Below are 144,179 nucleotides of genomic sequence, written 5' to 3'. Positions count from 1 at the left end.
CACCGCATTTCTTTATACAGAAGAGGAATTGCACAATACTTTTGAATTGTGAATACTTTGTGAATGAGTGATCTTTTCAAGAGTATAATACAGGCTACAAGATAAATCGGCTTTTTAAGAACTTCTCTCCTCTCCTCTCCTCTCTCCTCTCCTCTCTTCTCCTCTCCTCTCCTCTCCTCTCCTCTCCTCTCCTCTCCTCTCCTCTCCTCTCCTCTCCTCCCTCCTCCCTCCTCCCCTCTCCTCCCTTGCCTCCCTTCCCCTCCCCCTCCCCTCCTCTCTCCCCTCCTCTCCTTTCCTTTCCCAATGCTTCTGCCATCGTCACCAAGAAAGGAATATTTCCACTTTACCCAGTCTGGTTGCTGGAGAAACTACGAATTTTAGTGTTTTTTTGGTGAACAATCTCCCTTCACGTACATATGAAACATCCAACTCTTCTATTTAATGCCTGCAACGTTTTGTCTATAAGTTTAAAAAGGACAAATGAGCATCACCACACACGTCGATGGCTTGTTGTTTTCTTATCTAGTTTAATCTTAAAATGGTTAATCTACTCTCGGGAGAAAAAAACAAGTACACATTCCCTGTTGAGATCTTCCGTGTTTGATTTTATTTGGAAGGAAACACACCTCCACCCTCCGGGTTCACCTTGCCTGCCCTTCCTAGCTCTGCAATCCTCTGTCTACACGGTACCCCAGCACACTATTTCATCGTTTCACAGCAGCCAGATGGACGAGTTTGTGTTATTCTTACCCCCTGTCATCAAATCCCAGCTAACTCCTCTACCTGGCCTGGGAGTAAGGCAAACCCTGACTTTACTACTCATTAGCTCATTTGCTACTAGGCAAATACACACGCGTCCTGACTTTGGCAAGCCTCGTTTTCTGCATTTGTAAAAGGAGTAAATTAGACTAGAATATGTCTCATGTGCCATCCAGTTCTAAAAGTTTATGTTTTCAATTATTTATGTATCTAGTTATCTACAATGTGCTCAGCAACATTAAATATCATTTAGGCCATTCCCAGCCCAGTGGCCTAACTATACCCACCCCCCCCCCACCCCCCCACCCCCCCACCCCCCCACTCCCCCCACCCCCCGCCACTTCATTTTTTCTGGCTCTAAGTCATTCAGTGCTGTCACACTGGTCTTTTCTCTGCTTCCAGTCACTTTTCTACACTCAAAGGTCAATTTTACTGTCTTTCTTACCTGTTAATTTTACTTAAAGCAATCTACTAAGTCCGTGAGATCCCAATTATAACATCAAAAGATAAGCTCAAACGAAAGAATAAACATGCACAAATTGGGGCGCCTAGGTGGCTGAGTCGGTTAAGGGCCCGACTTCGGCTCAGGTCACCATCCCACAGTCAGTGGGTTCGAGCCCCCCGCGTCAGGCTCTGTGCTGACAGCTCAGAACCTGGAGTCTGCTTCGGATTCTTTGTCTCCCTCTCTCTTTGCGCCTCTCCTGCTTGTGCTCTCTCTCTCTCTTTCTCAAAAATAAATAAATAAACTTAAATAAATAAATAAAATCTTTAAAAAAAGCTAAAAAAAAAAAAAGAATAAACATGCAAAAATAACCAGAGAAATCTGAAAAAGGGGAGTCAGAAGGGATAACAGCCCAAATAAATAATAAGAGCACACGATGAAGACACAATAATAGTTAAAGAAATTTAGTGCTGGTGCAGAAATATGATGTAGAGGTCAATCAGACCAAGCAAGCCTGGAAATAAACCCAAGAACATAGGAGAACTTATTACATGATAACATTGAAGCTTCAAATCAGCAGGTAAATTATAGATCAACTGTCTATTCATTCAGAACAGAAGGAAGCTGGACTATTTATAACGCATGACAAGATAAATTCCAGATGGAATAAAGGTGTAAATATTTTTTAAAATCATAAAAGTCTTAGCAGATGTGGATATATTTGTATACTATTTCGTGACATCAAAACATATATACTTTCTTTTTTTTAAGTGTACTTATTTATTTTGAGAGAACGAGAGCAAGCACGAGCAGGGGAGGGATAGAGATAGAGGGAGAGAGAGAAACCCATGCAGGCTCCACATTGTCAGCACGGAGCCCAACGCGGGGCTCGATCTCACAAACCATGAGATCATGACCGGAGCTGAAACCCAGAGTCAGACGCTTAACCGACAGAGCCACCCAAGTGCCGGTCAACACGTATATACTTTCTAAACATGGCAAGGAATCTGGAAGCCATAAAGAAAAAGATCATTTTGACTATAAGAATTTAAAAATATTTATGTGGAGAAAACAAACAGACAAACGCCGGGGACAAAGCCAAAAAAAAATAAAACCAATAAACGGAAAAAAAAAAAAAATTGCCTCATACGTGAGAGAAAGCTAGCTGTATTGATAAAGATTTCTTACAAATCAATGTGAAAAAAATCTGACCTTAAGAAAAAGTGGACAAAGATTGACCACAGGAAAAAAAATGTGGGATATGGCTGATAAACGAATGGGCAAATACAAATAGCACCGATGCTCTCAGCTTAGATCGGCAACTCTACGGACATGTGGTACGAGGGCAAAGAACGCAGGCCTTGGTGCCTCAGGATTCAACTTACCTCTTCAACCCTTAGCTGTGTGGCCTTGGGCAACTAACTAAACCATTCTGGACCTTAGTTTCCTCATCTTTATTGGGAGACATTCATAATGGACCATACGTCCAATTGTTTTACGAGAATTCAGTGAACTGATATCCGAATGGCTCTCGGATCATTGTTGGGAACACAGTAAGTGCAACATAAGTGCTCTAACTTTAACTCCCTAGAAGACAACTAGGGCAGGGTGGGGCAGCAGTAGAAGACCTGGGCCCCCATCCCGCGTCCCATCTGGCTGACGAAGGGCTATGGGGCAGTTTACCTCACTGGTAGACCAATAGCAGATAGGACAGGGGTGCCCGGGGGCCTCAGTCAGTTAAACCTCAGACCCTCGATTGTGGCTCAGGTCCTCATCTCACCGTCGGTGAGTTCGGGCCCCGTGTCAGGATCTGCATTGACAGTGAGGCACCCGCTTGGGATTCTCTCTCCCCCTCTCTCCCCCACTCACTCTCTCTCTCTCTCTCAAAAGTAAATAAATATTTAAAAAAGCAAATGAGGGGCACCTGGGTGGCTCAGTCGGTTAAGCAACCGACTTTGGCTCAGGTCACAATCTCACAGTTTGTGAGTTCGAGCCCCGCGTCGGGCTCTGTGCTGACAGCTCAGAGCCTGGAGCCTGCTTCACATTCTGTGTCTCCCTCTCTCTCTGCCCCTTCCCTGCTCATGCTGTGTCTCTCTCTGTCTCAAAAATACATAAACATTAAAAAAAAAATTAAAAAAGCAAATGAGAGAACGAGGTAATGCATGTGCCACTTAGACACGATTTCTTCATATTTAGTAAGCATTGTAATTTTCCCGAGGAAATTGTCCCGGGCACTACAACTTTTGATTTCGTGACCAACTTAATCCCCAGGAGGGGCTTTAAGAAGCTGGGAATCTCCTCCCCTTCGTGCGGTGGAGCGGGAAGTGGGGGATGGAGTGGGGGAGGGTGGAGGTGGGACGGTGTGGGAAGAGGAGGGATGGAGTGGGGGGCCGAGGGGGCCGCTGAGACTGAACACCTCTCTGGCCCCGAGGTTCCTGGGAAGGCCACACAGTTCCAGCGGACTCCCCATCTGCTCTGTGGCCAGCCCAGGCATCCCAGCACCCCGCTGGCCGGCCCCTGGTGCAGCGCTACCAACCCTCGGCATTAGAGACCCCATTGTCACCAAGCTCACCTTGCAGGGAGCCGAGGGCCCTGAACCGGGCTGGTTAAGCCAAAAGCTTAGGGACAGAAGCAGACCCAGAAGGGTGCAGCGCCTAGCGGGTTCTATCCCCAGTCTGGGATTTATCATCTTCAAAGGTAGTCCTCTCATAAATCATTCACTGATAAAGAGTTATAGGCCTCCCGGGTCCCGAGTTCATACTCCCTATAGTAAATTACAGGCTTTAGCGGGGCCCATTTATTTGTTTATTTATGTTTCCGGCTCCTAATTTAATGCTGAGGTTATCATGACTTCGCCTCCTTAAACACGCCATCTATCACTCAGAAGGGATTCAGGTCCTGGGACACATTTAGCTCAAGTGCATTGCCAAACAAATCTCTTTTCCTACGTCTTTGATGTTCAGGAGGCCTGTCCGCCTACATATCGATGAGAAACAAATCGCAGGGGGGAGCTTCGAGAACTTTTTTTCTGGACGTGTGTACATTTCCCGTCAAACCCATGCCAGGAACGGCGGGGACTTGCCTGTCGGTGTGATTGACGACGTTAAGTAATATTCTGCCCGGTGCCAGAACTCCAGGGTCCCAGAGTTACTACTCTTAACACAGCTCAAAGAGAAAGTTGCTAGAAAAGCTGTTACAGGGCCGACCGGGACTTGCTGTAAGGCAGCTCAGGGGATGGCTGGCCATATTTTTGTATGGAAAACGAAACAAAACAAAACAAAATAAAACAGAACAATCAGTAAATGTGGCTCGGCAGGAAATGCCTGGAAAATGGGGAGCAAGGAAGGAATGGGAAGGCAACGTGAATGCCAAGGTTGTGTTTGTGACAAGAAGCGTCAATGGTGGCATGGCCCAGCTATTTCCAAACCAAATGGACAAACAGCAGAAGGAAACTGGTGGGTGAAGGCTTTAAATAGATCTGCTGTTTTCCTAACAACCACCTCTCCCAAACCACGGACTATCTTTAGCTGTAGATCACTTGCTGTCTAAAGTGCACATCTGTATAACAATTTAGGCTCACGGTGCACAATCACAGATTCGCTGCAACCTTCTATGTGTGCTGTAAAAACGACCTGCGCGGAGCGTGTGTTTAAATATAAGGGAATGAAATTCCGAGAATATAAATAACAATAAAAGAGCGTATGACAGTGGCTATATTTACAGCCAACCGCTTTATTTCGGGTGGGGCAGGAAGAGGCAGGCAGGAAATTTTAGAAATATCAATAAATCTCTCTCCCGTGATGACAGGTTTAAATTGTACAAATCTATTTTTACCTGCTTCTTGACGTGTTATATAATTGTAAGGCTTTCGTGACGTTTTGGACCACAGAAAACCCTGCTGTGGTCTAGGGTCTCGGCAAGGCGGCACCCGCCCACCTCTGCAGGGTTAATTCTTCCAATATCCCATTCAGTCATCCTTCTCCTTAAAGAGTTCCTCGGGCTCCCTGTGGGCTACAAAATCAAGTCCAGAGACTCTGGAGACCTCAGCCAGCCCTTCATTTGCTCAGCTCAGCTCAGAGGTCTTGCCTCAGCCTCCAGTCTGTCCCTGGCATCCTGCTCCATCATGCAAAATATTCACTGTTCCGTGAATATGGCTCGTGCACCTGTTGTCCTTCCCAGTTCCCACCAGGTCGGTGATCAAATGATCATCTTTCTTGAGTTCCCCAGTGAGGAGTCAGCCTGGCTTCCTCCTTGCTCCTGGGGGTCTCTTATTCAGACCTGTCTGCAGTCCCCTAACACAATCATCCATTTATTTTTCTGTCACCTTTACTAGACATACCAGACATCTCGTGGGCACGTGCGATGTCTCATTTTGGCCATAATTCAAAATACCAGAGGGACCAAGATGAGCTTAACGTGCTTGATCCACAGCCATGATCTAATGAGAGTATTTTACAGCATAATGACATTATCTCGGTTGAGTGAAAATGCCCTTGGTTGGAGAACTTCATTCAGTTCTCTGAGCAGGATTAGGCAGGAAGCATGTTTTGAATTTGCACGGCCACAGCGGTTTTCTTAAAATGATGAAATCCATGTCAACGGCTGGCTTAAAAATCTACCCTCGTCTTACTTGACCTTCTCAGGAACCCAGAACTCCTTGTACCTTGTACCTTGTACCTCCTTGTTCCTTGTACCTGAGGAAACTGCATCCCAGGGCAAGTCCCCAGGGCATCCAGGGAAAACAGGGCCCAGGGGTGGGTGCTCTATTGTGTCTGATGCTAAAGCCACAGCTCTCCCCAATGTTCTTGAGGACCGATACAATTTCCCTGACATGGTTTGTAAAGAACTTTACTGATTGGCCATTGTTTATTTCTCCAGCCCAATGTTTGCCACCAGCCTCTTGAACACTAGGTCAGTTGTCACCCTGAGCCATTTTCTGTCCTCCTGTGCCCCGGGCCTGGGCGCGGATTTGCCCTGGGTTGGAATGCCCCACACCCCTTTCCCTAGCTCAGGCTACCACTCTTTGCTTTTTTGTTGGGGAACGATGGGCTCCCTGAGACCCCAGGATTTAGCACAGTATTTTGTATGCAGCAAAACTATTCAGTGGATTGTACTTGTAGGAGGGAGCTTGAATGAGGAAAGGTTAGGGAAGCTCTCCACTTTGTTCAGAATCAGGAAGTGATTTAAGCTTTGCGAACAGGAACTTCCAGACACGGTGGTGACAGATTAAAGGACAAATCAGGAAAGTGCATCCTGACAGGAGAGATGGTGAAATGCCACAATCTGGAAAAAAGCCTCAGATGATGATTATGCCCATTAACATAAAAGATTTTCAGTATCAGAAAAGTGTGATTATCCAAAAAACATTTGGTGAAGCTAGTTCATCAGACTGCATTTTGTATTAAAAGCATCAGAAACATAAGTATCTAACTTTGAAATAAGAAGATTAAATAGGTTGTACCTGCACAACAGGAAAACTGCCTCACTTAATTCATGCAAAGAAAAAAGAGGCCAGTCGCCACCTAGATATGGAACCAATGACAACAAGTATTACAAATACCCTAAATATTAAATAATGTAATTGGATTGTGTATTTGTTTACCGAGTTATTTTACTGAATCAACCTTTAAGGTAGACATTTACTCATACAAGAGGACACGGGGACTTGTCACTTACAGGTCATTGTTACAGTAGCATATAGGGACCATCGCTTTCTTGTGTGCCTTTATCCACACATCTCTCTAAGTATGTAATTTTCTTTTCTTTTTTAAGTTTATTTTGAGAGAGAAAGAGCATGAGCAGGGGAGGAGCAGAGAGAGAGAATGAGGGAATCCCAATCAAGCTCTGCGCGGTCAGCACGGAGTCTGCTGTGGGTCTCGAACCCACAAGCCATGAGTTCATGACCAGAGCTGAAAACCAGAGTCAGATGCTAAACCAACTGAGTCACCCAGGCGCCCCATAATTTCCTCTGAGGTATTGACTTTTTGGTTGTTTATTACTTTTGAGAGAGAGAGAGATAGTGCGTGAGTTGGGAGGGGCAGAGAGAGAGGGAGACACAGAACCTGAAGCAGGCTCCGGGCTCCGAGCTGTCAGCACAGAGCCTGACGCGGGGCTCGAACCCACGAACCGCGAGATCATGACCTGAGCCCAAGTCGGACGCTTAACCCACTGAGCCACCCAGGCGCCCCTCTGAGGTATTGATTTAAATAGTGAGAAGAATCCGGCTTATTAGTAAGTGTACTTATTTCTTCTTGAAATTCAGATGATGGTAAATCTTAGGTCATTTTCATTGGATGTCTTTAACTCATCAGGAGTTAGGTGATGTGAGTGACCTCTCTCTTCCCACAACAAGGCCCAGAATTCTATGTGAGGTGAAATATTGCCCCGGTATTCCACTGCCAGGAAATGCATGGGAAGGACATATTCTTCAGTGTGATCGCTGACAACTGCTTTTCACTGAGACCTGTTCAGTTGGCTCACTGGACCGGCATGTGATCACAGGAGATGAAAATGACAGAACTCAGACTCATAAAACGTACGCTTTAAAGTTGCGTCTTTACCAAAACCGAAACTTGGCCTTATCTTCTGACTGTTCTCTCTTTTAATAAAATTTTGTAGTTTCCCCTTCCCGTGGTTGGGGAACAAACCAATAAATGTGGGTCCAGAGACAACAGGGACGGACTTCTTATGGTAGTCTTGGAAGGATTTTTTAAAACTTTTTATCTGGAGGTGGAGCTAGAACTGAGCCTGTAAGATTAGATTTATGAGATGTTTTAGAGTTGCATTCTGCGTTTTCTTCTACAACCCTATAAGTTGAAATAATTAGCCTTGCCCTTTTGCAGATAATTAAGTAAGCTTGGAAAGGCTGAATCACTAGTCCCGGCCAGCCTGTGGCAGGCAGTGCTGAGAGGGTAATCTATCTACTAGGATGTTCCGCATCTTGGTCCTTAAACCTTTGCCTGAACTGGTAGGTAGGTTGTGAGCTACTTTATGTGATGAATCTGTAGATATTTTAGGCCACGTGGCAGACCGCTAAGGTTTTCTTGAGTCACTCGACAAGGAGCAAAACAACACAAAACAAAACCCTCTTCCTCTGCCCTAAATTGGCTCAATGGCCAGGGCCCTGAATTGAAGGGACGAAAGACGGATCGGTAGAAGACGTTTATTTCAGAGGCATATGGGGGGGGGGGGGGGGGGGGGAGGGGGGCTCAGAAAAATGAAACAAAAACCCCAAAGAGGCGGTCAGACCTGGAGATTTATATACCATTTGAACGAAGGGCAATGAATTTATAAACGACAAGGCAAAGGAAAAGGGTTTTGAGCTTCAAGGGGCAATAAACTTTGGGAAGGTAAATATAGGGCAAAACTAATGGAAGATTAGGGTTATTTTAGTAACGTTTGTTATGCAGATTCCTCTTCCTGCCTCTCCAGGTAGGTAGGAGTCATCTTCAGTGATTATGTCATTCTGATCTTCTTGGTAGGGGACAGGGGAGGGGATGCCTTCACAAAGGGTAATTTATGCACTGCTTTTAAGAAAAAAGTGGGAGGATGAAGCGCTTTTTCTGCAGTCTGCTGTTTCCCAATTACCTTCAGTTAGAAGCCATCCTCATGCCACAGTGGCATAGTGTGGGGTGGTCCCTAATCTCCATCCCACTCAAGTGCCAGAGTCTGTAATTCTCCAAGGCAGGGATCTTCAGTCACTTGTCCCAAACTGGAGTGCTCAAAAGGTGGCACTAACAGGGCCCTGGCTTCTGGGAATGGTAAAGGGCAAAGAGGAAGAGAGGACGAGGAAGTACGAAGGACAAGCTTCACCAGCCATAGTGTCGTCTCCGTGGGCTCTGGTCCGACCGAATCGTCATCGTCCATCTACTCCGGGGGGACCAGGATGACAAATAGTGCAGGAATCCACTAAATGTGTACACAAATGAATGCCCTGTGACCAGCCGATTAATTGTAAATAAAAGATGGCAAACTGAACTGGGGGCCATCGCGCCCACATGACTACGTCTATTGCCAATGACAATGTCATAAAAATTCACGAGAAAAGTCTCATGCGTTTAACATGCTCTAAGCAAATTGGTGCAGGGAATTAACCAAGTATCCAGAGGGTTGAAATCAAGCCATCCTCCCCCCCCTCACCCCTGCCATCAAACAGCTACAGCTACCACCATCACTCTCCCGTGCCACACGTGCCAGCCCCCCTCCCCCCACCGTCAAAGAAAAGCAACCAAATGGCTTCTGACACCTTTGTTTTGGCGTGTAAAGCCATTCGTAAGTCCCAGTCATTTGGGCGGGCTCACCTTCAGAGCCCACGTTTTGATTCTGCTAGTTTCTCTAATATTTGTCGGAATTTTAGAATTAACTTCATTGAGTTATAATTAAAAACATCGTGCAAAAAGCAAACCCAACAAACGCCCAAGGGGGCATCGCCTCACTGCTCTCCTATCTTACTATTCCAATATGGCGGACTGTGACAGACAGCTCTTTCCGGTGCACGTTGGGCTGGATATGCAAAGAATAAAACCTTTACATATTTACTTGTTTCGGGCTCATATTACCATACATACGCTGTCAGTTAATGTCTGTGAAACAGGAATAAAGGAACACTCAACTGTTTTACTGCTTCAAATCCCATTTACCTTTGCAGGCTGCTACTTTAACCCTTTCAGGGGCTTCTAACTTTCTGTGGCCCTGAAGCTCCAGGCCATGGGTTGCTGCCAGCCCCTGAGGCCTGAACACAAGGTCCCTGATCCACTGTACAGGCCAAATTCCTACGCTGATCTTCGCTTCCTTCACCCTATACGAGCTAATTTGGATCCAGAAACACTCAGCAGGTAATACATTTCTAATACATCTTGAAATCCTTAGGCTCAATGACCTAGAGTGCTATTTATTTATCCCGGGGCCTGGGCCAGGGGGGTGGAGGTGGGCAAAACATCAAGAAGATTCTGTGACTTTAATGTTGTACCTTGGGGCATTTTAGTAGATATCCTTAGGCAATAATAAGAAGGCTAACACCAGTCAGATTAGTAGTACCTCTTGAATATTCCACCCATTGGAAATACATACTATACGGTGCTCAAAAATATGTAATAAAGAAGTAAGATTCAAAGATGAACAGGTTCTGGTTCACACATTGGTCAAGATCAAGAACCAAATTAGCCAGAGGACTTCCAAATCCTCTTTTCATCTAGTGCCGCACGGTCAAGTCAATAGTGAAAGACAAAACGTCGAACTAATTAACTGAACAATTCAGGCCACAAAATCTGCTACCGTGAACTTTCTGAGCTTTAATGCACAGCTTTCAACTTCACATTGTGGATATGTATCTGAAGATACAACGCGTTTCCAGCCTGTGTCTTTTAAAATATGCAACACAAGGGCCGCCTGGTGGCTCAGTCCATCAAACTTCCGACTCTTGATCTCGGCTCAGGTCACGATCTCGCAGCTCATGAGTTCAAGCCCTGCGTCAGGCTCCATGCTGACAGTGTGGAGCCTGGTTGGTATTCTCTCTCTCTCCCCCTCTCCCTCCACCCCTCTTTCACCCTCTTTCAAAAATAGACAAATAAACTTAAAAATCAATAAATAAAATGTTTAGTCCAATTCTCATCATTCACCTTAGTGCCCCTTCCGTATTTGAGAAATTTCTGGTTAATGTGATGCCTTCCCATGGTACTATCTAGAACAGCACTGGACCGCTGTCGTTCCTTTTTCAGCATCTAACTCAACAAGTGGGAAACACCTTACGAGCTGCTACAATGTAAGTGTGACGTTCATCCTGCGGTGCTGAGTGAACAACGCGATCTGAAAAGGGGGGTTGGCTCGCGATGCATCACTAGGACCCCGAACTCAGGTGTGAGGACAGAGGAATAAAATCCAGATGAGAAAGTAAATGGCAAAACAACATTTCGTGGGTCTACAGGTGTAATCATCACAACCCAAAGAGTCACATGACTACTGCTGGCTACTAGAGTCTAATATGCTACCAGCCCAGAAATAAAAGGTTCAACCACACCTCATCGTTAGCATGACAAAACACACCGAGAGGACAGTGTGACCCTGAGCAAGTCGTCTGTCTTCTTGAACCCCAGCCTTAGCCCCCGTGAAATGGACTTCTCAGCTTTGCACAAATCCCAGTACCAGGGTGAGAGCCAATCAGCATCCGGAAACTGACAGGTGCACACAGGGTTTTTGATGGCCACCAGCCATTCTTTCTCCTTTCCACTCCCTAGATAAGTGTTCCAGACATGTGTCGGAAGAAAATAAATCATGTTAAATTAATGCTGCATCCTTCCAACCAAACCCCGTGTAAATATTTGTCTATTTTCCTAGGAAAAAGAGGGATAATAATAGCAGCAATTAAAAGAGTGGTTACAAGGATTAAAGAAGAAGATACACGGGGCGCCTGGGTGGCTCAGTCCGGTGGAGCAGCCGACTTTGGCTCAGGTCATGATCTCATGGTTCACGGGTTCGAGCCTCTGCATCTGGTCCGCTGCTTTCAGCGCAGATCATCGGTCTCCCTCCCTCTCTGCCCCTCCCTTGCTTGCATTCTCTCTCTCTCTCTCTCTCTCTCTCTCTCTCTCTCTCTCCCTCTCGCAAAAATACATAAAACATTTAAAGCAAAATAAAGAAGATACGTGGATGGTACCTGGCGCGTATGATTGTCATTACGCTCAAATAGCTAAGAGAAAGCAGAGCTGGCATCACACCCTGTTTGGAGTTTTCTGAGATGAACCACGGACTGTCGCACCGCTTGCTACAGAGAGGAAAGTCAAGAAATTGCAAAATAACTAGGGAATTTGGTCCTTGACCATGATCACCCCGGGGCAGCTCTTCCTTTTCACTGAATGACAGAGCAGAGAGGGGAGCCAGGAAGTGGCAACGTTCCCAGGATAGTCACAGACACGAATCAACCTTGTCCCAGGTCTCTGTGTCCAATCCACCCGGCAGAATGTCTGTCCCGCCTACGTCCTTGCCGCCAGGTCAGCAGCTCTCCTCCAGAGTGGGAGCCACCAGCCACACTGCCCTCCAAATCCCATCGTTAGAAAGGCATCCGGCTTAGATTTTCGTGTTTCTGAAATGTTTTCTGAGCCCCCCAGTCCCAAGGTAAACGTGCTTTTGAGCAGTTACGCCAACACTTTTTCCTGAGGAGCTCAAAGGTCAGTGCTATAACCCAGAGCTCTGACACGGGCAAAATCTATTAAGTAATTTATCAGCGCTCACATTTGCCTTCTTACTGTTTTCCCTGAGCTTCTACCGTATGCTAATTTCGGTCTCAGTGTTTGAACATGCAGTGCCCGTGATTGTCGAAATCTGGGCTCCCTCTGAAGCCCATTTGAAATCTTGACAAAAACACGATCACACGCTGACCCTGGTTCAAAGCGACTTTATTTGTCCCTGAATTCTTAGGCACTTGAAATATCAAAAATTAATCATGTTATTTTACCTGAGATGTTCAGCATCTCCATCTTCCTATGTGTGCATGTGTGTGTAGGATCAACCTCCTTAGCTAAAAGATGCATTTCTCAAGGACAGAAACCCTTGTATTTTAGTCCCGTGCGTAATCCTTAATATTCTGTTCGTGGTATAAAACCTGAATATATATTGTGTATGAATGACAGTACAAACTCTGTTACCGGTAAAATGAATATATTATTTTAAGAATCGCCCTTTTTAAAAGTAATATAGTATGGCAGGAAGACTACATTAAAAAAAAAAAAAAACAAACTTTCCTGGATCCTTGGAAAATGTTTCCAGAAAAAATGCCCCTGTCATGTAGAGGTCCATCTGAGGCATTACAGGAGATGTGTGCAGGGTTTTCTTTAAAATATTCCAGCAAAGAAGAAAACAAAAAATTAAGGGAGGACCATTGAGGCTGGGTGTTGGGTACGTGGCTTTACCTTTATATATGTTTGAAGATTTCCAAAGTAGAAGGAATAATAAAGGAAGAAGAAAGAATATCTCCGAGACAATAGTGAAGCATCTTCGTTAACCGCTTAGAATCCAAATGATGGTGGGGATGGGTGAAACAGAGGTTTATTAACATTCCCAAAGCAGGAGCCCCAAGCAGGCTGGGTCAAGAACACAAGTGCAGCCATCCCAAGAGTGTTCAGTTCTTTCTATGGATTCTTTGAAGAACTGCTTTATCACCAATGATTTCGATGGCCCAGAAGATGATATTTTGTAGAAAAACAGCCGTCAGGGGGCGCCTGGGTGGCTCAGTTGATAAAGCATCAGACTTCGGCTCAGGTCATGACTTTTAAAATTACTTTAACGTTTATTTATGTTTGAGAGAGAGAGAAAGACGGAGTGTCAGCGGGGGAGGTACAGAGAGAGGGAGGCACGAAATTCGAAAGCAGGCTCCAGGCTCTGAGCTGTCAGCACAGAGCCTTGTGCGGCTTGAACTCAAGAACCCTGAGATCATGACCCGAGCGGAAGTCAGACGCCGAATCGACTGAGCCACCCGGGTGTCCCTCAGGTCATGACTTTTAAAATAAGGATTATGTGGTCTGCAAGAAGGACAGTAGAGATATGGAGGAAAACAAGGGAGGTAAGGGAAATTTACAATGGCAAGTCGACAGAGGAGGAAACTCGCATCTTATACCTGGTGGTTGGAACGAAGGCTGATGGCAGCTGGGGTTGGGGCTAGTGGCATCCCCGGTGGTCACAGGTCAGGAGTGAGCCTAATGCACGTGCGGGAGCGTCTGCAAGGATCCTGGGAAGGTGGTGCCTCCTACCTTTGACAGGCAGAGTGGAGGCGGGTGGGGCTACGACTGGGTCGGTGTTGGAGGAACCCGTGGGAGGGAAGAATTCTCTGAATTTCACTGGATAAGCAGACCCTTCAAGTCGCAAAATACGTATTTTAAGACATGTTTATAATTAGTTACAGCAAGCGTAGGATGTTTGCACAACATAGGAGTGCGTCAGGATTGGAAAATGTTAACTTTAGAAATATGTGTGATAATTTTATCTATCAATCAATCTCTCCAAGTATCTAGCTGTATCTATAGAGCAAAATGGCTGAGGAAACTTTTAGGATTTGGCAGTGATAAAAATGGAAGCAAGGAAGGATTTTAAAGGAATCATTTTTTATGAAAAATACTACTTACATAATTATTTTTAATTAACTGGACTGTTCACAGGTTTCTTTTTAAGCTTATTGTGAAATGCCATTTTAACATCTTTCATTTTCTATTGTTTTGTCACTTTGTATTTATTGTGTATATAACATAGCACGAGCAATCCGAATTTAATTCTTGCCTCATCCTTAATATGAAATGTTTACATTTCACGTCCTTATAAGAGTCAAGCATGCAGACAAATTTGGAATACAATCTTTGAATTTATTTTAAGAAATAATTAATTCAGCCTCTTAAAGTTGTAAATAAGACATAACATTTTTCTGCAATGTTTTGTATCTTGGTTTAATTAAGTTCATAGTGATTTAATTATTGTAGTGATTGTATGTGTGAAAGAGGCAGTTCCTTTAATCTTTGTGTATTTTTTTTTCTTTTTAAAACCTCTTTCTTCATCTGCTAATTAGGATAACAATACCTCCCTGACAAAGCGTCACAGAATCCAGGGAAGATTTATAAATACTGTGCATTTAATGGTTCTTTGACAGCTATAGAAATGGAAGACAAATGTTGCGTATCATTAACAATTTTCTATCCATTTGGTACCGTATTTGAATGCTATTTTAAAAATCTCCCTAATCTCCTTAGCAAATCGCTGGCATGTTTCCATTCATATGTGTCTTATTTGAATTTTCCCTTGAACACTGAAGTTGTCATTGACTATGCACTGTCCCCTTGGCATGAGCGACCATCTGGGGACCAGGTTCAAAATGATGACTGAGCTGCCTTCTACTTCCTCAAACATAGATAGTTCACTGAAAATGCTGGTGAGGACAGCTGTCAAATGTCCCCTCTGGGCCAGACAAGCTATACTCGGGAGGACCACGATAGGAAAGACGTACCCTGTGCTTAATTAGTGCCTATGAGGTTTGACCAAATTTGTACAATCCTGCCTATAAAACACCCAGGAAATGCTTTCAGATTATTGGTTGCATTCCTGAATTCTATGTGGTTTTCAAATAACTCATTTGACGCAAATGTTCTACCCCAAAAAATGATGTTAAAATGCGTCCACGGTTGCAGTTAAATTCTGAATGACAAGGCTGTCCTTAGGATTTAGGCATAATTCACTGCTTCGGATGATCAAACAAGGACCATGTGTTTGAACTACGTAGCACTAGTTACGTCTTTAGACGTCATACCCATACCATGAGGCATGCCTCCAAGGACAGGACTGGTCTAAAGTGATATCAGGGGCGCCTGGGTGGCTTGGTCGGTTAAGCGTCCGACTTCAGCTCAGGTCACGATCTCACGGTCTGTGAGTTCGAGCCCCGCGTCGGGCTCTGTGCTGACAGCTCAGAGCCTGGAGCCTGTTTCAGATTCTGTGTCTCCCTCTCTCTCTGCCCCTCCCCTGTTCATGCTCTGTCTCTCTCTGTCTCTAAAATAAATAAACATTAAAAAAAAATTTTTTTTAAAAATAAAAAAAAATAAAGTGACATCAGAATTTAGGTCACAGAACAAAAGCCAGAGAAAATGACCAAATCCTTAACGTATTTCTATTATAACATGTAGCCTGGAAATAATGATAACTCTGTAAATCATACTGCCTGGCAAGAATCGGTCATAAGCAATGAATTCTTGGTAAGACAGGAGTAGAAACGCAAGAACATTTTCAATACCTTTGATTAGATGTTTCAGAAGGGAGCCTCCCTCCAGGAAAACACCTTTTAAAAACGAACAACTCTGCTCTTTCCATTTGTTCCTAAAATCCAACACCGATGATTAGTAGTTACGCCGTGGATGTTAGTTACACCAATATTTGAGTCCTATTAGAAAAGAGTGCTCAGTTCATAAGTTTCAGACCCGCCCCCCCCCCCAAACGTGGACATTAACCACAGGAAGCCACATGTAATCCCTCACACATAAGATACCTCACATGTAGACACCTTACTGATACTTCATTTATAGTTGTTGACATTTTCTGGACATTTTTTTTTTTAACTTTACTGAGATACAAAAAGCTGTTACGGAATTAGTATAAACAACTTAATGCGTTTGGAGGTAAGTATACACCTATGAAACCACAGTCTATGTCATTAACATATCCATTACCTCCAAAAGTTTCCCACTTCCCTCTTTATTATTCTTATTACTGTTTTGTCATGAGAACACTTAATATAAGATGTACAATATGAGTATATTGTTAAGTATACAATATGATATTGTTAATTATAGGCACTATGCTATCGAGTAGCTCTGTAGGATTTATTCATCTTGTATAACTGAAACTCTGTACCTTTTGACTAACATTGCCTCTCTTTCCCCTCCCCCTGGGCCCTGGCAACCACGATTCCACTCTATGCTTCTGTGAATCTGACCATATTAGATTCCTCATATAAGTGCTTTCATGTAGTGTTAGTCCTTCTGTGTCCGGCTTATGTCACTTAGCGTAATGTCCTCCAGGTTCCGGGCATTATTAATCACGCTCATCTGTCCCAGGCAAAGAGTAAGAAATTTTGTCCAACCTTCTTTTATTTTTACCTTCCCTGTCTACCAATGTACAAGCGCCTGGTCTCATTGTGACTTGTCTCTCTGTGAGACCATTAATCTCACATGTGAATCCAACATACTTGCCTTCTGGCACTTTACAAATCATACCTTACTATAATGGGAAAAGTAGTTTGAGATATTTCGCTTCCAATAATCCATAGTTCCTAATTTTCCCACCATTGGCTAGATAGGAGAGGAATGGATATAGTCTAGAAAAAGAGTGGGTGCTTAGCTTTCAGTTTATATACATGTATATGTAATTCCTTGCTATGGCATATATATATATGTATGTATATACCATACATATATGCTATGGCATATATATATATGTATATATATATATACATATATATATATGCCAGAATTTTCTAACTTCCCTAATTTCCAAGATTTTCAACATTTCAACATTTCAACCCCAATTTTCTTTTGCCAAGCAAAGCTTGGAGTTCCAAACACAGTTTTATCAGGAGTCAAGACAGAAGCTTTAATCATCAATGTGTGACTTAATCACTGTTCCTCACAACTAGGCAGGAACAGCAGTGTGGACTTGTCACGAACTGTGTGAGGCATTGTTACGGGCTGAATTGTGTCCCCCCTCCCAAATTCATATGTTGAAGTCCTAATCCTCAATACCTCAGAATGTGACTACTTTCGGAGCGGTCTTTCACAGAGGTAATCAAGTTAAAATGAGGTCACTAAGGTGGGTCCTAAAGCAGTAAGACTTGGGTCTTTATAAAAAGGGGAAATTTGGGGATACGTATGCATGAGGGAGAAGGTGATGTGAAAAGGAAGAAGGTGTCTACAAGCCAAAGAAAGGCTTAGAACAGATCCTTCCCGCATTGCCCTCAGAAGAATCGACCCTACCAGTTACTTAATTTTGGACATCTAGTGTCCAGAACTGTGTGACCACAGCCTTCCGTTGTGTCAGTCATCCTTTGTAGTGTTCTGTGACAGCAGCCCCAGCAAACTGGTACAGACATGTAGGTCCATTCAACAAACCCAATTAAAGGGTCTACTATGTACCACATCCAAGGTGGGCTTTGGAGATAGAGCCACGAATATCATTCCTACCCTTATAGAAGTTAAAACTTAGTGTAGAAGACACTAAGCAAACCATGTAACCTAACTGTGTGTGGGGGGGGGGGGGGCGGGGGTGGGTGTGGGGGGGGTGGTGTGTGTGTGTGGACCACGCTCAACATTTGGAGCTGCTTTCTGCCCCGCTCTGTCCATGACCATTTGGGAACTCCTCAGGGCTCTGGGGTCAGGAGATGCCCTTGAAGTTAAGACTTGAAGGACAGGAAGAGAAGTCTTGGTGAAGAGACTGGGAAGAGTGTTCTAGAGAAAGGGAGCGGCTTTTAACAGCTCTCCCACGTTTTTCCAGGAAGTTCAGCCCATAGCCAGGAGGGTGTCAGGGCTCAGGTACGAGCCTGGTCTCTCAGCTCCCATCGTAACTACACTGTGTGCCACGTTCACTGACATGTCCTCAGGAGGGAGATCCCAACGGCCGAAAGCAGCACACTGCCACTGTGTCATCATGAATCAGGTGCATGGCGAAAGCCACAGGGACAGGCAGCCATTTGCTGAGTACAAAGTACACGCATGACACTGCTGAAAGCCATGACGGATACAAAGATGAAAAAGACGTCCTCCACTCATTCAAAATTCACTGGATTTCGACCAGGAGGGGACACTTACTAGTTGTTCACTTGGTAGTGATTTGGTTTCCCACACGCCTGTTGGGATCTTCAGTGCAAATATCACTTCAGGGCTTCAGGGGATGTACGACATGCATGGCCATCTGGTATCTCTTCTCGAATCGGCTTGGGTAGTGAAATACTCCGCTAAGAAATTTCCGCATAGTGGAAAGTCCCACACCTGGTTCAGTCCCGTATCGTAACTGAAGTGGCCAGAAGCACTTCTCTGTGTGCATGGCCCTTTATTTTAGGCATGGCTGAACATCACTCATGGGTCCAGATTTGGAATTCCTGGAGACCGTCAGAATCATGGACAATAACGTCTAATTTCATCATCAAAGACGCTATTTCATCATTTAATTAGACGCCACTTAAATCTGCGCTCGGGCCCCAGCAATGGTGAGTTGGAAATGGAGTAAATGCTTTACAAAATAAGTTTGCCTCCCTTGGATGCGTATGCCAAGGATGACATTACAAGCAATGCAAAACTAAGCCTGGCGGAGAAAATATTTCTCGAACTTCATTTAAATTAACATTTGTTTATAGTCAGGCGAGAGCTTTCTGCCTCTCCCCAGCTCAAAGTGAGCCCTGAGGACTTTTGATATGTCCCCCAGTGATTTAATTAAAAGATAAGGGGACGCTGGGAAATAGGAAGAAAAACACTTTGATGGAAGGGAAACGCAGAAATGAGGAGGAAGGATGGGGAAAGAGCGGAGGACAGGAACAGGGCTGGGTGGGGGTGGGGGGACAGCTTCACTAGAAACAGATTAACTAACAGGAAGCGGTGGGAGTACATGAAAGGAGGAAACATCACTTAAGATCCACACAGGTGATCAACACATTCCTGAAACCACTTCAACATATTAGGAAAGCCTATCACTCTGGCAAAAAAAAAAAAAAAAAAAAAAAAAACAATCAAGATTATGTAGACCTTTTTCATCTTTCTCCTATTATGCTTTGGTGTCCTCTTACCGAGTGAAAGCCAACAGATGCACAAACCATAGAGGGGATCCGGAGGCCTCACCTGAACCCCTGTGGTGGGTTTGCACAAGCGGGAGCCCCTACCCACAGGTTCCCGTGCTCGCTGGGGCAGAGGAAGCGTAAAGCAACACCCCCAGCAGGACAGCGGAGTCTGCCGGGCCAAGTTCCCTACTTTTTAGGCTATTCTCGAAGCCAAAGGCCCCTCACACCCCAGCGCTGCCTCGATTCCTATGAAGCCCTCACTCCAAAGCAGAGGGGGCCAGGCAACTGTTGGGTATGAAGAATAACTCGAGGTAGAACCTCTCAGAGACTTTCCGAGGCCGCCTTCCAGCCACGGGCCAAGCAAAGGAGAACACGCAGCCATCCTTTTCTCCGGGCACGAAGTTAAATGGATTGCGCGTATGAATGAATGAAAAAAATGGATGACTGTATCCATTTTTTCAGTTCTGTTCAGTTTGTCATCAGTGACATTTGAGGGAGTTCATGAATGGCAAACATCAGGCTTCGAGGATATAATTATGCCCTGGAGTTGTGTTCAAGTAACTAAGGGCAATGTTTAGATGATATTTCTATCGAAGTGGCTCACATTAAAACCCTACCAAGACCATATCATAAATGTAAATTATAGGGGAGATTGCCTATTTGTGGAAATGAACTGTATGCAGCTTTATTAATTTTTCTGACAATATTTGCATCCCATTACTGGTACATTTATGATTATAATCATTATCTACGCGGTACTGATTCTAATCCTGTAATATTTCAACCGGATTTCACCAACCAGCCAACGCTTCTGACAATATTCAATGTTATAATGGTAATAGAGATAAAGAACTCTATCATAGGGATATACATTTAGAGGAAATATGTAGGGTGAAGGAAAACATAACTCAGGATTACAGACAAGTGTATAAATAGAAAACAAACAAAACGCCTCTCCAACGTACCACGATACAAGGTACTGTCGTACTCTCTGCATATAACTTCAAAATAAGAATTTACGCTAGAAAACAGTAAAGCAAGTGAACATTTTCAATCATCTCCATGATTCCTTTTGAAAGACACTAGTGCTGGGGCGCCTGGGTGTCTCAGTCAGTTGAGCGTCCGACTTCGGCTCAGGTCATGATCTCGCGGTCCGTGAGTTTGAGCCCCGCGTGGGGCTCTGTGCTGACAGCTCAGAGCCTGGAGTCTGCTTCGGATTCCGTGTCTCCCTCTCTGTCTGCCCCTCCCCTGCTGGTGCTCTGTCTCTCTCTCTCTTAAAACTAAATAAACATTTAAAAAATTTTTAAAAAATAAATAAAATAAAAGACACTAGTGCTGGGAATTCTAGCCCTTCTGGGCCTTTTTTGACTGTTATCTTCATCCTCTTAATTCAGAGAATCTGCCTAGATCTGTCTGGGTTCCTTTTTCCTGCTCAGTGGCCTGGAAACTTCTTCAGGACAGTAAGCTGGGCCAGTTGTAGGGCTTACCTTGTTTGCTTCTCGTCACCCAGAGATCACAGTCCTTCACTCCCTGATGCCAAGTGCCCCGAAAACCATCGTTTCATGTACACTTTGGTGATTTCGGCTGTTTCGAGAGGAAGGGTAGATACAGCTTCTACTGTTCCTTCTGGGTTAGAGGTGAAAGTCAGAAAAAAAACTTGGAAACTTTTATGGGGTAAATATTTTAAGTTTTTTAACGTTTATTTATTATTGAGAGACAGAGAGACATGGAGCATGAGCAGGGGAGGGGTGGAGAGAGGGGGAGACACAGAATCTGAAGCGGGCTCCAGGCTCTGAGCCGTCAGCAGAGATGGACACAGGGCTCGAACCCACCAGCTGTGAGATCGTGACCTGAGCTGAAGTCAGACGCCCAACCGACTAAGCCACCCAGGCGCCCCTAAAAGAAACTTTTTAAAAACAAAGGGTTGAAGTTTTCTTTGTGTCGTTACCAAATATGATTGGTTACCATTAGCCGACCCTGTGGATTTTTTCTTTATTGCGTGTGAAGAAAGGAAAGACTCACAGGAACTGTTTTCTCCAAGTTCCCCAGAATGAGAAGTAGGTCACAGGCAGCTGAGCCATGTGTCTCTTCAACCTGGTGGGACTTAGAGCAAAAGAAAGGTATTTTGAAAATATCTAGTCTTAAAGTAACATATATTCTGAAACTTAGAATAGCTTCACACCTCGCTTGAAAAAACGATAAGATAAAAGAAAGCTTACCTTCTATTCTTACATCAGTCTGAGCCAAAATGCCTCCCCAACCAAAACAACAATTCAGTGTCTATTATCCAAACTCTTCTTGTCTCAGTGAAAAACTGACAAATGTCTCAACTGCAAAAGAGTTCTTTTCTCTTTCTTTGTTATGCTCTCCGACGATCCATATCCTAACTGCATCTCTATTTTTGCCAGATAAGTACAAATTCAGAGAAAAGGTGATGGCCAGTACAGTGTGCTAATGAATCCAAGCCAGAAATCAAATTATACTAGTTCAAACATTTTTTGAAACGGAAACATTAATCTGACATAAATATTTGTGGAACACGTCCGTTGATTCTGTGGGTTTCCCTTGACATCAGTAAATTATTTAGTGCCCTCAACCCCACCATCGTGGTCCTGACCTGACTCTGCAAAGGTGGGATTTATTTCTGCATCTATTCTCATATGTGAGCCTCAAATATACAGTCACCAGACTGAAGCTTCTGAAGATGTCTGCAGCCTTTGGATTTAGAAGATTCTCACTTGTGCAAATAGGGATAACCCTGGGGATCCGATCTAGGGGTCCTGTGCCCCCATCGTGCCAAAAAGCAGCGTGCAGAGAGAAAGACAGGATACTGTGAAGTGATGTCAAAACACCAGAGATTTATATGCAGAAACAATAGCCCGTGAAGAATTCCATTATCTGAGGGAAGGCAGATGGGCTGTCCCTCTCTCTAGTCAACTGATCTCTCTGTGAGAGAAAACTGTCCATCCACAGCTTCTTGTCCTTCTTAGCGCTGACTTTGTTATTGATTTTGGCCACATTTTGCTCACTATAAAATGCTTAGTGAGGATTTATACACAAGACCAGCTACATAATTTGCAAGGCCCAGTGCAAAACAAAAATATGGGGAGTCTTGTTCAAAAAATTAAGAATTTCAAGATGGCGGCAACGGAGTACTAAAGCAAGCACGGGGCCCTGTGTGCTTGCTCAGCTCTTAGGGCGTGATCCTGGCCCCGATCGCAGTGTGTGTTACTCAAACACGGGAGTTGCGATGGATGATTTTGTTGTGACCGTAAGCCCTGTCTTTGGGGATGCTCTTGAGCATAACCACATGAAACCAGTAAGACCGAGGTTATGCAGTATCGTTTTCTACCTGCCATTGCCAATAGCAGAAGGTTGGAAAAAGACATCACAGACTACAACTGGCAGCCCAGAGAGCAGTGGGTTGACTGATATGGCTTGAAGGAGTGCCTGTTATCAGAGAAAAAAAATGCAAAAATCAAATCTGGAAAATGGTGTTTGGATCACAGAAGAGCTGGTTATTCAGGAAATCATGTTCCTTTGTTAAAATTTGTTTGTTTTCACTAGACGATTGTGGGAGATTGACTTCTGTTTCAACCTTACGAGACCTCACGTTCTGTTTTATAAAGCTTATAACTTACCACGAAAATAGCATAAAAAACAAAAGAGGCTTACAACGTACAAATGGAACACATGTCATTATTTCCTTTTCTCCTAATTATCGTGCCTTGCCGTTGGTGTCATTATATGCATATTTTACTTATAAATCTTTTTACTACAGTCTCTAACAGAATCGTTCCAAACTATAACATGCAAAAGGGGGGCATACTTATGCGCAAAAAATTTTTTGGGAGTTTTCGTTTTCATGCTAGTTTTCAAAGAACGTTCTCCAGATTAATTTTATAGAACTGCGTAGCTGTAGAGGCAGTGCAAACTTTTCATCTCACCCAGAATAGAAACATTTTAAACAAGATTCCCTGTGTCTTTCTGGTAAGTGATGGGGCACCTAGACATTCTGTGCCACATACGTACCCTCAGATCCCCTCTTGACCCCAAAATTGCCCAAGCCTCTCGCCAGCAGGCAGTTGCTGGCAATGTCTAGCTCTTGGAAAAGCTCCTGGATGGCGCAACGGCTCTTGCTGAAATTGTAGCTTCTGGAAATGGTGTCCAGGGTGATTCTGGAGTGTCATGAAAATTGGTTTCACCACCTGGATCGCATGCCAGATGAGTAAGGACGGAACATGAAAAAGGAGAGACCGTTCTGGAGCCTGCAGAAAAGTTGTGTGGAAGGTTTATGGCTCTATGTAGCCTTTTGCTCCCCCTGAAGAAGAAAGCCGAACACGGTTTCAATGAGAAAGTTTTCAACCACCGTCATGTTCTTTCGTTCATTCATGTATCAAACACGAAAAATGCAGTGGGCTCAAGACATTCGCACTTCTGCAAGTGGAAATACAAAGTAAATATTTTGTCCTCAAATTAAAGTCTACTATGAGATAAACCAAGAAAAAAGATATAAATGGAGGGCGGCCTGGGTGGCTCAGTCGGTGAAGCATCTGACTTCAGCTCAGGTCATGATCTTATGGCTCATGAGTCCGAGGCCGACATTGGGTCAGCTGGAGTCCCACGTCACGTGAGCTCAAGCCCTGCTCTGGGTAAACACAAGCCTCACTTAGGGTGACCCTTGCTTCTCTCTCTCTCTTTCTCTCCTTCTCTTTCTCTCTCTCTGCCCTTCATGGGATTCTCTCTCCCCCTTTCTCTCTTTCCCCTTGCTCATTTGTGCTCTCTCTTTCTCAAAAAAAAAAAAAAAAAGAGCTATGATCAACAAAACTCATACAGCTGTGAGAGGGGGAGCCATTGGGGAAATGTCCAGACTGAAAGGACAGGTGGGAATTAACCAGATGAACAGAGAGACAGGAACGTGCCTGAAAGTTTCAAGCAGGACCGGGGAGCGGTGACCCTGCCATGGGCCTGTGACAGTAAGCAGAGCTCAGACTCTGGAAGCTTCTAATGTCCCAATAACACCTTTTTTTTTTTTTTAAACTTTTTCCTGAAATAATGAGACACTACGGAGAAATCTCAAGGACAGGCAACTGAGAATATGTCACAGACACGATTAGTCCCGGAAAAGGCACCAGCCTAGCATGTGGCATGTCAGCTAATCTGGAAGTTAATTAAGAGGAAAGGGGCCGCACTAGGGCAGCAGTTTCTGGAACTTGTCTGCACCCTGGAATCTCCTGGGAGAACTTCAGACTATGCTGATGGGTCTCACCCCCCAGAGATGAAGCTGCCCCGTGGCCTGAGATTTGGAATTTTTCCAAGGTCTTCCAGCGAGTCTACTGTGCAAGCAAGTTTAGAGACTACTGCCTCGAGGGAAATGTAGCATTAGAAGGGACAAGAGCAGGGGTGCCCGAGTGGCTCAGTCGGTTAAACGTCCGACTTCGGCTCAGGTCATGATCTCGCGGTTTGTGAGTTCAAGCCCCGCGTCGGGCTCTGTGCTGACAGCTCAGAGCCTGGAGCCTGTTTCCGATTCTGTGTCTCCCTCTCTCTCTCTGACCCTCCCCCGTTCATGCTCTGTTTCTCTCTGTCTCAAAAATAAATAAACGTTTAAAAAAAAAAAAAGAAGAGACAAGAGTAGAGAAGAAAAGCACCGTAAAAGCATTGGTGGAGGAAGAGGAGAGGGCAAAGGAGAACGAGCAACCATGAAAGGTAGAGAACAGGGGAAGAGAACTTTCTTCAAAAACAGGGAAGGAAGAGGCGACATGGAAGGATGCTCGACTGGAGTATAAGGATGAACCAGTAACCATCGGATATGCCCTTTGGAAACACTTGGGTGGTCTTGCAGGGGCAGCTCTAAATAGGTTCTAGATTGTGTTGGGTTCTAGAGGCAGTGGAAAATGGTAAGGCGGAGATTATTTTCAACAAACTTGCCTACCAAGGAAGGACCCGGAGACTTTGTTTCCCAAACTACTTCAGCAGCAGTAGAAAGACAGGTCTTCTCCCCTCCCACATGACTAGTGTCCTTCAAGCTTATCTATACCGTGTATTTTCTCTATACGTCACCCTCTACCCAAGTGATCCCCGTAACTCTTACTCTGTAAGTCTGGTAAAAAATTTTTCGTCGCATTTAACTGTGCTGACACATTAAAACCTTTCTTCTACTGTTAGTACTTTATTCTCGGCTCTGTCTTCCCGTTGGCAAACGTAAGTCCTATCGCTGGAGAAAGTGGTTAGAACTTGGCATATAGAAATGGAAATGAACTTGTGTGTGCTTTCATTGTTAAAGGAGCCCTCTGTTGCCTTGGAAACCACAGTCTATGTGGAAGAAGCAGTGTATTCTGTGGGTAGATGACAGAGCAATCAGGTATGCTATGTGTAAACATTGTGCATCCGTGTGAAGACGCATTGGCCAAACTTTGTTGGCAGAACGATTAGAATTTGGTTTTGGTGTAAGTCACATGTCTGCTAAAATATATTTGCAAAATGTTTCTTGGGAAGAGCGAATATTACAGGGAACATAACTTTGTGAGTTTTCCTTTGAACCCACGCCTCACAGAAAGTATCGCCAAAAGAGGGAAAGTGACCCAAAACCTAAGCCACATATTCAAGTCTTCTGTTCATCAATTGTGAGTATTCTAAGACGTGTGAATATTACATTTGTTCCCTCTTCATTACTGTTAAGCTCATAGATTTACTTTGTAAGTCACAGCCACTAAGCAATAGGAACCTGATGGGGAACAAAAGTATTTGGGCATCTTGAGGGAAGATGGAAAAAAATCATAAGCCGCAGTGGCTGTTACGCACTTGGGAAGACAAAAGACTGTTCCTATAAGTCACTTTGAGGAATTTTAGAAAATAAGGTTTCAAAAACGGCAGCTTTAAAGGCTCTGACCTGCATAGGGTCACGTCGGTGATAGCCTTTCATTTATGACTTTCTCTTATGAAGAAAAAAGCACTCTTGTAAATAAATTTAATATATCTGTTTGGGTAATGTCTCCTCCTTTTACACAATAAGGATATATTAAGTAATCATTTTGTTCTTGGTATACGAATACAAGATCATAAGACAGGACCTTTCCCCTCAATGAGCTTACGTTTATGTATGTGTGTGTGTGTGTGTGTGAGAGAGAGAGAGAGAGAGAGAGAGAGAGAGAAGGGGGGGAGAGGGACAGGGAGAGAGGGAGGGAGATAGAGACAGAGAGAGAGAAAGAGAGAGAGAGAGGTTCATAGTTGGTAAGTCCAATGAAATACGGACGGGGTACACAGTGGTCCACAGACAGGAGCAGTCAGTTCAACATGGGAGAAATATAGATATAAAGTAACAACGACAACAGCAACAATAAGCTTCTATCAAGAAAGGATCTGAAAATTGGAATTTTGAACTTAAGTAGTCTTTGCCAAGTGAGAGTGGAGTAAAGATTTTTAGGTCGTTTTAAGAGCTGGGTGCTTAACGCCATTTAAGCCACGATAGAAACATTTCATTATTAGTTCAGTCTTTTGTTAGCAGGCCTCCCGGTGGCTTGAAAGAGTCAAAGTACCTCCTTAAATGCCTTTATGCAGAGGGGAACTTATCCAACTGATGGCATCTAACCAGGTAAAAGCATTTGGTGACCATTTGTTCATCCTTTTTTTAGCTCTGTAAACTCACAGTGACCTCGTTTCTCTCAAAAGAAGTGCGTGTTCTAAAAATCCTTTTTGCTCTGATCTACTATATTCATTCTTCTACCCTTTTAAAGAATAGCTATGTGTGTGGATGTTATAGCAAGATGTGTCAAACAAGGGAAAAAGAATATATATATAGGAAGAAATTAGGCTACTACAAAGGAGTAAAAATCATTTCTCCATTAGTGGACTAATATCACTCACTTTTGAATAACTGCCTTATATAGGCCACTGTATGCAGACAGGTTTTGCTGGGTTTTTGTTTATTTGTTTGGTTCAGTTTGGTTCACCTCCACTATCAAGGACCTTAAAAATTAATCAAATTATAGATAGACAAATCCCAAATAATAGAAATCATCTCAGCATGGTATTAACTTAAAAGTATATATGTGCACACACCCTTAGATATAAAGATAAATAAAAGATATATAATATAGTATATAAGGATTGGAATTAATATATATTATTAATATATATATTATATATGCTTATATGTAATATATAATATAAAGATATATAAAGATTAGAATATGAAAGTGTTAAAAAATATAGTTATTCAAGAAAGCTCCTTGAAGGAGATGTGTATTGATTGGAACACAAATTAAATAGGAAAAAGGGGACTTCGGCTTTAAGATAATATAAAACACATTTTTTGCATGCTCCTTGCTTAGAGTTTAGCTCAACAGAGCAAAGGGAACACAAAACAGAATCTCCAACTTCAGTAAAACCCAAAACACCTGTTACCTCAAACTGCAGAACGTAGAGCAGGAGTAGGAGAAGGAATTGATTTAGCAAAGTGCAAAATTTAAAATGTAAGTCTTTGCAGAGACAAACACTGTTACGAAACAGAGTTAAGCTTACAAAGTTTGTTTAGTGTCGATCATTGGAACCACAGAGTACCATGGAAGGTGGGAGCGAGGCAAGGGGCTGAAAACGGAACTGGTTGAAAATCTAAGTAAGACGTGGCTCCGTCCCCACCCCAGCCAGCACAGTTTGGAAGGAGAACAAAATGATAAATCAACAGACCATGGGACAAAGAAGGCGTAAAAAGGAACATCAACTTAATATCTTCAACATTTGACTAAAAAGACTTTTAGTGAGGTGGGGGAAGGGGGAAAGAATATAAAAACATTGCCGAGAAATTAGAAATGAAAATTGCCTAGAACTGAAAGATGTTAAGTTCTGACCCAATCATGAAATTTCAGAACGTGGAGGGTAAAGAAAAAATCTCTGAATATCCTAGGGAGACATAAAAAAAAAAAAAAATAGATGTCACCTACCAAGTTTGGGAAATGAGAAAGTCATTGAACTTCTTAGTAGAATATTGAATTCTAGAAGATGATGGAGTTATACTGTCAAATTCTTAGTGAAAATGATTTTTTAACCAGAAACCTATACCAGCTAAATTATCATTCATCTGTGAGTTAATGAGATATCAGACTAGAAATGTCTTCAGAAAGATTTATCTCTCTCCCTCCTACCCTGAAAAAAATTTAAAAAATAAAACAAAGACCAAAACAATGTGCTAATGAAGACAGATCCCAGAGCAAAAGAGTTGTATGTAGCTAAGAACACTGCTGCTCAAACTGCCTTTGGAGAAAGACCAATTTTTATTTTTGTTTTTATTTTTTACTCCATTGTGGACTAATACTTTTATAAATTACAATAGGAGTGAATTTCAAAAAAAAAATGATTAATGACCTGGGATACTATGACAATGTCAAATTGCTATGAAAGTTTCTAAAACTCACTTTTAATTTCTGTACTTATTCTGTTACAAATAGGAAGCGAATAGTCCTCCCACAGGTACCAGTGTAAATATAGTATTAAGATAGGAAAGTAAATACAAGGAAACAAATATACAACAAATTGCCACTGGGAATTGGATGAAGAAGTCAAACAAGTGAAGAGGGAGGAGGCAGAGATCACTATTTTTCATGTAATTATTTTGCCCAATGAAATATGAACTCTGAAGGTGTGTTTTGTGAAAATTAAAAATTTTAAAAATTATGAAGCCAAGGGAACTATAGTGAGGTAAGTGGGAATAGGTGAAGCTGTCTGAGTTATAAAGCGGCTCAGGGGATGAGTCAGAGCTAAATGTTAGAGGAAGGTATATGAAATGACAGATTATGTTTGACTAGGGCTGAAAATCCATGGCGATAGGAGGGGAAAATTCATTCACTCATTCTCTCGACAGAGATTTATGAACTGCCTGCTTTGGGCTAGGTACTATTCTATGTACTATTGAAGATACAACAGGAAAAAAAAGTCTTGGTTGCTATGGAGATTTTTTCTAGTGGTAGGGAGCCTGACCACAACAGAGAGGTAAGTAAACTATGTGATCTATTAAGTGGTTAAGTGTTGCTGAGAAAACAGGGTAGTAAAGGAAGATGGGGTAGAGCAGGGTGGTAATTTTAGTTCACCATGATTCTGTATGCAAGTGATGCTGTACCTTTGAACTCATGACCAGGGAGTTTTACCCCTTCTTCAATAAACTCTAAGAAGGAGAAATACCCTGGGGGAGTACAGGGAATAAGTTTTTGTGGGATGAGCATGCTTGGTGTAATATTTTGACTGAAACTGATACCATGAATTGAATGCAAAGGATGCTTCAAAGTTGAGCCTCTTATAATCCAGGAAGAAAGTTGACTCTTCACATACAAAACAAAAGTCAGTATTTCCTATTTGAAATCTAAGGAGAATATTATTACTGAGACTAAAAGAGAAAGGAACTGAGAGTAAAGGAGAAAGGAACATATGATGACATATGTGCCCTTGAAGTCCAAGGAAACAGAGTAGACATCAGATCTAGAAGGAGCCACAGGACAGTCAATACTTGGTCCCCCTTTCCCTTCCCGCAGTTTTGGGAAGGATGAGATGGGGCTGAAGAAGAGGGACACATTCTTTCTCAGCTCCCCATTTCTGCCAGCCACCGTCAGGCACTCTACATAGATTTTCTCATTTAATTTGGTAGCCCTTGAGAGTGGTATTATTTTCTCCAGTTCAGAGGTAAGTACGCTCCCCCTAAAAGGGTAAGTGACCACATGGGATGGGGGGCGGGGGGTGGGGGAGCAATCTCTGAAAACCAGAAATCAAGCCAGGTCTATGTCAAAAGAATAGGAACAAAGAGGAAGCGGATGCATCCTGAAAACAAGGTAGGCATGGTGCCATCCACTTTCCTTCCTCTGTGGCAGGTGATGTAGTAACACCCTCTTCCACCCACCCCCCACCATCCCTGCTCAGGACTGTCACATGAAGGAACAGAGACCGCAGTCCCTGCAGGTCCCAGTTCCCCACTGCCTAGAGGTGTTGAGATGGTGGAGAACCAGACGAGCAGGTGGGAAGGCTCACACATGGGAGGACACATCTCTTCACACTCCTGGAGTAGTTGAGCCAAGAAAAGCAAATAATGCTTCAAAAAAAAAAAGTCAAGTTTGATACCAATGCTTCTATCATTCCAAATTTCTAGCGGGTACAATTTCTTTGTATCCTTTCTCTCGACCTAGTTTTATTCCAAATGGCTGACGCCAGAGTTCCTTTTTATCATTCCTGCTAGTTTATAACAAAGGCTTTCCACATTGGTTTGACTAGTGTTTTGCTTAGACCCTGGTCCCCAGCACCAACTGCTTGCAAATTATAGTCCTTGTGCTTGATGTGAACAGGCACCAAGGATAGAGCAGGCTGGTACTATCCAGTGGAGGCCACACAATCATCAGGAAAGAAAGGGCTACTGAAAGTACAGAGACAGGGGAGCCAAAAGGTTCGCAGAGGAGTCAATGGCTCAAAAATCTTTGGAAAAGCACCATTGTTTCCTTCATTGAAAATAACAATGTTAGGTGTTAGGGGAATCTTTAGAAACAACATTCTGGGATAAAGTCCTTTATACATTGCTCATCTTCTTTGCTGGATTTCTGTTTGTTAAGATTTCTACGGTCTCATCCCTGGGAGAGTGCTGGTAAATGCAGGGAAAACAAAACTAGTATGAGCGTCTTACGCAAAATGGTACCAGGTTGGTCCCTTCCTCTCTTTCTGGCCTTCTCTGTGATTGTGAATAATCTGTAATTATTTACTCTGATTGCTTCCCCTCAGTTATGGGCTAAACTGTGTCCACTCGAGATTCATATGTTGAAGCCCTAATGCCCAGTACTCAGAATGTGACTGCATTCGGAGGTGACGTCTTTAAAGTGGTAATTGAGTTACAATGAGGTCATCGGAGTTTCAAACAGAGAGGGGGACAAACCATAAGAGACTCTCAAATACAGAGCACAAACTGAGGGTTGATGGGGGAATGGGCTGGGGGAGAGAAGAGAATGGGAGACGGGCATTGAGGAGGGCACTGGTTGGGACGAGCACTGGGTGTTGTATGTAAGCGATGAATCATGGGAATCTACTCCCAAAACCAAGAGCACACTGTATACACTGTATAAAGCTCACACTGTGAGCTAACTTGACAATAAATGATATTGAAAGTAAATAATAAAAATTAAAAAAGAAAATGAGGTCATTGGGGTGTGCCCTAATCCAATATGATTGATGTCCTGATAGGAAGAGATCAGGACACAGACATGCATTGAGGAAAAGCCATGTGAAGACACAGGGAGAAGGCAGACATCTATAAGCCAAGGGGAGACCTCAGGAGAAACCAGCCTGCTGACAGGTCTGATTTCTAGCTGCCAGAAGTAGGAGAAAATAGAAAATAAAATTCCATTGTCTAAGCCACCCGGTCTGGTTACTCTGCTATGGCAGCTGAAACACACGAATGCACCCTTCCTTCTAAAGCCTTGATCCACTAACGTCACAGCACAATCTGCTAGAGCTAATATGACAGCCTTTTATGAAGGAAAAAATAAAAGGGAGTGGGTTCCAGTCTCTTAACACCGTCCAGAGTTTCATGACCTTTCACCCTTCAACTCACCACCTGTCTTCATCTGTGGTTTGAAGACGGTCAGTTGGTTCGTTCTGGGTAGGATTGAGTCTAAAGGAAAAGGAAAGGCTCTTCTACAAATTTATCTTTGAGGGGAAAAGGGCCGCGGGAAGTGAAATCGTGGACCTTCTGTATGGGCAACTACCTAGTGCAGTCCCTCAAGGCAATTCTTCTCCTCTTGGCACCGAAATGATAAGCAACGTAAATCTGAGCACGGTGGACGGGTTCCCCCACTCAGCGGGTGAAAATCAGATAAGTGCTTCTCCCCCAGGTCCCATTCACCACAAATCTTAGCTGTACATCGACAGCAATAAACACAGGAAGTGAAGGCACCTGGGTGACTTCTGTGCCATCTTTGGTAGCATTGAAATTTTTAGGATGAGTGTCGATGCCTTTCTTTTTTCTTAGCACAAGACCCCAGTCATGCTTTGTGCAAATTGATATGCATAAACACACACACACACACACACACACACACACGCACTAACTTGACTGGAAAGAAAGTGGATCGTATTAGGGATCTTATCACCTAATGTAAACAGCTTCATGACAAAAGCAATTAGGCTTTAATGGTTACATAGTCCTCAATTCTTGATCGTTTAATGGACCCGAGCTTTATACGCAAGTCACAAACCACATGTTGATGAGCCCAACAGAGTACTTATCACCGAGAGATGGTACGTTCAGAATAGAGATGTCAGAAGCCGCACACAAGAGTTAAAGTGGAGTTCTCTCCCATTGTTGATTTAAAAAAATAAAAGCTTAATAAAGTCAGCATTACCACACAGTCTCACTGACTAGAGACCAAGGAGGGAAAAATGATATCAGCCTTTGTTTTGCCTTAAGAAGCAGCAAATTAAGTGGTAGCTTACGAACTTCCCGTACGTAATCTGAATTTGGTATTCCAGTGCTATCCTGCCAGCCTTTTTATGTCTCTATGTATTCATCAGCTATTTAAAAAAAAAACAAACAAAAACAGAATCAAAAACCACCAAAACTGCATCTGGTAGGTGAACTTTACTTCTGGTCTATGGAGCCATTCTCACCCAGGTTCCCTCATGACCAAAGAATTGGAAAGAAGCATAATGGATGATCAGGTGGTCTCACAAAAATTAAATTACCCCCAAAAGCATAATTTTCAGAGTGTGTGTGTGTGTGTGTGTGTGTGTGCGCCCAGGTATTCCACAATACCGTTTAGAAGTTCACCCTTAGTCTAGCCAATCCACGAAACAAGAATCACCATACTCTTCATATTCTGATGCCTGAAAGCTGACGTCAGAATGGGTCCTACTAAGAAACCAATTCATACTGATCATTTCCAGAGTGGAGAACTTTCTACTCCTACAAATGCCGGAACATCACTTCTTAAGAACAAACCATGTTTGGCATTCGTGTGGTGCTTTATAATTGTGAGGTCCTATATACGTTGCTGCATTTGATCCCGAAAATGACTGTAGGAGTTTTTGAAGGCAAGTGTGAGTCCCCCAGTGTCTGAGGATGAGCCTTCCAGAGACATACTCTCAGCCAAAGATTGAAATGCAAGTGATTTACTAAGGAAGTGTTCCCAGGAGCGACTGGTAATGGGCAATTAAGACCCGACAGGGGAAGAAGCCAGGCAGACAAGTGGTTTTAGGGAAAGTCCCGGGCTCAGCCTGATCCCACAGAGGAACTGTGGGTGTAAATGCTGCTTTGTAGTCTGTACTGGCTGAGTCAGTGTTCTGGCATCCATTGGGTGGTAGCTAATGGTGCCCATAGCACGTGCCTTCCGCTTATGTCCTACAAGAGCTCTAGGTGCTGTGTTAAGTCAAGAGTAGCAGCGGTGGTTAAAGAGGCCCAGGGGACCTAGCAGAAGCAGTGACAGTCTCCTCCACCCACCGGCAGTGGAGGGACTTAAGCCTCCCAGAACTCTTTATTCACCGGGAATTCCCAGCTACCGTGTGGAAAACATTTTTTAATGTATCACTATGTTTTTTTTAATGAATTTTTATTATTTAAAGTCAACACCAATTAATTACACATCCCATAATCTGGAGATTCACCTAGATGAATTAAGGCATCTCTCAATACAGATGAATCAAAGCTGCATTTTACACACTATTTGTCTACCATTAAAACCAAAAAGAGCCAACAGTATCAGGGGACTGGTGCACTGCTTCCATGGTCAATACATCTATATGGTATAGCCTAATGACATTGAGTAACAAAAGTCAAAAACGTAACAGTTTTGGGGTGCCTGGGTGGCTCGGTCGGTTGAGCATCTGACTTCAGCTCAGGTTATGATCTCCTGGTTCGTGGGTTCGAACCCCACGTCGGGCTCTGTGCTGACAGCTCAGAGCCTGGAACCTGCTTCGGATTCTGTGTCTCCCTCTCTCCCTGCCCCTCCCCCGCTCATGGTCTGTCTCTCTCTGTGGCTCAAAAATAAGACAAATAAATAAACGTTAAAAGCATTAGACTTTTAAATCCAATGAAACCAAATACAAAGATTAAAAAGCTGACTGTTAATCCTGAGAATAAAGAAATCACAAATGTGAATAAAAGAATCTGAACCATGACCCTCTCTCTCTCTCTCTCACCAAAATAAAGATGAAATGCAAAACAAAACCCACACGATTTGAGTTGGTTGGCTAACCATCAAAGTTTAACCCAGAAAATTATGAAGGACTCTTTTCCCCAGATACTAAGAATATTTCAAGAGTATTTGCAAACCATTTTCCAGGATAAAAGGAAGGAATTATCCTAACAAATTAAAGTCCAGGCCAGATGGCCTCACTGATGAATTCCACAAAACATTTAAAGAAGAATTAATGCCGATCCTTCTCAAACTCTTCCGAAAACTTAAAGAAGAGGGGATAAACCCTAACTCATTCTACGAAGCAATATTACCCTGGACTAAACCCACAGAAAGACAAATACCGTATGATTTCACTCACATGTGGAATCTAAAAACTAAACAAATGAACAAACAAAATGCATAGATACAGAGAATAGATTGGTGGTTATCAAAGGGGAAAAGAGTTGGGGGTGGGTGACAAGAAATAAGTGGGTAAATTTTATGGTGATGGTTGCTAAGCAGACATATTGTGGTGTTCACCTCCTCGTGCATACAAATATCAAATTATTATATTGTACTCCTGAAACTACTATAATGTTATATATCAATTTAGCTCAGGAAAAAAAAAGAAAAAAAAGCATACTGTATATAGGCCAATCCCCTTTATGAATATTTATGCAAAAACCTCAACAAGTTCCCAGCAAACCAAATGCAGCAGCATATTAAAAGGATTACATGCCATGACCAAGTGGGAACGCACAGAATATCAATCAATGTAATACACCACATTAAGAGAATAAAACAAACCAACCATATGGCACATCAGTTGACACAGAAGGAGCATTTGACAAAATCGAACATCCTTTCAGGATAAAAACACTCAGAAAACTGAACGTTTCCCGACGTGATCCAAGGTAATTATGAAAAATCTACGGCTAACCTCATACTCAGTGGTGGGAGTTCTTGAAGTGCATCCACAGTGAGACATAAATCAGTAATTCATTCATTTTTTATCACTGAATAATATTCAGCTTTATGTGGAAGAAGCCCTACACAAAAGATCACATACGGCATGACTCCATTTGTAGGACATATCCCAAATAAGCAAATCCATACAGACAGAAGGCAAGGGAGTGGTTTTTTAGGGATTGGGGAGAGTGGAGAACAGGGGAGTAACTGTTTAATGGGCACAGGGTTCCCCTCTGGAGTAATCAAAATGGTTTGGATCTAGATAGAAGCGCTGCTTACACAACAGTGGATATACTAAATACCACTGAATTGCCCACTTTACAACGGTTCACTTCATGTCAGGTGACCGTTCATCTCAATCCAAAAGAGAAAGGAAGAATCACGCTTCTATTCACTCATTGTAACAAAATCACATAAGCTCAGGTGGATGAAGGGAACACAGAAGAAAGGTTTCTCTCTAACTTAAGTAATTCTAATTCAGGAATCCCAGGCCAAACACCTCAATTCTGGAAAGGACTTCAACATCTGGTTACCAGCCCACCCACCTGGCCCTGGTGTAGACTTCCACTCTCCTCCGCTCTCCCCCGCCAGCAGACCGGCCCCCCTGAGACAGACCATTCCCTTCCTGAATAGTCCTACTAGAAAATTCCTTCATGTAATCAGCCAAATGAGGGCCTCCCTGTGTGACACATATAAGAAGTAATGAATTTCATCTCACAGTTGAAGTGGGGTCAGCTTTGCAACCTCCCGGGCTGGCACCGATGATACATTTTACGAGGATATTAACCATGCTATTCAAAAGCAAGTTCACATTCAGAAATAATCATTTTGATTTCCCGGTTGGGGTTTTTTTGTTTGTTTGGTTGGTTGGTTGGTTGGTTCTTTGGAGGTCAAACAGACTGCAAACGTCCAGGTCAACCCACCCAGGGATGCCTTCTTTGATAATTCATTTCTTTTAAGTTTAAATTCTCAACAGTTGTGCTGAGGATTCTGACCTAGAAGTCGACTCCAGGCATCACTTCCGATCAAAGACAAGACTGGGAAAATAGAGGAATGAGCCCCCAGCATCGAACTGTAAGATGAGCTATGACGTTAAATGAGCCGGCACATCAGAGAAAACAATAACGATTAAATTAGCTGTGAAACCAATGCTGACACACACATTCACACTCATGAAAACGCACACACACACGCATTTCATATACTATTTCATTTAATCTTCTCAACAACTCCAAAAGGTAGGTACTATAGTGCTCTCATTTCACAGATGGAAAAATTAAAGCAGAGAGAGATTTAGGAATTTACCAAAGGTCAGGCACCTAGAAAGTAGTGAACAGTGATACCAGCTAAGACCTGAGGGTGTTTACTACTGTGATATCTTGTGTGAAAGTAGAAAAGACATCAGTGAGGAGTCAGACACAGGCCCTAAATTCTAGCCTAGGTGTTGCTATTCACTCCCTGCTTGCTTTGGGCAAAATCACTTGATTTGTCACTTGGTGCCTCTTCTTCCTCTTCTCCCCTCTCCCTCCTCCTCAAACACTACCTCCTCTCTCCCTCCTCCCTCTCTCCCTTCTCTCTCTTTTTCTCTAAAACAATAAAATTGCACCAGATTATATCTTTGGCCCAAATTTTCCCTTACACAGTTTGTAAATCTATACTATGAATAGTTAAGTACACGTAGAATGTATGGAGCAGGTGTCTCCGAGAATATTCTTGGAAGTTTCCTTTTTCGTGATGAAAACTCATTTATATAAACTGAACTCGAAAGGGTTTGCCGTTCTTATGGAAAGAGGAATGTAAAATCTCAAGAACGTGAGCCATCTTTGACTTTCCTTGACGTGTAGTTCAATCGTTTCCCCATATGAGGCTGAAACAGATAAGCAAATTGACCGGAAGGGATATGCTCATGTTGTTCTGGAAAGTAAATGTTTTACATTAACCTTAAATAAGTTCTGCTGCTGACATTGTTGATTTTTGGTTCCCGTTGTGTAGTTCCTTCTTCTCAGTGGCTGTCGCTGAATAGTTTTGTCCTGTTTTTCTGTTTGTTTGTCGTGTTTGTTTCTGTTTTTGTTTTTTTTTTTTGCCCGAGAAACAATCATCCGTCATGCAAAATGAGGACCACGTGACTCAGCCATTGAGAAGGGGTTGGCTTTTCCATTTCTCTTTCATATCTAATAACCACCATTACCATTTAATACCTATAGAGATGAGCCTTGAAATAAACAGTCTTCCAGATTTCCCCACGAACTATAATCATATCTCAAAATGAAAAATCGCATTTTCATTTTGAAAGATAATTGCCGTTGCTAAGATGTGAATGAATGAACAAACCACAGCTGTTTCTTAAAGCGTGTAAATGTCTTCTTATCATTTTCTGTAGCTGCACTTTCTTTCCATCTAGCACAATTTTCAGACATTTTAGTGTCCCCAATCACCTCTCATTGACACAGACATAAATTCCATCTGATTTATTTACTAGCGGAAACGACAAGCCCCTTTCATAAGGTTTGCTTGCAACAAAATATCGCTGTAACAGCGCACCAAAAAACTACATGCACAATTAAACGCATAAAAATAAATTTCCAATCACATTTAAAAGCAAAGGCCCTAAGAGAATTATTTGTAAGTGTGGAGTGAGGATGGGCCGTGGGGGCAGAATTGCGTACGTAAGCAAATGCAGAGGATCAAAAGACATACTTCCCAACTCCTTTAACCAAAACCCTGAAGCAAGTATGGCTTCCCCAACACAATAAAAAAGTGATTTCACTATGCATGACATGGGTGATGGACAAAATGCCAAAAACTCCGTTTCCTCATCATCAAATGGAATAAAAATTCCAACTCTGTAAGGTTGTTTTGACATTCAGATTAAATAATAGATGCTGTTAAAATATTGTGTAAATTATAACAGGCCACAGCAAATGTATGGTAATGTAATTGTCAAGATACTGCATCATACAAAGCTTTTATAGCTCATGTAACATGTTAAAGTGACTGATCGGGGCGCCTGGGTCAAAACTCCAAGGTAGTATTTTTAATACTTACATTCAAAGGCAGGCTGGTGAACAAACTGAAGACCCATTTTCAGCTCCCACCCCAAGCAGAAAATGATCGATTATTCCTGACAAATGGGCTTTCAGTGACCGCCCTTCTTGTTATCCCATGTTCTGTCATGATGCTGGTACTAAATTTTTGTAAGCGTCTCCTTGTAGCATAGTTTAATTGCTTCCTCTATCCTTTTTATTTGTGGTCATCTGAAGTCAACCCCGGAGGCTTATTTCAGTGTGGCAAACAATCTTGGTAGGAGTATGTCATAAGTGATATTGGGTACTCCGTAATGAATCACTGTGAATTACGTGACTTCACACAGACCCATTATTCTAAAAGTTAAATCGGATCACTGTATGGAAATGGGGACCACCAGACACACCCACTAAAAAGGTATATTTGTAATTATCAGATAACCTATGGTGTGATATAACCGGCACCTTGCCAATATCTTATTCTTCAGCAACTTTCACTAACGGTCTTCACATCCCTTATTGATCCTTGTCTGGGTCACTCAGATTATTGGGCATTGCAAAAGGTTGATTGTCCAAGTATTTCATTATTTCTGAACAAAAAAGCTGCTGCATTTGCTTGCTCATATTCTCCCATTAAGGGGAGCTTTCCTTCATTGCCTAGGGGTGAACCACTTTATACCGTAGCTTTCTTAAAATCGGGATGCGTGCATTTTTGTGAAAATGCTGTGTTGACACTTTCTGGTAATAAACAAGAAAGTGTCCCCATAAGAACATTTTAGATTCTAAGTGATATCAGATTCTAAATATATACAATATATATTTATTAGTTTTATTGGCATAAACATGAAGTCAATTGGATCACACGCTCATTAGCCTAATAAATATAACAATAAAACCCATCAGAAAATATAAAACATCAGGTTTCGAGAACTTTGTCTCAGAGCTGAAGCATGACACTCCATTTCCCCTTCAACAAAAGTTTGTCTCTCTTGCTTGCAGTGAATGTTCCTCAAGGTAAACTTCCTCCACACATGCACACCCATGTTCTTCTTCCTCCCTGACAAACAACCTCACGTGTCACGTATCGGTATGCCTATGTCGTAAGTCTCTCCATAAAAAGCAGCACAACCCAGGAACGCATGTGGTTAGTCTAATCAGCCCCAAAGAGTGAAGCTCTTCACGTTTTCGTATTACGCTACGAATGCAACTTGCAAACATGCATCTGGAGACACCGTTTTTTCTGCGAACTAGGGCAGTTTCGTTCAGGCGTGAATGGGCGTGACAGGAATGGGGGTGACGGCGGACATCACAGTCCCTCTAGGCAGAGTCCCTGCCTCTCTGTGCTTGTGCCCTGCCTCTGTCTGAACCCTCCCAGGGGCCGGGGAATGGATGCTCACAGACTCACCCAGCAGCTTACTCGCTCTGCAGAATGACCAAGAGGTAAGGACGTTATCTTTTGTACTGAGTGCAAATTTGTGTTTTGGTAGTTTTTGCTGATTCACCTAAGTCCACTTTCTGAAGCAATACAAGTTTAATACTTCTTGTGTAAGAAAGCTGTTCCCTTACTGATTTTGACTATTTTTTTAAATGTTGATTTATTTATTTTGAGAGCGAGAGAGCGAGCAAGTGTTCACGTGTGAGCCAGGGAGAGACAGAGAGAGAGAATCCCAAGCAGGCTCTGCGATGTCAATGCAGAGCTCCCCGCAGGGCTTGATCTCACAAACCATGAGATCATGACTTGAGCCAAATCGAGCGTCTGTCGCTTACCCAATTGAGCGACCCTGGTGTCCTAGCTGTTCCCTTATGTTAAAAGGAGCTCATTCCTCTGCACTGTTTTGCGTTCTCAACTTTAAGCTGTGCGTCTAAACTTCCTCCTACCATTCATTATGGAGCGTCACTTCCAGATCATTCTGTAGCTTTGGCGGCCTCCTCAGATTGCACTCCTATTGCCCATAGACCTACCAACAACGTGATACCAGAACCCTCCCTGCATGGCAGGGTACAAAGTGCAGACAGATGGCCCGTGAGACCTGTGCCCTGGCTTTGGCTTCCCTCAAGTGCACTGGGTTGTGATGTGTTTTGTCAGTGATGATAAGAGAAATGACCAAGCTCTGAATAAGGACCAAACTCCGAGTCTTGCCAACATCACCTTATTGAACTCCTAAAACAACGTTAGAAGTAGTGTGTTCATTTTCTATCGCTGCCATAACACATCATCACAATTTTGTCAGCTTAGGACAACTCCCTAGGTCGGATGTCCTGGGATGGTTCTCAGGTTAAACTCAAGGGCTCTTCAAGGCTGTGCTCCTTTCTGGAAGCTCTTGGGGAGAACCTGTTTCCTTGCTCATGCAAGTTGTTGGCAGAATTCGGGTCTTTGCTGTGATAGGGCCAAGGTCCCATATCCTTGTTTGTTGGTATCAGCTGAGGGTCATCCCTGACTTCTTTGGGCAAATCCTTCTCTGGGCAAAGCCACTGCCTCCCTCCCCTTCCAAGCCGGGTTTGTTCCCTCTTATGATGCAAATCCCTCCTGCCTGTTCTTCCACCCTTAGAGCTCTCCTCAGCTCTCCTCTTCTGTCTTCCTCTTCCCGTTTTGAAGCCCATGTGATTACACTGAAACCATCCAGACAATCTAGGATAATCTTCCTATTTTAAGGTCAGCTGGTTGGCATCCTTAATTCCATCTGCAACTCAATTCCCTTTGCCAGGTAGTGTAAGTCCTCCTGGGCCTAACAACGGGAAGTGAAGATCGAGAGGCATAAACTCCTGCTTGCGACAAGTAGGTGTTAATGTCTCCACGTCACAAACAAAGAGCATTGAGGCACAAAGAATAGCAGCTGGGAGCAAATCTAGAACTATCCTTCTTGGACCTGGATTTCAATGCACCTGGTAATGAAGCTCCAGTTTAAGAACCAAAACGAATGAACTCGTAGAAACTTAAAATTGTAAATGTTCAAAAAGCAGCGATGTAAGTTCAGGTCTCAGTTTATTAGTGTGTTTGTTTGATTATGGCAGAATGGAGAGGGACCCAGCTGGACTCACCTGGTGGCAGCTGATAAGATTACAACACTAACCACAGAAAATGGGATTCCTGGGCTACCCCTGGGGAAAAAACACGCAGCCAGAAGCCTCCCTCTTTGCCTGAGCTGACATCGCTGTACCTGTTGGGACCTAAAGATAAGCAGTCACCTCCCTGACCAGAGAAAGCAGAACTCAACAACGAGACCTACTAGATACCAATACAGAATCCCATCTCCCTTCTCTTCCAAGAGCATGCCCCAAGGCCGGCCATGCTGGTGGGATTGCAGGGCACGCTCCTGTGTGCTCGAGGGGGTGACCAAGGCAAGCTTGCCGTTTAACATGAAATTGGTCTTGTGTTTGTTCCTGGGAACGTGCGCAAATCTCAGATCTTAAGAAATGCGCCTTGTCTCGGAACTCTTGTGCACTGCTACTGGAAATGCGAAGTATGCAAACACGATGGAGAACAGCATGGAGGTCTCTTAAAACACTGAACATAGAATTTCCATATGGTCCAGCAATCCCACTTGTAGGTACTCATCCCAAAGAGGTAAAAGCGGGGTCTCAAAGGGAAATTTGCACACTGATGTTCATTGCAGAATTATTCACAATACTCAAGAGGTGAGAGTAAGCCGATGTCTGTCAAAGGACAAATGGGCAAAGAGAACAGGAGGAAGGCACACAGTGGAATATTCTTCAGCTCGAAGAAGTATAGAAATTCTGGCACATGGTACACCACGGATGAAGCGTGAGGACATTAAACCGAAATCAGCCAGTCACAAAAGACACATATCGTATTATGTACTCATGTAAGGTGTCTAAAAGAGTCAAACCCATAAAAACAAAGTAGAATAGTGGTGGCCAGAGGCTAGCGGAAGAAGAAAGGACGGGGAATTCTTGTCCAAGGGGTAAAGAAGTGCAGTTTTACAAAATGAAAAAGTTCTGGAGATCACAACAGTGTGAATATAATTAAAACTACTGAACTGTACAGTTAAAAATAGTCAAGACGGGTGAATTTTATGTTATAAAATTATGTTTTTACCACAATAAAAAAATGGGAAATGCTGGGTCTCTTCATTATTATGCAAATTTAGTTTGCCTCCTCAGACTCCAGTGAAATTGCCTCAAAAGAATGACAGCTGGTGCATTCAGCAAATCTAAGCTTCTCCACTATAAATATAAAGTTCTAGAATATAAACTCCTCGTGAATGTTTCCTTGAACGTGATCTGCATTACTGGGCACGTACCAGGTGCCCTATAAGAACCTGTTCAATAAAGGAGGGGAAAACGCAAACCAGTAAGTGACGGATTTAAGAAAAAAATAGAAAGTATCTAAAGAAAGTAAACTTGGGGCGCCTGGGTGGCTCAGTCGGTTGAGCGTCCAGCTTCAGCTCGGGTCATGATCTCACAGTTCATGAGTTTGAGCCCTGCGTTGGGCTCTGTGCTGACAGCTCAGAGTTCTGTGTTGTCTCCCTCTCTCTCTGCCCCTGCCCTGCTTGTGTTCACTGACCCTCAAAAGTAAATAAGTAGACGTTAAAAAAAAAAAAAAAAGGAAGAAGAAAGTAAAAGAAGGCATGTCTGTAACATATGTGGATTGGGACAGATTTACCAAAGAGGAATTAAAGGTCACCCTGAGTTTTCAGGCCTGAAAGACTTGAAGACAGAGGTATTCTTGGCTGCATTAGTGACAAGAACTAATCTATAAGAATACCGAGCGATTTTCTTCCTTCTCAAAGTAATGTTCTCACCCTCAATTTAAGACTGAATATAGAAGAGCCAATGTAATCTAGATGTTCTGCTCATAGCGACTGCTGAAGTCTTGACCAGTTGCCTTTGCTTTTTCTGAACATGACTTAATGTTTAGGCAGAAGCTTGATAAAGCACCAGAAACCAAGAACTTAAACGTATCCCTGTTGGCTAAATCTTTTGTGGTCATTTATTCCTTTTTTTGTTTTGACTTGCTCATTTTTGAAATACATCCTTACTTTTATTATTCTTTCCATGAGTATGGGACTGGCATTAGCTATTTGACTCATTAATGCAGTAATGCACCACAAAAGACCCCACCATAGCCAAGGCAATCCTGAAAAAGAAAGGCAAAGCTTGAGGCATCACGATTCCAGACGTCAAGCTGTATTACAAAGCTGCCGTCATCAAGACAGTATGACGCTGGCACATAAACAGACTCATAGATGAGTGGAACAGAATAGAAAACCCATAAATGGACCCACAACCATAGGATCAACTAATCTTCGTTAAAGTAGGAAATAACGTCCAATGGAAAAAAAGACGATCTCTTCAGCAAATGGTGTCGGGCAAACTGGACAGCAACATGCAAAAGAATGAAACTGGACCACTTTCTTACACCATACCCCAAAAATAAATGCAAAATGGATGAAAGACCTAAATGTAAGAGAGGAAACCATCAAAATCCTAGAGGAGAACACAGGCAGCAATCTTTTTGACCTTGGCCAGAGCAATTTCATACAAGACACGTTGCCAGAGGTAAGGGAAACAAAAGCAGAAATGAACTACTGGGACCTCATCAAGATAAAAAGCTTCTGCACAATGGAACCAAACAATCAGCAAAACCAAAAGGCAACTAAAGAAATGGAAGAAGCTATAAGCAAATGACAAATCAGATAAAGGGTTAGTATCCCAAATCTATAAAGAACTTACCAAACTCAACACCCAAAGAAACAAATAATCCAGTGAAGAAATGGGCAGAAGGCATGAATAGACGCTTTGCCAAAGAAGACATCCAGATGGCCAACAGACACATGAAAAGATGCTCAACATCATTCAACATCAAGGAAATACAAATGAAAACCACACTGAGATACCACCTCACACCTGTCAGAATGGTTAACTAACAACACAAGAAACAACAATTGTTGGCAAGGATTCGGGGAAAGGAGAACCCTCCTGCATTGTTGACGGGAATGCAAACTGATGCAGCCGCTGTGGAAAGAAGCATGAAGGTTCCTCAAAAACTTAAAAATAGAACTACCCTATGATCTCGCAATTCCATTAGTAGGTATTTACTCGAAGGATACAGAAACACAGATCTGAAGCGGTACGTGCACCCTGGTGTTCAGAGCAGCGTTATCAACGACAGCCAAACTATGGAGAGAGCCTAAGTGTTCGTCAACCGATGAATGAATACAGAAGACGTGGCAAATATATACAATGGAATACTACTCGGCGATCAAAAAGAATGAAATCTTGCCATTTGCAACTACGTGGATGGAGCTAGAGTGTATTACACTAAGCGAAATAAGTCAGTCAGCGAAGACAAATCTCATAGGATTTCACTCATACGTAGAATTTAAGAAACAAAACCGATGAAGTATGGGAGGTGGGGGAAAAAAAAGAGAGAAAGAGAAACAAACCCTAAGAGACTCGTAAAAAACAAAGTGAGGGCTGATGGAGGGAAGGGGGTGGGAAACGGCTAGGTGGGGGATGGGTACTAAGGAGGGCACTTTTGATGAGCACTGGGTGTGGTCTGTAAGTGAGGAATTACTCTATTCACTCCTGAAACCAATATTGCACTGCAGGTTAACTAATTCGAATTTAAGTAAGAATTCCAAAAGAAAAAAGATGCACTCATGCATTCCGAGGGCTGGTCGGTGCACTCACCGCAGGGGAAATAAAAACAGGTACTTCTCCCTTTAGAAAGCACTGCGGATTCTTTAGAATCCCTTTAGAAAGCACCAGAAGACCTTCTGCTTTGTGTGCACAGGGACACCCGAGACGGACAGGAAGGAGGCATCCCATACTGCTGTTATCCAGAGGGTCCAGGGCCTTAAACCAGACTCCTGGGATAACCCAGAGCAAGTCCTTGTGTCTGCATTTCGACAGGCCTGGCAAATATCGCTCCTTATCCGACCTGCAGGTTTCTAAGCCACTGGAGCTGCTGGGTTCAGGGGGGTGGTGAGACGTCAGCCTCCTTCCTAATGACGTTGTAACCAGAGACACCTCCGAGTTAGGCTGAGTCCCCAGCAGGACGTGGTAACCCTGGCACTTGGATAGGACAGAGCAGGGTGGAGGAGAGAGGGGAAGTAGGCGGGGCTAAGATTCAAGCCTGTCCCTCCCAACTCCCCTCTCACCACCCCCCTCCCCCTCCCCCTCCTCCCCCACCCGCAGGGACAGAATGAGGGGGGGGGGGGAGGCAGGAGGCAAGCAGGGGTTAGCAAAATCCTCCGGAGACCAGAGGAGTGTGAAAAAACGGTTTCCTTCCAATACTGTGCTTGCCAAATAAAAGGAATTTCCTGGGAAATGAATGATTCATTAACGAGGCCAAAAGGACATGTGGCAGGAGCCTTTAAGTAAAAGGAAAGAGGCGGGAGATGGGGAGAGGAGAGGGAGGGAAGGAGGGAGAAAAAGAGACAGAAAGAGACAGTGGAGAAGGAGGTAGGGAGAGTTTTTATGAGACATGTACACACATAGACATTCTCTTGTGTATACTGTAGATACTATATATATTTTTTAAATTTTTTTAATGTTTACTTATTTTGGAGAGACAGTGTGTGGGCATGAGGAAGTGGGGGAGGAGCAGAGAGAGAGAGAGAGGGAGACACAGAATCCGAAGCAGGCTCCAGGCTCTGAGCTGTCAGCACAGAGCCCGACGTGGGGCTCGAACCCACAAACCGCCAGATCATGACCTGAGCCGAAGTCGGACACTTAACCGACAGGGTCATCCAGGCGCCCCAATATATACTATATATATTATATTAAAAGTGACTCGATTTTTCCCCAGTGGTAGAGTGGACTTTTGTCCAGAGTCAGCACAGATCTAAGCAGGCACAAACTTACTTATTCACCTTTCGCTACACAGGCAGAGGAACACCAGGTATTTGAAATTGTGTTCTTTTTAACATTTTTTAAAGTTTTTATTTATTTATTTTGAGGGGGAGAGAGCACAAGCAGGGGAGAGGCAGAGAGAGAAGGAGAGAGAGAGAGAGAGAATATCCCACGTAGCCTCCTCCCATGTGGGGCTCAAACTCACAAACCATGAGATCATGACCTGAACTGAAATCAAGAGTCAGACGCTTAACGCTTAACCGACAGAGCCACCCGGGCGCCCCTGAAATTGTGTTCTTTATTCATGCAATTGTTTATTTGCTTGCTGAGTCCCCATCACTAAAGTTTTGTGAGTGCAGACACTCTCTCTTGCTCTCTGCTCGGTCACCAGTGCCTAGAACAGGATAACAGGTGCTTGGCAAATACCTGTTAAAAGGACAAGTAATAAGGCAATCGTCCCACATCAAGGCAGCTCCTAATTTTAAAACAAAACAAAACAAAAACCATGTCATCACTAAATCTGGAAGACAACCGTGCCGATTTCTATCGGTCACTTAATTCTGTCTGTGATTTTTATTACCCACAGTTAGCTGATGCCACTCTTGAACTTGCATGCCATCCATCGCCTGGGAAATAGGAAACACAGACCTTTGCTTTCCTCTGATTCTCGAACGTCTCATGGGGGGCACGCAGTGGGGGGAAACAACGCCCCTGAGTCCTCACTGCTGGATTGTACCCATCTCTCAAAGTCTGCATTAGGATCATAATTATCCTTTCTGAAACATTTGCCAGCCTGCCCTTTGAAGCAAAACCCTGACAACTGAGTCATAAGCCAGGGTCTAATGCAGCAGACATTCATTTCATTACACGCTAATAATGGAGACATTCGACGCAGTGCCCAATCCCCAATATTTAAAATTTTCTGCTAGGTTTAGAACACCTTTAGAACTAAGCGTTTCTAATATGTTTTTCTTAGACCCCCAATAAAGGGTAGGAAAATAAGCAAAGAAAATATAAAAGCAAGAAAATTGCAAAAGCATAGTTGATCTTTTTCAAAGCGCTGCAATATCAAATAATTTATTACAAAGCAATGCTGACATTTAGGGAAATAGATAAAATCCAAAAACTTATTTTGCAGTATTAGCTCTAAGATCTCTTGAGTTATTCATATTTTAAATGTCAAACACATTAGGCAGATTCTTCCAAAGCAGAAACAAAACGCCCTTTTAACCTAGCGGGCACCGTGGTTACACATTTATTATAATTCTGAGCAAATATCAACATTGCTTATTATTCTTTCAGTTTAACTCAAATTTATGACCAAGTCAATAGTCTATTACACTCACAGCATCTTGGCATGTACAAAAATTATGCACACTCTGCAGACACAAATAAGTAAAGCAAAACTGACAAGTGCAGAAGGAGGGAAATAGCTTTTTCAGTCTTGCATTAGGAAAAAACCCCCACAATTACTGGTTTTCTAAGTAAATAATTCTTAATCTTTAGGACTTGGCTAAAAACCTAGAAGAAAAGTAAGGGACTGGAAATACTCCCCCTCCTTAGTATATTGCTTTTAGCAGTCATTTGCACACTGGGCCTTTTGTTTGGTTGGTTGATTGGTTGTTGTTTTTTAAGTTTTATTTATTTATTTTTGAGAGAGAGAGAATGTGTGCACAAGTTGAGAAAAGGCAGAGAGAGAGAGGAGGGAGAGAATCCCAACCAGCCTCCGCACCGACAGTGCAGAGCCCGATGCGGGGCTCAAACCCATAAACCGTGAGATCTTGACCTAAGCCAAAGTCGGACCCTTAACTAACTGAGCCACCCAGGCTCCCCACGGGCCTTGCGGAACCCTGACTTTGCTCAGAACCCACCTGTCATGGTCTGTGTTTTTCATTAGCTTCCTCTTTCTTCCCTGCTAAAACTGACCTCAGATCCTTGCCACCCTCTCCAGAGAAAGATGCTCTTGTCTACCCTAGCTTAACAGAGCCAGGAGATGAGTCTTTAAGTTCCTGAGTTCACAGAGCCATTTTCATGATGGTTCTGCCGTCCCTTAATAACCTTATCTCATGTAGACTGTGCTTCCTTCCTTCTCTTCCATGGCATCTTTTGATCTCTAGAACATTCTGCTGGCTTTCGTGCTGACTCCAGCACCCGATTCATTTTCTTCTCTTCTACCTGTTTTCTTGCCATCATTCTCAGAAATTCAACATGGACCTACGTGATTCTGCTAACAAACTGACCCATAGTCACAGAACCTCCTCAATGCTCACCACGTTCACTCCCTCCTGACTACCCATCACCCCTGAGGAATCTTTGACTTCAGTATCATTTAAATGATTGTGACCACACCTGTGCATCCCACCTCCACTCCTACTTTATGACCTTGATTTTACATTTCTTGAAAGCGCTTGACCGCTCTTCTTAGTCAACCTATCAGCCCTCTTCTGGCACCTGTGCCTCCCTTCCCAGCCTGGACCCTAACTTGGCTTTAACCAGGGCCCTAGATAATCTGTTTCCCTCGTTCTACTAGGTAAATTTTGGCAGGTGCCCATTGCACACAGACACCCTTTGCTTCTGCAAGGCCGAGAGTAGCTGAAATAGAGTAGCTAAAGATACGAAATGGTAAATGTGTATTGACTGTGCATATAAAGTCATGGTCTCCAACTTCTGCCATAGGAGCCATTCTACCGCGCCCCTGAAACTCGGCCATAATTAACTTGTCACCCCTTCTAGCTCTCTCCCCTTCAAGCCGTTGACTGTGACTGGTGTGCCCCTGAGATGCTCACTGCACCTGAGGGTTGGCCTCTGCTTCAGTTAGGGTCAGCTCCATAGGTCCATACCCTCCCCCTCCTCACCTTGGGTGGGCAACTCTCATCAAGTACACATACCTTTCAGGGTAGGGGGAAACAGGTGATGGGGATTAAGGACTGCACTTGTCCAGATGAGCACCAGGCAATGTATGGAATTGTTGAATCACTAGCTTGTACACCTGAAACTGATATGACACTCTATGTTACCTAACTGGAATTAAAAGAAAAACTTAAGGGGCGCCTGGGTGGCGCAGTCGGTTAAGCGTCCGACTTCAGCCAGGTCACGATCTCGCGGTCCGTGAGTTCAAGCCCGGCGTCAGGCTCTGGGCTGATGGCTCGGAGCCTGGAGCCTGTTTCTGATTCTGTGTCTCCCTCTCTCTCTGCCCCTCCCCCGTTCATGCTCTGTCTCTCTCTGTCCCAAAAATAAATAAAAAACGTTGAAAAAAAAATTAAAAAAAAAAAAAAAGAAAAACTTAAGGTAAAAAAAAAATGTACTAATACCTTGCTCTTCTGCTTTCGTCAGAGAAGACCATCATTCCTTGAAGGGAAGGCTCATATTTAACAATTTAGTGCCGACCTCCCCACCTCACTCGCTAGAGTGCCTATAACGGCCTCCTAACTGTCCTCAGCCCTTCTGATTTCTCCATTCTCTGGTCTGTGCCATACATTGCCAAGAGGTTAAACTTCCTAAAGGAGACTTCCAGCACGTCATTTCTTTGCTCACAGTGTTTTGGTGGGTTACTTATTCCCAAACAAGTCTTGCATCTAAGGCTTTTCCGGATTTGTCTTTGTCAGTCCCACGAGGTCCTACACAGTGACCTATAGGACCTAATGTCCTGCCAGGGTCAGTGAATTCCTGTGAGCTTCTATCTTGAGGTTATTAAGTTAACTGGTAGTTTCTGTGCTATTTACTACATTTTCAGTTCAGATGATGAAAGATTTCCTGATGATCACTCACTGCAGTTGTTTTTAGGTGTAAAGAACCACCACTCTTTAACCTGTATTATGTACTGAATATTTTATTATATACTTTATGTGCATTACAGTTCAAGCCCCCAAACCACCCGGATAGATGATTGCTATTGTTTTTATTTTAAAGATAAGGAAACTTTCAGATTAGCTAAAAAATTTGCACAAGGTGTTATACATGTGTGGAGCTAGAGATCATATTTAGAGATGTCTGGCCCCAAACTTTTCTAAATACTATTTTTCAACAGAAAAATCTTTTTATCTATACAGAAAAAAAAATCACACACACACACACACACACACACACACACATTTTGAAAAGTCCCTGATCTCAAAAATAATAAATTCGAGAAAGGAAAATGTCATCAAGGGTAGAATACGCCATTTTGAATGTTTTCCATTTTGTGTTGTCCTCGAGACAAAATGGTCTCTCTTGACATTCATCTGATCTCTTCCTAGAGAAGTGAGTTAAGGGAAAAGGGAAGACACAAATGGCTTCAGGGGGCCTCTCTCAGTCCTTTGCAGTGTGACAGCACAAGAAACCCCATAACAAGTACCTGACAGAGTCACTGGCCATGCAGAGAGTGCCCGATCATCCACACTCTACTTGGCCATGTGCAACTTTGGCTACATACTGGATAAGCTGACTGCAACAGAGAGCCCATTCTCTTCTTCATTTGCTGAAAGTCTTCCAGGATAAGTCGTGTAGAGGCATCTCCCCCACATCCTGTAGGATGTGTTGTCAACACCCCTTATCCTGGAAAATACTAAGGCTAATAAATACCAGATTGTTATTATGAAATATGGAACTTTTCAGTTTATCTGCCAGAGCATTTCACTTTCAGAGAAGATAAAGTCTGGGTCAAGAAGTGATGACTGAATTCAGAAAGAGAAATATTCCTTGGGGGGACCACCCGGATGAACATGGGGATGAGTTGGACAAGCCTGTGCCAAAATTTTCTTCTCACCCTAAAATTCAAATTTCAAAGTCAAATTAGAAATAAGTGGGTTTAGCCACTGACTCTCGAGGTACAACACAGAAATTTAGTACGCATAAATATACAGTTCAATAGAGCTTTACTAAATTTTCTACAGCCACCTCTATTTAGGTGGCAATGATTTAAGAATTAGAAATAGTAACCAGCATTCTTAATATTTGCCTCTTTACTCCTACATAATATTTTCTCTAAACATCATATGTTGAGAAAAAAATACCCTCTAATTGGAAATGCAGTGCTAACAATTCACAATCCTTAGGAAGACATTAAAAGATGATAAAATTTTCTGTCTTGACAAGAGTTGAGTTTGATCTTCCTTAGATAAGTGTTGATTTTTTATTCATTTTTTTAATTTTTAATTTTTTTTAATTTATTTTGAGAGACAGAGAGAGAGCGCAAGCAGGCGGAGGGGCAGAGAGAAAGAGAGAGAGAGAGAGAGAGAGAGAGAGAGAGAGAGAATCCCAAGCAGGCTCTGTGCTATCTGTGCAGAGGTTGCTTCAGGGTCAAACTCACAAGCCGTGAGATCATGACCTGAGCCAAAACCAAGAGTCGGATGCTTAACCAACTGAGCCACGCAGACCCCCCCCCCCACCAAGTGTTGATTTTTTTAAAGCAATTGTAATACCAGAGAGCTAATATTGGAAGTGGGAAAGGATTACCAGTGACATTGATAGATTAGTAACTGTATTTATAATCTGCTAGAGATTTTGGCCTTATTTCTTGTGTCTCGTATTTTTCAAATTAAAAAATCATAGGCAATATTATGTGACAAAGGATCCAATATTCCACCTCCTACTAGATCCTCTGATAACAATTTGACTAATGCTATTAATAAGCGACATCTGTATACGTGAACATTATGCGGGAAGTAATTTTGTCACATGTACACTGTGTGTAATAAGAAAACCTGAGCATTTGCCAGCTTTAAAGAGTGCTCCGGTTTGATTAAACTTCAAAAAGCCACTTACATATGTAACTGAAACAAGTGATAATATACTTTACTACATTTTTAGTAATTTTCATTATCCATTTTTAAAAAAAAAAAACTAATTAGATAATTGGCTTTCAATGATGACATCTTAATTCCCATCAATTTAAATTTTACCACTAGAAATAAACGACCCATTTGCTGTAACCGCTCACAAATCGTATTTCTCTCCTCATTCCAATGCTCGTTCTCCACATTTTTTTAACTATAAAGGTATCCACTGGGTCTCTGAAAGGAAAAAGGTGATAATGATCAAAGGGGTTGTGTGTATTAAAGAACATACACTGATGTACATTTATGCTCTCACCAGCTGGTTTGTATGCGCATCAAGAGACTGTGGTGTTTGTTCCCAAATCTATTTATGCCACTTTTATTAGTTATAATAATTATGTAAATTAATAAACTATCACAGAAGCCATGAGTTACAAGGATGAAAAGAGAGTTGTTTCTAATAAAAATATATATAATAATATATATTAATATATTATATTATATATTTTTATGTATTATTAATATATATCATATATTATTTATATATTAATTAATATATTAATTAATATATTAATATATTATTAATTACTATATTATTAATATATATTAATTAATATATTGATATATTATTAATAAATATTTTTTAAGCTTATCTATTTATTTTAAGAGAGAGAGAGAGAGAATCTTAAGCAAGCTCCGCACCATCAGAGCAGAATCCGATGCTGGGCTCAAACTCACAAACCGTGAGATCATGACCTGAGCGGAAATCCAGAGTCAGATGCTTAAACAACTGAGCCACCCAGGCACCTCTCTAATAAAACTATATCGAATACTTTGGAAAGACTAAAGAAAGGCAAGACATTAAAAACTATTTCCTTTGGTGTGGCAAGACCATTCTCAAAGTTTGGAGGGAAAAAAACCATAAGAAAAGAAGAAGCATTCTCTTCTAAATTTAGTTTGTTTTCAAAAACACCTAGGTGATTATTCATCTTCTAAAAAGGTGAAACTGGAAATCATAGATTTCAGTTGCATAACAGGGAAACCTGCCCCTTATATAAAAAAGAAAGTGAGGAACTGAAATCCACAGAACCATATTCGACAGAACAGCCTTGGCCATACATTCAAATATTATAAATTAACGTCCTTTTTATAGGTAAAATCGCGCTAAAGCGTGTAAGATGTGTGTGTGTATATTCATTTTAATTCTCTGCCTCAGTCTGATCTTTCCGTTAATTAATCAAGTGCTCATCCTCAGCGCACATCTGCTGTAACATAAACATTGGAAAGCTTTTGTTTTCCCCGCTAAGGAAAGGCAAAGGCTGCCTCTGAAGAACTGTGGGGAGAAGAGTTGGAGCTTCGGAGAAAGCAAGAAGGAGCTGCATATTTAAGCATCTTGGATTGTAGGGGTGAGGTCCCAACTGAGTCTGGAGAACATTCACGTCCTCTAGGACGTGATGACGTCCTAGAGGTCCTCTAGGACCAGCCTGCCTGGAGGGTTTTCTCCGGCACCCCTCTGCTGCTTGGATACACCCAATGGGAACGTGGGTGTCCGAGTTCATTCAAAGTCAAGGTCAGAGTTCTACCAGGTGGGTGGGGCCAAAGCAGAGGACAGCACCAGAGGTGATAGGATTTGCCAGAGTGATCATCATAACGAATCACAGAATGCACGCTAAACAAGAAAGAGTAACAGGTTGAGGGCCGGCGGATGGCAAGTTGGGGCATTTTCACAGATTCGAATTTGCCGGGAGGTCGCAGAATCGTTGCTGCAAGAATACTTCTGCATGGGAGCAAGAATACTTCCTACATCATAGGAAGCTGTGGTTGGGAGGCGTTCATCTGAGACTTCCAAGGTGGTACCGTTGAGAGTGAAGATACGGTGCAAGACACGACTTTGGGAGAGCTGGGAAGCTAACATGAAGGACGGCAAAGTCACCTATGAGGATGGCAAGGGTTCGGGTACAAAACCAAGGCCGCCATCTAGGGTCTGATGCAAACAGGGTTTTGATGGCTACAAAGCAGGGGCCGCTTATTCAAGTCAATGATGCCAGCTTCAAAGAGAGCGTGCTGTTTTTATCTTACTTTACTTTTTCTTTCGAAAGAAAAGGAGACCCAGTGGTCTGAAAATGACACCGTTGGGGAGCAGGGGAGCGAGGGTAACGTCTAAGGCAAACCTGAGTAAAGAAGAAGGGCCTTTTTTTTGAGGAGGCCTCGGGAGAAATGTTATCAAAGAAAGCTGGCTTGCAGGCAAAAAGTTAGGAGAAGTTTCCCAGACGATGAAGAAGATGCCGAACCTGTTAAGGACATGGGGACATTCACCATCCGGATGAGAGCTATCGGTGCGGGACCAGAGAGCCAGCAAGCGGCTCTGCCAGAATTCAAAGCCAAGTGTGTCTGACTCCCCAGCTGGGCCGTGCTGCTTATCAGCAAGAGAAAATTCACCCAAATCAGTGAATTGGGTGTTGGACATGGGGGAAAGCATTTTCACACTTCTTTCGTTCGTCTCTTTACCTCTTGACAATTTCTAGGACATAAGGATTGTTACAGGGGCATATGCAGGTAGCTGAGCACAGAAGACAGAAAAGTGATGCAGTCCCAGAAAATACAGATTCTAGAAGCTCCCCCTACCTCCAGAAACTTGATGTGAACGGAACAACTCAGGTGAGTCTTTGGAGCCGGCAGACAGAGTAAATCGACTGAGACAACGAAGTTACTTGAGAGCTTATGAAGCACTTTTCATAAACTGTTATTGCATGGGATGCTTCCCTCAAGAAACTATTCAAAATGAAAATGACAACGAGAAGATCAAATTCTCATCAAAGCTGATTATTCCGGCTCAAAGAGTATGCAAAATATCTTGGAGGCATGTGCACTCTGCTTAATGCATCTCATTTAGTATTCATTGTCTTAAATATCACATGCAATTGATGAAACATTTTTTGGAACGTTCCATCCCTAAACCTTTCTAAATAAAATTGTGCCACCCAAGATCTAATATTCTGACTGAATTCATCTTTTGACTGTGAGGGACCTAGAGTACAAGGTCAAAGAAAGTAAAACTGGGATGTTGGCTATGTGTATTTAACCCTCTAAAATAAAAAAATGGAGAGACATGATGAATTAATGTAGCATCCAGCGTATCCCCGTCAATTCCAGATTGGAAAATTCCTATAACATGAAACGATTAGCCACAGTTTTCCAGAGCAGTGGGCCACCACAGCTCTCCTTTTCCCCAAACTATTTAGAAAGCAAATGTAGTGAGGATTCTTTCTGCCCACAGATACACGTCTTACTAGTTTCTGATCCATAATCTGGGGAGCTGTGGTTCCCCAGTGATCCACATTATCTTTATTCCCCTAAGGTAACGTTCAAGAAAATATTTCTCCCAGCATTCTGGGTCCAGTGGCCACCTACTGTCTTCTCAGCCCAATACATTCAGGCCTTTGGCTTGAGACTCCACTGTCCCCTTGCACCTACCCGTGTAACATGGGAAGCAGAAAAGGCCACAGGACATTGTGACCCTGGCCTCTCTTGACTAGTCCGGAGCCGGACTCAAGTCAGACCGATCAGAGTCCTCCCGGGATTTCAGAACCACTTGGATAGTAAAGCCTGGATGTTGTCAGTACCATTGACTGCCTTGGGAGATCAAAGGGAGGCCATCTGCCCGACAAGAGAGGCGAATAAGGCCCGCGTGAATACATTGTCAGCAGTGATCCTGCTTGGAAAAACAGGGACGAAAGTGGAGAATAGACCCTCGTGTCTTCCTGTCCGTTGTTCACGGTATCCACCCGCATTCTTGTCCAAGGGCTTGTGAGACACCCCAGTGTCCTTGTCTCTTGAGACACGGCCTTCCCCATTTTGCTGATGCTACTGTACCTTGGAATTTTGCCCTCCAGACAAACCAAATACCAGGTATCCGAGAAGCCGTTGCACTGCACAATGTGCCTGGGGATATAGACTTTGTGATGTGGGAAGCGATAGAAGAAGGCCTCCATTGTTTGGTATGAACAAGCACTTTGAAATTATCTGTCTCAACCACGGTCTTTGGGTAATGACAGTAATAAGAATTAATGCTTTTCATGCGGTTAGAAAGTTCTAAGCACTGTGCCATGTGGATTACAGTCACGACTGCGTTCAAGCTTCATAGAGTACTTACAAGGAAGTTGAAGTTCAGAGAACTCAAGGGAGATGGACAGAGAGACCCCTCCCAGGTCCATCATTAAGGAAGGACCTACCCCAGCTTTAGGACTCCTGTCATCCCCTTCAGGGCTAGCCTGGAACTTTGGAGAACCTCCTCCTGCAGACCACACCCCTCCCAGTATGTAGCCTGCATCCAGTGACTGAGTGAGAGACATCGAAGACCAGCAACAACCTGCAGGAACGTTTTAGCTCCAGAGTTCCTGGTAGGCTGGCTGAGGCCATCAGATATATCTTGTGGTTCAAATTCCCTTCTCCCCACACCTGCTTCCTTCCCGTCCTTTCCGTAGTCGCTCTTTCCAGTGGTGTTCCTAATAAACACGTGAACACGACCGGCTGTCTCAGAGGCAGCTCCCTGGGACACCCGAATGTTGGCAGTTGGATAGTCCAAGTCCCTCCAGCGGGCAAGGGCAGAGCTAGGATTTGTGTTCGTCTTTCTGAGCCCAGGCACGTGCATTTCTCCTCCGTGATAACCACGGTACGTATCCGTGCAAACGATGATTGAGACGCCACTGTGTCATCACTATTCAGCTCACGATGCTTGCTTTGTCAGTAGAAATCCGGTCTTTTCTTCAACTATCCCAGAGAGGGAACTCTTTGAAATGTATAAAAAAATGAAACCATGCTTACCTTCCTAGAAATACCTCTGTAAATACGTAAAGCCCAACATTAGAAAGTGAAAGGCATAATCAGTAACTGTTCTCACTGACCACAAAGAGAATAATTCATCTGTGAAAAGCCATGATGTTCTGCCTTTTCATCACTGCTACAAAATACATATCTGTGTGATGTAGTACACGTAAATCTCAATTCCAAATAAAATTTGGACTGATCATTTCTCATAAATCGTTGTCTTACTAATGCTGAAAGATTCAGACCTGGAAGCCGGTGGGGGGGGGGGGTGGAATCTGGAGGGCACATGAAAATGTCAGAATTTCCCATGCATGGTCTTGATTCTTTTCCTATTAATGAGGAATTTGTATTCAGCTTTTTAGAATAACTAAACTCACCAACCAACCACCCACCCCCTTTGCAATCCCTAGGGGTTACTTAGAAATGGTCTTTATGTACAAAGATTACGGAAAGTCCTCACAAAAATTTGACCCACTGGAGGGGAAAAAAAATAATATAGTTTCAAAGACTCTTCTGGGTTTTTTTCCAACAAACTGATGGACATTAAGAAGTTAATGGGTAGGTGGCCTTTAATGAATCCCATTTTTTCCCCCCTAGACCTGGAGGGAATGGAGATCTGGCAGGAGAACAGAGGGAGGCCAACACCACTGTGAGGGAGGCCAGCCAGGCAGATGTTATCCCAATTAGGAAAATATTTTTCTTCCTTAATGTGGATTAGACCCTACTGCCCTGAGAAGTACCTCAGATGTGTGTGTGTGTGTGTGTGTGTGTGTGTGTGTGTGTGTATGTGTTGTTTGATTTAATACTTAGCTCCTGGATGACCCTGAAGCTTGAAGAGGCACATCTTGGTCAAAGGAGTCCCAACTGCACGGCAAATACCTAACTGCAACTTTGTACTGACTTGGGATTGTGTCTCTAAAGTCCACTCCAGGGCAGCATGTGGAATGAGCATCCCGCCCACCCACCATTCTAACACCACACCGACCCCAGATGGAAGCTGGTCAGAACAACTCAGACATCAGGAAGTCCACGCTCCGGTAGGTACCTGCCCTGGCTTGTTGAGGGACATGAGGAAAAGGGGAGGCGGAGCCTGTGGAAGGAAAGATAGGGTTTCCCTGAATGGGAGGCTCAATGGTGAGTTCCTGGCAAGGGGACTTGATGAAAACAGAACAGACGGGACCCCAAGGCCATCCCATGGTGTGTTTAACCTTTTCGTTGTGTTTGTTCTTTGAATTACGGAGACTTTTGTATGAATATATCATTTGGAAAAATAATAAAATGTTTCTAAAGCCTAGAGTCTTCAGTTAGTTCTCCCTAACCAGTGTAATTGGATGCCGTGTAGTTTTGGGAAGGCTGCAACACGGGGGGTCAAGGAAGTAAGAACCAAGGCAGGGGTGGCCTCGTGTCCATCCAGGTGCCGCTGTCCCTGGGAACTTAGCAGTAGCTCCTCAAGGGGGCTGATGACGAGGAGCTCCAGGGGGTGGGTCCTGGTGGATAGGAGAGGATGAGAAAAGAAGTAACCAGGAAACATCTCAGAAGCAGGTACCAGTCTCTCTGCCACAGACATCTTATAAATGTTTAATGTTTTTTCTATTTATTCGAGAGAGAGAGACAGAGCACAAGCGGGAGAGGAACAGAGCGAGAGACGGACACAGAATCCGAAGCGGGCTCCAGGCTCTGAGCTGTCAGCACGGAGCCCAACATGGGGCTCGAACTCACAAGCCATGAGATCATGACCTGAGCTGAAGTCAGAGGCTTTACCGACCTAGCCACCCAGGCGCCCCGGTCACAGATACTTTAAAAGCAGGTGACCTTCAAGACAGGGGGAGTCTACTGCTTCTCGAAGATCCTTCTTTGGAGGGACTGGCTGCTTGGCACCCAATCTAATGTATCACACATTGAACACCTGTTGAATTTTATTTAGTGTCTGGGCCAGTGGGTCTTATGTCCTGTTTGTGTATTTAAAAACTTTAAATTTTTTTTAACGTTTATTTATTTTTGAGACAGAGAGAGATAGAGCATGAACAGGGGAGGGTCAGAGAGAGAGAGACACAGAATCTGAAACAGGCTCCAGGCTCCGAGCCGTCAGTCCAGAGCCCGACGCAGGGCTCGAACTCACAGACCGCGAGATCGTGACCTGAGTTGAAGTCGGACGCTTGACCAACTGAGCCACCCAGGCGCCCCCAAAATTTTAATTCATTGCTGGCATTTGAAAATTGGGAGCTTTCCATGAAAATTCAGGTTTCTAGTTCTTTAAAAGCAGCACTACCGAGCGCATGTTCTAGAATACCCAACACCCCAGCGAGGAGTAAGCAGCTACAGCTGCCTCTCGACGGGGAGCTCACACTCCACAGTTTCACCCAGCGGTCCTGCCCTCACTCAGAGTTGGCCTGGACCCCCTCGTGTCTGTGTGCCCCCCGGATCCAGGAGAAGTGAAGAAAGGCTCACCGTGCAAACCATTTCATTTTTCACATATTGACTTCTGCGATTTAAGGGAAACAACTTTGCAAAACAACTAATGGAAATGACATCTGGTTTGCAGCTAAGACCCTAGATTTCAAACACTCTCAAACACACACACACACACACACACACACTTTCCACAACTTTGAGTTGCAAAATTGGCGAAAGCCTGGAGACGTTGGGAAAGCAATTTTCTACACACTTGAGGTGGCCTCCGAGTCCAAGGACTTTGAGGTGAATATCTTAGAATGTCATCACTCAAGTCACAAATGTCCTATTTATAAATACGAGGGGAGAGAGCAACTATTCTCCGGTATTGATTTTCCTACGTATTGCTTTTCTGGGCGAGGCATGGTATCAGCAAGTTATCACACACAACCCAGAGCAGACCCATTTCACGTTACCAAACACCTTTCTCGATGCATCTGGACTGTACATAGTAAGAAGTCGAAATGAGACTGTATTGCTCATGTTCCCACGAACCGCAGATTTTAAAATGCCCAAATCCACAGCGAATATATAGATTTTGGTGAGGTGTCTATGAAAAGATCTTGGATCTTCACAGAGTATGTTTCCTGGGCAATTTCTACAAATGCTTCCAAAAGGGCCTCCCTTCTGTCCCCAGCTTAGTTGGTTAACATATGAAATGCCCTTTGTTTTAGTTGTGTTGGTCTTTACAATGAAGTTATTTAGAACTGCTTCCCCATGGTCTTCCCAGTCCCAGCCCTCGTAGGAGTCGGTAAGAAAGTTCGGTCTGTAGAGAAAAACGACCCTGAATGAGTGATTCTGGTCTGGGGAGCTCTACACGATACAAATGAGCGCCGATATGCTGATCGCATGTAGTTTCTAGCGTCGTTGGCACTTTCCTTAACTATTTCACTCTCAGATTTAGGAGCACTCAGCAAAGCAATTCACAAAGGGGGAGCTGGGGAAGGAGATGACTCCAAGCTCGTGGGTTAACGTAGCTCCATTTTTCAGTGAAGGTTATTATGTGAATGCTGCGAGGCTAGGACATGACTAGAAGGAAAAAGCAGTCAGGCTGAGCTCGGAAGGAAGCACGCTGAGTGGGTACTAGGCGGAAGTGCCCCCCCACGATGTGATTCTTCGTTCTCCTCCTCATCCTGCTCTGAGCATCCTGCCCTTGACTCCACTTTCTACGGCACCGGAAGAAGACACGGGCATGGAGGCAGAACATCTGAGGGTTTTTCGTGTGTGGTTTTTTGGTATCCTTTTCCTGCCTCTTGGAGAGCACATTTTTTGAAAGTGTTGGAAAAAAAATTAAAAATGCCCTTAGCTTAAGAAATTTTGCGTTATCAAAAAACATAAATTAAAAAAAAAAAACGGGCATCTGGGTGGCTCAGTCGGTTAAGCGTCCAACTTCGGCTCAAGTCATGATCTCATGGTTCGTGGGTTCGAGCCCTGCGTCGGGCTCTGTGCTGACGGCTCGGAGCCTGGAGCCTGCTTTGGATTCTGTGTCTCCCTCTCTCTCTTTGTCCCTCCCCCACTCACACTCTTTTTCTCAAAAATGAATAGATGTTAAAATTTAAAAAAGAAAAAAAAAAGGATTTTGAGCTATCTGCAAATCAACTCATTTCAGGAGTGGAAGAATCTTTGGTCATTTCTTCATATCAAAATTTACACAGATTCCTGTTTGCGATGTCTTCGGTATTAAAAGAGGCAATCATACCAAGTCTCCTGTATTCCATACACGGTAAATTCTTCGTTTCAGCCAACTCTTAGCAGAGGGGCAACTAGAACAACACCATCTCCCTAGACAAAGAGCATTGAATATTCCGTGTTGTTGATTTATATCTCTCTTCGTATGTTTCCTCATCGATTTCTATAGTAGTCGCAGTTTCCCCCACATCTCCCAATATCACCTTTCAATGCTGGTCATAAGCATGTAATCTGCCTCGGGGCTCGTTTCTCATTTTCACGTAAATTCGCCCAACCAGGGTGAGCCTGATAGGAGACAGACACTCTTCCACGGTGTTGGTAGTTTGTTGCTGGTCCACACCATCTGCCATGTTTCAAACCCTGAGCCTTTCAGAACATCTGAGTTTTTGTTTTCTTCAATTTTTTTTATATTTATTTATTTTTGAGAGAGAGAGAGAGAGACAGAGTGTGAGCAGGGGAGGGGCAGAGAGACAGGGAGACACAGAATCCGAAGCAGGCTCCAGGTTCTGAGCTGTCAGCACAGAGCCCGACGCGGGGCTCGAACTCACGGACCGAGAGGTCATGACCTGAGCTGAAGTTGCACGCCTAGCCAACTGAGCCACCCAGGTGCCTCAAACATCTGAGTTTTAATCCAGATCCATCACTTGTTTTATGACTGCCTAGTTTACTTTGTTTTCCTGATCTTTACTTTTGCTCTCTGTTTAATGAGGATAATCCTGCAGGATTGTCGTGACAATTCATTTATTATGTCAACAAGTATCAACTGAGTTTTTAGTTGAGCACTAGATACAGTTCTAAGATGCTGGAAATACAGTAATTGGGGTGGGGGGCCGTGAGCAGGGTCAAAATTTCCATGTTTATGTTGCTTATATTCTAGGGAAGACACCACAAGTAATATAACATTAACATTACATTACTGTAATGCTCTAGGATACTAGATACAAGGTAGTGAGAGTTAATATGAAGGGAAAGACTAAAACAGAGAAAAAGGACAGAGTCCCAGGGGTCAGAGGTGATCTTTAGCGAAGGTGATCATGAGATCTCTTGAGGGAAGAGGTGACGTCGTATCAGAAACTGGAATAGATCAGCAAGTGAGTGAACCATTAAAGGACAGCAAGTGAAAATGGATTTACAGAGTAGCTACCATATTAGCTGATTCATGACATAAGTTCGAGAAACAAAATAACATCAAGGATTGCCCCAGAAATTTTAAGCGAGCTTGAGGTTTACCAGATGGAGTGTCCTGCTCCAGAGCTTTCCTTTAGCAGAAAACCCTTCCTTTCTCTCCTCCACCTTCCTTCCTTCGTCCCTCTTTCCCTCCCTCTGTTCGTCCTTCCCTTCCTCCCTTCCTTCCTTCCTTGCTTCCTCCCTCCCTTCCTTCCTTGTTTCCTTCCTTCCTCCCTCCCTTCCTTCCTCCCTTCCTTCCTTGTTTCCTTCCTTCCTCCCTCCCTTCCTTCCTCCCTTCCTTCCTTCCTCCCTCCCTTCCTTCCTCCCTCCCTTCCTTCCTCCCTTCCTTCCTTGTTTCCTTCCTTCCTCCCTCCCTTCCTCCCTCCCTTCCTTCCTCCCTTCCTCCCTTCCTTCCCTCCTCCCTGCATCTTTTCATTCAATAAATATTCACGTTAGGAACTGAAGAAGACACGATAAGTTGATCACCGACCGAAACGAAATGGAGTCCTGGAGAAACACCTAAAAGTAAGACCAGGAATCTGCGCAGCTGAGAGAAAGGCACCTACAGGGAGGTGAGAAGGCCAAAGACGACATTAAGGCCATCTTACGTTTTTGCCCTGAGATGGCCATGAAGGTTCTGGAAAATCTCTAAGGCTTCCTGACATACCAATAACAATTCTGTTGTTTTTGATATTTACAATAGAAAATTGTTTGGGCATTCAACATTTTATTACACAGTGAGGTCTTGGCACTGGTAGAGTAGCTTGTACCAAACTACCGCTCCTGGCAATGAAAATGTTAAACTCTGGAGCAAATGTGACAGGACAGCAGCTTTCAGACAGTAGAGGACAAGCAAACCTCGGCAGAAAGTGGAGGAGACACGCACCGAGCCATCCAGCCTTCTCCCAAGTCAGTCCACGTGGCCCACAGGCACACACGTTAGGCAGAAAGCAGCCATCCTGGCCCCCGAAGAGTCAGGTTAGAATTCAAGGCCGTCGGTGCAGTGAGCATTCGAAGCCGGAAATCCCAGAGAAAAGGATGCGGCCGAGAGGACAGCCCTAATACCTGCACTCGAATTCCTCCCGAATTCTGTGCTGTCTTTGAACTTCATATACAGCAAAGAAGTGGAAGATCCCAGCTGTGAGCAGCAGGTGCCTGAGGCTGCGGAGATGGCACCGGAAGTTCAAGCCTCACCACGTTAGAAGGACTTGGGACCACGCAGACTTTCCCTGAAAACTCCAGAAAGGCTCCAGGCTACGAGGAAGCACATTGCTACCTTATAGCTACAGTTCGAATACATACGGGAAAACACTAGTGCTAATTCCAAGACTCAGGACCAAGTTCTTAAAACTAAGGGCAAAATCGGAATCCATCCACCCTAAAAATGAGACTCCGCCTAGCCCAAGTCTTACCGCCGGTAACTTTTTCAACGCTTCTGAAATAATTTTCGACGTACAGAAAAGTTGCAGATACAGCACAGAGAGCTCCCGTATACACGCCACCCGCCTTCTGCTAATGCTACTGTCTTGCAACCCTCATAGTACAATGATCAAAGTCATAACATTACCACTGGTACTATACTAGTCTATTCACTAAACTTCAAACTAGACATTCTTCAAATTTCATCAATTTTCCCACTAATGTCATTTTCAGTCCTAGGGTCCAACCAGGATCCCAGGATACTCTAAATGGTCTTTTCAAGGGCGCCTGGGTGGCTCAGGTGGTTAAGTATCTGACTCCTGGTTTCAGGTTAGGTCACGATCTCATGGTTTGTGAGTTGGAGCCTCGCATGGGGCTCTGTGCTGAGCAGAGCCTGGTTGGGATTCTCTCTCTCTCTCTCTCTCTCTCTATCCCTCCCCGGTTCATACTGTCTCACTCTCGCTCGCTCTCTCTCTCTCTCAAAACAAATTAACTTAAAAACAATTTTTTAATTAAAAATAAATAAATTATCTTTTTATCTCCTCCAATCCCCAGTCTTTCCTTGTCTTTTTTGACCTCGGCACTTTTAAAAAATGTTGGTCTTATCATTTTGGTCCTTGGTTTAGGTTTATCTAATGTATTCTCATGATCATACAGAGATTATGCATTTTATGCAAAAAATGGCACAGAAGTGATGTTGTATCAAGTGTCAGGTGACACGTGATGTCATTATGTCTTATTTCTGGGGCTGTGAACCTTGATCTTTGGGTTACGATGGTGTCTGCTGGGTTTCTCCACTGTAAAGTCCCTATTTTCCTTTTTACTACTGATGAATATTTATGAGAAATACTTTAAGACGAGGCATACTGTTTCCAAAATTAGCATTTGGGGACCAATGGCTGGACCTTGCCTGTGGCCATTATCGTTGTGGTATTTGCCCCAAGCTAATCTTACATTTCCTTCACCCTTTCTACACATCTCTTAATTTGAATTCTTCTGTAAGAAAGAGCTTTCTCTTTTCTCCCACGCATCTATTTAATCAATTATTTATTGGTCTCATCATGGACCCAGGATGCTTGTTTTATGACTTATAATCCAATGTGAGCATTATTTTCTTGCTCAGTCCGTTCCAGTTTTGCCCATTGGAAACTCCTTCATGTTGGCTCCTGGGTCCTTTCAGTCAGCTTCCCAATCTCCCATTTTTTTATTGAGCGTATTTTTACTTTCTTTTTTATTTTTTATTTTTTATTTATTTATTTATTTTTTTTTTTTTTGCGTATTTTTACTTTCATCACCCCAAGGAACTACCATGCCTTTCACTGAATAACATATCCGAATAATTTAATAGTTGAGAGAGTGGCTGACCACCAAGAGAAAAAAAATAGTTAATAGAAACAATATGACAGACAATCCAAATATTGAAATTGCTTGGCAGATTTAAAAAGTAATCAAGATAAATACGTAAAAGAATCTGTAGGAAAGGAGAATGATCAAGGTGAAAAGATTAAAAAAAAATTCAGGAGAGATGGAAACTGAAACAATTGGGGGAATCCTAGCACTGAAAAATATGATATCTAAAAATCTAGAACAGATTTGAACTACCAGCTTGATTATATGTTCATATATTTTGATAAATCTTTGCTATTTTTCCTCAGGGTTACTTTTAGAAAATAGAAAACTTTAATGATACATTTCAATGCTCTTTTGTGTTTGTCTCTGATGCCACCCCCCTCCGTCCCCAACCAGAGCTTATTATCATTCTTAATTTAGAAAGAATCTTTAACATAATAAATGTTTATTTATTTTGTTTGTTATTTTGTTGTTATTTATTTGTTTATGTACATAAACAGTATGTAGTATTTTTACGCTTTTTTGAGAAATGTGTTCTCTTAAAATTTGTTTTTATACACCATGTCATTTAAAAAAATTCTTTTAATGTTTATTTATTTTCGAGAGAGAGAGAGGAAGCACAAGTGGGGGAGGGGCAGAGAGAGGGAGACACAGAATCCCAAGCAGGCTCCTGGCTCTGAGCTGTCAGCACAGAGCCTGATGTGGGGCTTGAACCCACAAACCGTGAGATCATGATCTGAGCCAAAGTCAGACACTCAACCGACTGAGCCACCCAGGTGCCCCACACCATGTTATTTTTTATATTTATCTATACTGATATTAATTCATTAATTCTAGTATGTTATTTTATTTCTTGAATGCATCAAAATTACATCATCTACTCTCTTTTGAAATACATAGATAATTTCCAGTTGTTGAATATTCAAAATAGTCTTGTCATAAACATTTCTGTGCACATTTCCTTGAACACATGTGAGACATTTTTCCTATCATACATTTTTATGAGCGGAATTTCTGGTCTTAGCGTTGCTCCAATGTGATCGCACCTATTTGCATGGCTAAAAGCGGTGTGTGATTTACCTGTTTATTTTTTGTTCCACCTACTTGCCAAAACTTGGCATTATTAGCCTTTTAAGTTGTTTCCAATCCGATGGGTGTAAATGTAATTGTACCGGATTGTTTTAATCTACATTTACTGTGTAGGTGGTGAGATTGTCACATATTTATGATATATTCAGATTTCCTGTCTTTAAATTACCTATTCATCTCCCGTGTCCATTTTCTATTGGGTGATCTGTCTGTGCATGATTGCCATGTAAAAAGTTCTTTATAAATTCTGAATAATGATCACTGCCAATTATATGCTTTTTATTTTTTACTTATTTTTTTTAATATTTATTTTTGAGAGAAAGAGAGAGTGTGAGTGGGGGAGGGGTAGAGAGAGAGAGAGAGAGAGAGACAAAGAATCCAAAGCAGGCTCCAGGCTCTGAGCTAACAGTACAGAGCCCAACGTGGGGCTTGAACTCACGAACCACAAGATCATGACCTGAGCTGAAGTCAGGCGCTTAACTGACTGAGCCACCCAGGCGCCCCCAATTACATACTTTTTAAATATATCCTCCTTGTCTATAGTTTACTACAGCTGTTTATGGTATCATTTGTTGAACAGAAGATTTAAATTTTAAGTGTATATATATATATATATATGTATATATATGTATATATAAGTATATATGTATATATATGTATATATAAGTATATATGTATATATATGTATATATAAGTATATATGTATATATAAGTATATATAAGTATATATATGTATATATAAGTGTGTATATATATATATATATATATGCCTTATTTAAGAAAGTCTTCCTGATTCCTATAGCTTTGCAATTATATGGAAAACTCTCTCAAGTTGTTCTTTAAAATATCTTAACTACAAAAAAAAATAAATAAATGAAATAAAATAAAATAAAATATCTTAACTACTCTTTAGTCTTTACTCTTCATGGGAATTTTAGAACCAACTTGTCAGCTTCCACAAAAGAAATTCTATCGGGGTTTCTGGAATGAGTTTGCATTGAATTTATAGATTAATTTGGGGGAGACTGGTACCTTTGTCATATACTCATGAAGTTCATCTCATTTATTCATGTCACTTCATTTATTCAGATCTTGGTTTTACATCTTTCAATAATACTTTAAAGTTTTCTCTATACAGTTCTTACTGTCCTTTTATTGGATTTATTCCTAGATACCATATGTTTTTGTTGTAATTGGGAATATAATTTGCTTTTGTTACGTTTTCTAATTAGTCGTTACTGGCGTAATGCTGTTGCTTTTTACTGTGACCGTGGAAATCTCTGCGTTCTCAGAGTCAGTTTTGATAGTGACAGGAATAAAAGTGATAGGTATGAATATGTGGATGGTAAAGCATTATTCATTCAGACTCAGATGCAGTGGCCACATAAAATGAACTCTTGAGCTCTCCTTCTGCAGACATGGGTTGCCCACAGTTTGGAGACCGCTGGTTTGCATCCTACCATTTTAGAATGATCTGAGTAGAAGGAATGATTGTCCCGGAAACTCAAGCTAGATCAGAGTGATCAGTTTGATTGCCCATCCCCTTTTCTCTGGTGCTTATGTTTACTTTAATACAATTCAGGAAACATTTGGCATCTGGCCTTCGTTGTAGGCCACTTCTTGGCCTTGGCATTATGGGTGAATGCAACCCCAGCTATGGTGCTACCATTGGTGGGTCTCAAACTCAGTCCAGGGTGAGCGGGGTAGCAGGGTGTTTTCGATGAAGAGGCTCCATGGGGACAGATGAACCAGGCAGCAAGGATATAAGCTTACTGGTTTTTTCTTTCAGTTAGTATTTTCATGTAAAGGAAATTAAGGGGCACTTTACACGCATTGAGTCACTTCATTTTTGTAATATTTCGATGAGGTATCATTGCCCTATTTTATAGACAACAGAGCAAAAATTTAGGGAATTAAATAACCTGCCCCCTAAAAGCACGATGGGACCTTTGCTCTATTTAATTCCAGCAGCTGTGCCTTTCTCACTACCCCCATTCATTGAGGTTTACCTATTTTTATCATATTGTATTTGCTTGTACCAGTACTGTATTCCTTCTGCACGAAAGTGAATTTTATTATCGAAGAGACATTTTAGAGGCTCAGTTAATCAGTTACTCAGTTGGTCAGTGACTGAGGCGGGCCGTGCAGAGCCGCCTGGGCCGTGAGCTTGATGGTCCTGTGGAATGACAGTGGTGAGGGCAGGTCCGGTAGCTGATCCCCAGCTTTACCACACACCCCTTTACATGCTGCAATCAGCACGGATGTGTAAAGGCTAATTAAGGGAACATGATGGGAAGACTCTTGGCTCTTAGAAATCACCTCTTGTTAAGTAAACGATCCGGAAGAAAAATCGCCACATCTAATCACGAAGACCAGAAAAATCAATGGCTATGATGCAGAAAGCTTTGACAAGCTGCAGAGAGTCTTCTCGGAACCGAACAGAAGGGAAGAGTTTATATTTCAGCAGCAAAAAATATTGTAAGGAGACTTGCAAAAATTATATGTCAAGATGGTATTTTTGAACTAACATACAGCAAAATGACAAAACCTGCAACAATAGAGAATAGAGGTTAGAACCTATATATAGAATAGAATAGAACCCACATATGGGTTCATTAGATCACTTTAACCCCTCAGTTAACCTTCTTTCCTCCCCGCTTTGTGCCTTCGTTACCTGTAAAATATAGAAGACAAAAATGTAATGTCCGATAAATTGAGAATTTGGAGAATTTATTCCAAATTTATTCCTTTGCTGGCCTGGCCGAAATACATCGTGCTACATGCGGAGATTCATAGTCAAGTGACAACGCTGAACTTCATTTTTGGTTATTTAAAATATTGAAGATACCTGGGGGCTCCTGGCTGGCTCAGTTGGTAGAGCGTGTGACTCTTGATCTTGGGGTCATGAGTTCAAGCCCCATGCTGGGCGTGGAGCCTACTTAAAATAAAATAAAATGAACGTATTCAAAATAGTGAATATTCAATAGGGGCATTCTGGATAGCTCAGTTGGTTAAGCCTCCGACTCTTAGTGATCCCAGGGTCACAGGATCGACCCCACATTGGGCTGCTTAAAATTCTCTTAAGCCTGGAGACTGCTTAAGATTCTCTCTTTCTCCCTCTGCCCCTCTCCCTTGCTCGTACTCTCTATTATATATATATATATATATATATATATATATATATATGGCAAGTCTTCTACAGTCAAAAAGGGACTAAACTAGAAGCTTACTCCTGAACATGCCATTAGATTTATAGTTTGGTGTATCTTTTTTTTTTTTTAATTTTTTTTTTTCAACGTTTATTTATTTTTGGGACAGAGAGAGACAGAGCATGAACGGGGGAGGGACAGAGAGAGAGGGAGACACAGCATCGGAAACAGGCTCCAGGCTCTGAGCCATCAGCCCAGAGCCCGACGCGGGGCTCGAACTCACGGACCGCGAGATCGTGACCTGGCTGAAGTCGGACGCTTAACCGACTGCGCCACCCAGGCGCCCCAGTTTGGTGTATCTTTAAAAGCAAGTTTTTGAAAGGTCACGTAAGAGAATAATATACCTTTACTTGTGCTCCAAATCGTCTTCAGTTTGTAGCTGCTTCCTCAGCCCTTCGTGGGAAACCTTCAGAGGGCTGTACTTCCACCTGAAGTCCTTCCTGGGAACCGGTCACGCTTCTTCTCCAGCCTGAGCCAACAATTCAGACACCAGCAATGCTAACAGCAGTTTGTTGAAAATAAAACATAAAAAAGGAGAGGCAAACACGAAAACAACAGACAGCCTCCCGACAGTCCGACTCACCTTGGCAACCCAAGGAAGAGCTGACCCCACCACAGAGATGCTTCGTGGTCCCATCAGTACATTTCCCATTCCCGAAAGACCTCAGTCGCACACGGGAGTCACAAAAGGAACGTGATTGCCTGCCGGGTTGAAATCTGGATCGAAGGAAGGAAAGAAAAAAAAAAAAAAAAGTCCAGCCCTGAATTTCTTTATGCCTGGTTTAAACAGTTGTTCATACTCTGCATTCGGGGTAATGTTCATACTCCGCATTCGAGGTAACAACGGTTACACCGCTGCGTGTCATTTCACCCAGTCCTCGAGGGACAAGTGAATCTCCGCGACATCAAAATGACACAGTTCACGTAAAGCATAAATGGAAGGGTAGCAATGCAGCAACAATCGCCACCGTCTCTGGGTGTTTTCTATGCCCCAGGTACTGCTCTATATTTAGAAATTAACCTCTCTCCCTTCACCTTGACAAAAAACGTTATAATGATAATGTGCTAACGCCTCGTATAGTCACTTAGGGGCCGCGTGCAATTCTTTCTGAACCCCTGTAGTCGCCACAGAGCCCTCCGTGGAGGCAGTGTTGAGGATTCCCATTTTAAAGCCTCGGGTTTTGCCCACAGCGGAATAATCAGGAAATGGACCGACAGGTTCTGATCCCAGGCTGGTAGGGAGCCCACAGCCTCCTGCACGACGCCGCCCGGCCTCTACCTCCAACTCCGCAGGGCAGACTGACAAACCTCCTCCACCTTACAGAGGAGAGGGCGGGAGCCTGGAGAGAATAACCCAGTCAAGGCCCCACAGCAGAGGCGCTGCGGTTCCTGCCGGGTGTTGACAGAGCCAAAGCTCTGTGTGCTCTTCTTTGCGGTCAGGGAAACATCCAGTGGACACTCAGTCTATCTGGAGGTGGCCCTCGAGGCCCGTCCAGAATCCACAGCCTGTCATGCAAATAGAAAGATCTGTTCTCTAATCATGTGTGGCATATGGTTAAAGACCTGTGCAATCTGGCAGGATTAGTAGGCCTGGTGCGGAATATACGACCGTCGTCTCTCCCCTCTGTTCAGAACAGATGGGATGGTAAAGGTGACGAGTTCACAGGGAAGGCCGGCGTTCACAAGATGCGAAGAGGGCATCGCGGGGTCTGAGGGGAGGGGGTGCCGGCTGATGGCTTTTCCTGTTTCCTCTGCGTCAGCTCGATATGTTCCAGTGTGAGAGGCACACGGACCTGTTGAAGGATAATTCAGCCGGCCGTAGCAAAATGGAAGAAAATATCATCGTGGGCCTGCACAGCTGCGCAAGTTACGCCAGGTTTCTGAAGCCAAAATCCAGGCCGTCTTAATGCAAATATAATTAAAAGCTGTGGTTGGCACATGATTACTAAATATATAGTAACCACCATGCTTCTTCCGGGTTTTCAGATTTATTCATCGTTTTCCTCGCTAGATCAGGCTAGCCATCTTGGAGAGTCACGGGCTAGTATTTTTTGTTGTTGTCTTTGTCCCGTAGGTAGACCTATTCATTCCAGCTGGCCAGCTGATCTTTGAGGAAGGACTTGACTCAGTCTTGAGTCTTACATTTAATTAAACCTGAGACTTTTGGCTTTTGGGTAAATGTTCAGTTGCTAGACCTATCAAGGTTTTTTAAAGGCTGCCCAGCATTTCACATTCAATCAACAATAGAAGGACTGATGAAGATTTACATGTTCTTCATGGAGTCCAAACCAGCGAATGAGGTAGGTGAAATTTTTCTAGAAACAGTTGGATAAGAGAGTGATAAGATAGAAACGACGATTGCCTAGAGGCTTATTTTAATGCCCTTCTCCCTTCGCAAGGTGCTGAATTTCTGGAAAGCAAGGTTCTGCTTTACTTACTAACCTTCATGCACCAAACACAATACCTAGGGCATAGTGAGTGCTTCGTAAATTTTTATTGAATGAATGAATGAATGAATGAAGTGGGCATGAGACATGGGTAAGAAATATAGGTCACTAACTAGAAGGGTGATTTGTCACAGGAGACACATTCACACAACAAAAAGACTTTGAGGTACATTCTGAAATGTACATGATGGAAAGCTTATAAAATTTATATTAACTTTCATACATATATTATATATATATAATATGTGTGTATATATACACTATATATATATATAACAAATAAAACAATATATATAACAAATCACAAATAGTATTAACTGGGGAGAATCTTTCACCAATAGTGGCTCCCATCTAGCCTTTGATTGTGCTGGACCATCATCAGTCTGTCTTTGTTTAAAAGGACACATCCTTTCACAATATATACAAATACTGAATCATGTTGTGCATCTGAGACTAGTATAATGTTATATGTCCATTATACCACAAGAAAGAATAAAACAAAATAAAAGGACACTTCCATTTAGATATTTACATTAACTGCACGGACATCTCAAGTTATCTTAAAAACTGAGCCAGGTTTGCCCCCTGACTTCAATGACTTCATTTTTATAGTTGTAGTTAATTCGCTGCTTCAAAGACATGTCACTACTGTTTTTTTTTTATTAAAAAAAATTTTTTTAATGTTTTATTTACTTTTAAGACAGACAGAGACAGAGCATGAGTGGGGATGGGGCAGAGAGAGAGGGAGACACAGAATCTGAAGCAGGCTCCAGGCTCCGAACTGTCGGCACAGAGCCCGACACGGGGCTCGAACTCATAAACTGTGAGATCATGACCTGGGCTGCAGTCAGACGCTCAACCGACTGAGCCACCCGGGTGCCCCAAGACATGTCACTACTCTTTTAAAGTATGTTCTGCAAAATGACCACAACCTGCTTTCTTTCTTTTGCTCTCTGTCAGTGACAACCTTCTCTGTTTTGATGGTGAGAACGGATTAAATAGACTTCCTTGCTTGGATGTTAGCAGGAACAAAATAGCTCCCCAATGAAAATGTTTACTCCACTGAATAGTAGTGTGGCCGTTATGAAACTTATTTTGCTTTTAGTCAACCTTCCCACCCGCTACAGCCGTCTATGTCTGTAGTGTTATCTTTTCCCCATTCTCTAAGGATGGGTTCCCTGTCACTAAAATATTAATCATTTGCATAGCCCTGGCCCATTAAAATTATTTCTTACTAATTGCCTAATTTATTTTTTATAAGGTCCACTCTACAAGCCAAGGCCAGGGCTGTTTATGGGACTTGCCTCAGATTACATTCTCGAAAAGTAGCAGGGTTATTGCCTCTCAAGTCAAGACTGCTTTTTATCCTGCTGAAATCATTGCCAAATATCTTAGAAGATTTCCTGCCAGTTTAACGCCAACACCTAGCGAGGGCAGGAATTTCAAGGGATTTCATCAAAAACATGTCATCGGGACTGGGATTTCCCCACTCCCTTAGCCACAAGGGGAGATGGCCTTCTGCGGCCAGCCTCGGGGCTGTGGGAAGGGCCGGAGGACTGCCGCCCCGAGGAACTTTCCCTCCTTTTGCAGAATGGTGCAGAGGAGGGACAAAGCGTCATCATTCCAGAAGCCGCGCACAGAGTCCTTCTTGGTGCTCTCCCCGGCACCCTTTCTGTCTCTGAAAATGTCTTTTTGCAAGAGAGTGATCCGCGTGTCATCGCACAGTTTCAAAACGATTCCAAAGACGGATCGTTTATTTGCGTCTGCAGTCATTATTTGCTCATTTCCATTTTATGACAGTCAGCTCTCTATTATCTCAGGGGCTGCTCCCTGAGTGTGTGGCTTCGCCGGCTCATTTGACCAGTCCCTTTCCTCTTCTGTTCTAAGTACCGTCCCATTTCCACGCTCTCTCGGGACTTTGCCAAAATGCCAGTTGCAGAGAGCAAAGGAGAAAATAAAACGAGCTCAGCTTGCCATTTGCTCACAAGCGCAGTGTCTATCTTTCCTGTGTTTAATTCCTTGCTTGTGTTTGTAAGTTTACATTTGGCAGGGTGAAGGAGGCAGGGTGTGGAGGAGTTGAAAATACGGATTAAAATTGTTCTGATATTTCCAGTTATTGGTGGTCACTGTAACTACATGCAGGGAACAATCTAAGCCTTTTAGGGCAACTGAGTCACTTTTCTCTTCTCTGTTTTAAGGCAGATTAGACTTATTCACGGTCGAAAAATGGGATCATTCTCTACGTTAGAATTCATTAGTTACTGCTGGCTGAGAACACGCAATGCAGTGAGCTGACCGCCCCTAGCAAGTTCACCTTTTATTACGAAGCTGAGAGTTAAAGCAAAACTCAAGGCCCGTCTGGACAGGCACACAGCTCCATCAGAGAAATCTGGGCTCACGGCGCTGGCTTTCACCCTTACGGCAGGCATGGAACAGAGTTCAATGGGGCGAAGTCACTGAGTTGTAAAGCCTGGAGCCAACGAGGACCAAAGGTGTCGGTACCAGTGTTTTCTGTTCCCAAAAACCAGTGGTGGCTCACCCCCGCGGCTCTCCCTGAAGAGCAGCCCACGTTGAACTTTATATACAGAAGCACTTTTTATTAATCTAACAAATTAGGGGGGGAAACGGTTATAGTATCTTAAGGGTTTTACATCCTGGAATTACAAAGGAGAATCTTTACGAACTTGAAAAATTATGTGCCTCATTGAATAAGCCTCTGCAAATGTAGCCTCCTACATCTATTGGTTAGAACTTGGCTTTGGGGAGAAGGAGGAATGACTGTGGTGTGCCCGTAACACAGAGACAGTCCACACTGGGAGCTTTACGTAAATACCCAATGGTTCTAACAATCAGAAATACCTCATTCAACTTGATGCACTGATTTAATCAAGTGAACAACGAATGTGTTTTTTTAAGTCAAATTGATAGCGTGGTCAGCATTATACCTCATAAACTTTTATCATTTCATAGATGAGTAACCATTGCGACCCGGTTACGTGCCAGGTAAAGCTTAACTGAGCACCTTAAGTGAAATTAAAAACATTATAAAGAATGAAGTGGCTTCAGTATGAAATACCTCCTTTGGTGCCACCAACCCATGTTATTTTTTTATTTCAAAACCAAACTCAACAAGCACTGTTATGTATTTGGATCCTACAGAAACAGTGTGCTAGTAAACAAGGGCTTTCTGTATTTTATGTTCTAGGCCGAGTGTTATACAAGATCCCACATAATAGAATTATTTCCAGTGGGATGGCAAAATAAAATACATGTTCAGGGGCGCCTGGGTGGCTCCATTGGTTAAGTGTCCCACTTCAGCTCAGGTCACGATCTCACGGTCCATGAGCCCGAGCCCCCTGTTGGGCTCTGTACTGACAGCTCAGAGCCTGGAGCCTGCTTCTGATTCTCTCTCTCTCTCTCTCTCTCTGCCCCTCCCCTGCTCACGCTCTATCTCTCTCACTCTCAAAAATAAATAAATATAAAAAAATTTTTTAATATATTTGTAAAACAATAGTAATAGAATTAGAGACAATGTAAACAAAAATTCATTTAATATGAGAAGTATAAATTGGTAAACCATTTTAGCCTACCAAGCAGAGGAGGAACCTTAAAAATGTTCCTAGCTTTTGATTCTGTATTCCATCTCTAGAAATATTTTAGAAGATTGAAGCTGCATCTAAGGCCAAGATGACCCAGAAGGCATTACCTATAAAAGCAAAGAGAACCATTCATATAATCTAAATATCAAAAAAGGAAAAAGTCTGTTCTGATTAAAGGAATTACACAGTGGAATATCAAGCAATAACATTAATGGAATGTTTTTTGAAGAATTGCTCGTGACGTAGGAACCCACTAATAAGACAGGAATTAATGGAGAAGAAAAAATTATGTGGAGAAGTATGATTACAATCATTTCTGATCTATATTAAATATATGTGCTTATATAATAGCTAGAAAAGGTACTGAAAGAATATAAGCCAATATTGAAAAGTAGTTATGGATTATTTTTATTTTCCTTTTTGCACTGTTCCTGAATTTTAAACAGTGTTTAAATTTGAACGTACTTGTGATGGTTAATGTTATGTATCAACTTGACTGGGTTAAGGGATGCACAGAAAGCTACTAAAACATTATTTCTGGTTGTGTCTGTGTACGTGGTTCTAGAAGAGATTAGAAATTGAATTAATAGACTGAGTAAAGAAGATCACCCTTACTTATGCGGGTGAACCTCACCAAATTTGTTGAGGCCTGAATAGAACAAAAAGGTAGAAGAAGGGGGGATTTGACCTGGGACATCCATATTCTCTTGCCCTCAGACATTGGCACTCCTGGTTCATGGTGCTTTGGGCTTGGATCAGGAGTTCTATCACCAACCCCCCGCCCCTATACACACACACACACACACACACACACACACACACAAACACAATTCTCAGAGCTTTAGTTTAGGACTGAAATATACTGCCACCTTTCTTGGTTCTCTAGCTTACAGATGGCAGATCGTGGGACTTCTCAACTCCCTAATCATGTGACTCAATTCCTATAACAAATGTCTAGATAGATAGATAAAAAGATAGATATATAGAGACGAGAGAGAGAGAGAGAGAGAGAGAAAGAGAGGGAGTCTATATATCAAAACTATATATATATATATATATGTATATATACACACACATGGAATGTAGGTAGGTAGATAGATATAGATAGATACATAGAGAGTCTATATAGACCATATATATATATAAACTATAGCCTATATAATACATAGTATTATATCATTTATATATAATCTATATATAGTCTATCTATCCTATTGCTTTTGTCTCTCTAGAGAACTCTGACTAACATAATATTATGTTTATAATAAGACTGTATCATATATACGTAAAAATATGTATTTTAGTCAACTTGGCTTAAAGTACAGATTTTGGTGTCAGAATTACTTGAGTTTGTGTCCTACTACTTACAAGGCAGAGAAATGACTGAATATCTTTACAACTCGATAGAGAGATTTAGTCAGTCATCAAAAAACTTCCCACAAAGAAAAGCTGAGCACTGGATGGTGCATTGTACCGAGTATTTAAAGAAAAATTAATACAGATGCTTCACAAATTTTTCCAAAACATAAAAGTGAAGGGAACACTTCATAACTCATCCTATGAGGCTACTATTACCTCGACATCAAAATCAAAGGCATCAGAAGAAAAACACAGACTGATGTAAAAATTCTCAACAAAATACTCGCAAACCAAAGCCAGCAGCACGTAAAAAGGATTGTAACTGTACCCAAGTAAAATTTATCCCAGGAAAGTAAGACTCCATATGAAAATCAGTCAAGGTAAATACCATGTTTATAAAACAAAAGAAAAAAACCCACACAATCATTTCAGCTGATGCAGAAAAAGCATTTGACAAAACCCAACACCTGTTCACCATAAAAACAATCAGAAAATTAGGAACAGAAAGCAAATTCCTCAGCATCATAAATAATACTTATGAAAAACCCACAACAGAGGCACCTGGGTGGCTCAGTCAGTTAAGCATCCAACTTCAGCTCAGGTCATGATCTCGCGGTCCGTGAGTTCGAGCCCCACGTCGGGCTCTCTGCTGACAGTTCAGAGCCTGGAGCCTACTTCCGATTCTGTGTCTGCCCCTCCCCTGCTCATGCTCTGTCTCTCTCTGTCTCTCAATAATAAACAAATGTTAAAAAAATGTTTTAAGGAAAACCCCACAACTAACATTATATTTAATTGTGAACAAAAGTCCCTTTCTTCCTAAGACCAGGAGCAAGACAAGAATGTCCATTATTGCCAGTTCTAGTCAACAGTTTAGTGGAGGTTCTAGACACGGTAGTTGGGTAAGAAAAAGAAATGAAAGACATCAAGATTGGTAAGGAAGAAATAAGCCATCTCTATTTGTAGATGATATGATATTCTCTATGGAATATCCTTAAGAATCCACATATAGGCACACACACACACTCACACACACAAATTAGCGTATAAGTAAGTTCAGCAAGGTTGCAAAATATGTCAATATACAAAAATCAATTGTATCGTTGTACACTAGCAATGACCATCTGAAAATGAAATTAAGAAAGCAATTCCATTTGCAATAGCATCAAAAATAATAAAATATGTAACAGAAGAATTGCACGACTTGTATGCTGAAAACTATAGCACACTGATGAAAGAAAGGAAAGACCTCAATGAACGGAAAGACACCCTTTCCTGTCCATGGACTGGAAGACTTGATATTGTTAACATGGCAATACTCCCCAAATCGAGCTGCAGATTCAATGCGATCCCTAAAAAAATTTCAACTGCCTTTTTTACAGAAATGGAAAAGTTTATCCTAAAATTCATAAAGAGTTGCAGGAGACCCAGAATAGCTAAAACAGTCTTGAAAAAGAGAAAAGAAAATTGGAAGACTCACACTTTCTAATGTCAAAACTAACTACAAAGATACACCAGTCAGTAAAGTATAATGCTGGCATAAGGATAGACATTCAGATCAAAAGAATGGATTAAGAACCCAGAAATAAACCCATATATCAGTCAATTTTCAACAAGGACGTCAAGACCATTCAGTGGAAAAATAAATCTTTTCAATAAATGGTGCCAGGATAACTGGATATCCACAGGCAAAGAAATGAACTTGGACCCTACCCCACACCATATAGCGAAATTAAGTCAAAATACATCGACGATCTAAATATTCTGAACATTAGAGCTTAAACTATAAAAATCCTTAGAAGAAAAACATAGGAGTAAATTTTCATGACCTTCATGATTAAGCCACAATTTCTTAAATATGACATTCGAAACATTAGCAACTAAAAAGAAATAGATTAATCAGGCATCATCAAAATTATAAACCTTTGCATGTCAAAGGTCACTATCAAGAAAGTGAAGAGACAACCCACAAAATGAAGAACATATTTGTAATCATATATCTGATAAGGTCCTGGTATAAAGACTACATAAAAATAGTTACAACTCAATGATAGAAAGACAGATAACCAAAATTTTAAATAAACATTACAAATCAGATACATAAAGGTCAATAAGCACATGAAAAGATGTTCAACTTGTTAGTCATTAAGAAAATATAAATCAAAACCACAATGAATTACAGCTTCCTATCCACTAGAATAGCTATAATTTTTTTTTAAAAAATCCAGAACCTGGGATGTTGCAATTATGAAGATCTTGGAACCCTCATACACTGCTGGTAGAAATGCAAAAAAAAAAAAAAAAAAGGTGCAGAAACTGGAAACAGCTTCACAGTTGCTCAAAATATTAATCTGTTAATATCAATAATAGAGTTATCCTATTGTCCAGCAGGTCTAGTGTTGGTCTCTACCCTAGAGAATTAAGCACATAGCTTCACTTAAAAAGCTTGTATATGAATGTTTGTAGCAGCATTATTTATTATAGCCCCAACATAGAGCCTGGACCCAAATGTCCAACAAGTGATGAATGGATAAATGTGGTATATCCATACAATGGAATAATATTAGGCCATCAAAAGGAATGGAATATTGACACATACTATAACGTGGATAACCCTTGAAAACATTGTGTTAAGAAATAGAAGCCAGTCATAAAAGACCGCTTGTCGGAAGATTCCATTTATATGCAATGTTCAAAACAAGCGAATCCATAGAGACAGGAAGTGGATTATCGGTCCCCAGGGAATCACAACATGGCAGACAAGAAAAGACATGGACTGATCACCCCCGTCTTCAAATGCAGGCTTCCGGATCGCAACAGAACCACGCCGCAGAGAGGGAGAAGATTCTGTTTTAAAACAAGATTAAAACTTGACTCTTACATGGACTACAGCTTGAATTACCTAGTTAAAACTGTCTTTTGTGACTGAAAATGATATTTTTATTGCCTAAAGGGTACAAAAAGGTTACGAGGGCTACTGGACCCCCTCCTTGTAGGGATAGAGAAAGAGCCATATACAATGTCTGAAAGTACAGCAGAAGACAGAGGTAAAGCTGTGTTCGAATTTCGTTTGTTTCGATATGAGTTACGACTGGATAATGGAAGTTGCTGGGGGGGTGGGGGAAGATATTGAACCCCCCACGTAAAGCTAGAGAACAACATAATAGTATTTGATAAAACAAAATTACATACCCCATGATCCGGCTTCACTGCTGTATGTGTATCACAGGAACCTCTCCATAAGGGGCGTGTAAGCCACAACTGGAGACTCCCCGAGAGGCTTCCAACAATTCCTTTCTCCTTTCAGCAAGTGATGTGCCATGTTGTTTTTTACCCATTACCATGTTAACTGCTCTTGGAAAGCTGAGAACAGGATCGGAGGCAAACGTTGAAACCTGTCTCCCTGGTGTGTCCCTGAAGGTCATCGGTGATGAGCCTGCATTAAGATTCAGAATCCATCTGGGGGCGCCTGGGTGGCCCAGTCGGTGAAGCGTCTGACTTCAGCTCAGGTCACGATCTCGCGATCCATGGGTTCAAGCCCCGAGTCAGGCTCTGTGCTGACAGCTCAGAGCCTGGAGCCTGCTTCCGATTCTGTGTCTCCCTGTCTCTCCGGCCCTCCCCCACTCGTGTTCTGTCTGTCTCTCTCTCAAAAATAAATAAACATTTTTTTAAAAAATTTTTTTAACTTCAGAATCCTTCTCAATACCGCCCCCCCTCCAGGAAGTCATTAACAAATGAACAACCTTGTAGTGCAAGATGACCTCTTTTTTTTTTTTTTTTTGCAATTCCTGGTTTATAATTTTGTTAAGAAGACAGAACATACATCTATTAAGAATGCAAGGCAGAATAATTATATGGACAATCTGAGAATACCGAGTAGCACTTCTTCCGGGGAAGAAGGGCAAGTTTGGCCAAGGCCATAGCAGGAGAGCAAACCGTGTGGGAAAGGATAGCTCAGCCTTCGGTGGCTCTGAAGACAAAAGGCACCGAAAGCAGGAAGAGTTTAGAGCATAAACGAATGGGAACAGTAATTAAGTTGCATGTCAAGATCTGTAAGAGGCCTATTAAAGTGGGAATGAATTGAGGTTCCGTGTTCCCTCACTTAGTGACCTGTGGTAAACGCGATCCCTGCTCCAATTTGCCTTTATTTAAAAAAAAAAAAAAAAGTTTTGAATGTTTATTTATTACTGAGAGACACAGAGAGACGGACAGAGCATGAGCAGGGGAGGAGCAGAGAGAGAAGGAGACACAGAAACCAAAGCAGGCTCCAGACTCCGAGCCGTCAGCACAGAGCCCGGCGTGGGGCTCGAACTCATGGAGTGTGCCATCATGACCGTTCCACGTTTGAACCGTGAGGTAAATAATGGGCTCCCTTCATTTGCAAACCTGCTGTATGCTCTTCTAATGTAAAGGGAAGACTCGTACCACGACTTTGTTATGAGATATTTTTATATTTTTTAGGCCAAACATTGCCATTGCTTTTAACTGAACAGACAGACGTTACTCAGCCGGCGTACCGAATTTGCAGAGGGCTATCTTAACCAGGATAATACGTCATTGAAGTTCATCTATCAAATCATTTTCCTGTAAAGCTTCAGAAGGAAAGGGCGGGAGACAGCTAACCTTGAACTCTCACCACGTAGAAGCGTTCTTACATTATTCACAGACTGTGTTTAAAATACAGTTGGGCTGAGGCCGCTGCTGCTGAGAAACAGCAGTGATTGCCGGCAATCAGATGTTCTAACGCGGTCGACATACAGATCGTGTCCTGGGCACAGCTTCTACCCCCTCTCGCTGGCTGTCCCCCAGACGGCTGGTCTGCAGCAAACGTTTACAGCTCGAGTAGCAGGAGAGGGTTACAGCCCGTCATCATCACTCGCAGCCACAAGGGGGCAGCGTTTACATGGATTGTAATAAAGATTCCAAGGGGAAAAAACCAGCCTTCCCGTTTCATGTTGAGCACAAGGAGCTTACCGCAATGTATTTGCCAAATAAAGATGCAAGGCACTGCAATGTAAAATACCGAGTTCCCCTGTTCCCTACAAATTGCTTTACGCTTATTGAAAAATCGTGGATTCCAAGACTATGAGAACTGCAGGGAGCGTAGGGAGGTGGAGAGCCCCCCCCCCCCGCCCCCACGTTTGAATGCCTGCATTCTCGGTGCTGGGCACAGTACTCACCAAATCGGGTGGCGGATCAGCGACCGTCCCCCCCCCCACCATTTCAGCCAGGTGTGCCCCTCCCCGAACCCCACAACATTTCAGACCGGGTGACTGAGACGAAGGAACTCCCTCAACAAATATTTATTAAGCATAATTTCTTCCTTTACAAGTGAGGAGATGGTATCCAACGAGCGAAATGGAATATTCAAAGGAACAGAGCTCCTTGGGGTAGCAGGGTTCTTTCCTCCCCTGGCTGATAACAGGTAGAGGTGACCATCACCTTTAGGGACAGAAGGACAGCTATGCAGAGCTCGTTGGAGGAGAAGAAGAAGAAGAAGAAGAAGAAGAAGAAGAAGAAGAAGAGTCAGTGAAGGGGCTCTTGGGTGGCTCAGTCCATTTAAGCCTCCGACTTCAGCTCAGGTCATGATCTCACAGTTCATGGCTTTGAGCCCGGCATCGGGCTCTGTGCTGACAGCTCAGAACCTGGAGCCTGCTTCGCATTCTGTGCCTCCCTCTCTTTCTGTCCCTCCCTCACTCATGGTCTGTCTCTCAAGAATAAATATACATTAAGAAAAAAATTAGTGATGATTGTGGTTTATATACACAATGGAGTACTACGTGGCAATGAGAAAGAATGAAATAGGGCCCTTTGTAGCAACGTGGATGGAACTGGAGAGTGTGATGCTAAGTGAAATAAGCCATACGGAGAAAGACAGATACCATATGGTTTCACTCTTATGTGGATCCTGAGAAACTTAACAGAAACCCATGGGGGAGGGGAAGGGAAAAAAAAAAGAGGTTAGAGTGGAAGAGAGCCAAAGCATAAGAGACTCTTAAAAACTGAGAACAAACTGAGCGTCAGTGGTACAACCACAAGGGACCGAGTTCTGCCGACACCCGGGTGACCTTGGAAGAGGACCGTGAGTTTCAGGTAGGAACTGCGGTGCAGCTCGTACCTTGACTGCAGCCTGGGGAGACCCTGGACAGAGGACCCAGTCAAGCCGGTCCTGGACTCCTGACCCAATGCGACTGGGCGATAATAAATCGTTGTGTTAAGCCACCAATTTTGTGGAAATTTGTTATTCATGGGAGCAAACTCCCACAGTGCTCTGTAATCCGCACGGCGTCTGTAGGGCAACACTCTGCCCTCAATAATAATAAAAGCTCACAACATCTGTTCTGTGTTGGTTTCTAACCTCTGTTTACATAGTAGCGACACAGAACTCCTGGGCTGCCCGGGGATGAGACGGCATAATCCCTTTTAACTCCAGAGTGTCAAAAATTACTATTTCGGTACAGCAAGCGCTGATTTGATGCTCTGGTTGCATATGTGCAGATAGTCTTATATTGAAAAGGAAACTGGTATGTTCCCAACAGACTTAAGCCGTTTACATTATGTACGCAAGTCGTTTAATCCTCACAAAACCCTGTGAGATGGCTTGTACTCTTCCCACGGCTCAGATGAGGTCACCAAAGCTCAGAAAGTCTAAATAACTTGACCGGCCACGCAACTAGTAGGTAATAAGGCCAGTATTCCATTACCGGGATGCCTCGGAAGGAGTACCTTCTACGTTACTTGGTTTATTCTATTAATGGTATGCTACAAGAATGGAGACGCCAAACAAGAATCCTTAAAAGACTCTCGGTTTGAGTTGAAAGAACGTCTCAGGGTTCCAGAAGAGGCATTGTGTAGCGAGTTAGAGCGAAGCGTTAAAGTTCACCTGCCTTCCCCTGACCTCCCTGGCTAATGCCTGGGCCATGTTGCACTGGGACAAGACAGGATGATGGGTCAGCTTAGAGGTCGTTTTTGTTGGCATATTAATGATGAACATCTTTCTTCCTTGGCAGATCTTCCAGAGGCCAAAATAGGCGGATTGTTTTCCGAGAGAACATTCAAGGGTTGTAAGGGTATGGTGAGTCCTCTGCTGCATTTTGGTTGTCGTTTTATTCCCCCAAATGCCACATCAAAATATGGATTTCACACAGGAACACTTCCAGTGCAGTACAAGAGTACAAGTCCAAGCTTAAAACTGCCTTTGAGCGCCCCGCGATAGCATTACACTAACTAGCAGCCTCCGGCCTTATGCAATGGGCAGCGTGCATAGGAGTATATTAAACTCATCAATCAAGGGACAAGAAGGAAAGACATACCTTAAGGAATGTGTTCACACCCAGCATTGCTGAGACTCTTGCTTCCTCCTTGTCATTTAGTCGATCCTGAATACTCGTGGGAAGCATAAGACGGGTCCCCTTGCTAACTTCAGAATTTCAGGAAGCACTGTATCATTAAAATAATTTCAATGATAAGCCAGCAGATCAATGAAATACCTGTGTATTTTAAATGGTAGTATCATACGGCAATTGCAAATTTTTTCATAATTATTTTCAAAACTGCAAACATTATCCTGTGCATCCCTCACAGCCTACTGTGGTGTCACCACTTACGTTACTCAAAGGGAAATCACAAGACATGTTGGTTAAAAGAAAGTAAAGTCAGAGTAATTTTGTGCCTTGGGGTTTCATTTAGTTGTCCTAAGTGGGGTGGTATATATTTTGCCCTGAAATAAAATTTAATTGGAAGATTTGACTTCAGGGGCACCTGGGTGGCTCAGTCAGTTGGGCATCTGACTTCGGCTCAGGTCATGATCTCACAGTTTGTGAGTTCAAGCCCCGCCTCGGGCTCTGTGCTGACAGCTCAGAGTGTGGAGCCTGCTTTGGATTCTGTGTCTCCTCTCTCTGCTCCTCCCCTGCTCATGCTCTGTCTCTCTCTGTCTCAAAAATAAATAAAAACATTTTTAAAATTTTTTTTAAAAAGAAAGATTTGACTTCAGTGTTGTTTTTTTTTTTTTTATTCCTTTAGTTCTAGAAAACTCATGGAATCATCCAGAAGTTTTCTGGAGTCTCGTTGCACTTCCTCATCCAAATCTCCAATACCCCAACCAGGACTTGCCCCCCATCAGAGTGGAACACAGGTGGTCTGGTGTTAGACATGTGGGAAATCTTCCTTTAATTTCTAAGCTCTGGGCATAAGTGTCAAACTCAAATAGCTTTCGTTTTATTTAGATATCTGTTCTCAGTAAAAAGAAAAAGAAACGCTTAGTGAAAAAGATAACCTTTTTCTCTGATCAGGAGCAAACCCAAACGTGAATGAGTTTCCCAGCATTTTTTAAGAACAGATCTTCATGAAGAGGAGAGGTGAAAACAGCGGAAACCTGAGTGGGGGAAAAGCAGAAAGGAAAAGGAAAAGGCTGAGGTCTAACACGAAGACCTGGATCTGTGAAGCGTCCTGTGTTGCAACTGGAAAGAAGGACGCCGCGAAGATCAAAACACTGTGGTGGGGAGGGGAGAAAAAGTATGGCTAACAGATCAGGTCAAGGGCTCACGTTAGATCAAGAGACTTGCATTGTATTCAATGAGTAACGGCAAGCTGCAAAATGAAGTCCATGGATAGGGAAGATTTATTTAGAGAGGTTTGTAGAGTGGCCTGGATGACCCAGAAGAGGAAGATCAGTTAGGACACCGCTCTGTGCTCTGCAGACACTAGATTAGATTAAACCATGTCTTTTGTCCTTTTCTTTTTATAATCTCAGCACGGGGCTTAAACCGAATTGGAAATGAAACGGATATTTGTTGAATGGGAGAATGAAAATGAAGAGACAAGGACTGGAGCGATAGCCACTGTAAAGAACAGCTCCATGAGGGGATTCCCTGCCCCAAGCAGCTACTTGGGGCCGGGGACTTACGGAGGACCTATTGCTTTCAACATGTGGCTCCCAAGATCACTGTCAACATCCATCCAGCAAAGGAGGGAAGACTAGGGATAGCAGTCCATGTAGGAAATCTTACAGGCTAGGACAGCATCACCCCCTAAGCTCCATTATCTTATTAGATTTAGTCATATGTTACATTTAACACCTTCAAAAAATTCTGGGGACTCTAGTCTAGCTGAGGAGCCTGGAGGAAAAGGAAATGGTTTGATGAAAAGCTTTTCCCTCTCTGTCGCAGTAGCTAAGGAAGCCAGTATATTTTCCCTATTGGAGATGCTAACGGGGGTTCTTTAGGCTGAAATAAAGAGACTTCAGCAGAAACTCAAAGCCATGAGAAAAAATGAGGACCGCTGGTAACAGTAACTCCATGGGTAGAGATATAAGCCAGTATTATTATACTTTTGGTTTGTAAATATTCTCATGTATCTATAAGACTTAAAGGGAAAACACAATTGCATAAAACAGTAATTATAAATCTGTCAATGAGCATGCAATATGTAAAGATGTGGTCTGTGACAATGACAATATAAAGGGGGACAGAAAGAGACGTACAGGAGCAGTTTGCATACAGTTGAAACTAACTCGATTATACATTGATTCACATACTACTGAAACTAAGTTGTTACAGGTTTGAGATGATAATTGCAATCCCCAAGGGAGTCACTGAGAATTTAAAAAATATACAGAAAAGAAGAAAAGAATGAAAATGGTGTACTATAAAAATTTAACTAAATACAAAATGGGTAGTATTGGGGGACCTGAGGAACCACAGCAAAAGTGTTTAAGGCATGCAGAAAACAAAGAACTAAATAACAGAAGTAAATCCTTTTTCCAGTACTGTATTTCTATGTAGATTAAATAGTCCTTTTGAAAAGACAGAGATGGCCGAATGGATAAAATCAGGGAAAAAAAAACAACAACTTGACTCACATCTATGCTATCCACCAGACTGTCACTTTGTTGGGGGACAAAGACACAAAGAGATTGAAAATAAAGAATAGACAAAGATATTCCATGTAAATAGTAAAATAAGAGAGCTGGAGTGGGTCTATTATTATCAGAAAAAACGAGATCTCATATCAAAAATGTTACTAGAGTCAAAGGAAACTGCATATCGATAAAGGGCGCAATACATCAAGAAGATACAAAAATTAGAAACATATACATACCTAACAGCTTCAAGATATATAAAGCAAAAATCAACAGATTTGAAGGGAGAAATAGTTTTGTGATACTACTTGGAGACTTCAATACCCCACTTTTAATAATATATAGAACCACCAGACAGAAGATGAATAATGAAACAGAATTTGAAAAGCACTATAGACCAATTGGACCCAAAAGACGCATCAGAAAATTTCACCCAACAAGAGCAGAACACACATTTTCCTCAAGTGTACATGGAACATTCTCCAAGATAGATCATATGTTAGGCTACGAAACAAGTTTTAACAAATGTAAAAAATTGAAATCATACAAAGTTTCTTTTCTGACCGTGATGGAATAAAAGTAGATCAATAACAGAAGGGGAACTGAAAAACTCACAAATATGGGGAAATTAAAAAACACACTCTTAAACAACATTAGGTCAGAGATGAAATCACAAGGAAAATTAGAAAACACTGTACCTTGAGATGACTGAAAACTAAACCTCAAATTACCAAACCTCCTCAAGAAGAAATGGAAAATCCAGGGTGCCTGGGTGGCTCAATTGGTTGAGTGTCCTACTTCAGCTGGGGTCATGATCTCGCAGTTCATGAGTTCAAGTCCCGCGTCAGACTCTGTGCTGACAGCTCAGAGCCTGGAGCCTGCTTCAGATTCTGTGTCTCCCCTCTCTGCCCCTCCCCCACTCATTCCCTCTCTCTCTCTCTCTCTCTCTCTCTCTCTCTCTCTCTCTCTCTTTCTCTCTCTCTCTCTCAAATAAATAAAACATTAAAAAATTTTTTTAAAAAGGAAGAAGAAATAGAAAATCTGAGTAGACCTAAAATGAGTAAAGAGATTTAATCCATGAGCAAAAACTTCCTTAACAAAGAAAAGTCCAGGGCTGGATGACTCCACTAGTGAATTCTACCAAGTAATTTTTTTTAAAAAAATTAACACCAATCCTTCTGAAGTTGTTTCAAAAATAGAAGTATTAGCACATCCCAACTCATTTTATGAGTCCAGTACTGGCCTGATAGTGATGCCAGTCAAAGATACTGCAAGAAAACTACAGCCCCGTATCCCTTATGGTGCAAAAATCCCCAACATAATATCAACAAACTTAATTCAACAGACTATTAAAATAATTAGACACCATGATCCGGCGAAATTTATCTCAGTGATACAAAGGTCATTCAACATATGAAGTCAGTAAATTGAATACACTTCATTGATAAAATGAAAGAAAAACCCCACTTGATCATTTCAGTTGATGCAGGAAGAGCATTTCACAAAACTCCACACTCTTTCATGACAACAAATAAATAAATAATAAACAAACAAACAAGAAATTTAACTCCTCAATATGATAACGGTCATGTGAAAAACCCACAGCTAATATTCTCAATGGCAAAACACCGAAAGCTTTTCCCCTGAGATCAAATATAAGCCAAGGATGCCTGCTTTCACCACTTCTATGTAACACGGCACTGCAAGTTCTAGCCAGAGTAATTATAAAAGAAAGAGAAATAAAACATATACAAATTGGAAAAGAAGTCCATCTTCTATGTAGAAAACTCTGAAGAATCCACACACACACAAAAAAACTGGTAGGCTAACAAACGAATTCATCAACGTTGCAGAATATTAGGCCAACACTCAACTGATTTAGTTGTTTTTCTATGCACAGCAATCTGAAAATAAATTAAGAAAGTAGTTGCACGTACGACAGCATGAAAACAAAATATTTAGAAATAAATTTAACCAAGGGGGGCACATCTTGTACACTGAAAACTATAAATCGTTGCTGAAAGAATTAAAGAAGACCTAAATAAATGAAAAGACATCCCCTGTTCATGAAATGGAAGGATTAATATTGTTAAGATGAGAGTGTTACATAAATAATCTACGAATGCAATGCAAATCCTACCAAAATCTCAGCAAACACTTTTGCAGATGTGGAGAAACACATAAAATTCATAATAGAGTTTGAAGAGACCCTGAAAAGTCAAAACAATACGTGATGGATGAACATAGTTGGGGGACACACACTTCCTGCTTTCAAAACTTACTACAATGCTACATTAATCAAAATAGTGTGGTGATGAAATAAGGATAGACCTATAGACCAACAGAACAGAATTGAGAATCCAGAAATAAATCTTTATAACTATGGCCAATTGGTTTTGGGCAACAACACCAAAATCTTACAGAAGAATACTTTTCAACCAATGGTGCAGAGACAACTGAATTTCCACATGGCAAAGAATAAAGTTGGACCCTTACTTTACACCCCTTACAAAAATTAACTCAATTTGGACAAGAACCTAGATTGAGGGGCAAAAAACTATAAACTTTTTAGCAGAGAATGGGCAAATCTTCATGAGCTTGGATTTGACACTAATTTCTTAAATATGACATGATAAGCACAAGCAATGACAACAACGAAGATAAATTGGACTTCATTAAAATTAAAACGTTGCCCATCAAAGGACATCATCAAGAGAGTGAAAAGACAATTCGCAGAATGGGAGAAAAGATTGGTAAACTGCACATCTGATAAGAGGTTAATGTCCAGAAAAGGAAAAAAAAAAAAAAAGGCTGGAATAGGCATTTCTCCAAAGAAGTTACACGAAGGACCGATAAACACGTTAAAGTCATCAGTCATTAGGGAAATGCAAAGCAACACCACAGTGGATATTACCTCACACCTCCTAGGATGGCTATAAGCCAAAAAATGGAAAATTGTGTTGGTGAGGATGTGGAAAATATGTAACACTTGTTGCTGTGGATGTCGGTTTGGCAGTTCCTAAGACAATTAAACATAGAATTATTATATGACTCAGCAGTGTACTCGTAGATATATAACCAAAGAACTGCAAAAAGAGACTCATATTTGTTTGCAAATGTTCATAGCTGCACTATTCACAGTAGACAAAATATTGAAATAACACAGGTACCCATCAATAGATAGATGTATAAACAAAATGTGGTATATATATTATATATATTCACATATATTATAATATATAATATATAACATACATTATATTATATATAACATTATATATAATTAATATTTTTATAATATATAATATATAACATACATTATATTATATATAACATTATATATAATTAATATTTTTATAATATATAATATATAACATACATTATATTATATATAACATTATATATAATATAATATACATTATAATAGATATTATATTATATACAAATATATATAAACCATAAAATATTCAAGCTTAAGAAAGAATGAAGTTCTAATACATGCAACAACATCTAAGAACCTTGAAAACATTATGCTAATTGAAATAAGCCAGACACAAAGTATAAATAGTGTATGATTCCCCTTAATTAGGCAAATTCATGAAAAAGAATGTAGATCAGAGGTTACCAGGGTCTGCAGGAAGGAGAGAATGGGGAATTAATGAGTACAGAATTTTTTTTATTTTGGGGGGAGGGGTTGATAAAAGTGTTCTGTAAATAGATTGTGGTGATCGTTATATAACATTATAAATGCACTTAATGCCACTTAATTATACACTTCAAATGGTTGAAATGGTAAAATTTATGTGTGTTCTGCTATAATGAAAAAAATAAAGCTACACAAAACTCAAATCTGTATTTGCTATTATTAAATTCACCAGTCAAAATAACCGTGTAAGATTGTTGTCGCTGCTAACACCTACTCACTATGGTTCAGTGATAAACAGTTCACGGACCAGCACCATTTTGTGGACCACTTTAAGAAGCACTGATCTGGAGCAAGACATGTCACCTTAAGAAGCCTCAGTTTCCTCATCTATAAACAGGGAATAATCGCATTGCCTACTTCCTCTGGTTTTGTGTGACGGAATTAGATAATACATGGAAATTACTCAGCCTGGCACACTAATTTTTGATTCCTACACATCGCATTCTACATTTGAAATCGTTGATATGTGTGTTTTATGAATTCTTAAAAATTTTTAAGCTCAAAACTTTATCCATTCTTTATTAATATTTGACTATCCTCTGCATTCTATTTCTAGTTAGTGTATGCTATACTGCAGGGCATTTAATTTTTATGTATTTGATCTCTGTGCGGACTGCCTATTTATTAAGAGCGGGGATCGTGGGACGCCCGAGTGGCTCAGTTGGTTAAGCGTCTGACTTGCGCTCAGGTCATGATCTCGACGTTTGTGGGTTCGAGCCCCGCGGCGGGCTCTGTGCTCCCAGCTCGGAGCCTGGAGCCTGCTTCGGATTCTGTGTCTCCCTCTCTCTCTGCCCCTCCTCCGTTCGTGGTCTGTCCGTCTCTCTCTCTCTCAAAAATGAAATAAACATTTAAAAAATGTTTAAAAATAAATAAAGGGCAGGGATCGTGCTGTGTCAGGACGGTCACCTTCAATAACGCTTCACAGTCTGCAACCCTACCTTCCCGTTTGCACACTACCGCGCTGAAGACGATCTCTTCTACTGAAGAGACACAAAACAAGCTTGTGTGATCTAACTGTAACCTCGATTTGGGTTGGTAGTTGCATTCCTACAACACTTCGGTATTATTTAAATTGTGGCATTAAAGAGCGGTCATTTAGAAGGTGAGTCATCCATGAAAACATTCCTGGAGCATACTACAAGCAAGCGCCCTTTGTTCCCATTACTCCATAGCAGAGAACGTTAAACCGCCTACATTCAACTTCCCGCCAAGGAAATGAAGCATGTCACAGCCCTCAGCATGACTCCTGGAGAATCCCACAGGCCACAGCAAAGCCAAACCCCGGCACATCGCTATGTGGTTTGAAAGTTTTCTATTCATGGAGACTGAAGCATAAGACTGAATTCTATATAAGGGTGGGGGTGGGGGTGGGGGGGAACCAAAACACTAAACCAAAAAAAAAAATAAAAATAAAGAACCCCCAAATAAAAAACAAGGCCTCTTTTGATTTCATCTCTCCCCATTGACATTCCAATCTCGTGCCTCACAAAAAATAAAGCTAAAATAAGTATAACGACAATAATAACGCGTTCATGGACCCTGGAAAAGTCTGTTTCAGGGAATGGCAGGGATGTACATATGGCATGTAGACAGCATACGAATTACACACTGAATGATTCATGAAATTGATTACAGAAATTATTTCAGTTAATTAAAACCTAAATGAACTGTCCTTAAGGACAAATCAACAAACCTCTTACTTTAGTCCTCAGGTGGAAGAGAGATGAGGTAAAGTGCCACCTTCTAAATTTTTAAATACTTGGGAATCAGAGAGAAGGCAAATTTCCTCTTTGACTGTTATACGTGCTACCTAAATGTAATTGGGAAAATAATTCAGTGGGTTTCCGAAAGTACCTTCATTAAGGTAAGGCTATAGAAGGAAAGTTTTAGCCCAAAGTGATCATTTCCAAAAATGGAATAGAAGTATCTATGTGTTCTGCATAGATGTGCATACAGAGCACCCAGTGGCGGGGGGGGGGGGGGGGCAGATTCTATGAACTGTCTCTCCCTTAACTATTACATCTTATCTACACCTCCCTGCACTCATAGACTTCTCAGTCATTCGCTAGTAATCGCATTCGAGCTGAGTATACCGGTGGCCAAAGGGAAGTATCTGAGTCCCATGAATAAAACAACACAGAATATCATTATTCCACTCTTCTCTCTAACTTATATTAAAGTGTACTCACTTTTATTCAAAGTAATATCATAGTCCCTTTATTTTGCTGATCCCTAAAACAGACATAAAAACAACAACAACAGCAACAACAAAAGCTACACTTTTTCATTTTCTCACTTTTTCCCCCAGTTCGCACAAATTTTAATATTTGATTATCACTGACTTTCCTTACAACATGCTTTATCTTCCTAGGTACCAGGCGCAGGGACAATTAAATATAAAATAAAGGGGCGCCTGGGTGGCTCAGTCGGTTGAGCATCCGACTTTGGCTCAGGTCATGATCTTGCGATCAGTGAGTTGGAGCCCCGTGTCAGGCTCTGTGCTGACAGCTCAGAGCCTGGAGCCTGCCTTTGCATTCTGTGCCTCCCTCTCTCTGTCCCTCCCCCCCTCATTCTCTCTCTCTCTCTCTCTCTCTCTCTCTGTCAAAAATAAATAAACATTAAAAAAATTAAAAATTAATAAATAAATATAAAATAAAAATATGCTGTAAAATATTCAATGACTAATATTGCCTCAGAACTCTGATTCTACAAATATTCTGGGCAAAGCTGGATGTAGGATCTGGAAAAGACACATTTCTAGTTTAAAAGATCAAAGAGGTCAACCAAATGTGTTATAGCTACATATAGTGCATAAAACTTTAAAGACTTCAGCTGTTTCAGGCTTTCCTTTTCTACTTTAGGGAGGGGGGGTGGGGAATCCTAGTCTTTGCCATTCGTTAATTTCAGACCAAAAACGTAATGAAGTTTTAGAAATACACAGGAGAAGCTGCATAAACAAGACTGACAAATAAAAATTAGGAACAAAAACAGAAAACAAAAACCTGCTGTGTTTCAAGACACATAACAATCACGTATTGAGACTTTGTCAGCATTTCATCTTCTCGCTCGCCTGAAGATTGAAAGAAAACTGTCCCTGCTGTATTCCTGCTCTATTTCTGCTCGCCAAGGGCCGTGCACTGACCCTCCTCACCGACCAGCTGCACCGAGAAGCCGACTGAGATTGCCACTTGATGCCCCTGTGTCTTCCAGCTCGTGCAACTTCTTTGTCCATATAGAAGTATCGTATTATTCATATAGATGCATTTTTAAATTTCCATAGCTTATGATGTTGTGACATCTTACATTTTGCTGTGGGGAAGAGACTGCCCTCCCAGAGCTAGCCAATTCCTAGAGAGAGCAAAGGGCCAGGCTAACAGCTTTACTTCTCACATGTACACTCACCAAGCCCGGTCCATTCGCCCAACTATTTCCTTCATCTAACACTCACACACCAAATCAATATATCCCCTGCCCTAGATCACCCTAGGGCCAGTTATCAGGCAACCAGAGACCATCCCTATAGCCCAAAGCATGCCACAATTATTCAAATAGCCAGTCCTAAACTGTTCACTCTGCCCTGCCTCGCCTTTCCTACAGAAACCTCCCAGAAAAGGCTCTGGCCTACGCTTTCTCCTCCCTCCTGCTTCTGGTCCCCACCAGAACTCAGAGCTTCCCCTGTGGCCCTGGGTGGTGTGGCATGCCCCCTTCTCCCAGGAAATGGAAGTAATAAATTATTTCAGCGGCACTGACCTCTCTGTAGCTTAACCCGGTCACTTCTATAAATGAAAATCCTGTGGGTACAAAGGAGACAAGTATCATAAGTGATGCCTATGCAAACATATTATTCTTCTGGGCTCTCTTACTTCAGCATTTGCTGGGAGACAAGCCACACACTAAAATTAATTAGGAAAGGACAAATATATATGCAGATTTGTTAAGAAAAAAATGAGAGTCTGTTAGCTTTGCTTTGCACTTGGCCTTCGGAAAACACTTCATTAGCCATCAATTTTATTTCAAGGGCCCAGCCCTAAAAATTGCCTGAATTGCCAGATAAGATGGCTTTCAAAGTGAAAATCTATAGCTTCCCAGTGAAATCATTGCAATCGCCAGCTGTTTGGGATTATGCTGTGTCGGGTGGTTTCTGCAGGCTTTCTGATTAGAATGCAGTATAGACCTTGATGACCCATGATGTGAGAACAAGGGTTTAATGGAAAGCTGAGCTTTAAATCATTCACATTCTTTAAGCTTTTGTGTAAGACATAGCAGGCCCTCTGCTGGCGACAACAATAGATTGTTCTGTCCTGTAGAACGCATCCTCACCCAACACAGATATTGTCTATGGCAGTGGTTCATAACCTTCACCGTGCAACAGAACCTTCTACGGGGGTTTCTAGAAATATCGATGTCCATACTCCTTTGCAAGATGTTTGGTTTTAGTGTTGAGGGCTCAAATATTGAGATATTCAAAAACACCATTGGGTGAGTTTACTGTTCCAACAGAATGGAGAACACTCATTTGTACTGTATCATCCTCCAGTCTCGAGGGCCCGCAAGAATATTATAAAATCTGAAACTCTAGCCCCAGTCAACTAGATGGATTTCAAAGGAGCAGCGCTTCTATAAAAGAGCAGAAACTTTTATAAAAGAAAAAAAAAATCCCAAGAAAAAGCAGGGCGGTTTAGCGGCCAGAGCATTTGAGTAGCATTGGGAAAAGTTGGCCCATAGTTAGATCTACCTGCTAACTGACTCTGGGTAAATCACAGCCATCATCCATCTGCTTAGATTCACGTGTTAGTCTGGTTTGGGGAGCTTCCAAATGATCACGGAGCTTCAAAGTAAATGAGATTGAGAATAAAAAAAAAGTATAGATGGAATTGAATCAATTAAGGGAGAGTGAACTTTAGTTACTGGCCAAGTAGTTTGGAATTCCATTAAAATAGTGTGTTTAGACTCAGAGAAAACACGCTGGACAAATCCATTTGTGCTTATGGAAAAGAACAGAGATACTCGTGATACATAACTGCATCGTCCTTCATTTACAAGTCTTCAGGTCTTTGTGTGGGCTCCTTGATCCCACAGACGGCTGTCAGCGAAGCTGTTTGGCGTGAACCATGGCGAAGAATGTTCCGACCATTCTATCTGTTGTTTTAAATAGAATATAGTTGAAATGCTCTGGAATTCTTTTGTTTGTTTGTACTTCTTGGTAAGAAAGAGGGTGACTTCATAGATGGTAAATGTGTTTTTTTCTTTCTGTTTCTAGACAGATTATTTGACTTCTTCAGTCCAGTGGCATCACTTCTTTAGCCTCCGTGTTTTGGTTTGTTTGCTGGGAAAACTCATCGAATAACATCTGGAAATTGGACAAACTGATGATCTCTCTTTAGATGATTAGTGAAACTGCTAACTAAAACCCAACAGTGCGGGGCGCCTGGGTGGCTCGGTCAGTTAAGCATCCAACTTCGGCTCAGGTCATAATCTTGCGGTTCGTGAGTTCGAGCCCCGCGTCGGGCTCTGTGCTGACAGCTCAGAGCCTGGAGCCTGCTTCACATTCTGTGTCTCCCTTTCTCTCTGCCCCTTCCCTGCTCATGCTCTGTCTCTCTCTGTCTCAAAAATAAATAAACATTTAAAAATAAAATTAAATGTTTTTAATAAATAAATAAATAAATAAAACCCAACAGTGCAATTGTGGAGTCGCGGTGTTCATTATTGTTTCATGCTAACCCTTGAGTAGGTATCCTATATCATTCTTCACTGTGCTCGAATGACATTTAATGGTTCTGATACGAAGTTCCTGCGTTATCTCAGGGGAAAGAGCCAACTTCACGAGGTGACGAGATTGAACCTTCATCAGCAATGAACCTTCCGTGTGGACTGCCTCTATATCTCTCCTCTCCATTAACAAAACAACCAGGAATGACAATAAATAAATGGATTGGGGGTAGTCTCCAGGGGATCTGTCTTTGAGTCAAATCATGACCCCTTTTCTGAACATCTTTAGAGAGAGTAATTTTCGTCTAACGTGAATGGTTTAAGTATAACCCAACTCAGGGTCAGAAATGTAGGTGAGCCGACACCTCAGATCTGTGCTCTCTTAGCTTATGTTATCTCTTCTATGTATTTGTATATTCTGACTTGAAGCTGTTTGCTCAAGGAGAAATTACTCAAACTACAACCACCCATGATTTTTTTTTATTAAAAAAATTTTTAACGTTTGTTTACTTTTGAGAGAGAGAGTACGAGTGGGGGGAGGGCAGAGAGAGAGAGAGAGAGTCAGAATCTGACGCAGGCTCCAGGCTCTGAGCTGTCAGCACAGAGCCTGATGCGCGGGTTGAACCCACAAACCGTGAGATCGTGACCTGAGCCGAAGTCGGACGCTTAACCGCCTGAGCCACCCAGGCACCCCCACCCATGATTTTTTAATCACACGCGTGACATGGAAGTTGTGGCTCAAATTTTTTAGTTACAACTCCAAGAGGTTAGTTCTCGCTCTCCTTACATTTAGCTCTTATTACCAAGCTATTAGGTGATTAATGGAATTTTTTTAAAGACAGATGAGAAGTTTGTGTATAGAAATCTAAGACTCTTGGGAATTGTCTGGTCCGATTCCATCAATGCCTCTTAAATATTAGCAATTTTGAGATTAATTTCTAAATAAAAATGTATCTTAAAACATCAAATTCTGAGTAGGGAAAAATAAGGAAGAAAACCATTTAGCTGATTATAAAAAATAGCTAATATTTATTGAGCACTTACTTTATACCTAGACCTGAGTTAGGAGCTTAAGAAAAATTATCTCACTTAATGAAAGCTACAAAGAGTGATTTTTTTTTTTTTTTGCTTTTTAATCATTAAGATTAAAGTATTTAATCTTGCTTTCTTCTGCACTGACCTGTTATATACAGCACCTTAACTGGGTTGAAAATTAAAGTTTTCTTTTTCTGTTATGTTTTATTTCTTTATTTATTTTGAGAGAAAGCACACCCGCAAGAGCGGGGGAGGGGCAGAAGGGGGGAGAGAGAGAGAGAGAGAGAGAGAGAGAGAGAGCAAGCACCCAGAGTGGAGTGCTTGACAGGGGTTTGGATCCCCGCACCCTGAGATCATGACTTGAGCCGAAATCAAGAGTCGGACGCTTCCCCAACTGAGCCATCCAGATGCCCCCAAAATTTACTTTTTAAAGTCTTCATTATCTATGAGTTGTTATAAACTAGCGTCAATATGTTTCATCAATTCTCTTGCATTAACCTGCATCAATCTCAATGCTTCCCTAGGTGAGACACACATTGTTCAATTCTTTCATTTCTATTTGCTGGAGCAACTTTTAACTTCATCACATATTCCCTTTCTTGGTCTGTCTTTGCCTTTTATTCCTATGTATGCGTTATACATATGACACTTTTTGTGATACACACACACACACACACACACATATCTATATCTATCTCTATCTCTCTCTATATATATATATAGTTGACCTAGAGAAACACAGAAAGAACCAAATTTAGAACTCTTTGTGGAAGACCTATTCCTCCTGAGGGAAACTGGCCCTTTCCAATTTGATTAGTTCCTTCTTAGCTTACTTGTGAAAGCATCTTTTTCTATAACTTTTAACCTTCCATATAATGGAATACACAGACTAAGCTTTGAGTTAAAAAATTGAGCCATGAGCAAAATTTGTTATTAGGTGTCTGCTAAATAGCTAGCTGGTTTGGTCTGGAAGAAAATAATGGAAAATGTGTAGGGAAAAGATAATTCTAGACTATTCTGAACATAGAGGCAAGGAGGACTTAAACGTTCTGGTTCAGTACAGCCATACGGTCATAAGTGAGTAACAATTTAAACAAGAATGAGAGAGACTGCATTTCCTTCCCAGAACGTTCTAGAGGGAGAGATAGGGAAGAGGCTAGAACAGAAGCTGTTGAGAAACGACAAGAACGATTGGGGGAAAAAAAAACACACACATAATTTTTGCAAAACAATCTTTTTTCTTTCCAGGGTTTTGGCACCTGTCTGACAATCTTCTGGTTTCATCCCACTATTGAAATGCTTGTTCTAGCATGGACCCGCATTATAATTAGGCCAATGCAATGTTCTCTGAAGCAAAAACTATCATTTCCTCTGTGTTCGCCAACAGTATCATTTGCAGAAAATGTCAACTTAGTTAAGTGACACGGATCGTGTTAATTCAGTTAGACAGAGGAAGGTCGACAGGCACAATTTTATCAAACAAACAGCGCAGAGATGTCGATTTGTCAAATATAACATTCATAACTAGGTTCCTAAAGTAAAGCACTTTATAATATTTGAAACAGAATACCACAATAGCAAAGAAATCCCTGGTGGCTTGATTAAAAAAAAATTTTTTTTAAAGGCTTTTCATTCAAAGCGTGGGCCAGAGACCAGCCACAGCCACTCTGGTGTCACCTGAGAGCTTCTTAGCAATGCAGACCTTCTGGATTCAAATTTGCATTTTCACAGATGCCCAGATGTTTCTCATGCGTGCCAGAGGGAGGGGATTGAGAATTCTTCACCTACCGCATGGAGTGAAAGGCACGGAGGGATAAAGAACTCCTTTCTGACACCCCTTCTCCTTTCACATTGTTGATCTCTTGGGGGCGCCCGGGGGGGCTCAGTCGGGTAAGCTTCTGACTTCAGGTCAGGTCACGATCTCACGGGTTGTGAGTTCGAGTCCCGCATCTGGCTCACTGATGTCGGCTCAGAGCCTGCTTCGGATCTGCTGCGCTCCCCCTCTGCCCCTCCCCCACTTCCCCTCTCTCTCTCTCTCTCTCTCTCTCAAATGAATAAACACTTCAAAAAATTGTTGATCATCTACCTATGAGATATTGTCCCTCAGCAGCTTGAAGATCCCCCCCCAAAACTTAACTACTAATAGTCTAGTGTTGGCCAGAAGCATTCCCAACAACATAAAGTCAATTAACACATATCTTGTATGTGTATTGTATACTGTATTCTTATAATAAAGTAAGCTAGAGAAAAGACAATGTTATTAGGAATAGCATAAGGAAAATGCATTGACTGCACTGTACTGTATTTATCAGGAAAAAAAAAAAACACGTATATAAATGCACTCGTGCAATTCAAATCTGTGTTGTTCCAGGGTCAGCTGTAGTTGTTTCTGCCTTTTTCCCTTCGGCTTCTTTAATATTTTTTTTAATTTTTTTTTAACGTTTATTTATTTTTGAGACAGAGAGAGACAGAGCATGAACGGGGAGGGTCAGAGAGAGGGAGACACAGAATCCGAAACAGGCTCCAGGCTCTGAGCGGTCAGCACAGAGCCCGACGCGGGGCTCGAACTCACAGACTGAGAGATCATGACCTGAGCCGAAGTCGGACGCTTAACTGACTGAGCCACCCAGGCGCCCCATTCTTTAATATTTTTTGAAAACGTTTATTCATTTTGGAGCGCCTGGCTGGCTCAGTCGGTTAAGTGGCCGACTCTTGGTTTCCGCTCTGGTCATGATCTCACGGTTGGTGAGTTCGAACCCCACATCGGGCTCCACGCTGACAGTGCAGAACCTGCTTGGGATTCTCTCTCTCTCCCTCTCTCTCTCTTTCTGTCCCTCCACTTCTTGCACACTCCCTCTGTCTCTCTCTCTTTAAAAATAAATAAAATTAAAATAAAGTTTAAAAAAATGCTTTTTGAGAGAAAGATAGACAGTGAGCAGGGGAGGGGCAGAGAGAGAGGGAGACAGAATCCATGTGATCAGTGAAGAGTCCCACACAGGACTTGAACTCGCGAACTGTGAGGTCACGACCTGAGCCAAAACCAAGGGTTGAACCCTTGTCCATCGGAGCCCCCCGGGCGCCCCTATTTTTTTTAATCATACTGTAGTTTCACCATATTCTGAATGTGTACATTTTCAAATCATAAGACTGCTTGTGTTTCTTGAATCTAAGGATTTTTCCCAGTAATTTTTGAAAATTATTTATTTGTCATTCTATCTTCAAATGTATTATTCTCCTCAATCATTTTGAGTCTGTTCTCCCATATCTTTATTTACACGCATATTCTTCCTTTATGTTTCCGACCTTCTGTCTCATTTTTATCCTAATAAATCCCCGGGCTCTATTTTGGGTAATTTTATCAACTGCATAGCCTAATTAATATTAATAAGTCTATTTAAAAAATTTTTTAATGTTTATTTCTGAGACAGAGAGAGACAGAGCGTGAGCCAGGGAGGGGCAGAGAGAGAGGGAGACACAGAATCTGAAGCAGGCTCCAGGCTCTTGTCTGTCTTGGGGGTTCGGAGAGGGAGGTTGGAGGAGTAAATGCCTGATGTGGCTGGTTACCGATTCCGGGACTTTGCACTGCCCTGGTGTTACTCTGTGCACAACAGCCTTGTGCTTCATCGATAATTCTGTCCAGAAGGGCCGAAGCAATGATCGCTCCAAGACAACTCAGGAAGAGGCCAGAGTATTGTTTAAAGCTTTCTTCCAAATTTTCCTCTCACGCTGCCCCTGGCAAACCTATGCCCAGGGTATAGCTGCTGTTCTCCACACGAATCCTAACTGACCTGAGCCTTTTTCTTTTCTTTAATTCCGCAAATACTCTTCCCTTCTCTTCCTCCCTCCCTCCCTTCCTTCCTTCCTCCCTTCCTTCCTTTTTCTTTCTTTCTTTCTTTCTTCCTTCCTTCCTTCCTTTCTTTCTTCTTTCTTTCTTTCTTTCTTTCTTTCTTCTCTTCAGTTTTGACTTTGGAGGAGAGAGCCAGCAGCCCATGTTTATTTGAGATCTTGATAGAAATCAAGAAATCTATAATCTAGTTTATTGCTTTTCATTTCTGGCACCTGGGTATTTCCCTTGACACCCCCCCCCCCCCCGCCTTGCAGATATACATTAAAAGTTATTGCATGTTATTCAACATTGTACAGGCTTTAAGACATGAGGGTTTGGGAATTGGCATAGTCTTAGAAATTACTGGAACCAAAAGTCACTTTAATCTTTTCAAATCTTTGATATACATCTTTACGTATTTGATTTGGCTACTCTTCCTTAATGCTTTGCCAGGTTTTACATGAGATAATTTGAAAGTCAACATTGCTTGGGTAATATATACGTTTTGCAATAAAGCCTTTGAGAATTGAAATAAACAGGAATGTGGCGAAGTAGAGTTAAGAACCTTTGTCCCAACACGCTGAGGGCATAAACGGTTGTCTTTTTTGGTTTGTTTGTTTGTTTTTTTTTTTTTTTGGTTTTTTGTTTTTAAGAGGCAGTGATATAATTATGATTAAGAGTGTGAGCTTCAAAGTCAGGATTTCAAGTTGGATCACATGCAGCCTCAGCCGTTTATTAACTACATACACTTGAGTTAGGTTCTTAATTTCCCTAGGCTTTGCTTTGTGCAGCTGTAAAAGTGGTTAATAATTGTACCCACCACATGCACTGATGTGAGGCTTACATTCCGTAATAGGCATTTAGCACAGGGCTGATATATAGTAAGTATCTAATTAAAAACCATCACTATTTTTGCTATCTTTATTAAGTTTTTCTGGCCTAGATATATTGGAAAAGGTAAATCGAGGGGGTGGACAACTACCTTTTCTTTTCCCTATAAAACCTCATCTACTTTCTTGCGCTGCATTACCGGACTATTATTAAAATGCAAACTCTCAGTTTCCTCTTTGAGCCTAATAGGTCTTCATTATTATTTATTTGCAGCTTCTACAATATGTAGTAACTTACATGAGCCGGAAGGACTGGAGAGCTATTTAAATAGACTGCATTTAGTTCGTCTAATAACGATTTGGAATTAAAATACCGATCTTCCTGGTCTAGCGATTCCCCCCAGATACCTCACAGGTTTTATATCGGAATTGAAAGAAACAACGTACGTGAATTGTGACGGAAATTGTGAAAGAATGTAAAAATATTAGTTATTGCTAGTCTAACATCTACGTTAAATAACATTATAAACCATATAGAATTATGTCTCTGCTATTTATGTACATACACATATATATTTTATGCTTAAAGCAACACATATTTCCTGACAATTGTAAAAGGCAGAAATCTAAAATCGGTTTCCCTGGGCTAAAAATCTAAATATACGTTTAAATGTACTTTAGATTTAAGACAGAGATTCATGTATTACTGAACGAGGATGAGTGCGAGCAATTTACCTTGTTTAATGATTGGTCGGTTTTTTGTTAATTTTTTTGCATTTTGTCTTTAGAGATTTTTCAAACATCACGTGACAAATCCATAAGTCATTTATTTCGATTTCTAAGAAGATTTAGAGATTTTCACTCTGGGCATAGAACAGAAACTAGATTCACATTCCTGCCTTACACAACTAAAAATCTCTGGATAAAATGTATGAAAACAATACTTTTCAGGCATTGACCAATGGGGAGCTCAGGACAGTGGCCCCAAAAGAAAGGAAACGAACGAAGTAAGTCCTACCTTCATCTGTGTTTTCTGCCTCTGGATCCTGGCACTGGGGGGCTGTGAAGCAGGAACAGGGTCGGGCTGGGGTGAGGCAAATGATTGCATCAACGACTGGGCACAAACTCAAGGAGGCACTAAGTGACAGAAATTTGCAGAGTCCCAAAGTAAAGGGGACAGTGCGGAAACCGGTTCCAAGTATCTACATCGTCTCTTTTGATGACTAAGTTTCTCATGTGTAGTGTGAGTGTCCAAGGAAACGTTAATGATGTACAGGGTGCTGAGGTCCCTGGGTTCCAACCAGCCAGTATAAAGCAAGCTCACTGACCAGCTGGAACATGCAGACATGACCGGAGACATGTCATTACAGTAAAACCTCGGATTGCGAGTAACTTGTTCTGTGGGCGTTCCACAAGAGGAGCAAACACTTGGAGTCAATTTGTACTTGATAACCGAGCCACGTCTTGCAATACGAGTCGTACGTGATGCCCAACGTCACATGATCGCAACTGAGCCAATGGTTCTTGAAATTCTCTTTGATATGCAAGTGCTGTGGATCCCAAGCATGTTTCAGGAATGAGTTAGGCTCGGAAACCATAGCTTTACTGTGCTTAGCTTTAAAGACCGTTCCAAACTGAGCCAACAAAGTTGCAGAATGAGTTTCGAAGGGATCAGCCTCATCTGCAACCAAATTAACTCCCCGTCAGAGCAAAACATCGGTCTTTGAAGGAAGGTAGCAAGACAAGACATGCAACAATCTAATATTAATAGTAATAATACACATCCTATTAAAACCACTAGTCATGTGAAGAAACAGGAAGGTGTAATGTGTAAGGAGGAGAAAATTCAGCAATGGAATTGGACCAAGAATGACAGCAATGATGGAATCACTGAATAAGGTGTTTAAAGAGCTATTCAAAATATACTGAGATCCTTAAAGGGAAACATTGAAATAATGAAGAAAGAAAGATAACTTTCACTAAATTTAAAATAACTGAAATCAAACAGGCAATGTTTTTTGACTACACCAGATTCAAATTATTATTATGGACTTAATGGAGTAATATGTACTCATCCTTACAAGCCAAACGATACAGAAATGTACACAAAAATGAATGGCCCAAACCATCCCATGTGTATGCCCAACCCTCTCTCCCTGATCGTCAGCACGAAACCTTGAGAAAAACAACGTAAAGTACTTGCTACGTATTCTGCCGCACCCCCTCTTTGTTCACTTAAACACATCCAAACATCCATTTATATTAAAAAGGGGTTTTTGGGGAGCCTGGGTGGCTCAGTGGGTTAAGCGTCCGACTTCAGCTCAGGTCATGATCTCGCGGTCCGTGAGTTCGAGCCCCGCGTCGGGCTCTGTGCTGACTGCTCAGAGCCTGGAGCCTGTTTCAGATTCTGTGTCTCCCTCTCTCTCTGAACCTCCCCCATTCATGCTCTGTCTCTCTCTGTCTCAAAAATAAATAAACGTTAAAAAAAAAGGGGGTTTTTACCCTTTGCTTACAAAAATGGGATCATATTCCCTATAATGTATAATACATACATATGCATATAATATACACATATTCTGTATAACTTGTTTTTCATTGAGCAACATATTTTGAACATGTGTTTAAATGAACACCAAGCAATCCAAGTTATAATTTGTAAACGCTCTATAGTTTTCCAGAGACTGGATAGGTCCCAATTTATTCAACTGGCCCGGCGTTGACAGACATTTAGATTTTTTTTTTTTAATGTTTATTTTATTTTTGAGAGAGAACGAGCAGAGCAGGGGCGGGGTGGGGGGAGGCAGAGGATCCAAAGTAGGCTCTGTGCTGTCAGTGCAGAGCCTGACACAGGGCTCGAACTCACCAACTGTGAGATCATGACATGAGCCAAAATCAAGAGTTGGAGGCTTCATCACCTGAGCCATCCAGGAGCCCCTCAGTAAGTATTTGTAAATCAAGGAGTAAATGCTGGTATAAACATCCTCGCACTTAATTCATAAGAAAACAAGCACTTAGGGGCGCTTGGGCGGCTCAGTCGGTTAAGAATCTGACTTTGGCTCAGGTCATGATCTCACAGTTCGTGAGTTCAAGCCCCGAGTGGGGCTCTGTGCTGACAGCTCGGAGCCTGGAGCCTGTTTCGGATTCTGTGCCTCCTTCTCTCTGTCCCTCCCCCGCTCACACTCAGTCTCTCTCTCTCTCTCTCTCTCTCTCTCTCAAAAATAAATAAAACACTAAAAAAAAAAAAAAAAGAGTATCTAAAACACTGTATCTTTTCCACTCCATTCTACCAGAGTTTCACTTAACCAAGTCATAAGTATTTCCATGAAAATAGTGATTTTATTTCATTTTTTAAAAACAGCACCGAATTATATGTGGAATGTCAACGCTTAGAGAGAAGAAAAGGCATGAGCTGGCTGAATCAGAGACCTCCACCTTCCGCAGCAACTCCAGAGGTATCTCTATGTACTTCTACAGAAGAGAATTTGAAGCACGGTACTCTGTGACTCAGTTGACCCACATTCCTCTTACTCTCGGCACTGCCTTCCCCCAAACACAACCAAACGTTGTACTTGGCGTTTTTCCAAAATGACTTCTATGGAATAACAAGGTGAAGTGTTCTACTTTTTTTCCTGAATTCTCACTCAGATGTAAATATTTACGTGGTATTTCTGGTGTTCCCACATTCTATCCTTCCATGTTAGAAATTAGTAGCAACACTGCATAAGAATTCAGACATTGTGGGTCTCATATGGAACAAACTTGCCAGTCTAAAAGCGTACACAATCTAAAAATATATGTGTCTCTATTTGTACATATTTAAAATAGCTTTGCAGTAACTTGTGTTCAATCTGATGAGTATGAAAACATCTCCTTAACCCAGTTGTTAGAGATGAATCCCCTTTACTTGCTAAGTTGCAAGCTTCTGGCAGGTTCCATGAAATTAGATAGAACCTGCACATTTTGCATCTCTAAAGTTTGCTTAGCATTAGCTACCATACAAACTCCAACTACCAAAACGACTGTGGCTCCAAAAAGCAAAAACAAAACCAAAAAACTTATTTACCTGGCCCTTTTTCTCGCTCAGCAGGGTACATAAAACAAGAACTGTCATGGGAAACCCATACAAGGAATCATTTGTTAATAATTATAGTTAGATAGGCGTATCCCCCGAGAAGATATTTTGGAAGTTTCTTTCTATTTCTGTCACAAAATCTAAGCTTCAGGAGTAAGAATATCTATAACCATTACATTAATTTTGACTTTAGATGGAAATTTAGATTCTAACAATGTGGAAGATTATAATTGCTTTCTAAAGATCCATCACTAGGGGGCGCCTGGGTGGCTCAGTAAGTTAAGTGTTTGGCTCTTGATTTTGACTCAGGTCATGATCTCCTGGTTGGTGAGTTCGAGCCCCGGGTTGGGCTCTGCAACGACAGCACCGAGCCTGCTTGGGATTCGCTGTCTCCTTCTCTCTCTGCTCCTCCCTAGTTTGTGCTTTCTCTCTCAAAAGAAATAAATAAACTTAAAAAAAAATCCGTAACTGAAATAGCGTGGTATGTTGTTGTGGCTGTTTTCCCTACCATTTCCTTATTAACAGAATCAAATGTTATAAACTATTTCTTTGCTAATGCCCTAGAAAAGTAAGGATGACAGATAATTGATGTTTCTTTGACGAAAGTAACGCCAAGTATTTCAAGGAGAGCAAAACGCAACGTGTAAACTATCACACTTCCTGTCAAAGCTGTATTGTCCTAAGTTGTGATGCCTCAGAGCAGGGACTATGTCTTGCTCATATTTATATCCTCAGCCACTGACACAGACCTACTGTGTGTAAGTGTTCAATAACCATTTGATCAAATCCATTTACTTTATTGAAAGGATGACTTTGTCTTCTGACCTGTGTTCATATTAACGGACAACGTGCAACTTCACAATTAAATCATGGTCGATACTTTAAAAGTATTAGACACATTTACGAAGTTGCAGTATACAATAATTACAGCTTTATTACTTGGTAACAATGGTAACAGTCACATCATTGTCCTTTCCTGTCACTGAGTGACATGCTATCATCAATGCCTCGGTCATTATAGAATGTTGGTGCCCCAGGACTCTATGCAATATATCTGACAACAGATGTGTTTGCTCTAGAGGAGAGTCTGCACATTTTGTCCGTGGGAGTGGAAAGTTGATGGAGATAGTAATTTGTGGACTGGTGAACTCTCCTTCCTGCTATAAAAGAATTTGAAAGAATCAAGTGTGTTGGCTTTGAGTCTATCCTAGGGTAGAATTAGGAACTTTTGCTTTTGAAATGACTTGAACCGTCCAAGGGGTTGGCAGGATCTCAGAAACTTTGCGACTGAAGGAATGACTGCAGCCTACAAGAGGTCAAGGGCCTGAGTTAGTGAGGGGCTGCAATAAAGACCCCCTATTCCTATGCTAAGCACCGTGGTTAGGGTCACATGCCTTTCAAAGGACCACAGGGCTTAGTGAAAAAGCATCTAGGGATGTTCAGAAGCTGTTCCTATTTACTAGATGCTATAGAGTCATATGACCTGAGATGCTGTGGAGCCCAGGATGAGAGCAATAAGACATTCCTTAGATCATTATGATTATGGTGGAGTTCAAGAGTTGGATTTGCTATGAGCTCTTATTTTTTTTTAATTCTTTAATTTTTTTTTTTTTTTGAGAGGCACAGCATGAGCAGGGGAGAGGGGCAGAGACAGAGGGAGACACAGAATCCGAAGCAGGCTCCAGGATCTGAGCTGTCAGCACAGAGCCCGACGCGGGGCTCGAACTCCCGAACCTGCAAGATCACCACCTGAGCTGAAATTGGAGGCTTAACCGACTGAGCCACCCTGGCGCCCCACGGCATGAGCTTTTAAAACAAAGCAATGTAATCTCTGCATTTACACCCGGATATGTGTATTTCCTGATTTCTTTTCAGTATGGCTTTATCAGGAAAAACCTTTAAAAAAATATGCTAGAAATATCTGGTGATCAAACATATAATAATGATGCCCTTCTCACAGTGGTCCTGAGACCCTGCGACATAGTTAGTTCTTCAGTGGCTAGGCAAATTGAATAAAAGACATACAATCCCTGTTCCCCTCGAAGTTTATGAGCAGAATCTGTGTGTGCACACTGCCAATCATGTAGACACGCCGAATACAACAGTCGCCATGACACCACCACAGCTCTGGTCCTATTATATCACTACATTTAATTACTGGTTAAAAATAAAAGATCTCATGGGGCACCTGGGGGGCCCAGTCAGTTAGGCATCTGACTGTTGATTTCGGCTCAGGTCATGATCTCGTGGTTCATGAGTTTGAGCCCCAGGACAGAGTGTGGAGACTGGGGTTCTCTGTCTCCCTCTCTCTCTCTTCCCCTCTCCTGCTCACATGCTCCCTCTGTCTCTCTCTCTCCCTCTCTCTCTTGCTCTCTCTCTCCCTCAAAATAAATAAACTTTAAAATAAAAGATCTCATGTAAGGCAGGGTTTTTGTACTCTTAGAAGCCATTCTCTTCTCCCCCACAATGTTAAAAAGAGATTCCACTATTTTCATTCCTTCCTTCCTTCTTTCCTTCCTTCCTTCCTTCCTTCCTTCAACAAATATCGAGCACTGATTACTATGTGTAAGCACTATTTTCTGTGATGGGGATATAGCAATAAAAATGACTGTCCTTAGAGAACTTCCATTCTAGTACACAAGTACCTATAATATGCATATAACAAATAAACATTTAATATAATGTCAGAGATAAGTGATATGAAAAAACATACAGCAGAGTAAGGAAATAGAAACTGATGTGGGAACAACAGCGAGGGGTGCTATTTAAAGTTTGTTTATTAATGGGGCGTCTGGGTGGCTCAGTCGGTTAAGCGTCTGACTTCGGCTCAGGTCATGATCTCACGTTCCGTGAGTTCGAGCCCCGCATTGGGCTCTGTGCTGACAGCTCAGAGCCTGGAGCCTGTTTCAGATTCTGTGTCTCCCTCTCTTTGACCCTCCCCCGTTCATGCTCTGTCTCTCTCTGTCTCAAAAATAAATAAACGTTTAAAAAAAATTTTTTTAATAAAGTTATTTATTTATTTATTTATTTTTGAGAGAGAAAGAGAGTACAAGCAGGGGAAGGGCAGAGAGAGAGGGAGAGAGAGAATCCCAAGCAGGCTCTGGGCTGACAGTAGACAGGGCTCGAACTCATGAACCACAAGACAGTGACCTGAGCCGAAATCCGGTGCTTAATTGACTGAGCCACCCTGGCACCCCAAGAGATGCTATTTAAGATAGGATGAGCATTGAAAGCTTGTCGACACAGCACCTGAATACAAATGTGAACTCAGTGGGGGCGCAAGGCGCGAGAGGGTCTGCCCGAAGAGCATTATCCCCAGCAGAGTGAACAGCACCTGGAAAACCTTTCGGAACAAAATAAGCATGACTCATGTGAACAACGCTTAGGAGACATGGGGTCTGGAATGCACTAGGTAAAAAGAAGCCTATAGGAGATAAGCGCAGAGTCAGGGAGGGCCCCAATCACGCCGGTCTTATGGGTCAAAGCATAATTTTGGATTTAATTGAGTGAAGTAAGGAGTCATGTGGACACCATATTATAGGTAAATAAGAATGGAAGTAGGGAGACTAGCTATTTACAACATATATATATATATATATATATATATATATATATATATAATGTTGGGATATATTTAGAAAACCAAGATGGCAGAACTTGCTAGTGGGTTAGCGGTGGAAGATGATGGAAAGGGAAGAATCAAGAATAAGTGCTAAGTTTCTGGCCTGTACAACTGGATGAATAGAGATGACATTGACTGAAGACCCAGGAAGAAGCTGGTTATGGGGGACAAAAGAGTTCTACTTTGGAAGAGTTGCCTATTAGAGGGTATGTCAAGTAGGCAGATAGGTAGACACGTGAAAGCTGGTGGGGAGGTCAGGGAATTTAAACCCATGAGCTCGGAGGATGACCCCCAGGGCCTGAGTAGAGGACTTAAAAAATGAACGCAACCGAAAGCAGGACAGTAGGCTGCGTCCCTGTTGAGAGGGCAAAAGAAGCCACGAGTGGGTGGGAAGAATACAAGACAAATGCAGTGCCCTGGAAGAAGTTGTTTCGAGGGGAAGGGGTTGTTCGGCCATCTCAACAGCTGCTTGTCGAGAAGATCCAGGTTTGTGAGCTTCGTCACAGTAAGTACTAATACTAAACGCTGGTTTTACTGAAGTTGTGGGTTCAAAGACGGATTGGAATAAGTTGAGGAGAAAATAAGGTGGTGGGGTCAACTCTTTCAAAGTGTTTTACTATAGACGTGGACTGGTAAAAACTGCGATTCTTAGAGGGATATTAAGAGCCCCGGATGGGTTGTGTTTGTTTTACTCTATTAAGAAGAAAGCAATTACAGCATATTGGCATATTGACAAGATGACTCCAACAGAGAATAGAATTACTGACTGTACAGGAGAGAGATGACCTTGAAAATGAGAAAAGATGGTATCCTCTGGGTAAGTTTGGGGACCGGCAGCAAAAGAGAGTCTATCGACCGTATCAGGAATGCAGGCGGTCCTGTGTTCAGGTCCCAGGGGGATAGCAGCTTGGATGATAAGGACGCGTGGACGTCCTCTTCAGAATCCTTCTCGTTTGTAACCGAAACAAGGACGAAGGCCACAGACGGGGGATGATGGTAGGGAAGGGGGCTTCTAGAAGTCTGAGGAAAGAGGAAGTTAGGAAATAGTTGTCTCACACAGCGAGAAAGTAAATTGACTTCAGAAATGCCTTATTCTCTATCTCTGCAGCCTCTCTCAAAACCCCACAATAATAAGAAACACTAGTGAGATCATTGCATTTTTCTCCTTATTCAGAAAATGTCGTGGTGGCCTGACCAACAACTTTTCTCCACCTCTTCTCCCTTTGGAGTCCTGAGCTTGCCTCCCGCTATGGAGGCTGAAGTTGTAGAAACTTTCCGATTTCCTTTTCAGGTGAGGGTTTGCCTGTGACCCTGTTCTGGCCAAGGAGACCTGGGGAGAAATGCATTTTGGGGGTAGGGTGATAGGATCAAATGTTTTTCTTCCTTAATGAGAGTGAGATGCCCACAAAAGAAACCCTGCTGATGGCTTCTAGGCTTTGAGTTGGGATGACTTGGGGGAGGGGGGGTGTCTGTGGTGCCGTGATGCCCACCTTATACAGTGCTGAGTGGAATCTCAGACAGGCGCCCTCGGGCCAACCTCGCGCTCTGCCTTGCTAACCTGCTGAAAACCCGGCCCTGGGATTTTGGTTGCTTTCGTTTTATTAATGAACCTCTATTGTTAAAGTCACTTTTAATTCAGGGTTCTTTTTCGTGAAAGCAAAGTATCCCAACTGATACAAACTTGGACTTGGATGCAGTCAGGAACCGATGTCCCAACCAAGGACACTCAGAATATACAATAGGCAGGTCTCACAATTGCATTCATTCTTTGAAGATGAGTAAAGAGAGTAAATCAAATGGGTTAAACACTTTGAATTCTTCCGCATTATATGACTACAAGGTCTAATTTACCCTGTTAGGGGAATTGTTAGGATTCTATCTTTAAATGTCACCGTATATCATACAAAGTCTAACAGAAACATAGTAAATTAACTCAGCTTTCGAATATATACAACCTATAGCTGAAAAATAATGATGAACAGAGGAGAGATATATGTCTAACAGACCCCAGTCTAAAATACCTTAAGTTATAACAGATTTAATACAGAAATTATTATTGCTGTTGAAGTGATTATTACCAGCAAAGACCAGGCTAAGAAGATCTAAAATTAGAGAAATATAGTCATGGAGATCTAGTCAAATGAATATAGTGACAGTGTTGAGTGCCATTAAAGAAAAATTGTATTTTTCTATAATTCTTTCCAGTTTTTCTGCAGTGAGTAGATGGCCATTGTCAGAATACAAGTATCTTTGTGGATTTACGGGAGGTTGGTATTTGTCCATGCCTATAAGCCTCTCATTTTAGATTTGTAAAAAAAAAAAAAAAAAAAAAAAAATGGTATGGATTATGGGAAGGGGGATTAGGAAACTTTGTACAAAGGAAACCTGTATGAGACAGTTTTTCTAGCACACTAACGACCATCTCTTAGCACTCCTGAGTTTCTGATGATGAGCTGAACATTTTACTTCTGAACATATTGTGATCTTTGGGATGCCTTTTACAATCTGAAAAAAAAATGCCTTGTTTCTTACATTTAAAGATAAACAGCTTTTAAAAAGAAGCACTTCCTTCGTTGAAAGTGTTATAAAGCCCCTTTCGATCTCAAAAGGAATTGTCAAAAGAGGTTGAGAAGAAAACAGTGCCCTTTATGGTAATCCGCTTTCGTGTCATGAGTTCGATCCCGTCAGCAATTGAGTACTTGATAGTTCTATTTGTTGGAAATGTGGCAGAGAGAATTCATGTAAATTCTGTTTGTGTAAATTGTTGTTTCTCCTGCTATCAGCTTATTACCTGATATTTTGTGTACTTGATCTTTACATAATATCCCATTAATGTCAAAGATTACATAAACTGAATGAGAAAGGAGCACCTCTACGTGTTTCCTAAGAAACAGACTTAGCCTAAAAACACCTGCCCAGAACAATCAACAGCAAGTTCTGTACAATCAGCATTAACGTTAACAGTCGTACCTGGTTCAGACTGTTATTTTTCTGCATTTGTATTTCCCAGATTAAATCACAGAGAACCTGATTGGTTGAGACAGTTGAGGAATGCTTCTCAAAATGATCTTTTCGTAACACTGCTTGGGATATACATTTGTTTGTGTGGGCTAATTAGGAGAAACCTTGCACTGTGAGTACTTGTTCTATGAGTATGCCACAAGATAAGCAAAGCTTTCTAATAAATTTTAACTTGATAAACCAGTGATGTCTTGCAATACGAATAGTATGTGACACTGAATGCCACATGATCACGACTGAGCCAATGGGATTATGGGTGATCAGCTCCCACGCTCGAATGCCCAGTCTCAGGCCGAGGCGTTTGGCAGAAATCAGTGATTTTTCAAGACATTGCAAGGTGCCCACAACTGGCGTTAGTGTATTTTTTGTCACTTGAAAGCACCTATAGACAGTCCTTTGCTTTTCCAGACAAGAGTAAGCTTAGGAATGCTTTGCGTCATTCTAGGTCAGGCTGCCTGCCGATATAGACCCTTTCCTCTGCTGCCTTATTGCCACTTACATTAAATACAGGATATGACAAGAGTTTATCAAGACTGTACTGCAGTCAACATCCGTGCGAGCATATGCAATGGCCCCCGTGCAGAAAAAAGGTTCCATTGAGCCAATAGATAGCAGTGACTCTGGGATAGTGAAGGTCGTCCTACACGATGACCCTCCTCTCTCTTGTCTCCCTCACACCAGCCACAAAGGCTTTCAAGGGTAAGTGCAGGTTAATTTGGTTTTTTTTTTCTTTCTACTTTGTATTTTCTTTATTATTGTATATTATATTACAGTATTGTAATCATCTTTATATGAATATTTTTGGGTTGTGGAACAAATCATCTGAGTTTCCGTTATTTCTTATGGGGAAATTCGCGTTGATATCCAAGGGCTTTGGATTACACGCATGTTTCTGGAACGAAGTATGCTCACAAAGGCAAGGATTTACTCTATTTAACAGTAAGTGAAGTAAATGACATTTTTGTGTGTGTTTCCTAAACTTTTTCCAATAAATATGTATTGCTTTTATAAATACAAAGCTTGGGGCGCCTGGGTGGCGCAGTCGGTTAAGCGTCCGACTTCAGCCAGGTCACGATCTCGTGGTCCGTGAGTTCGAGGCCCGCGTCAGGCTCTGGGCTGATGGCTCGGAGCCTGGAGCCTGTTTCCGATTCTGTGTCTCCCTCTCTCTCTGCCCCTCCCCCGTTCATGCTCTGTCTCTCTCTGTCCCAAAAATAAATTTAAAAAGTTGAAAAAAAAATTTAAAAAAAATAAAAAAATAAAAAAAATAAATAAATACAAAGCTATATTTTACAGTGGAGGTTTGCCATATGAATATTTTACATAGTACCCCTTTCTCTCGTTGTTTGGAACAACCTATGTCACTATTTGAAGTGAGATGTAACTTCTAATACTGTAAATGGAAAAGAGACCAACAAAGTGAAAATGAGGTCTAACAACAACACAGGACAAGCTGCTGATGATCTTGTGATATTTGTATTTATTAAGCTATTAAATCAGCCCTGGAAGTTTCTGAGCTTACATTTGTGTGGGCAGAGGTAAACCAGAAAGGTGAGTTGAGCTCTTATTTCCTTGGAAGGTTCCCGGACAAAGTTCCTTCTGGATATTTGTCAGCTACTGTTTTCACCACACTTTCTTCAAATTTTTAAATGCACTTTATTGATTTATTACACTCATTTCAAATGTATAAATACAAAAACAACTGTATGAAATACCCCCGTGTAACCACAGCCAGACTCAAGATTTAGGATATATTACCCCCCCAATTTTCCCATGATCCTTTGCATTCAACTTCCCTCCCTAACTACAGCCCCCAGGCATCTCCTGATGGACTTTCTATATTTAGACTTTCATTTTGCCTGTTCTAAAATAATATGCAAATAGAATCCTACAACACATGCTTTTTGAGTCTGATTTCTTTTGTTCAACTAATTTTTTGAAATTTATCTCCATTGTTGCATGTAACCGACAGTTCATTATATTTTCTTCCTGAGTAGTAATCTATGGTGCAGCTGTCCAGCAGTTTCTGCTATGAATTCACATCTGATATACCTATCAGTTGTTTCCACTTTGAAGCTATTATGAATAACATTTCTACACAATTTTGTGTGGGCATATTTTGATGTCATTTGTGTAAATATGAACGTCTAAGAGACCATTTGTTCAGTGGTATGGTGAGATATGTTTAATTTCATAAGAAATGACCGTATAGTTTTCCAAAGTAATTGTAACACGTACATTCCCTCTGATAAGGACTGCCCAGTTGTGCCACATTCCTGCTAAGACTTAACATTTTGTTTTTAATTGTAGCAATTATGATTGGTGATATGCTGGTATTTCACTGTATTTTAATTTCCATCGAAAATATTAATATATTCCTCCCTTTTAGTCTGCTAAAATGGTGAATTGTATTGGTTATTTTCAAATGGTAAGCCAACTTTATATCCTGGAGATAAACTCTATTGATGATTTATTATCTTTTTTTTGCATATTCCTGGATTCCATTTGTTAGCATCTTGTTAAAGATTTTTACATCCTTAGACTGCAGTGTCTTTGTCTAGTTTTGCAATTAAGACAAATCGGGTCTCAAAGAATGAGTAGAGAGGTAGTCAAAACTCTTGTCGTACGTGAAACAGTTTGTGCAGGATTAGTACCATTCACAAACGAAACCTGGGTTGTTCTTTGAATATTTTCAACTAAGAAATCAAAATTGCCATAGATATAAGATTATTCAGATTTTCTAATTTTCCTTTTCTGCATTTTGGTCAATAGGTGTATTGGAATGCCTTCCTTTCATCTAAGCTATCGAATTTAGTGGCACATAATTGCTCATAACACCATACTTTCCTTTTCATATTTGCAAGTTTGCAGTGATTAGATGTCTGATATTGCTACTTTCTGTCTCCTTTCTTGCTTGCTTTATTATTCTAACCAGAAATGTGTCAATTTTATTGAGCTTTTAAAATAACTAGCTTTTTGTTTCATTAGTGTTCTCTCTTGTTTGTCCGTTTTCTATTACGATTGATTTTAGACATTATTATTTCTTGGCTTCTCCTTTAGGGGATTTAAATTGTTCTTTTTCTCTCTGCCTTATGTCATTGATTTGAGAACCTTTGTCTTTTTTTTTAGTGTATTTATTCACTTTGAAGAGAGAGGGAGAGAGAGAGAGAGAGAGAGAGAGAGAGAGAACACAAGCAGGGGAGGGGCAGAGAGAAGGAGAGACAGAATCCCAAGCAGGCTCCGCGCCATTAGCATAGAGCCGGTGCAGGGCTCAAAATCACAAGTTGTGAGATCATGACCTGAGCTGAGATCAAAAGTCAGAGGCTTAACCGACTGCACCACCCAGGAGCTGCTTTTTTTTCTTTTCTAATATAATCACTTAAAGCTATTAATTTTCTGCCTTAGTTGCATCAAATAAATGTTGGCATGTTGTTTTTTTATCATTCAGTTCAAAATATTTTCTATTTTCATGTCTCCAATATTTCTGTTCCTCTCTTGCTTTCTTCTCCTGCCATCCCATTTCATGTGTGCTACACCTTTTGTAGCTGTCCCACAGTCCTTGGATGTTCTGTTCTGCTTTTTTTTCTCCCCCCACGTTTATTTATGTTTGAGAGAGAGAGAGCGAGCGAGCATAAGAACAAGTCAGGAAGGGGCAGAGAGAGAGGGAGACAGAGAATCTGAAGCGGGCTCTGGGCTGACAGCAGTGAGCCCGATGCAGGGTTCAAACCCGTGAACCATGAGATCATGGCCAGAGCCAAAGTTGGACACTTAACCGACTGAGCCACGCGGGCACTCCTGTCTCTTTATTTGTTTAAGTCTTGGTTCTCTTTGCGTTTTAGTCTTCAGGGATTCTATTGATACATCCACCAGCTCGGAGATTCTTTCCTCAGCTGTGTTCAGTCTACAAATGGGCCCGTCAAAGACATTCATCATTTCTATTACAGTGTCTTTATCTTGTGTATTTCTTTTTGGTTTCTTTCTTAGGATTTCCATCTCTCTGCTTATATTGCCTATTTGTTCTTGCATGCTGTCTACTGTATCCATTAGATCCCTTAGCATATTAATCATACTTGTTTTAAATTCCCAGTGTGATAATTCCAACATCTCTGCTATGTCTCGTTCCAATGCTTGCTCTGTCTTTTCAAATTGTGTTTTTGGCCTTTTGGTAAATACACCGATTTTTTTTTTCCTTGACAGCCAGATGTGATGTGTTGAATAAAAGGTACTTCTATAAATAATTCTTTAGTAATTTGGTGGTAGGGTGTGGAGTTGGAGAAGCGATTTATAGTCCTGTGATTAGGTTTCAATATTTAGGGCATGTACGTCTCTGGACTGTGAAGTTCACAAATGTTTCTCCGTTCCCCTACACACACACACCCTGCCTTAACTGGAACAGGATGGCTAGAGCAGGCTGGAGTTGGGTATTTCCATTTTCCAGAACAGAAAGCACTCCCCAATCTTTCCATGCTCACTGTGATCCTGGATTCATGGCCCCATTCAGCTAGCTCTATGGGGCATTTTACAACCCATGTATGTTGTTCTACGTTACAACAATCCATACTTGCAACTTAACCCTTTTCGATTATTTATACAAAATACACTCATACAGGTCCGTATGTGGGCATTAGAATGCATTGATCGTTTGGCAAAAACACGGGAGATAGATTACACTGAGCCAAACCAAACAACATCAAATTTCATGTTAGTCATTCTTCTTTTGAGGAGCTCTTCAGCGTCCCTATCACTGAGATAGTGGTATTTAGTGTCAAGACATTTCACTGGCTCTTCTCTCTTCCTTGCCCTCCGATCTCTCTCTTTTATCCCTTTCCTACATTTCTCCTGGCCCTCCCAGTTTCCCCCACAGAGACACCAAATTCTTACCTTCTGTTAGGTGAAGTAATTCACCTCCCAAGCCCTCCCAAACACTACACAGGACCACCCAATCAAGCTTAGCAAGTCTGGAAAAACTAGCAGATCTCCATTTAAGAAAAGCAAGTCCTCCTTGTAAAGCACTTGGGAATATTCTTTTTGCCTCTCCATTACATCTTAATTAACCTCTCCACGGTATTTAATATTTTCACTGCTTCCTCCCTGAGATGTTTTCCTTGCAGGTAACTCTCCCTCCTTATTTCCAGCCTCTTTCCTTATCTAGTTTCCCATTTTATAAGCTCTTATTGTTCGGTACATTTTTAACAAGTTGTTTCTAACCCTGTTCCATACTCTAGAGCAGCTTTGCCCAACAGAAATATGATGCCAGCCGCACATGTAATTTTACGTTTTCTAGTAGCCAAGTATAAAAGGTAAAAATAGACAGATGACATTAGTTTTAGTAATACATATTATTTAATCCACTCTATCCGAAGTATTATCATTCATGGTATAATCAAAATGAAAGTTATTCGTGACTATATTTTAGGTTTTTTAAATAAAATCCTCAAAATTTAGTGTGTATTTGTAAAGGAAAAAAAAAACACTCCTCCTAAGTGTCTACTCTCAATACTCTGCTGCAAAACTATTCCACTTCTGACACCAGATGTGTGAGTTTCCCACACATCAAACAATTCTGCGGTGTCAGCTGGGTGCCCTATAATTTAACTCAATTTTGACACTATCCACCTAGAGATAGCATCCGATTCCATAGGTTGAGGGCTCGGTCCCACAGGACTGCCCCTCCCCACTTCAGACGCCAATCCTGAGTCCAGTTTGTCACCTGTGCTTCTGACCAATTAGCTATAAATCAGAGGTTCCCACAATCCCCTCCTTGGATTTGATTAATTTGTTAGAGCAGCTCGCAGACTTCAGGAAGACATTTAGTTGCTAGATTACCAGGTTATCGTAAAGGGCTCTCACTCAGGGATGCTCAGATGGAAGAGATTCATAGAACAAGGTATGTGGGAAGGGCCGTGGAGTTGTTCTCTAGGTGTGCACTTCCCCAGCACCTCCGTGTATTTACCAACCTGGAATGCCTCTGAAATCTATCCTTTTGAGTTTTTTTGGAGTCTTCATTATGCTGACATGACTGATTACATACATCAGTGGTTTTTGGTGACCAGCCAACTTCTAACCCCTCTCCCAGACTTCAGTAGGACTGAAAACTCCAACCCTCTAATCATGGTTGGTTTCCCTGACAACCAGCTCCCATCCTCAGGGGCTTTCCAGAAGCCACCTCATTAGCATAAACTCAGGTGTGGTGGAAAGGAGCTTCTCATGAATAACAACTTCACCTTTTCCCTTCTAGAATTTTTTTAGGACCTAGAAACAAAAGATTCCCCTATAGTTCTCATCACTTAGAAAATTACAAAGGTTTTAGGAGCCATGTGCCAGGAAAGCTAGACTTATCATAAGTCTAGCTTATAATAAAAGCTAGACTTTTAGTATAAGTCAATATCACAGTCTTTTATATAACACATCTCAACTCACATGCTAAATTTCATCAAAATATTTTATCTGTCTTTAAATTTCATAAAATTTGCAGTAAAGAAAGTAGATGTAGAAACTCAAAATGTTCCAAACATACTTGAGTTTTCCAATAAAATTAAATGAGTGCCAAAATCGTTGTTTCCTATTTCCATCCACATTGGCAAAACTGGTTCATCATATTTACAGAATGGATTTCACTTGGAAACAGAAGCATAACAACTGCCCCAGTTTAGTAAATTCCCCCAGTAATGACAGAAAATTCTAAAGAGAGTTGCATAAGCTTTAAAAGTAGCTCTACATCTACCAATATCAACAAAGCAGTCTTCAAACTATTCCTGTAGCCCTTGTAGTCAATTTAGAGAACTCTGTCAATTATAATTAAAATCATCTGCATGTTACGTTGTCTTAAAAATTCTGTTAAAGCAGTAGTTTGGTTTGTATTATAGAAAGTTTCCATTTCAACATAAATTCTCCTAGCTACATAAGCTTCCCCTTCCTTAGGGCTTCAAATTTAGCTCATTCATATATAGTGGGATATCGGAAAATGTAAAGCACACTGAAATATTTGGCTATTTAGCAAGCATTTCCTTTGTGGTCACTGTACCCTTGAAATATGGCTCATGCAACTGAGGAAAGGAATTTTTAATGTTAGTTAATTTAAATTTTAATTTATATCTTAAAACTGCAGCTGTGTTAGACACTTGTCCACTAAACACAACTTTATTGTCTTGATAAAACTGTGTTTGGCAACATGTAAGACATCACTATTCTAGTATAGTCTGCACATTGGGTGTAGTGTCCATTTCTGGCCACTGTCGAAGGATTATTGCAGTTTGAATGATTTTTTTTCTGTGCGCTGATATAATACTGTGACGTGTTTATTTGAATATTTTATGCATGGAGCGTACGTTATGGTATACCTATGTAAATCAAGATTTGTAATTAAATTGAAGTATTTACTATTTTCAGTGTGGAAAATTAAATCTTCTTCTAGTTTGTTTATTTATCTCCTAACCCACTTGACCATGAGCTCTTTGGGCTGCAAAGAGCTGGATATTTTTCTGCTCTATACTTCTAGTGCCTAGCGTACGCACGGTACAGGATAAGTGCTCAATTAACATTTGTTGATTGCGTAGAATCAGGACCCTCCCCTGTACCTTTTTCCTCCTACACCCTCCTCTGGCCTAACATGCAGCATTGCACCATGCTGTAGATGCCTAGATGTGTTCTTGATGCAATGTATCTAGAGGAGGGGGGGAACTTTAATAATGAGGCAATGTTTGAAAGAGATCCTCCATACTTTATATTCTCAGTGTGGGCCTCAAACCTTGAGACTTCAACTATTCAGAATGCTACCCTTTAAAAGATCAGAAAGGTTGGTATTAACTCCAAGCTTTATACCTTTTGCTGAGAAGATCCGTGCTTACGCCCTAAAATCAACACGAAGCACACTTTACTTGTCACGATTAGAGGCAGTGAGAGGTCAGACAGACCCGGGGTTCAACCCCATCTCCTCTACATCATAGTGTTGCAATCGCAGGTAACCTACTTCTTCTCTCCAAACCTTAATTTACTCACCAGTAAAATGTCAAGGATATTCGTTGTCATCTCCCGAGGTCATTGTGGAGAGCAAGAAGCATACAAAACACTTAGCACAATGCCTGTCTGGTAAGGCCTCCATAAACCTTAGCAAGTTTTATTATGAACATTTTGAGGAATAAGCAAAGTGTATCTGCTGGGCTACTTGATTGCTAGCAACTGATTGTAAGATCCCGATTAACTTAAGAAAGAAGAAAAGGGTCAGAGGAGAAGGGGGTGGCCTAACTGGAAGATTATAAAACAGCAGAGAACAGAAAAAAAAGACGAAACGAAGAAAAAAATAGGAAACAGGGCAGCTCTGAGAACTGACATTTCATAAATAAAATGCAATCTCTTCAAGGTGCCATGATTAGAATGGTTCAGCAGTAATGATTATTCTGTCCCGTGCCACTAGGTCAGATATTCGAATTCTGAGTCCCCGGTAGAGAATCTGATTAGCTTCACATGGGTTTTGTGCCAACCTCTCGACATGTGGGATGGGGGTAACAAGCCTCTTGAATGACAGGTCCTCCCAGTTTATTTTCAGGGGAATGTGGATTATCTGTCAGAGTAAAATTGGAGTGCTGCTCTCAAAAGGAGGAGTGAGGAATGCTTTGCAAGGAAAAACAGTAGATGTCCCCTACGCATACTTTTATGTTAAACTATATATTACACAGTATTTGTATAAGATATGGGTAAGTTTGTGTTATTGTCTGTTTCCTTCTTGTGAAACAGAAGTCAAACAGGTGGAGAAGCTGCCTGTCAAGGGTGTGGTCCTAGGAAAAGGATTCCTAGAATAGTCGAGCTGGGAGGCATGGTGTACCCAGAGCAATCTACAACATTCGAGCCTGTAGGGAAATCTGAATTATGGTGGAGAGGGAGTCAAGGTCCTAGATGGGAAGGACCTTCCCTAGATGGGAAGACCTGGCCATTGAATTCTAAAGAACAACATGAAACAGGAAAATGAGCAAAAATTAGAGACTGTGAAAATAAAGAGCAAGATGAATTTGGTTTGAAAAAGTTAAAGCGTCCAGTTCGGAATTAAGTCCATGAATAGGAACAAGGTGAAACGTTTCCTGTTTTTCGTGTGCCCAGAGTATTCCCGACGGTCAAGATAAGATGCTTCAAGGGATCATGTGAAAAGATTCTACGGGCTAGAGAGATATTATCTTCTATGGCTCCAAAGAGAAGAACTGGGCCAACTCTTAACCAGACAAAACTGCTGAGTTGTTTCTGTCCTTGTCTTGATCAGATTCTCTGTATCTTTCATCGTGAATGTCTCCATTATCTTTGAACTGCTTTTTTCCAAATGCAGTCAGTAGACCTGTGATGATCTGTGACAACATTTTTACTGATTTAATTTTTTTTTACATTTATTTATTTTTGATAGACAGAGACAGGGCACAAGTGGGGGAAGAGCAGAGAGGCAGGGAGGCACAGAATCCGAAGCAGCTCCAGGTTCCAAGCTGTCAGCACAGAGCCCGACACGGGCCTCAAACTCACAAACCGCAAGATCGTGACCTGAGCCGAAGTCGGACGCTTAACCGACTGAGCCACCCAGGCGCCCCCATTTTTACCGATTTTAGTCACATTCAAAAAAAGATAGAGAGAAAAAGAAAAATTAAAATATTGCAATAAGGTTTTCACAAAACTAAGTTTCTTCAACTTAAAGGACTCTTTTATTCTAAAATTATAACCTTCTCACACATTTTGACATTAAAATATCCTTTCTTTTATGAAATAATGGTGAAAATAAATGGCGGTTTTTAAAAATATTTTTTCTTGGCACAATAAATACTAGCAACTCTATATTGGTTTCCCCTTTCTTTTTTCTTTTTTCTTTTTTCTTTTTTTTTTAATGTTGGTGTATGAAATACAAAATCTGAGAAATATAGTTCTTAGGGTTTCTAGGTCTGCCTCCATTCACTGCCCACGTAGTTCTGCACGGGGAAAGGTTGCTTCTGGCGGTCCCCATCAGTGGTGAGGAGAAGGGGTGGCCCTAAGTTCAAATCCTGCTTCTGTACTTACTCCCCTCTGACCTGGGGCAAGTTATTCAGTTTTATCCATAAGATAGCAATAATCATTGGACCAATTCCATAACGTTTTTGGTGGAGTGCTCAGTAGATGGCAGTTCTAATCATGATCTATTTCTGCTACTAATTTCAAGTAATTTTTTTGCCTTTCAATTTAGAATTATTCAGAGTTTAGACTTTAAGGACTGGGGACTTTCAACTAATTTTTTTTTTTAAGTTTATTTATTTATTTTGAGAGAGAGGCAACAAACAAGCAGGGGAGGGGCAGAGGGAGAGAGGGGGGGAGAGGGAATCCCAAGCAGGTTCTACACAGTCAGCACACAGGCCAACTCAGGCTCAGACTCACAAACTGCAAGATCGTGACCTGACCCAGAACCAAGGGGCAGACGTTCAATGCACTGAGCCACCCAGTTGCCCCTCAACTTAATTTTTACGTCTCAAAATACTGTCCAAATCATGAGGGGCTAGAATTTCAAAAGCTGTGCTCCTTCAGTGTTGTATGAAGTCTGCAAGGCACTGGTTCCTCAAGAATAGGGTCTCTGTATTTGACAAGGGTCTGGCTTTCCCCAGGCTGTCCTGGGTCATACCCCTGCGGGCTCTTTGGCAGGAGGTGGCCTTTAGCAGGAAGTATGGCATGAACAACGTTTCCTTCCTCTTCACTGGGGCATCAGTTACAAGTCCTTTGATTCTTGTGGTGTTAAATCAGCTCACATATCATCCATGGTTATAGCAATTCTCTCCCATTAAGACTATTCCTATTTAACCTTATTATGTTCCTTCTGCTTGTTGGCAGAAATCAACCAAGATTGGAAAGAAGAGAAGGAGGGAAGCCTGAGGGGTCACTTAATTGAGAAAAGGCTCCTTCTTGAAGTGCTCCCAGCATACCCATGGGGATGGCAGGAAGAATCTATAATCGGTTTGAGGTTAACCTTTGTATAACAGGTGAAGTTTAGGTCGGGGTTAACTTTTTAAATTAAAAAAAGGTTTTTGTTGAGTGTTGTGTGTAAGTGATGAATCACTGAATTCAACTCCGGAAACGAATATTGTGCCGCATGTTAACTAATTAGAATTTAAATTTTAAAAATTAGCTTTGTATTTATTTTGAGATACGCATGTATAATTCTCTCACACAACTTGCTGAGAAGACTATTCTTTTTTTTAAGTTTGTTTATTTATTTTGAGAGAGAGAGAGCGCGCACACATGCGAGTGTGCATGCCGGGGAGGGACAGGGAGAGAGGGAGAGACAGAATCCCGTGCAGGCTCGGTGCTCAGCATGGAGCCTGACATGGGGCTCAAACCCAGGAGATCATGACCTGAGCCAAAATCAAAAGCTGGGCGCTTAACAGACAGAGTCCCCCGGGCGCCCTGAAAAGATTGTTCTTCCACTGAATTGTTTTCGCATTATTTTAAACAAACAAAACAAAACCAAAGAATTAGTTGATGATACTCGCATGTGACTATTTCTGGATTCCCTGTTCTGTTCCGTGGGTCTATGTCTGTATCCCTTCGCCAATACCTTATGACCATATTGTTCCGATCACTGCCAAGTGTTGAAATCGAAATCATTCTTTCCACTTCTTTTTTTCAAAGTTCTTTCAGCTATTCTAGTTCCCTTTGCCTTTCTGTGTATATATATTTTGAAATAATACCAACTATATCAACAACAAAAAAGGGATATTTAAAAAAAATCCTTGTTGATATATTTTTATAGGAATTGCAACGTGTATACTAGTTTGGGGAGAATTCATATGTTTTGCTATGTTGAGTCTTCTAATCCATAAACACAGAACATCTTTCCGTTTATTTAGATCTTTGATTTCTCCTATCAGCATTCTGTAGCTGTCAGCATACAAGTCCTATACATGTTTTGTTCATTTATACCCAAGCTTTCCATTTCTTTTGAGCAATTTTAAATGGTGTTGTAGTACTTCAGTTTCCATGTGTTTATTGCTATGATATAAAAATTTAGTGACCTTTTATATATTGACCTTGTAGTCTGTGACCTTACCTAATTAAATTGAGCCTTGTAGAATCCTTGCGATCGTCTACATAGACTATCATCTCTTCCGCAAATAGCTACAGCTTTATTTCTTCCTTTCTGACCTATAGGCCTTTTTTTTTTTTCTTGTCTTATTATGCTTGCTCAAATTTCTATTGTAATGTTGCATAGCAGTGGTGAGATCAAACATGCTTGTCTTCTTTCCAATCCCAGATGGAAGGCATTCGGTCTTTCACCATTAAGTATGACGTCAGCTGTAAGCTTTTTATAAACACTCTTTTATCAAGTCGGGGAAGTTCCCCTCTATTCATGTTTTCTTGAGAGTTGCAATCAGTAATTGAGGTTGAATTTTGTCAAATGCTTTTTCTACTTCAATTGAGAGGGTTATATGATCTTTCTTCTTTAGCCTGATAATAAGGTGGGTAATATTGATTGCTTTTCAAAACTGAAATCTTGCATCCGTGTAATAAACTCCATTAGGTCAGGGTGTATAATTCCTTTCACATATTGCTGAATTTTGTTAATTATTTGCTTAGAATTTTTGCGTGTGTATTCATGAGTGATACAGATTTGTAATTTTTTCTCGCTTTATATTGTCTCTGTCTGGTTCTTCTGTTTTCTGGAAGAGATTGTATAAGATTCGTATAAGGTTGTCATATATTTGGAGGAATTCTCCAGAAAACCATATGGCACTGGAGAATTATTTTTTGGGAGATTTTTAATTATAACTTCAACTTCTTTAATAGTTATAGGAATAACCAAATAATGTTTCATATTAGGTTAGTTATAGATTATATTTTTCAAGGAATTGGTCCCATTTCATCTAGGTTGGCAAATTTATGGGTGTAGAATTGCTTGGACTATTATCCCCTTACGTATCTTCATTTTGGTGGGGTTTGTAGCAATACCTCCTTTTTCATTCATAATTCCTCTGAGATTGATTAGTGGTTTCTTTCTCTCTTCCTTCGGCCAGTTCTGTTAGAACTTTGTCAATTTTATTGAACTTTACCAAGAACAATTTTTTTTTCTTCACTGTTTTTCTCTTTTCAGTTGCATTGATTTTTACTCTTATGTTTATCATTTCCTTCCTTCAGCTTTGTGTTTATTGTGTTCTAGTTTCTAGAACATTAGATTTAAATTTAAATCTATAAATTTAAATTTTAACTTTATAAATTTCGTTCAATGTCTGTGTACATGTTTGTTTGTTTGTTTGTTTTCTCTTCATATATTATCTTTGACCCATTCTCTTTGACTCCAAGTGTTTGGAGATTTTTCTGTAATGTTTCTATTATTAATTTCTAGTTTGATTTCAATATTGACAGAAAATATACCCTGTATGACTTCAATGCTTTCAAATTTGTCAAGGTTTGTATAATGGCAGGATATCAACTATCTTGGTATATGGTCCCTGCCCTATTGAAAAGAATGTGTATTCTCCTGTTGTTAGGTGGAACATTGTATAAATGTCTATTGTTTGTTGATGGTATTGCTATGTTCTTCTCTATCCTTGATTTTCTGGTCATTGTGTTATCACCTATTGAGAGAGGGATGCCGAGCTCTCCAGCTGTAATTGTAGATTTTCTGTTTCTCCTTTGAGTTCTATGAGATTTTCTTTCACATGGTTTGCAGGTCTGGTTTTAGTTGTGCACATTACAATCACTGTATCTTTCTGGGGGATTGATCATTTTATTATGTCATGTCCCTTTCTGTCCTGGGTATTGCTTGGCAGTCATTTTATCTGACACTAATATGACTACTCCTGCTTTCTTTCGATTAAATTTTTGCACAGTGTATCATTTTTCATCCTTCCAATTCAACTTACGTGTATCATTATACTTGAACTGTTTCTTGTAGACAGCGTATAGCTAGGTCATATTTTGATCCCTTCAGCCAACAGCGTATAGCTAGGTCATATTTTGATCCCTTCAGCCAACCCCTGTTTTTTTAATTGGTGTATTCAGACTATTTGCCGTTATTAATTATGGATATGTTAAAGCTTAATTCTGCCATTTTATTCTTTGTTTCGCTTGTGCTGTCTGATTTTTGTTTGCCTATTTTCTTTCTCCTGCCTTCTTTGGCATGATTGGACATTTTTTAGAATTCCATTCAGATTTATCTACAGTGTTTTCAAGTGTATCTCTTTGTGTGGCATTCTTAGGGGTTGCTCTAGGTATGCATTAAATACATATAGCTTATTAAAGTCTAGTGATATAGGAATTTTACCCATTTAAGTGAACTATTGAAACCTTACTTCCTTTTCTAACCCACTACCCTCCCCCATTTACAACTGCCTTGCTTTCTACTACAGCCATTGAGAACCATATTCATGGTTATAGGTTTTGCTTCAGCTAATCAAACATAAGAATACTCACAAGAAGCAGGATCTATTTGTATTTATCCGTACTTTTGTATTTTTGCCTTCTCTCCCTTCTTAATATTTCAAGAGTCCTTTTTTAAAACCATTTGTTTGTTTGTTTGTCTGTCTGTTTGTTTGTTGAGCTTTGTTTAGCCAGTCTGTGTCAAATCTGTGTTGGCATTTGTTGATTGACTTGTCTCATTTGGATTGACATCACCCTGGTCCTTGGTATAACAAGTGATTTTTTTTTTCTTGAAACATGGTCATTTTGAATATTATAAGGCTATGGATCTCATTTAGATTTTGTATTCCATGAGACTTCCTCTGATACCACTCTACCTCATTAAAGCCAACCACAGGTGAAAGTCCAGTTTCCCAGTTGGGCCTCCATTATGGTGGTAGCTGGGGTAGGGGGAGAATCTTGATTAACGCTGAGCTGAGAGAGAGAGTTCAGTCTCCCCAGGTGGCCTCCTACTAATTTCCCCTTGCTGAAGGGAGGAGGGGCAGTCCCACTGACACCGTGTGGGGTGAAGGGTGGTCTTCTTGGCCTTATTACTACAATGGGGGTGGAAGACCAGTTCCCTGGAGAGGGGGGCTCACTGAGACCACAGTGGGTGGGTTCCTTGTCACCCGGCTCCTTCTATGACAGGACCCTGATGGAGGAGGGGCCTCTGTGCCCTGTCACAGTCAGGGTGGAGGTTTATACCCCACACTCAGTCTTTGTGGGGGGTGAGGCGAAGGGAGTTGGCTTAAGGAGCCTTGCTATTTTCTAAAAGTTTTCTGTTTTGCTAAGCAACTCCTTTCCTTCTCCTTTGGCTCCAGAGAGCAGGCTCGTCTAGAGGCTTTTTTTGTCTGCCTGTTGGCCATGCCAGGTTTCATCTTCCGTTCTCAGTCTGGGATGTATAACAGCACAAAACAAACACAGGCACTCACCCCTGTGTGGTTCCTCAGTCCTGAGGACCCTACCTGATCTGCTGCCTGTTCTCCACATTTCAGGACCTGAGCACGCCTGTTTTATATCTAATGTCCTGGGTGTTGGCTGAATTAGAAGGAGAGCAGGGAAAAATTCATTTACTCCACTTTCCTGGAAGCAGAAGTTGTACGATTTTTCTTTTTTCTTCTTCCATTCTGTTCCTTTGACCATTCAATACTACCTAATAAAAACACGTATTTTGGTTCATCTGTTATGCCTGATAAACGCCTAACTTATGACATATAGACTCCTACTTCTTATACCTTTCACCTACTCATTCCTCCATATTCACTGTACAGATTAAGGTAAATAAGTAAGTAAATAGATAGGTAGATAGATAGATAAATGCACTGCAGTATGAAATGAAAATCACCTTTAAAAATATAAATTACAGGGTCGCCTGGGTGGTTCCGTCAGTTAAGCATCCGACTTCGGCTCAGGTCACGATCTCGCAGTTGACGAGTTCGAGCCCCGCATCGGGCTCCACGCTGACCGCTCGGAGCCCAGAGCCTGCTTCGGATTCGGTGTCTCCCTCTCTCTCTGCCCCTACCTCGCTCATTCTCTGTCTCTCTCTCTCTGACTCAAAAATAAACATCAAGTAGGTAAAGAAATAAATACTACAAAGTGGATTGCGATTTTCCTGTGAGTTTTCCCCCTGATACCAGGAAGAGCTGGATGTCAGATAAAATCATGTGGTAGGTGTAAAGAAAAGTAGCAAAAATGGCAAGGATTTTTCCCTCGTTGCTTCTTTGAAACACACGGACACTTATTTGCTGCGATAGCGTTCATGGAAATGGGAGCTGAGACTCAGAGACTGCCACAACTCCACAGCAATTTTATGTTTTAAGGCACGTAAGCAGGCAGTATTATCTAACTTTTAATTATCTAATTTAAGGTAGAAGCATGTTAAGCTTTCACCACTTCGGATTTTAAAAGCCCAGTTCGGGCAAACCAGCTGATAGCCAGGCGCTTCACAAACTGCCTGCACGAGAGGTACAATAATTTCACCCCGTCGTTGTTTGTGTTCCTTTATTTCATCGTGACAGCTTTAACTTCTATATTGTCAAGGTGGACAGAATGCTCCAACAGTAAGAATAACTACATCGGGATTTACCTTTGTGACCAAGGGCAAACGCAAGCCGGTCCGTGAGGCCTGGAAAGCCCTGGAAAGAGCTGCAGGGAAGGTGTGGGAGATCAACATGTGTCTGGCACGTTTCACCCACTTGCTTTTCTTGTGTAATGACAAGAGGGGGGTCCATATCACCATCCTTGTATTTTTATTTCATTGGCCTAATTTTATTTCTATGTCCCATCATTATAATGCCCTACGGTTGTCCGAGGTACCCATAATGCCACAGTGTGCCAGCCCAGCACAGTGCTTCCATTCACACGCACACCCCAAGAAGGAAGCCTCGGGTTGCTGGAAACGTTCCGAGGAACATTTCAACGTAAGAAGCCTGGGCTTGGAAGGCTCGAGATTTTTGGTTTCGAGGCAATGAATTGTGAAGGCTGGTGAGCGCAGGAGGCTTGAAGGGTGGGGCTGGTGTTCAGATCTGGATGTCATTATCTAAGTATCCCTCAGGTACGTTTCCCGCCTCGGTTACTTGGAACGATTGCATTTGACATGTGACAGGCTAAGTCTCTACCGGCCTAGTAATGGGTTCAGTTTCAAACAGCAGAAGGAAATTTGAGAGACGATGATAGGTGATAAAGTCATTATTTTTGTGTGCAGTGTTTCTACTGCTCTGATACTAGGTTTTCTGGCTTACAGCCCAAATCCCATTCCAATAAAGCCCCTCTGAGAGTTTTTCTCCAGCACGGGGCAGTGTCAAGATGGGAGGGGAGAGTCCCCTGAGGGGTGGGCAGGGTAGACCTGGAAGGAAAAGCTGGGCTGAGCATTTGAATGAAAGCTGGGGGTTCAAGATGGTGGACAGGACCACACTAAACTGTCAACAGGTACACAGAGCCGAGGGAGAGGATTTCTTCCGGTCCTAAAGGTCACTGCCAGCCTTGGTCCGGAGACCAGCCATTAGCCGGTCTTGAAGGGTCAGAATTAGCAGCAAAGGACCTAAACCTGGAGAAATAGAATAGGCAGAAAAGACCCGAATGAAACCTGAGGCCGAGAACCCACAGAGATGACTCAGGAAGCACACAGGACACTAAGTAAAAGGACAACCTGGAAAATAAACCATATCTAGCTCAGAAGTCTACACGGGTCTCTTATAAAGACAATAACCAAATCTCGAACACATTGAGCCTGGGGCTGGTGGGTAAAGAGAAGTGTAATCCCCTGGCTGGAATGAAGGGACAAGTTCTGGTGGGCACAGCACTTATTCACTTGTTCATTCAGGTAAAACACAGAGCTTACGATGGGCCAGAAAATATTCTAGATGCTGAGGATACAGCAGTGAATGAAAACAGATGATTGCCCTGTGAGGAATTTATATTTTATTGAGAGAGATAATAAACAAGTGACAAATAATGCAGAGTGTAATTTCAAATAGTGGTAAGTGTTAACAACAACAACAACAACAACAACAAAAAACTATGTAAGAACCAGAGGACAGAGAAAATAGTAAAAAGGCTACTTTAAATACATTTATCACAGGGGTGGCTGGGTGGCTCATTGGTTAAGTGTTTGATTCTTAATTTCAACTCAGGTCATGATCGCACGGTTTGTGGGTTCAAGCCCCGCATCAGGCTCTGTGCTGACAGCATGAAGCCTGCTTGGGATTCTCTCTCTCCTTCACCCTCTGCCCTTCCCCCACTCTCACTTGTGCATGCTCTCTCTCTCTCTCTGTCTCAAAATAAATAAACAGAAATTTAAAAAATAAATACATTTATTATATTTGAGGAACAACTTCTCTGGGAAGAAGAAATTTGAGGAGGGGCCCCATTAAAGCCAGAGAAATTGCCGTGTGATGATCCATTGGAAGAGTGCCCCAGGGAGAACAGGAAGTGCAAAGAGCCTGTGGCAGTACTGAGTTTGGCACACTTGAGGAATTGCAAGGTCAGCGTGCCAAAAGCAGAGTAAGGAAATAGACGAAATTGTTTTGAAGTCCCAGAATCTTTCCATGTAACGTTATGGGGGAAATGGATTTATATGCTTTCCTGGATGTAAAAGGTAACCAGCAAAATAAAACAAAAATAAAATTGTTTCCATGCCAGGGTAGGAAATTCAGAACGTACAGACCCACAGGGAAGCTGGGCCGTAAGTACTTAACAAACATTGCTAGATCTGGGTAAGCAGTTATGTTCGGTTTTCCTTCAAGGATGTTTTAGTCATGGGGACATTCGGGATCTGATGCTTTTTGGCCACTCATTTTTATAGACTTAGGTGTCATCTAACCCGGCTACCTGCCAGAAAAACATTTCAAGGTCCAGTATCTTTCTTCTGCTTTCTTATCAAAATAATGGCCATTTACCAAGTGGCACTAAAGTGATAGGGCGCTACTCTCGAGAAAACGTGGAGTAGATGTACGAGTAGGTGTGAGGAACGGGGTTTGTGGGTGCACATAAACGAACTTGCCTTCCTCGTTCCTAAATTAGTGTCGTTGTGTGGGCTTCTTCATGTTATTTCATCTGTTAATTCCTTAGTTTCCAGATCTGTAAAATGAGGATAAAAATACCCACCCCCTAATGTTATGAGGACTGAGATGGCACAGGAAAAATGCCTGGACCCCAACATAGAGTAAGGGCTTCATCAATGGTAGTTTTGCAATAATTACAGATTCATAAAAAGTTGCAATAAGAGCCTGAAAACCTGGTTTCCTTCAGCGACTTCATCTTCCATAATTTGATAGGGAATGGACATCGGTACGACGTATGTGTGTAGATCTGTGGATTTTATCACTTGTGGGGATTCATACAATCACCACCACGATCAAGATACAAAACGATCCCATCACGTCCAAGGGCTCCCACACGCTAGTCAGGAAGTCACACACCCTCTCACCCCAGCCCTCACCCTCTCTGTCCTCTGTCAACCACTAGCAATCTGTTTTCCATCTCTGTAATTTTTTCATTACACACTTTATGCAAATGGAGTAACACAGTATGTGACCTTCTGAAATCGTTTTTGTTTTTTTTCACTCTGCACAATGCCCTTGAGATCTATCCAAGCCATGGCATGTATCAGTATGTTTTGGCGTATTTTTCTGAATACGTCATGCAAAGCTCACCATGGTAAGTGTAGTTACTATCTATCACCATACCTTATTACAATATTATTGACTACATTCCCTAGTCTGTACTTTTCATCTCCATGACTTAATTATTTATAACTGCAAGTTTGTACCTCTTCAGCCCCTTCACATATTTTGCCCATCTCCCCACTGCTCCCCTCTGGCAACCACCAGTTTGTTTCTGTATTTGAATCTGTCTCTGTTTTGTTTCCTTGTTTGCTCATTTGTTTTGATCCTTAGATTCCACATCAAAATGCAATCACGTAGTATTTGTCTTTCTCTGTCTGACGTCTTTCACTTAGTATAATATCCTCTAGGTCCATCAGTGTTTTTGCAAATGGCAAGATCTCATTCTTTTTTTGTGGCTGAGTACTATATACTCACATCTTCTTTATCTAGTCATCTGTCACTGGACACAAGGGTTGCTCCCATATCCTGGCTATTATAAATAATGTTGCAATGAACATAAAGATGCATCATTTTGAATTCGTGTTTTTATTTTCTTTGGATAGGTACCCAGTAGTGGAATTACTGAATTATATGGTATTTCTATTTTTAATTTTTTGAGAGACCTCCATACTGTTTTCCACAGTGGTTGTGCCAACTTACATTCCCACCAATAGTGCATGAGGGTTTCCTTTTCTCCACATCCTCATCAACACCTGTTATTTATTTTTTTTTTTATTATTCTAGTCATTCTGACAGGTGTGTACTGAGATCTCATTTTGGTTTTGATTTGCATTTCCCTGATGATTAGTGATATTGAACAACTTTGCATATGTCTATTGGCCATCTGTATGCCTTTGGGAAAATGTCTATTCAGATCCTCTGTCCATTTTTAATTAGATTATTGGGGGGTTGGTGTTGAGCTGTATAAGTTTTGTACTTATAATTGTTTACTAAAAATATTTTGTATATTTACTCCTTGTTGGATTTATCATTTGCAAATATCATCTCCCATTCAGTAGGTTGTCTCTTCATTTTGTCAATGATTTCCTTCTCTATGCAAAATCTTTTTCTTTTTTTTTTTTCATTTTAGATAAAGAGAGCACAAGCAGAGAAGAGGGGCAGAGGGAGAGAGAGAGAATCTTAAACAGGTTCCATGCTCAGCACAGAGTCTGACATGGCACTTAATCCCATAACCCCGGGATCATGACCTGAGCCGAAATCAAGAATTGGATGATCAACTAACTGAGCCACCCCTCTGCACAATCTTTTTATTTTGGTGTAGTCCCAATAGTTTATTTTTGTTTTTGTTCTCCTTGCCTAAAGGGACATACCCATAAATATGTTACTAAGGTTGACTTCCAAGGGATCACTATCTATGTTTCCTTTCTGGAGTTTTATGATTTCAGGTCTCGCATTTAGGTCTTGAATCCAATAGTTTGTTTTCTTTAATTCCTGAGTAGCATTCTCTGGTATGAAAGTACCGTTTTTTTTAAACCATTCATCTATGGAGGGATATTTCCGTTGTTTCCTGTTTGGAGCTATCACAAGTAAAGCTACTTATGAACAATCCTATACAGGTGTTTACCTGAATATAAATGTTTATTTTTCCGAGACAAATTCCCAGGCGTGTGATTGGTGGGTTTTGTGAACTTTCATAACAATCTCCTTGCTGTTATAATCAGGAGCCGCAAATGTGCATTTGTTGCAATACAGGAGGTTGTCAATAAACTCCATCAAAGACAAAGAGAAGTTGAATGAAAGCTTTGGGCGATACAGCGAAACGACATTCATCAGGATAATTAGTGATAGCTGCTCTAACAAACAACCCCACAATCAGTAGCTCGAAACAGTAACAGTTCGTTTCTTAATCAATATCCATTGTTGATCACGTCGCCCTACTGAGCGGCTTCCTCTCTCTTTTGTGACTCCTCGTATTGAGGGGCTTCAGCATCTCTCCCATCTTAGCTTTTGGCTGGGTGGACGAAAGAGGGAAGAAGAGGATATGAAAGATAGCTCGGGATGTTTTAAGAGTCAGACATGCATACTGCATACATTGCTTTTGTCTGCATTCCATTGGCCAAAACCAGTCACATAGCCTCTACTTAACTGCAAGGGGGGGGGCGGGGAATTCGGTCTTCCAAGAAGAAGTAATGGAATATCCATCTTACTAGGCTTTGTGTCAATAGTGAACAGCATCTCTGAACAGATGGAAAAACAGAACAGTTTGTTTTTGCCATTAAAGCCTTGCAGGTTGAACTAAGCCCGCCTTGAGGAAAACTCAATAGCAATCCCGGAATTGTTTCCTGTGAAGACAACTGACAGAGTTAGAGAAAAGGTAATGACACTTGTCTCGGTACCAACAGGGGTGTATGGGTAGCTACAGTCACTAAAGCAGTTGGTGCGTATGCTGCGTGTATTAAACTCTCCGGACTGGAGGCAAGTAATCTTTGGGAGGTACAGGAATGGAGACGGGATGCGGAAAGTAGAGGTGGGAATGTGCCAACACCAATGTCACCAGCCTCACTTGCTGGCTCTCAAGAGCTATTCTCGTTCTACGTGTTGCAGCCAGGCTGAAGGCAGGTTAAGCTAGGACCAGCAAACCACAGCCCAAAGTTCACACCCAGCCCTCCGCCTGTTTTTGTATGGCCTGTGTGCGAAGGGTGAGTTTTATGTTTAAATGGTTGACAAAAGTCAAAGGAAAGAACCATGTTTTGTGACACGGGAAAATATATGAAATTTATGTTCATCGCCCATACGTAGAGTTTTGTCAGAACATAACCACACTCATTTGTTTCTGAACTGTCTATGGCCACTTTCACTCTACGATGACAGAATTAAATGGTTATGACAAAGGCTGTATGCCCAAAGACAATGCCTGAATTATTTACTATCTGGCCCTCGTTTGTCAACCCCAAGGATAAGCCATCTGGGCAGAATGGTTTTCAACGGTTTCGAAAATATCGTTAAGTTCATGGAAGGCTATTCCCCTTTTAAAGCCAACTTTATTTAATGACTTTTTCACATTGAAAACGTAGCATTGCAATTGTTTTTAAAGGCCCACTTTTAATTTGACCCTGGAGTCCCCAGTGCAGAGACAGAACTGCAACACATCTAGCTTTGAAGAGTCCTAAAATATTACGTAACTGTAGCATAATCGCATTATATGACTGAAAACCTTTAAATACCATGAAAAAGATTTTCCCCAGGCGTCAAGTGTACATGTTTTTAACTGTATTTAGAAATCTTTAGCTTTTTCAAACTTACTTATTCCCCACTGAGCAGCCAAGTTCAAAAGAGTGTCAGCCAAAAAAAACAATTTAAAAAAAAAATGTTCCCATACTGTCCATGTGGTGAAATACTTCATCTCCTAAAATAACCTGCAAAGTCGCAGCATTAACATCATCGAGAGGAATGAACAAACAGCGCTTGGGTTCTTTTCATATCCAAGGAAAAGCCCGTGAATCTTCTCCTCCAACACCTTAGGGAAACTACCACGTTTCATGCCGTTTTAACAACTTGCAAGATTTTTGCTCTCCACATCTGATTTTGCCTAAATTTTCAATGTGTAGCTGGTAAGAGCACTGGCTTGGAGCTCAGACTATCTGGGGCCCAAACTCCCCTCTGGTCCTTAAGTTGCATGACTTTGAGTCAACCACACGAAGGGACTCATGCTACACCCACCTTTCAGGGTATTGTGACAAGTAAATGGGGCCCAGCATAAAAAAATACATAGCTCAGTGCCTGGTATGTGCAAAATGGTCAATAACATTGTCCATGAGTAACGATTGTTGTCTCACTGGGGAGTGGGCAGAGCAACGAGAGCCTTCTGGTTTGTGGCTGGGGCAGACACCATGGCTGCATGGTTATACCATGTAGAAATAGTGTCAAGAGACAAGCAACAGTCATTGTCAACAAAACCATCTGTCAGTGGATTAAGCAAATTCCAACAGAAAGAACCTCTTCTGTTTATCGAGGCAGTGGGTAAAATATATCAGTTATATGGACAGAGATATTATAGGTATTAAGTCCACAAAAACAATTACTTTGCATTAAGCTCTCTTCAACTCCTAGGACATCTTAGAATGTATCCAGTGCAACTATCTGGCTCCTTAAGTCGTTCTGCCCCTTCCCGTGGTAAGGAAAGCACCGTTCATTGAGACAACCAATTTCAATTTGAGGCTATCCCATTGACCGAACTGAAAAAAAGATCTCTTTGGTGCTCACATTCTTTGGATCAGGTTCCATACTCAGGAGCCAAATCTGATACCTCTCACCTTTGACAGATCTTGGAATATTCAATGAGATCATCTATACAGCTCCTACACTGACTTCCCCAGTCCCTTCCACTGTTCCCTGCACCACAGGATTGGTGAGGCTTTCGCCATCCTGGCCACATATCCTACTGTGCTTCAAGTACAACATAGTCCCTTTCTTTGCAAAACAGCTCACCTGCCTTGGACTCTGCCCTCCGGCAAATGTATAAACACATAAATTCGCCAGATAAGAGTATTCTAAATATATTCTGCAGTTCAGTCCCACATTTGAGATGACATTTCAAAGCAAAAGTGTTTGACCTCTTCCCTGGGTTCTATTCTGCAGGTCAGAATCACATACCGACAGTTCTTTTTTTTTTTTTTTTAATGTTTATTTATTTTTGAGAGAGAGAGAGAGAGAGCAGGGGAAGGGCAGAGAGAGAGGGAGACACAGAATCCGAAGCAGGCTCTGAGCTGTCAGCACAGAGCCCAATGGTGGGCCTGAACCCATGAACCGTCAGATCATGACCTGAGCCGAAGTCTGGGGCTTAACTGACTGAGTCACCTGGGCTCCCCACGTACCAATGATTCTGAAAGGCAGCATAAGAAACTGGAACTACAGAGTGCAGTGCCCGGAGAATTTAAACCTGAATGTCCTGTTGACTTAGTTCGCCATATACTAGCGGGAATCCAAACAATACAGAACCCAGCAATTAAATGAATGTGCTTTTCTACATTCATGTCAATCTTATGTCAAGCGTGGCTTAAGAGTCTGAGTTTTTATCTCACTTGCAAGCTAGCAAGTAAGCCTACCACAGTATTGTGGATGCTGCCGGATGACATGAGATGCCTGGATCAGAGACAATGGAGCCCATTACTCAAGGCACAGCAAGCCGTCCGGGCTTCACGCTCCTGTGGTTTTCACTTGCCTCTCATGTGCCCCGCAAGGACAAAACCGACTGGCACTTGTGAATGCTGAGGACGCAGCAGGTGTGCACCACAGCTGAGAAACCCTGAGCTTAAAGATCCCCCAATTTTTACAGGGCTATAAGCAAGTTTACCCAGCTTTTACCCTGGAGGGAGGCATTATCTTTATTATGCTGGTCAGCAAATAAGCTCCCTGTCTCCACAAAGCTTACAATCTACTAAGTGGGACACTTACTCATGGATATCCACTTGATGGGGAGGGGGGAGTTGCTTTTTTTTTAATTTTTTTTTTACATTTATTTCTTTTTGAGAGACAGAGCACAAGTGGGGGGAGGGGCAAAGAGAGGAGGAGACACAGAATCCGAAGCAGGCTCCAGGCTCCGCGAGCTGTCAGCACAGAGTCCGACACGGGGCTCTGACTCACAAACCATGAGATCGTGACCTGAGCCGAAGTCAGACACTTAACCGACTGAGCCACCCAGGTGCCCCATGGGGGGAGTTGCTTTTATAAGGAGACCAGCTCAGAAGCAATCGCAATAATGCAAGCAAAGAGCGATGCCATCCGGAACCAATCAAGGGCAGAAGAAATGGAAGGGAGGGTGCAGAAGAGATATGGTAGAAATATCATTAAGATGAGTGACTTACTGGAGGTTGGAGGTGAAGGAGAAGGAAGTATCTGTGACGAGCCCGTATCTGGGCTGGGGGCCTGTGTGCCTGTTATGTCAGTGGCCATAGGTAAGTGAAAGCAGGAAAGCAGGAGAAGAGCAGACTTTGGCAAAAGGAGACTGATTCCATTTTGGACATGTCAAGATTTGAGGTAACTATGGGATGTCCAGACCAGGATGCCAAGACCCAGAATACGGATGCAGCTGCCACCAGAGATGTAGGCGACTTGGCTCAAGGTGAGCACAGAGCCTGAGAAGAACACAGATCCCAATCAAGCTCAGAAACACACTTCAAGGACACGCAGAATAGAAGAGGGCATCCAAGGGGGGTGAAGTCCAGCAAGCCCTCGGGGGTCGGGAACGCCCATGGACCAGGCTTTGAGTGAGCACAGACACTGGGCAACCTGAGTGTGGTCGGCCCGGCCAGTGAGTCTTGGGCAATGGGAGGAGCCTTCACGGCCGGAACGAGCATCATGCTGTCTTTCTTTATCATTCTGGGTCCTGGTAACCAGAGGGGTCTTTGCTTCCTCGGTGCTCAGAGGGTAGAGGTGTACAGGTGTGAAGGTGGGAGCCAGGAGATTGTCAGGTTTGGAGGTATGTCTAAAAGAGTGTGTCCCATAGACAGGGACGAGGAGGAGAGCTAGAAGTGCAGAGGTCGGAGGGTGCACCAGCAGAGGTGGCGTCAATTTCTCTTGTAAAATACATATTTGTCTCTAACGCGCACGCTTTGAGGGGAGTATAGGGTGAGACCCATGGCTACAAATGAGAAAGCCAACCTCTGGTCACGGTATGACGACCTTGTCTGGGAGCCTTGGATCACATCCCAGATCCCATCATTGTCCTGGTCGCCAGCCAGGCATCCTCACGACTGTCAATGGGCTGCACATCCCTACAGGGAAGGAGACTTACCCTGGAGGGGCCGGAATCCCTGCGCTGTCACCTGAGAGGGGGCTGTCCAGTTTGGGGGCGTCTCACATCGTGCCCGAGTAGACATTTCAGGCAGCCTCAACCAACGGAACTCCTAAAACGCGTAAGTCGAGATTAGTGTTTAATCGGTCCTCCAGAGGTGTTGAAACCCTTAAGAGCTGAGAGTCTTTTGGGAGGAGTGGAGAGCAGACCCGGGCAGCCTTGCTCGAGCTGGTGAAGGGCCTCCACCTTGGAAGTCTCGAAGATGGGCGGCTACCAGCAAGGACTTCAGAGCCCTCATCGAGGCCACATTAGGCTCCAGAAAGAGTTCGGGAGTCAGGGCTGTGCACTAGAAAGGAAAAACTTCAAATAAGTCTGAAGACTATGACAGTAAAATACAAGCTTATATAAAACATGCATTTTTTGAGAGGCAGTAGAAATTAATAGAACACTTTAGGTCCGATGTGAGGGACGCCACCCATCTCAGAGCTGTGCACCTCTCTCTTTGGCATAAAGCCGACTGAACAATTATCCACGTGAAGAGTGAACAGTTTATCCATGAAGGAGTCACAGTTACCCCAGGGTGATGGGGCATCCAGGACCCGCCATTTTTTTCTTCAGGAAGGAAAAAAAAAATCCTCCCCAGCCCATTGTGTCTTCCTTTCCCTCATCCTGCAAAACACTTGCTCGTGTGACCATGCTCAGTTCAGGGTCCCCCATTTCACCCCACTGCCCAGGTAAAACTGGCCACACTCTCCTTTGTGTGCTCAGGTACCCTCTCACTGAGATTGGTGCACCTTTTTATTTGCAGGTAGTATTTCTGCTAGTAAACTCCAGCTCTTAAAGGACAAGCACCTTGTTTCACTGTCAGATTCCTCAGCCCCTGCTCCAATCCTTGCTGTGAAATTGGTCCTTGACAAATGTTGGATAGCTGACCTGCTGGTCAAGAGGTTCACATGGCTCCCTTCCCACCAGATTCCCAGAAGAACCAAATACAAGGCAAGCGCCGAGACTAATGTTGTAAGAACTATTCTGGATTTCCAGGACCAGTTGGGAGAAGGAATGTGAGGAAGGAAACGAGAATTCCAGATCTGTGAGCAGAGGAGGCAGAGAACACACAAGGCTGTGCCGGAAGCCAGCTCCTCCCCCCCCCCCCCCAGTGGGCCCCCAGTCACTGAAGACTGGAGCCCACAGAGCAGGGGAGGCTGGAAGAAGCAACTGTTTCCAGTTAGAAGAGAAAGTGGGAAGGAGGAGGAACCAGCCCACAACTTCCTTGTTGTCATTTCACTTTCCCCATCACAGATAAGCCCCTATAAGAAAGCCCTTGAGGTTGAAAAGGTAAGCGACATAAGTGAGCCAGAAGGCCACAAATGTCTCTCTTACCCTGCCTCAAATCCCACCCATCAGAAAGTGGGGAGAACTTAGGGACACCTGGGTGGCTCAATTGGTTAAGAATCAGACTCTTGATCTCAGCTCAGGTTTTTATCTCAGGGTCATGAGTTTAAGCCTTGGGCTCCATGCTAGGCATGAAGCCTGCAAGAAAGAAAGAAAGAAAGAAAGAAAGAAAGAAAGAAAGAAAGAAAGAAAGAAAAAAGAAAGAAGAAAGAAGGAAAGAAAGAAAGAAGGAAGGAAGAAAGAAAGAAAGAAAGAAAGAAGAAGGAAAGAAAGAAGGAAAGAAAGAAAGAAGAAGGAAAGAAAGAAGAAAGAAGGAAAGGAAGAAAGAAGGAAAGAAAGAAAGAAGGAAAGAAAGAAAGAAAGAAAGAAGGAAAGAAGAAAGAAAGAAAGAAAGAAAGAAGGAAAGAAAGAAAGAAAGAAAGAAAGAAAGAAAGAAAGAAAGAAAGTCGAGACAATTTAGAAATGTCAAGTGCAAATACCCTGGTGTCCTCAGGTGAGTGGAATGGACACGTGTTCTCTGTCTGGGCCTAGCCTGGCAGCAGGGGTGCCAACAAAGACACCACCAGGAGTTTGAGTGCCTACATTGCCACTCCCCTCCCAGTGTGCTGGCCTCCCTGCACCCAGTTAGACATGACCCTCCAGATGCTATAAAGATGGCCCGGTACCAACCCCGTTCCTGTGGGCATTCTGTGAACTCCAGATGTATCCCCCAGATTATCGTGGGGGTTGCTGAGCCCCATGGCCAGCAGGAGGCCGCCATATCCCCCTCGTACCGGTCTGCTACGGCTTTAGTCCTGCCCCTCCTGGACTGGTGGGCACGTCCCGCTAGCACCTTTCACGTGTCCTCTCCTCCTACACCTCAGCAATCCCTCCTCCCTGAGGCCCTTACCCGGGTGTGCTCTCAACAGAGTGCACCTGCCCAACCACACTGCGGCCAGGGCCCTGGGTGTCACTGCCGGGACTTTATCATCCCAGCTTTCTGGTGACTGCCGGAGGGGTGGGTTGGGGGGAGTAAATGAGGCTAGTAGCAGATGGAAGCCTATAGATACATTCTTCTCCGTTCCTTCCCCCACCCCCCACCCCCATCGTGGACTAATTAAAAAGGTAGTAGTCTCAGCATCCCTAACCATCAGATACCCATGCAACCTTGTAACCCACTCGGGGACGCACCAGATTGGGATAGATTTGGTCTCTTGCCTTCTGGGCCTCACCCTGTGTTTGCCCTCATCCCAGCTTCCCCAGATCTCCCTCCCAGGAACGTGCGAGCTGGGAGATTGCAGGCTAAGCCTGAAGTGGGGAGCCTGGGAGGAGAAGGGTCTATTAGTCACAGAGAGTGGAGAAAAGGAAGGACAGATTCTAATGCTCCAAAAAATAGAATGGCTCGGGCTCACCTGGACCCTTCTCATTCTCCAGAAGCCAGATGAGAGGACTTACCCGCCTTCAGGAAACCTCAGAGACATCTGGGCTCAGGCCCCTGCATGCAGGAACAGGGATCCCCATGCCCACCTGCTCTCTGCTTCCAGGAGAGACTGAGGGTGACGTGGGAGAGCCCCCACCCCCCCCCCGCCCATGGGAGGGGCCCATGGATGTGAGGAACACGGCTTCTCAGAAAGCCGAGCACAGAGCTTGGCCCCTCTGCCAGACCCTCCTTGAAAATTCCTTCTCTTTGTGTGTCCACATCCCCTGCCAGAGCTGGATGACAAGGCAGCACGGAGAACAAAGCAGGCTCCGTGTGGCCCAGGGACGGAGTCGCCGCTGCCAAGGAGCCAGGCCGACCTACAGCTTCATCCAGGCCTACTAGGTCAAGACCTCGGGTGCACAATCTAACATTTCCATCTTTAGCTGACTTGTCTACCAGGTGGGAAGGCTGAAGCCCCGGGGAAAGTGTAAAAGCCTTTGAAATGGGCCTAGGAGATCCCTGAGTTGTCTGTCGGTGCTGGGCATTGCTCCCTAGAGGGTCACAAGTTATCGGATTCCAGAGGCGTGTGTCCCCGTGACGGTCCCCGGACAGGCTGTTTTACAATTCGGTAGAGACAGAAGCTAACTTACAGGAAATTGATAAGGTGCCTGCAGAGCTATGCACCGGTCTGACGCAGGGCGATACAAATCAGTTCCGGCTGGTGGAAAAGATAAGACTCTGCAAGTTCGATCTGAATTGGCACTCGCGTTTACCTTTTAGCAGTTCCCTTCTTGATTAACGATTTACACAAAATCTTTGATGGGCGCTCATTTTACCAAAGGCCACGATGTTACCTTTTTGAAAATTGTCCATCATAGTCCTATCGAGTGACTTAAAAGGGCTTGGGGCGGAGGCAACGAAGCCGTGTATATGGAGCGTCCGACATGGAGTATGTAAAATACAGGATAGGAAGGTTTAATGTGGAGTAAAAAAATGCCACAGAGGGGAAAGGAAAGGACGGAATTAGAACTGAGCTAGGTCAGAGGTGTTACTGCATGGCGTCTTCTAACACCGAAGACATCCCTGTGTCGTAGTCATTATTAAGCTGGTAATAGGACCGGGAGCCCCAACCTCTGGGTCCTTGGGCACTTGACCCAGGCCAAGATGATGGGAGGTAGAGCAGAGGAGACCCAGGTCCGTCTGACTCCACAGGCCCATGTTTTCTTCATCAAAACCACTTAACTCGGGCCAAGAATCCACACCACGTAGGTGTGGCGGGGAGGGCACATGTGTAAATGAGGGCAGATGCCTGCAAACGGGGAGGGAGAAGGTTGGCTCAGAGCCCCGGGCACCCAGCGGGGCGCCAGGAGGAAGGCGGGGTGACTAGAGAAGGAAGGTGGCAAGGTGGCAATCCTGAGGACTCCCAGCCTTAAGCAGACACGGGCTCCATTTCCCTAGCCCCCTTCCTGCTCCTCTGGCCTATGGAGAGCTGAGTTAAAAGAAATTCAAGTTCACGTTCACTTCACGCTTGTATTCAAGCAGGGACATTGACATTTTCAAAGACCAAAATCTCACTCTTCCGGGTCATGGGCAGTCAGTGACGAGATAGAACTGAGCACCCCTGACTCCTAGGATCATACAGCTTCCCCCCAGTATTCCCTCTCAAGGTTTGTAAAGGTCGTTACTCATCAGAATGGCAAATTTGCTGAGCGTGGTTTATACTACCGTTCATCAGGCTAGTGGCCAAGGGTGTTAATTTTTAAAGATTGTATAAATTCTGTATAAAAATAAAGATAAGGATGCAAACCCAGTAGTAGGGAAAAGTCAAGACTGACGCCATATTAAGAAATGGTGAATGCGTGATTATTTACATTGACGAAGCAAGTGAAGGCCATTAAGGAAGGAAGGAAGGAAGGAAGGGAGGAAGGAAGGAAGGAAGGAAGGGAGGGAGGAAGGAAGGAAGGAAGGGAGGGAGGAAGGGAGGGAGGGAGAGGAAGAAAGAGAGAGAAAGAAAGAAAGAAAGAGAGAAATAAGGAAGGAAAAGGAAAAGAAAAGAAGGAAGGAGAGAAAGAGAAAGAAAGAAAGAAAGAAAGAAAGAAAGAAAGAAAGAGTGAAAGGAAGAAAGAGAAGCCTGTACGAGCTCTGTTTTGTTGTGTGCCCATGTGCTTAGAGAGAGTGCCTGTGGGCTCTCATATGTAGCTACACACATTCACAATACCTCAACAAAACCAATGTCTACCTCAGACTCAGTGGCCTCGTGAGTGATTTCTCGTGTTCCTCCAGCTCATCTTTCACAAGTGGCCTATGGTCCCTAATCTGGGGTGCTCATCCAATTTATCACTGCGATAGTTTAACTTACTATTTCTCTCTCCCCTTCACTTTCTACCTCACCCACCCCCAACCAGTGATTTTGACACGCATGGGATTCGTCCCGGAGAAGCGACAACGTCCTTGGTATGTAAACGAGGACTAAATGTCAAGCTTTAAAAATGGAAGTGTGTCTTCTAAAATGGTGAAAGCAGGGCCATTCCCAATAGACCGTTTTTCTCCTCCTGACCTTTGAGTTCTGTGACCTACCAGAGGTCATTGCCTTTATAGCCCTCTGAGGAAAAAGTAGCTGCATTTTTACCCAGACGCACACCCTGGAGCGAGGGCGGGGGACGGGCAGCTAATCTAA

At 42.2% G+C, this 144,179-nt stretch overlaps 1 pseudogene; it reads right to left on the bottom strand.

Annotated features, from left to right (window-relative positions):
• Window positions 1-61,199: 61,199 nt before the first annotated feature.
• Window positions 61,200-61,501, bottom strand: LOC122235158 (annotated as a pseudogene).
• Between the last annotated feature and the right edge of the window lie 82,678 nt (window positions 61,502-144,179).

This window comes from Panthera tigris, chromosome F2 (genome assembly GCF_018350195.1).
Source record: "Panthera tigris isolate Pti1 chromosome F2, P.tigris_Pti1_mat1.1, whole genome shotgun sequence".
NCBI lineage: Eukaryota > Metazoa > Chordata > Mammalia > Carnivora > Felidae > Panthera > Panthera tigris.
Note: the sequence above shows the minus strand (reverse complement) of the source record. Positions and strands in the feature narration are given on the sequence as shown.